Source organism: Chelmon rostratus, chromosome 23 (assembly GCF_017976325.1).
Source record: "Chelmon rostratus isolate fCheRos1 chromosome 23, fCheRos1.pri, whole genome shotgun sequence".
Lineage (NCBI taxonomy): Eukaryota > Metazoa > Chordata > Actinopteri > Chaetodontiformes > Chaetodontidae > Chelmon > Chelmon rostratus.
The window spans coordinates 12,008,380-12,152,558 of NC_055680.1; positions in this window are offsets into that span (position 1 = coordinate 12,008,380).

A 144,179-nucleotide genomic window follows, 5' to 3' on the forward strand; every position below is an offset into this window, starting at 1 on the left:
GTGAGGGCAAAACAAAACAAATTACTTTCAAAAAGAAAGCTGCTAACGTGAAAACAATGTTAATAGGGTTAATGAATGCAGTAAAAATGTCACCCACAAGCACTTGATGAACTGACATCAAGCCTGTTGATGAGGCTGTTTTGCCCCCTAGCGGACAAAACTACCTCAGTGCAGCTTTAAGGAATTCACAGCAACAGGTGAGAACTGACCACTGAGCTGTAAAATCCAGCTCAGATGACGAGCTCATTCCAAGCTGCGCTCGGACATGAAAACTCTATGAATTAGCGCGTGGGAAAATCAAATAAACCAATATTGAGCGTTGCGGTGGCCTGATAATTACTGTAACTCCCACATTCATGCAAACAGCTCCAGCACAAGCCACGAGTTGTTAGGATCAATTTTAAAGGCTGAGCACTTGCACAGAGGTGGGGGCGAGGGATGAGGGTTTGTTTACCTGCACGTCACTCGCTCAAAGGCTGTTAAACAGGATTGACTTGGACATTAGGATAATTTCAAGAATGCTGTTTCATGCATAGTCCAGCAAGACAAACAAATACTTCACTTTATTGTCATTTGTCTGTACGTGACGTGGTGGCGACTTGAGTATTGAATATGTGGCTCGAAGGGCATGCGACAAGCAATCTAATCGCTAAACTAATGTCTTTGCATATAGTTTGTCATCCTTAGTCTCCCTTCCTCTTGTAGATGTCTCTGTCATCTGTTTGCTGAGCTGTTAGGAAGGATGACACGTTTTTATCCTGATACACGTGTTTGCATGTATGTGTCAGCGCTCTTAATTCAGGCTGTTCAGTGTTCTCGCTCTTGCCCTCCACCCCGACACCGCTCTCTTCTGCAGAGAAATATTGTGACTTTATTTACCATTGTTTCATCAGGATGGTGGATGGGTTGAGTTTAATTAACCCAAGCCGGCGATAAATGTAAATGCCAAATGTCTGCCAGTGCCACAGCATAAAGCTTTTACGAGGCAGAGCCCTTTTCTCTGAGGGGTATAAAGCAGCTCCGTGCTGACCCGCTGGTTCTGGAATGGCCCGAGGATGCTAATGAATCCTGTTATGAGACGGGGGAAGCAATGGGAACTTCCACATGCGAGTGATGTGATTCTTAGTTACATTTCACAGATGACATCTTATAACACAGCTCTAATGTTATCAGACAACAAATTATTATCCAAATGCGGCCCGTGGCTCACTCTGCAGCACAGTTGCAAACAGATAACCAGCCTAAAAGTGATAGCACGACAGAGGATGGCTTTTCTCCACAGCATCTGTGTCGTTTTACAGGCTAGTCTCGAGAATCTTAAAGCAGTGCTTTGACATTTTGAGAAAGGCACTTTTTAGTTTTCTCGCTGAGAGTAAGACGAGAAGATCAACACCATTCATCATCACGTCCATGAGGTGAACATGTGGCTAAAGCTGGCAGCCTGTTAACTTAGCTTAGCACAAAGGCTTGGAAACAGTGAGAAAGCACTCATGTAGCTCGATCCAAAGGCAACAAAATCTAGCAACAAGCACCTCTGAGGCTCAATAATTACTGTAGCGCCTTATATCTTGTTTGCTTAATCTGTACAGAAACCAGAGTCTAAAAACGGCAAGTATGGTTTAATTGCAGTTGTGTGCAGGACCGTTTCTTGGCTCAGCACAGTTAACTTCCTGGAGTCTTACTGTCACTCTCAAGTTAGCAGTCAACTATTGGATTTTGTCACCTTCAGATAGGACCATGCTAGCTGTTTCCCCCTGCTACTAGCTGTTATGCTAAGCTAAGATAAGCAAAGTGGCTGCTGGTGGTAGCCCTATATTTAACGTATTGTTGTTGTTATTATACTGATGTTTCGCTCTTTCCTGTTGCTTGTAAATTCTTGTTTTGTTGTTGTCTTCATGCCCTCTTGTTAACTTCATTATGCGCATTTTATTTCTTTATTGGTTTTGAAGCATCTCGCCAAAGCGCTGCAGATGAAAAGCAGTGAGCTGGCTAACAGTGGCGCATTCACAGAATAGACAGCGAATATGTCAAACTGTTGCGTTCACCCTTCAGCTGGATAAACAGGTAAAGTGTCGAGTCTGTGCTGCTGACATGGATTCCTCTTGGCGGTAAAACCGTTTTCATATAATCTGTATTTCGGAGTCTTGTCTCACTAAATTACACGAGATCTTTTTTAATGAGAATTAGGCCTCTCGTTCAGTCTCCCGCCCCCCATGAACAGATTTAAATTATAGATCAAACTCATCCCAAATGTGGCAGCACCGATGATCAAAAGCATCATCTTCCCAGACAAAAAAAAAAGTACTGTATGTTTTTACAAGTCCATGACTGGACTGTCTGCTTGCAGCATTACTAGCCTACGAGCGGTGAAAAGTGCCAGATGTGTTTCGCAGTGTGATCAACCTGCAAGACATGTCTGGACTGCAAGACTGGTGTTTATCACAGCTGGTAGAATTTGGCCGTAACACTGCCGGGGTTAGGGGTTCATTTCCTACTCACACAAATGGTTAAAAAAAAAAAAAAAAGCACGGACTCATTGCACAACAAAGCATTTCCGCAAATGTCAGTAATGCCCTTTGTTCTTTTCAAAGGATTCGTCTGTGTTATATTTCAGCCATTTTTATTTCATTACTTTTTTTTTCCTATAGGCAATCGCACAATTACGTGCAGGTGCACAGTAGCCGTAGTGCTCCAGTAAGAAGGGATTTAGCAGAGAGGCTGTTCATGTATTTTCTCCACCTAATTGCATTTAAGTTCCCCAATAAGTTTTGGACTAATTATTCTCATCCTGCATCCCCTGGCTCCTATAAAGGGGTGGGGGGAGGCAATAAAAGGAGAGGAATACAGGCCAAACTTGAGTGTTTATGTCCTTGTTTCTCCATTCGTCTCTCTCTCTTTGTGTGGCGACATCAGCGTGAATTTCTAATCATGGGAAATGGGATATGCCTAAATAGCCTGGCTCAATCCCGCCCGATGAGTGTTTTGCAGCAATCTCACATTTCCAATTTGGCATTTGGGATTATCGTCCGGGTATGCGGCTGCGAGCAATATGGTTCACGGCCCACTTGGTAGCATCTCGACACAGCCGTTAAACAGCATTTCACTCGTTCATCCCCTCACCCAGTCACCGACTCCCACCCGCACACAAATACACGCCGTGGCACTGTGTGAAAGGATTATGATGGGTTCAGAAAAGCCGAGGGTCCCCGCTGCGTTCATCGTGCGAGCCCTCACACGGACTGACCCCCCGCGAGGAGCTCAGGCCAGGCGGTGCCCCCCTGCTTCCAGCCAGACAATACTGAGCGAGGCTGAACACGCCACAGGTGGGCAGCAGTTTCCAGAGTCCAGCGCAAATTAGAAAATACAAGATTCAACGTATGTGATGGATAAAAACATTTTCTGCAGCATGCACAGAGGGATTTTTTTCCCCTCCTCATACGCAGTTTGTTTCCATTTTCATCAGACCCGTTCATTCCTGTTAATGAATATCATTTCTACTTCAGTTTTGAAAATCATGGAGTGGTTTGGAAAACAAATACTTGAAACATGCAGCCAGGGGTTCAAGATGGTCAGCATAACAGGGCCAATTAATTAGTAGAAAGGTGTCATCCATTCCATTCTGCCCTCAAGAGGTATTGTGCTGTACTCATTATGTTAATGGAAACTTCTAAAACATATTGGGTATGAATATTTTTTGGGAAAAAAAATTGAAAAACAAAGCAGCATAACTGACGACGTCTTCTCAAATGTTCTATCATACCTCACCGGTTCATCTATAATTCATGCAATCAGTTTTAAGTTTAAGCACCATTCACCTTCGATGTATTTTCATTCGCCGTTTAAGTATTCAACTTGAGAGCCCATTAAAGCTATTCTGTAATCTTGTTGAATATCACAATAAAAGCATGCAGAGTCTCGCAGACTGCGCTAATAGGTGAGAATGTTTGGTTAAGCTATCATGCTGTTCCATATTTCTTTCCTCGCTGCATCCCCTCTGCTGCCTCTCTTAAAGCGGCTTAACGACTCTCGGGGCCATTTTCACACCCACACTTGCTGCCGTACCTAAAATCAGTTTGGGGAGTTTCAGGCAGTTAACTTACCTGAGGCTATTACAGCTATTTTTACTTGCCAAGTGCTTGCCACTGCGAGACAGTCTCATCTCCAGTTTTCCTTCTCCCGATGCCTCCCCGGTGCTGCTATTTGATCAGGGCTTTGTCCGTCAGATTTTATTGGTTTATACTGATGCGATGGGAATGAATGAGAAACAGGCCTGTGAAAAGGTCAGGAGTCAAATGAAAAATATGAATATCTTCTCTCCTCTGTTTGCTAGAATGATATTGCGTGATATTTGGAATGTTTTTTGAATAATTCATGGGTGACTGGTGACAGTCAAGTGGACGGTCCACACAGCCGCTCGCTGTCAAAATGTTAAATTCCTCAAGCAAAACAGCCGTTTCAGAAGGAGGAGATCTGCACCTCTTACTTCATGCGGACCCATTAAGTTAAACAGCTAAAAACGTGGCATCAGAGAATGCTGACATTAAATCCACGCCAAGGCTATCTTTTCTATCATGTCATGTCAGGGCATGCTGGGAGTGAGGCAGCCCTTTCTTTTTTTTTTTTCTCTGACACTATTCTCCACACCAATAACAAAATTGATCTGTCTGCATCCCGCAGCATATCTAGAGTAAATGCACACTTCATTCTTTTTTTTTTCTTTTTTTTCCCACTCAGGGAAATTAAACCAAGGAGGCTGCGCTAGATATTCGCTCCCACACATCTCAGAGCATCTCTTAAAAACTCTGATCTGAGGCAGCCTGCTGGCTACATAAGCAGTTCATGAATCTGGATTGAGATGTAGACGGCGTGTGTTTTAAAAGCAGCAGGGCAGCCAGAGTGGATGTGTGTTAGCTTGCGGATTCAAGAGATTTGTCACCGCTGTCGTTCGCGATTCTCCCCCCTTCTGCCTCTCTCCTCCCTACCGTTTATCTCCCCTCCTTACCCTTAGATTAGATAATCATCTCGAACACCCCCTTCAAGACCTCCTAGACTTCTCTTTCTGAACGCATAACTGGATCCGTGCCTCTATTTTCCAAATGAGACAAGACCACTTCGACTGGCTCGGGGGGGGTCAATCTCAGGGGGATCTGATTGGGCAGTAATTGAATTTGAGGGGTCAGATCAAACGCGCAGCTCTTCCCCTTGGCGGCTACGATAACCTCTCGAGAAAGGAGCGAGAGGAATGCGAAGGCGAGCTCCGTCGGGAGCAGGAAAGATTAAATCTAGCAGGTTTGGAGCGGGCGCCATTTACTGTACGTGTTTGGGTTGTGTTTTGCTTTCACGGGGAGGAGATTACGTTAGACGCAATTGATCATCTGCATAATGGATAAAAAAAAAAAAAAAAGTCGAGATCTTAACTTCATGTAGCTTCTGACAAGACGGGAGAGCAGGGATCTTAATGGTGTTGCAGAGGCGAAGCATGTCAAATCAATTTATTTCCCTTCATTAAAGCAGAAGCCGCCTGAGCCTATTACCAGGCGTGCCTACGTTCTCATCTTATCCCCTTTAAGTAGAGAATGTGACCCCAGTATGACCATCACAGACAGGTCCAGGGGGGGGCAAGAGGATATAGTATTATTGCGGATCATCTCGGCCACAGGGTGGGCAGAAGTCTCTTCATAACCCTGTGCTCTTTATAAAGCCGCTGAATTGGATTTTGGTGTATTTTGCAACGCCCATTACCAATTCAAGTCAGTGCTGTACCTCTGGTGTCCTTGTTCCAGGATGCATCAGTGAGTAACTCGATGTTTATCAAATGGAGTTTGTTTCAAGGTGTGTGAGCAATCAGGTTTTCTAATTAAACATCCCTTCATTAGAAAATAAAATGTTTGCATTACTGATTGGTATCTGCAGGCCTCTGAGCATCCGAATGTGGAGTTAATTCGGTTGGAGCTGGAATATATTCATCGGGTCTGCTGTTTAAAAATAGATAAATAAAAAAAAACGTAAACTCACATTTGGACCGGGAACTGCTCCTGCTCTCTTATTGAATGGCTTATGCATGGTACCATTGTCTTGCGCCTCTCAAAAGCCTCCCCTCCTGCATTAATGGACACGTGCACGTTTAAAAGCATTTCAATCAATGAGACTGAGTCTTCTAATGGGGCCTCCTTTCAGGAAGGGGAGCTGGAATATACGTTTTCATTACAAGGACCAGATTGCGGCGTTCACTCAGCGCACTCAGCCCTGTATTGAAATGAGAGGTGTGCAGCGTGATTACCGGAGAGTAAAAAGCTTCTGAGAGATAGAAAATAGTTAAGATGGATACATGGGCTTTTTTCCCCCTTCATTCCTTCTTTAATTCACCTTTTAATAGTGAAGAAGGTGATGGAAGCTGACGATACTGATGGCTTCCATCTGATAATGTTGTGACGATGTCGTGTGTGATTAGATTAAATTAATGATGATGATTGGCTCTGAGATGCAGACCACAGTAATGCATTACTCAAGCTGTAAACTCCAACCTGGTAAAATAACAAACCACAAACGGAACTCACAATTAACATTTTTCTTGTATATTCCACAACACGTGTCTCCTGAGTTATCACTTAAGGCCTGGAAACACTAGAAAGTGGCACAATATGCACATTTTCAGTGTTAATGGTGAACTGCTGTAGCCGGTGAGCTAACCGCTAGCATGCTAACCAGTCAGAACATGCTAGTGCTAGTCAGACCTCTGTAGCGTACCATTCAGTCCCCGCTGGTATTTTGTTCTGTGGATTGTTCATGATCTCGTTCAATAAGGTTTTTTGAAGAGGGACAAAGCTCGAACAACAAGCAAGCAACCTTGGTAACTGCTCGTCAGTCAACGAGAGAGGTGCTTGCTAGCGGCCAGTTAGCTAGCTTGTTATATTAGCTGCTAAAGGAACAATGAGTTCACATAGTTCATTTAAAACATACATAGTTTTTGACCATTGTAACTGTCTGCAAACAAAAAAAAAAATCTTATCCTTCAGTTAATGATGTCGCTTTCACAGTTTTGTACAATATTTGTTTTTGTAGTGCTTTGATAATTTTGATAATCACCTCAGTGTCTTAGATAACCATTAGCAACGTTAGCTAGTCACTCAGTGTGATACCAATCCTGATTTTCAGAACTTAGCTAGCGTTAGGTTAGCAGGATGCTACAACCTCATTGCTTGATAAGTGGTTTAAATTATACGTCTTCAACTGAACAATGCTAACTTCGCACTATGCCCTAAGCTCAGCATCGGCTGTGTGAAAAGTGAAAGCTCATGAGAGCTATTAGAGCAGGGAGAGACTGAGTAAAACCCTATAGAGCTAATCGCCCTCCTCGTAAACTTGACAGCCTTTTTAGCAGCCGGCTAGGTGAGCTAGCTGGCTAATCTTGCAATTTAATGGCACTTAGGTGATTGGGTGCGAATACAAAAATGAATGCTAAATACTGTTAACAGTAAGCTAACCCTGAAATATGAAGTAACGAACTGAAGGATGAAAAAGCATGTACAGGAATGTTACTATAGCTGAGAGGAATTTAACAAACACGCACGTCAAATAAATAGAGAATTGGTCAGTGGTGGAACTTCATCGTGACAGATTTACTTCACCACTGCTGGCAAATGCACTAATAGAAACTTTTCCTCTTGCAGACGAATCTTAAAACTTCATTGTCAAACGTTCCAGTGCAGATCACAAAGGCAGGATTTTAAGGTCTGCCTATAGCTTAAGTCAGAAACAACATTAGCCAAAAGCATTAATTCACAGCGATTGTAAGCAGTGATGGCAGCCATGAGATTCTTTGATGATGATATATTCAGGTGTTGTTGAATTACAGGGGTTTAAGGTGGAGTGACAGCATTGTGTGAACATAGTAGAAATCAACATAGTAATAATAACAGCAGAATCCCTGCTTTTCTTTGTCTCAAGTTGAGCGTGCAGGTGTGTGGCGTCAGCATGTGTGATGGAGTGACTTCTTTCATTTCCATCTGTTGCTCTCTGTCGCTTTATTCCCAGAAAAAAAAGTGGCTTGCAAAGTGATTCAGTACGTGTTAATGACCAACAATTCTTAAAAAAAAAAAAATCTTTGTAGTATGAAAATATCTCCATTAGGTATAATTATAAGTGGATGAAGTTTCAATTTCCCAACTTCCAGCAAATATAATTAATCAAACTAATTTGTGACACATTTAATAAACTTGATATTGCCTTTGGTAATGAATTGCACTTGAGCAAAAAATTAATTACTCTTCCCTATTGTGGTGTGCAAATACGGAAATAATTTAATTAGGTCTTGGACACGTTGCCAAGCCTTTTGTTGCACAAGACTGCAGGTTTAGGGTTGTGTTCTTTATGTCGTGCAAATTTAGCCAATATATATGAAATATTTTGCTCATATGCTGGTGCATTTTGTGAACAATTTCTAACAAGATAATAAATAAAGACGCTGCATATAGCATGGTGTACATACCTTTTTTTAATCCTGTGAATCACAGCGACATCCTTGATGTGTGAACACGTCTTAAAGCCTGTGCACAGCCATGTTTCTTCCACAAGCGTATTATTCAGTTTTTTTTTTCAGCACAGCAGATGTCCAGAGGCCCCTTGAAATGCTAAAAGCCACATTAATTGGGTGAACTGGATGTTTTCCTCCCTTCCAAACAACATTAGCAAATTTTTCGTGGTAAAGCACTAATTACACATACCGCTTTCTGGTGGCTGCATGCAACTGGTTAACACTCCACATTTGTGCATCGTGACCTCAAGAGATTCACCGCTAGTTTTGTCTTCCCTGCAGCCCTCAATATCTCCTACCAGCTGACTGCACTATTTTAAGCAGCTATTTCAGGCAGCGCCTTGATAATAGTGAAGCAAGAAGGGTGGGAATTTGTATAGTTTGCATTTGACCCAGCAGAGACATAGAACCGTGTTCAAAAGGCTCCCATGCATAGTTTGTACCTCATTACCATCTGAGATTTTGCACTTCTGATAGTTCATATTTATTCTACCGTGATTAAGTTGCTGTTGTCTGATGCTTGGCTACAGGTTATGTTGTTAACGATGGTGAGAGTCAGTGATAAAGAAGAAACTGAGAACCTGATCACACATGCCTTCACAGTTACACAGGTGCCTATTTGCACCGTATTATCAGACAACCTATGTGTTCACTGGAATATGATAATGAAATTTACACTTTAGAGATGATATGTTGGAGATTTTCTTAAGAATAACATAGCGACCTCTTCTATTATCATACATTATCATACAGTCAGTGCATATGGAAATAAGTTCACTCTACGTGCGCTAAGTGCAACACATTGAGTCTAAACCTGGAATAAACTGCTATGTCTCAGTCTGTGTCTCCATTTCAACAATGCAGTACAGTCTGATTTACCCCCCACAACCCATCATGGTCCAAATGTCGTCATTCCGATTGATCTCAGGACTTCTCGTTAAATAAAAATGGGTTTTTCCACAGTTTTTCATACAATTCAACTGTCAATGTTTAGGTCAGTTTGCTCAAGTTCGTGCTGCTATACTTTGAGTGACATAAGCAGAAGGTTTCAATGATGATTTAGCTGACCATTGGATAAAATCTGATTGTTTTGACTATTTCAGACATTCATGACTTCCTTTTCCCTATTTCATCCATTTATCCAACACTTTCAGCAATTTCAACCATACATCCAATACATTTATCTATATTTCAACGTTTATGCATTGCTTTTAGCTCACTATTTCAAAACACGTCTATTACTTTTAGCCACTTCAATCATTTATGTATTACTTACAGTGCTAGATAGGGCAAACTGGAGCACTTGAACTCAAACAGCATTTCTTTGGACTCACTGTGGAATAGCAACCTCTGAGCTAACTGTATTTTTTTTCCTGTCTTTATTTCCATTCTATACTGTATATTGGAGAATCACAGGTCCTCAACAGTTTAAATTCCATATTCAAACCTTTCCAGCGCACAGCGACTATGTAACCGTAATGAATTTAATCTGCACAATGTGATATTCACATGCACACATTAGCATATTTTACCTTAATGTGCAAAGTGTAGATATGCCAACCAGGAGGTCTGTCATTAGTCATGTAGCAGAAAGGCTATTTGATATGTAGACGACTGCCTCGCTGAATTTGTCTGCAGGCGTTATAGCCGGCGTGACCCCGCTGAAACTTATTTCATTCACTCACTATTGATAGAAACTTTAGCCTATAACTGGCAGCCATGGATAAAGTCAAAGTGCTTCACAGTTTGTAAAGGTAATTATAATGGCTTGTGGGGCCTTTTAGAACATGCTGGGCATTTTGATGTAGTCTATATATAAATATTTAATCTGCATCTACAGGAATAAGCCTGCTTTATACAGTACAGTCAGCTGGAGAGAAAACAAACCATTTTTCATCACTCATGCTTTGCATAGCTATTTCCCGTTATGTGGCTTTAACTCTGACTTTGAAACATGATTTCTTTTAATGCATCCATTTTCAAATGTCATTTCCTCAGAAACACCGGTCAGCGCGGGCCGGTGTTCTTTATTTACTCCCGCATAAATTTGTCTTCAAAAAAATGGGTTTGCTGATGAGATTAAAAAAAAAGTTTTATATAAAGACATCTCGTTTGGAAGGCAAGCGAAATCAAGATGACAAACACAAGTGTGGTGTCTTTGAATGAGACAATATTGGTCAAATAAAAGGACAGAACAATCAGCTCCAGCAGAAACCGCATTGTTGTCGCCGCATGCTTTGATTTTAAGTTACTTGCATGGAATTTGCCACTATTCATTAAAGTTAGCATCTGAAAGGAACAGCGATGCTATTTTCTTCCTATTTCCACATTTAAAAAAAAAAATGTCAAGGAGAGGAAACTCACAAACAAATAGATTATAGCTTGAAAGACCAGCAGATACCTGCCAGTGGATTTATGGATTTTTTTAAGCGAATGAGGTCCCTGTGAACATCACGAGGCGACGCGACTGAGCGGTTTGCGTGAAATGACTCGCCGGACACAGTCGGCGCCGGGGAGTCGGCGGTGACAGCAAACGTCACGCACCCGTGGTCTGTCATCTATTCGCACTTCCACCGAACATGCAGTTCTGTCACTTACTGTACTCTCAGAAGTTATTTTTCATGTGTCCGATGGCGACGGGGAATTAATCCCATAGAAATCTTATTCTATGGACTAATACATAGGAGATTAGCAGAGGCGAGGCATTTGTGTTCATGCTTATCTGCTGTGATGAGGCTGGGAGGGAGGGGGATGTTTGAAAGTCTGTGTGTGAGAGTGTTTGGTGCAAACAGTATGTTTTCTGAGTGTGTGTGTGTGTGTGTGTGCTACAGTTAAACCTCCCAGAGCCTCACGCAGAGCGCAGCAGGGGTTGTATTATGCCTCACCAGCTCACTAGCACCCCCTACTGCTGCGCCACTGCAGCCTAGTGACAGTCCAATTTCACAGCTCTTCAGTTCTATGTGGATGCATGTTTTGTGTGTGTGTGTGTGTGTGTGTGTGTGTGTGGTCCAGTTGGATAGATGAGAGCCGGAGACCCTGCGGTGGTGCAGGCATGCTTGCTGAGCTGGTTGTCCCGTGTAAACAGTTTTCAATTCATGCCTTTCGGCACCACCTCTCTCTCCTTTTTTTTCTTCCTCTTCTTCTTTCAGTGTTCAACCCTCTTCTGCATTCCATCCTCTTCTTTCTCTGAATCAGTGACTCTGTGCTCAAACATCGAATTGCGCGAGCGTGCACATCGGCGCGTGCATACCGTAGTTGCTGACAAACACACTATTGCACATCATTTGGCGCATTTTAGCACACCGATCTAGTTGTTGAAGTCGATATTATCCTGAGCTGTAAGTCACGTGGGTGCCGATGTGTGCGTGTGTGTGTGTGTGTGTGTGTGTGCGTATGTGTGTGTGTTACGGCTAATGAGGGAGGGCCGGTGCACTGCCCAGGGGGCCCTTCCTGGAGCGCTACTCCAACTCAGACAGCAGGATGATTAATGGAATGTAAATGTTGATGGATTATTGAACAGGGAAATGATAAAGTTGGCCCGCGCTCCCATAAAAACCAGGCAGGGCACTCGGAGTCGATCGGCATGTGTAGACGTGCGTGAGTGCAAAAGTGCACGAGGGCGTTTATGGGCGCAAACCTAATAGCCGGAGGTTTAAAAGCCACGACCCTTTAACCTACTTTTTAAATAGCTAAACAGGCGAGCGAAAGCAACAACTGTGAAAGCCAAATACAGAGAGAAATCAATGGGATTTTTAAGTGGGTCATCAATACTCTGAGATATAAAAATTACACTGATATGATGTTATTAAATCCTCAACTGGATAATCACATTAAATTACAATGTTTTCTGTTTCTTTCTCCTCTCCTTTTTGTTGTAATTCACTTACAGACTCCATATCAAGTGTCAAAAACAGAGTGAGTGGAAAACCTCTGCTCTTTGTCTTATTCAATAGCACCACATTAAGTCAGCTCAAGTAATTAATTTCCAGCAGAAGGGAGGCACTCATGGACTCAATACTAAATGAGGAAAAATTATATGCCGTATAATATGCGGCCTTATGAATAGCTAGATGCCCTGGCTAATAAGGTGTATTTTTCTGGGGGAAAATGAACTCAGCCAAGATGGAAAACCATTTTATGTTGTATTTTTATGACGTTATAGTTAAATTGTTGAATGTTCTTCTATTATATTTATGCTGTGGTTTATTATTTCCGTTTTTTGATGGCATCTGTATGTATTTGTGTGCTTGCCTGGCAGCACACTAACGTCCCGTACAGCAGGCTGGTGGATTTATTGATTCTAATCTAAAGTCGTGACAGGAAAAAAAAAAAAAAGAAAAGCAGGAGACATCCATTGAGGAAGATACATATAATATTTATCCTTAGATGTGATTGGATCATAAATCCAACCCAACATCAAGATTTCAAAGATAAAGGAAGTGTCTTTCACACCAAAGGAGAGAAGTTAAAATATACCGCAAAATAAAGAAATAAACAGAGCAAGATCCTGTAACTTCTTTCCTTGACTTTGAGTCTCACACCGCCGTATCTCGACATCTTATCTCCTCTTGGATGCTTAAAGTTCAGCTCAGCGGATTTGAATCAACAGACAAACTTCAGGGGAAGAAAGAGGATTAGTCGATTGTTGCCCTCGCCACACTCGAGCTGAATACAAGAAGCCCTGCTTACGCCGGGCAGCCCATGTGCTGTTTTTACTAGACCTCCCCTATAGGAACACACGCCCCATACCAAATGAAGCTCCTCTAAAGGCCACTTGCATAACTCTTCAGTGAAGAATGACCTTTTATTTTTTTTTACTGGTACGACACAGAGTCACAGCCAAAGACTGAATGGTGTGATGCTGAGTTTCATGGCTCACTTATTTATTATAAACCACGATCTTGATCCAGATCAGGTTTAAATTTTGAAGCAAACACTTTAAAGTGTTTTATAGCACTTGATAGGAGCAGTTTTAAGCTTTTTGGATGCCTGATTTTAGACAAATGTCTATATTTGGACACAGACAGTGCTAGAAGAAGTATTCAGATGATTAGAGAAATGCCGTCACATGTCCAGCATGCTGGAGAAAAATGTTAAAAGTAAAATATTTGATGCGTGTTGCATGCAGGGGTCATTCCTTTGTTCCCAGGGTCATTCAAAAAAAAGTCAGGGTTAGAAACCAAATAAAATAACTGCTGGTTTTATGAAATATGGCAACTTGAAACAGGTCAAATGTTGATCCGAACACAACAGGAGTATTAATGCGCATTAACAGAGTACAGAAATAGGGGAAAAAAGGACCCTGGAAACAGAGATAAGCTCCCATCATGTAATTATTATTACTTATGCATTCATTTGTAAGCAGCATTACACTGTAGTTGGTTAAGGTACAGCTAATTCTAACTACTTTACATGCTGCTGGGTAGTTTAATACATACTAATAGATCATATTAGCATGTATATTTGTAAGCCTGTCATATATTTTGTATGTAAAATGTTAAATAATGCAGCTATCTATAGCTAACTATAGCTGTCACATACATAGTGAAGTGAAAATATTTCCATTTGAACTGTAGAGGAGGACAAGAATAAACTGCATGAAATTAACCACTCAAATGAAGACAACAACGCAGCACAGGAAACGCCGAGAATGTCAGATACATGTTGTCCAATAAGCTGCAGTCCAAGCACAAACGAAAACGCCGAACACTGAAATATGTTGCTCAGCATGCAGTGCCACCCTCGACACATCCCCGTGCCAGCCTGTGGCAGATGCTGCAGTCTCATCCCGCCTGCATGCCTGCCTGCGTGTTGACAGGCTCGGGCTCTCCGGCTAACAAGCCAGTTGTGGGAAAGTGCAGTTATGGCGTGAAGGCCTCCCCAGTGCTGTGCCATTACCCAGCTCCTGGCAGGGCTGAGGGAGATCATCATTTTCACATAACAAACCGTAGATTATTATTTTGCAGACAGTTTCCTCAAGTGGAAAATTAGCTTCCGCCAACCGGGCGCCTTTCCGCCCCCATTCACCGGCAACAATTTAACACGCAAAGAAAAACGGCGTAAATGAAACTAATCGCAGGAAAAGCGATCCCTACCTTCTGTTGGCAGAAGCCATCAACCAGCCCTGAGATGGGGCTGCTTATAGCCGTGCCTCTGAGAGGTGGGGGAGCCTACAAAGAGAGGCAACAAATTGCTGTTTATGGTACAATTTACCAGTATTTTTGTCCAATTCGTTTGGATGCACAAATGATTGCATTCATTACAGGAATGCCTTTTGTTATGCTTGGCTTTAGCAGCTGGTGTTGCATATAATTATTTGCACAACGCGGTGTTATTCACAGGGAGTATTTTGGATTAAATGTGATGCATCACATGCACATGCAGCACCGCTCAAAGGGCCAGCACACTGCCAGCGACCATCCTCAGGAGGCGAAGTGCAGATCTGAATAGATGCTGTGAGTCAAAGTGCTCAATCATTTTCTTAAAATGCTAACAGACACGCAATATTAACCTTGAGCTCCCATTGAGGTGACTACGAGTGATCGATTGATTAGCTCGGCCGTTCATTAGTCAAATCATTTCTTTTCACTCAATGATGGATGGCGTGAGGGATGTGTCAGGGGTGTGTGGGACGCAAGAACAAAACATGACAGGTCGGCAGTTAGCTGATACTTTATTGTCAAGAGACGTAGGCTCGTGGTGCTGTGAATGGCATCTGACTTAAGACGGGACAATCTCATCAATGAGTACTCCTTCGAGGGTGCCTACACTAAAAAAAAACTCAAAATAAAGTCATGCTAACCATGTGCTGGTGGGAATATGCTGATGCTAGCTCTGATGTCAGAACTTTGGCTCTGCTTTGCTTATATAATCGCTATTATTTCATGTATATATAAAAGATCTTAAAGCAAGATTTCTGGGCCTTTAAGCAGGAGAGTTGACTTCAGGTTTAGTAATTAGCAGTTTTTTTCTTTGCTGTCTTTGCTGTCCCTTTCAGCTCAGCAATGCATCATACCCACTTGTGCCGCCAATGCTAGCCATGGCTAGTGTCACTAGCAGCACCGCCGGCATGCACGGCACCCATGCCAGCAGCTCAGTTGGTCTGTGCCGTGGTCCTGTCCCTAACAACTCCCCATGCCATCACACAGTGGAATCCCAAGGCCATGCTTCACACCTTTTTAAAGGTACACTAGAAGTGGGGGCAGGAATCAAAGGTCCTCTTACTTAATAACTGACTGCACATTGATGTCTCTTTGTGCAAAGAGCAGATCTTCACTTCGCTGTACTAAAATCTATAGTGTTTGACTCCATGCTCCATTCCAGCTCTGATTTTTCTTTTCATTACTCACAGTGAGTATATGATTACCTGACCTCTGTATAATCCATAGATCCGTTTTTCTCTTTTCATCCTTTGTGCAGTTCACAACAAATTCAATTGTACATGGTGATTGCTTTCATTGATTCTTACATTCCCCCTGTCCCCCAAGTCCAACATCTATTCCACATCACCTTATTCCCCTTCATACACCCTACTGCTCTCTAATAATGTGACCCTTTTGCGAGAAACAAGAGGTTACCCACGCGTTTCCGTTGGGATTTGACCAATTTGAGATACTCACAGTCGCGGGGCTAACATATCATTATGCGTTAACTCTCTGGACGAGCCACATACTAATTAATTGAATCATAGCAATACATGGCTAGAGCCAGAGGCTACAGATGGAGCGAATTAGGCCTTGTGGAGAAGAATGGAAAATTGCAGGAACATGGATGGAGGAGGAGATGAGAGGTGGGGAACAACCTCATGGGGAATGTGGCTTAAGGCAACCTCTTTTCTAGGCAACAGATCTTCAGTGCATGTAATTAGACAGGGCGGGGTTGGGGGTCTTGGCAGCATTTTTCATTTAATATATTGCTGATATGTCTCGCTGTCCATGTAAGGGGGTAAAAAGGGGGGTGCTCGAGTAAAAGCTAGCGCCACTAAATTAAGATTTATTTAAGCGTGCAGATGGAATAAAATTCAAAGGATGGACTAAGCCGGCACCATGGGACCTGAAAAACGTGGAATGTATTAATGTCTTGGTCTGTGAGCATGACTTCATCTTTCATGGTGGTGGACGTATGCTGTTAGCTCTGCCGGCTACAGGAAGTGTCATGCCTGTAGATTTTACCTCGGTGTGGGTGACAACAGAAGGCTCGGAGAGGGTGGAGGCAGGTGGGGTGGGGTGGGGGGCTCCGGTGTGGCCGAGCAGGTTGATAAATGATTGGTTTGTCTTGGTGAGATTATTTCATTCTTCTTGCAAATTGGATAGCATGCAGATATTAGGATGAATGCTGTTGAGCCTCAAGCATAACAATGATGCCCAATGATGTATGTTTGCAAGGTGCCTTCGGATAGAGAGGCAGCAAGAAAGGCAAAGGAAACGAGGGTGAGAGACGGAGATACTGTACCTCCCTATTGATGAGAAGCACAGACAGTGGCGAGGAAGAACCCCAAACATACAGGATTCTACAGCAGTGCAGTGAAAGAAAGATGGAAGCATTCGCGGGCTCTGATAAGAGCGTGAGCAATGCACGCCCTCGCACACAGCCTTTACGCTCCCGTCTCCATGCGCCGTTTCCAGTTGGTATTCAGTTCATGAGGTAGAACAGGGGGGAAGAAGCTTCACTCCTCTCTCTTCCTGCTCCCCTTTTTTTTTCCCCTCCCCTCCCTCGCCGGCTCTCCGTCGTTGTGCCGATGATAGATGGAAATCTCAGACTGCTGTAAATTGAACATTGCGTCCAGCAGACCATTCATAACGCTGTCCCTTCCCCGCTGCTATCATCGACATCACACGGCGTCGTCTGCCGCTGACAGGCTGGGCTTTAATGGAATAGTTTGAAACGCTCAAGTGTTGACAATAGTGCACCGGATGGGGGGTTAAACCACTGCCGGAGCCCTGAGGAAAGCGATGTTGCACAAGTTCGCCCAAATTACCCAGATTAGCTGCAGGATTTCTGCACGTAAAGGTTGCATCCGTGCATTTCATAATGAAACCAAATGAGTAAATCAAGTGTGTGCAGTGACCTTGATGGCTCGAGTGTTTATCGTAGCTGTGCTTTCTTGCGCCGAACTAAAAGCTGAATATCCCCACAAAGGATAAAGCAAAAACTCTCCCATCTCAGCAGTTGCCATGCCTTCCTCTCTGCCTCTCTCTTTCCCTTTTCTCCCCTCTCCCTCTCTTCTTTATCTTTCTCTGGGTGATGTCTCCAGTTCAAAGCACACACTGCACACGGACGGGGACTTAATCTGCCGAGCATGCTACAAAGGCGACCTTGAGGGGAGGTTTGATTGAGGTGTTCAAAACCCGGGTGAAAAAGAGGATTGATAGAATCAAGCAAGTGAGATTACTTCACATTCTGTACCACACCCACCCCGCTGACCTGGGGATAGTGTTGCAAATGAAGCGCCGGCACAAGTTTGAGAGGGGGGGGAGAGTGAGTGAGAGTGATGAGGGAGAGGAGAGGGAGGGTGAAGGTTGCGGGAGGAGCGGGAGGCGCTGAGGACAGGAGAGAAGGGAGATAGCATCATAGGCGAAAGGAAGGAGAGAAACTTGCTTTTATTCTCTCCAACTTCCGTCGGAGCTGCATGATCAAACCCGAGAATCACACAGACAGTGAATATTGATGCCAGACTCCTTTTCTTTTTCCGGGGGTTTGTACTGTACAAGTTTTTGATTAGCTCCACTAATCCTCAAGCTTCAGTTGCATACGTGCGCGAGGAGGAAAAAAAAAAAAAAAACAGAAATAATCATTCCGACGATCTGCAATGAATGGCGAATATTTTCGAAGACGTTTGAATTTGTAGCGACACGCGACTGAAAACCTCACGTATTTGTTTATGCTCGTAGCTTCCTCTGCTCAAGAGGGCAAAATTGCTGGTGCCTATTGATTCCTCTTGTCTGGCTTTGGAGCTATGCTAAGTGGAACACAGCTTATTTGATACATACTCCTTGTGTTGTTACATAAATGCTCCTTTGTGTGTGTTTCCTCTTTTCATCTCCTCCCGCTCTTTAAAAAAAAGAAAAGAAAAGAAAGGGGAGTCGGGACGCTCTCTGCACTACAGTCTCAGCTGCATTCATCAGTTACGAGAGCCTCGCAATTATTCCCCCTCTTCAGTCAGAAAAGTCAACCTGCCAGTACCGGCGCACAGATGAATGACTGTTGTCTCCTCTGCTGGATTATTAGCCAGGAGATGTGTGTACACCGACGTCTCTGACGCCTCTGTCTCCCCCCCCTCCCTCCTCATTCAATATGTTCCTCTTTGTGTTTCTCGTCAGGAAAACAAAATGCTGTCGGGAGGGAAGGGAAAAGGCAGCAGACTAGAGTGCAAAAGCTTGATGAGAGGCTTGATGATGACAAGCGTGAAGGATCTGATATAGGTGCCCCCTAGAAAGCTTTATTGCTGCCTGCTGATAAGGCGAAGGGAAAGTAGTTCACCACTTTTCAGCCCGAGGTTGAGGAAGTGGAAAAGCCACCGAACAAATGAAATCAGCTCGCGTGGCCGCTGTCGTTTATAACGATCAGGCAAATGTGGAGTTTTATTAAAGGCGTTCAGCTGACACAAATGCACGTTTGAAAGGACTAAAGCTGCAATATATCATTGAGCTGCGTTATAAGGAAATATCTGCCTGTTATCTATCCACAATGATCTGTCAATACCACCCTACTGTCCATAATTGAATGGTTAGGTGTGGGCTTTACCGCGTCCAATTCCCATTAGCAGTCTTTTACTCTTTGTCCATGCTCTCTAGACCGTTCAGCGGTCAGCCAGGAGAAAGTCCAGGCCGGGGGCCCCATTAATTTTGGTTACCGTCTTGTCTTATGGCCTTACAATGTCCGTGACCGGCAATAAAGGCCGGAGACCTATTATTTAAGAAGGAAAGGTGAAAAGGAAAGCGGAGCAAATGGGCAGGGGGCTGAGCTCAGCTATATGGACACAGTCTCGCATCGCGGAGTCATGGGGGGGATATGTTTCAGCTCTCCGGGGATGTGTTAAGAGGCCGTGCAGAGGGAGGAAAAAAGTGGATGATCGGATCTGTTCGATGAGTGAAAATGGGAATGAAAATGGCAAAAGGAAGGAGGCTAACTAGAAGCCCTCATGCCCCTCCTCCGTGGCTCCTCAGCACATGGGAATGAGGGGCTGATTTGTGACACTTTGTCGACGATGTCATGAGGAGTTTACACGGCCGCACGCGATGCGCCCAAATCCACGGAGCAAGTTCTATCTGAAGGCGGCGCGCGACCTTGAAGAAGATTTCAAGATGTTGTGCCCGATGCGCTCCGCGCTATCCGTCACGCTCCAATCCCCCCTCTCCTGTTCTCCCCACTGGCTGCGAGGCACCATATCTCTTCACTCCTTTTATCCGCTACTCAGGAGATGAATCACAGCAACAATCATTCCACATGCGCTCAAATGACACCCAAACACAAAACTGACAGACACTCTGACTTCAACATAGATTCTCCTTCCACCCCTCCTCCTCTTCTGCTGCAGCACAGCCCTCCATCACGCCCCCCCCCCCGTTCGCCCCATCCTCGCTCCTTGGAAATGTGCAGCAATTCCAAATCCGATTGTCACATCAGTTTCTGCCGGTCAACGGAAAAAAAAGGGGGAAGAAAAGCAATGAAAATGATGATTTCTCTCTCCTCAAGTCGGGGCCTGTCGTACGCAATCTACTTCGACATTCCACCTCATCAGCTTCTCTATTTAACAATTTTGTGCACAGAGGACATAAAAAAAAGCCTGCAGACTGGTGTGAATGTGGTGGCAGGTGCCTGTTCAAACACTGAATATTAATGGCGGCGAGAGCGAGGCCTAGGTGCGCACACAATCATTATCTCCTGCACTTAAAAAGCACATGGCCATTAATTGTCATCCAATTTTCATATTTTGCCAATCTGTTTGTGCCACCCGCCTCATCCCTCACACTAAACGCTTGTGACACGTCGCCCACGGCCACGCAAGAGGCGACGTAAAGATATGCAGAGATATGCATGCAGGGGCCTTGTCTGCAAGGATCACAAAGGCAACGGAAACGCACAAAGGGAAGGCATGACTCATCTGACGGCTGCCACGGGATGTCTCACTTTTCAACCTGAGGACCGCATTTGATTGCATCCCCAGTGTCTTGAGGGACTTTAAAAGAGACGTGTTCGGCACCGGGTCAGCGATCAGAGAGCGAGCCTGACCATGTGATCTGGCACTGTGGCTACTAGCTTGTCAGAGAGAAACAGGTCAGGCTCGGGAGACGGCGAGACGCAAAGCCGTCGTCTCTTTGTCACAGATATCGCACGCGCTGAAATTATTGCACAAGTGAGCAGCGAGGCGGCGAGGGCGAAATGTTTACCGTAATGTGCGCTGATATGAGTCGAATTTCTTGCATCTGGCCATCAGTATACTGTCCAGTGTTGTTAGATGCCACAAAGTCTGGGTGTGCTCACAGTCTCATGGATTTCTCTGCCTTTTAAATTCTCCCTTGTTGCGATCTTTGCTGTTTTTCTGCACCGTCCTGTCTAGCAGACATCCCTAAATCAATTATTCAATATCGGCGATATAGTGCAGAATAAATGTACCTGATTACAAGCGTAAACATAAAGGTAGATTTTGGTCTCTTGCTCCCAGTCGCCATCCACGAAACGCATCTGAAACATCTCTGAAATGAGAACAGTGTTTCAGTATTTACTGAATCAGCCCGGCTAATGCAGGGGGGCAGGAACAGATGATTCAAAGTGGGCCGCTGTGTGGGTTTTTGCATCATTTTGAGCGAGAGTGTGTTTGCATCCTGGTTCATTAGGATGAATGAGCAACGTGCAGTTGCACCCGCGGGTGAAAGGCCTCTCGTTAGTGATTGAGATGGAGGCGCTGCCGAGGCGGTGGGCGTCAACCTGAGCACAGTTCCAGGAAGATGATGCAGTGTTTGCGCGTACAAGATCCGAGACAAAGGCTGGAAGATGAGATCTGAGCCAAATAATGCTGAATAAATGCTGAAAATATTCTCCGTTTGTGTTGTTGCTGGTGATGATGATGAGTGGGGGAGGGGGGGGGGGGGGGTGATGCCTCTCGGCGAACGCTTATCATATTCAGAAATCATATAAAAGCTCGCTGATTTATTCCATCTTGGGTATAATAAGTGGTAAGAAGCCTGCTTGTATCGTGTACGTTGCTAAAACAAATGCAAAGCCACCTTGTTCACACCTGTGAGGTGTCAAATTACACAGAACAGATCTCCGCAGTGTCACAGCCCAATATTCGCCTTGTTCCTAATGAGCACTTGTAGACATTGTTGCTGTCATTTTTCGAATGCAAATTACCTGCTTTCAGACTCGGAGGTGCGCAATTCAGCTCGAACTGTCATCTTGAAAGGCAGGACAGAATGTGCATTCTCGCGCTCAGGTTTCAGTCATTTGAGTTCGCTGCAATTTATTTGTGTTTGACAGCGAGACTTTTGCTGGTTGCAGAAAAGTTTACAGCCTTTGTCAGCTGAACACAAGACCCCAAAATTAGAGGAACTGGTACTGTCATATGGGATTATATACTGCGTATGTGCATGAGGGTGATTTAAAGTTTGAAGAATGAGGAAAACATGAAGCATAGATGTAAAAAAGGTACAGATTAGTAGCTGTTTAGTCTTATAATTCACAGTGTAGAGTATAGTCTACAGCATAGCTAAATAAAATTTGAGGATTTGCATATAAAAAGATTATTTTTTCGAAATTTGCAGCTCTGATATCTGCTAATTTTGTCCCTTTTTTGTCTTTTGTGCTCCATTTAACAGCTAAAAAACCCATCCTTAACACTATTCTATCAGCTTGGTGCTTTTACTGATTGAAATACGGTTTTGATTTGAAGCCCACCGCAAATAAATGACACTTGACTTTTTTTTTTGAGACACCGACTGTAAAAAAAAAAAGGTTAATACAATGGCTTTTCATAAAGCTCGACTATGCGGCACTACCCCTCTTCAATCCCAGCTAAGTCTATTTGGATTTTTGTTAATGGAGCTTTGTTCATGGGAGCTCTAATGGAAAGTTAGACCTCTCTGACGCCTAATTGACCCCAAATAACATCACAATGTCTTTGTCTGTGAGTGGCATTTGGGCAAACAAAAGGAAAATATATTTGTTCATGCAAGGCCTGCTGTAAAATCTGAAACTATTTGCCATAATAACAGTGCTTTATGATGATTTCTGCATTTTGTCACCTTCATCAAATATGCAAGCTCAGTTTGTGGCGAAGGGGGAGGGTTTCCACTCAATAACTTTCCACATACCGGCTTTTCATAAGGTCAGCAGGAAGGACGATGAATATTCAAAATGAAAAAAAAAAGGATTTTACTTTTATTATTCTAATATTTGTGCTTGTAAAGCTGTGGGGTTTGAGGCTGCAAACAATGAGGGGGGAAAGCTGGTTTCAGCAGAACACAAGGGTTAAAAATTAATGTAATTAAGTGCATGTTATAAATAAAGATATTTACATCATAATGGCAAGAAAAATAATTATTCTCATGCTGTTTATCAGCAGCACCCACCAGCAATATGAATATACTGTAAATATTGTATATGAATATTAGTGGAGCATAAATCTAATGGTATGGGGGTTATTTAGACAAATGTGTGGCCTCTAAAATACAACTTTCCGACTGTAAAAGCAACGGCGATAATTTGTTCTGACTTCACACACAAACACACTCGCAGGAAAAGAGGGAGCGATATAAAACAGCTGAATTTACTGAATCTATAGCACCCCTGTTGCTTATATGTCAGATTTTGCCATAGTGTGTGACACTGCCACCATGCACGGGTACCTAAGTGAATTAAAATCATCTGTCACGACTACCTACGTGCTCCCCCAGGTCCCACCCACCCAAGGAAGTGTAGCATCTCCCCAGGCAAACACATCCCCTTCTTTCCACTCTTCAACTTCATCTGTCACAGATACTGCAGGCTTCACCCTCCTCCCTTCTGCCGTACGCCGCCACCTGATGCACACACACACACACACACACGCACACACACAATGGCTGTCTAAATGGCAAACTCACGCCTATTTAATCCGTCACAGCTCTGAGCACATGCACGCACACGCACCTTTTCTAACGATCTGATTGACAAGCATGGCGATATCAAGCCATATTCCTCGTGGCTGCCATCAAGGAGGAGGAAAAATAACTTTCCTGAAGTGGCCCAACACGGGCACAAAGAGGGAGATTAATCAGATAAAGAAAGGGGGTTAGGAAGAGAAATGAACATCACGAACCCTTGACAAGTTCATAAATCTGAAGTACAGATGAGGAGCACGCAGCAACCAAGATGCCATTCAGATTTTTTTTTCTCGGCTAACAGAGGAGCAGCTCTGTTTGGACATCATACACTTAGAGGCTCTATTTTCATATTGTGGTCAAGCGTGGCAGGCCCAGTGCTTCAGGGGGTGAATGCATTATCACACATTGCAGGTGGGCGTGTACGAGGCCATCACGGCCAATCACATTTGGTGCTTTCACCTCACCCTGTGTGTGGAGGGCTGGGAGTTATGAATATGAATATTTGTGAATAGAAATGACTCTTTTTCAGCTTGACATTGGTGCATGTTTAGGAGCCACCACGTTATTTGCGCCTAAAAACAATATTCAACTGCAGCTGAACGCCGCCGTTCTGCAGTCTCCATCGCGTCACGTTCCCGATAACGGCCACACGTCTACCCGTGTTGTAATTAGAAAAGCAGGGCTGCAGGCGATGCTTAAAAAAAAACAGCCTTTTCCCCAGTTGCCCAGTGTTTCAGATGGATGGATGGATGGAATGAGGGAGGACTGAACCGCCTGTCCTGAGGGAGTTATTAGCGGAGAGAGAAGTTTTATTTGATGTAGGAGTTTTCCTGGGACTGTGTGAACTGTTTTCAGAGTGTCTGTCTCCTACACACCTGTCGATTAGCATTAAAAAAACTGAGGAATAATCAATTAGCAAACATGTGCTCAGTAACATGTTATTACTTTGCAGCAGTTCGGTGCAGGCTGCACAGAGTTTTACTGCCGTGCGTTCTTATGCCTTGAACAACGCTCAGCATGACTCCAAACAGAGAGCGCAGATAGGACAGATACCCGCTGTCCTCAGACGGTCGTACAGCAAAGGAAAGGCCTTCAGTGTAGCCTCACAAGCTCTCGGAGATGACAAATGCTGGTGGGAATCACTCAATTTTTCAATCAATTTTTATTCTCTCTTGCTGGTATTGATTACATGTCAGCTGGCTGAAGAATAGAATAAAAGAATAAAAGTGATCTGATTTCCATTCTCGACATCACTTTATTTTTCTCCAAAACAGGTAGCGTAATAGACGGAGCAATAAGCTGGGTGATGGAAAGCATGGCTCGTTTGCAAGCTGATGCGACAGTAGCCGGTGAGCTAATCGCATAAAAGCCGGCCAGGCAACATGCTAGTTGCAATGGTTCTAGCTTGCTAACTGTCATTTAGCTTGGATTAAGTATTTGCACCATCAACTCTGGTGTGGCAGCAGAGCAGGGTCACATCTGCAACAAAGCCAGTAGGTCACCTCAGTTTTGCAATCTTGTCGAAGACATGACGAAGATGCTTTAAAAACACATCACACAGTAAAAGTGAGTGAAAGGCGTCACATTCTGTAGATGCAAAATGTCAGTGATGACGCCCAAAAATAATGAATGAAAAGTGTCCAAAATGCCAGTCAGAACTTTTTATTCTAGCTCGCATTTGCAGGTTAAAATGAAAATGATCGGACGCCCACCTCGCCTTGAACTGTCCCCCTGCTGGCTCACCTGTCAGTCAAACACGCATGGCGTCCCAAATCTGCATGAGGCTCGGCAGCATCTGCAAAATGCATTTTTCTTTCCATTTCGATGCGAAACATTCGGAATGCACGTAGAAATCACTTTAACCTGACTATTTGGGACGAGTTTGGTGCTTTCTGCTCATCAGCAGTGACATCTTGAATTGTAGCAGGTGGAGGTGGTTCTAAAAACACTCCTCTCTTAGTCTGGAGCAGTTAGCTTGTAGCTACCTTGTGCTGCAAACTAATAAGAAACTCAGAAAGAATAAAGTCTCCCAACATGTTACTTTACACCCTCAGGACAGCCACTGTTGTCGCCAAGTGTGCAGAGAATCACTGGGGATGATGAACAGGTGGTTTGCATTGTGGAGTGTGCATCACTATAATATAACGCCTGAGTTTTCCGGCGCTCTGCTATATGTCACAGTCTGGCTCTTTGGGCTGTCCCTTACGCTCATTATTGCTTGTGCATACCTCCCCGGGTTTCGCAGCTGGAGAGTGGCGGCGTGCGCGGGCAGCAGCTAATGGGCTGCACGGTGCAGCACGCTGGCTACATTAGTGGAGGAAAATGTCAAGCTGTACTTCCTTAAAGTTGTTTTTCAAATTATGTGGAAACGCATGTGATCGAACCAGCAGCTCCTGATATTCATTAAGCATCAGGTACGAAATCGAGGGTGTTTTTGCATCAGTTTTCGTTTCTTCGTCGTCCCTCAGTCAGCATTTGCCGTTCACCAAGATGACACAAGTTGGATTTTGGGAATACTTTGATGCGACTATTCTGTTTGAAGCTGCTGCTGTGTTCGCAGCTGGCTGCTTTTCAACAGTCACATCTTTAAAAAAAAGAGGCATCATTTCACAAATCCAACCCTGCAGAAGTGACTGGGCGGAGATGAATCACGGTGTTGCAGGTAAATTAATTAGAAAAATGGCAGAAACAGTTGGGTTAAAGTCAAAGCTTGCATCTCAGCTGACCATACCGGGCTGTTCCTGCTGCAGGGCTGCGAGTGACAGTAAATATAGAATCAATCAGTGACAAAAGAGAAAAAAAACAAAACACACAAGTTGTTAAATTAACAGCGTGTTAAGTCTCACTATTGATTCAAAATTCATAGTAGTGTTTACCCAGACTCTGAGATGCTTCTCCTGCACAAACTGTGCCGTCTCACACATCCAGATTATCCATCCGTCCATCTTCAAAGCCGCTTGTCCTGTTTAGGGTCACGTGAGGCTGGACCCCATCCCAGCACGCACTGGGCGGGCGGCGCCAGTCCGTCACGGCGCCAGCACATGCAGGCGGGCAACCATTCACACCTGCTATCGATTTTTGCTTCTCCTCACCTGCAGAGGCAGCCGAAAGGTTGGCAGGTTTGCCGTGTAATGGCGAAGCCCAGATTAACATTATTTTAAAATATGCACCATGTAATGACAGCATCGTCTAAAAAATAACGTTTTTATAACTGGAGTTTGACTAAGAGCCCCTCAACAAGAAACAGCCCCACGATGAGGTCATGATGCAGCACTTGCAGCATGATAAGGCCCTTTGCATCTCAGCTGACATTGTGCTATAGTGGTGCACGAGTACTCCGAACATTTTCTTTCATTAAAGGCTTTCTAGTTTAATGCAACTAAAACAGCAGTATAGCAACGAGGAGGCTGCATTATCTGAGATGAGAAGAATATTAAAATGCGTTTGCATGTGCGCACAAAAGTCGATGAAAGCTCTGGGGCCGTGATTGCATTTTGTCGTTGAGCACAATTACAGTAAACTTGGATTCCATTTAGTTTTCAGCTCCATCGACTGTATCGCTGCCAGACGTGTCGTCAGTTTGAACCCGTGGCCGTGTAATCCATCAGTGACAGGGGTGCGGCGTCACTGCCGTCTGAAGATATGATTTCTTTGTTCCTCTGAGGCAACACCTTTGACAGGCGGCAACAAGTTTGGAGATAAGACTTGAAACAATGCGCTCGGCGGGAACACGAGAGCCCGTTCGGGGGGGGGGGGATTGACACCTGTGCTTCAGATGAACCGCCGGGTATCGCTCGCCCGGCCGACGCATCTTTACATCAACAGCTTGTGACCTTTCTGAATGCCAGAGCGAGGGCTGTTTGTTCAAATCAGAGCGATAACAGGAATGGCCTCGCGTTACATGAAGAGTGGAGCGATGAAGCGCAGGCGGCCTTCGTCCCCTCTCCGTCGACTCGCGGGTCCCGCACTTCAGGCGACAACTCTAACCTCCTGGTGTTAAGTAGATGGATTCCTCGGTGGCTAATTAAAATACTGTATGTCCTGTTAACCCTTTGCATGCAGCGGCACTCGTCCACATGTGGAATAAATGCCGAAGTGTGTCTCTTTGCCACATTTTCGTCTCTTTCTATCCTCCTCTTCCTCCTTTTCTTGCCTCTCTCCCACTTTCGCTCCCCTCCAAACCTTGCCATCACTCATTTTCTTCCCCCCAGATCACCTCTGTCTGCCTCCCTCCCGGTGTTCCCTCCTTTCTGACACTGAGTCACTCTCGCAAACTTTTTTTTTTCCTCCACGTCCCACATTCCCCAGCTCGCCGATTCTTCACTTTCCTCTCGTTGCCTCCCCACGTCTCTCTCTGCCCCGCCTCCCATCTCTTGTTCTACATCCACCACACCTCTCCCCTCTCTTTCCTTCTTTTCATGTGCTCGTCTCTGTCATCCCGCGTGTGTGCGTGGAGGCTCATTGCCATGCCTCGGAGCAGGTGCGAGGTCCAGGGAGAGGGGCTTGGATAGACGAAGCGCTCCCTGACAGAACAGGAACAGGATCGGTTTGAGGAGAATTAACCCAGCAGGCCTCTCTCCCTCCCTCCCTCCCTCCCTCCCTCTCTCTCTGTCTGTCTCGCTCGTTCACGCTCTCTCTCTCCATCTGTTAGGACATGGCTTCCAGACTGTGACACACACACACACACACACAAGGTGCGAGTGAAAAGGTGGTGGTGGTGGTGGTTCACAATGAGGGTAGGCTCGAGCACGGGTGCAGAAAAAGCCCTCTCGGTTTGCTCTTTTGTCACTCATGTCTCACCTATTGTTTCATCTTTTGTCACTTCTTTTCCCGCGATATGGAGAGTAATGAAACAAAACAACAAAAGCAGAGGAAAGACCACGAAATTTAAATGTAATGAAGAAATGCTAAATCAATTTTCCAGAGTCTATATCATATTTTGTCCGTCAGTCTCCCAGAAGCATCAGAAAGACGTAGAGGCTTAATATATTTGCTGTAAAGTAATAAAATCGCATGCAGCTGATTGGTGGAGCAATATTCAAATCTGGCTTTCACGTCCTCCGTATAGTTTCGCTCACCTGCTGCACCGGGATCCGCAGCGAGGGGGTTAACCGCAGGTGTCGGTATCATGTGTTATTAATTTGTCTGGCTGTCAGTCGAAACACGCGCATGTCTGTATTTATTCCGGTGCCCTCTCAGGCTCCATTAGTGGGTCAGGTTATTGCATTTTGATTGTATTTATTCCCTTTCGCCTTTCATTTCCGCTACCTTCTCTGAGAAATATTACCTGCAGATACACTCCTGTTGCTGTTTGTCAGAATTTGACTGATTGATCTTTAATAAATATATAAAAGTTAGTTTATTGCTTTGCCGTGATGAAATGCTGTTACTGTAGAGGGGTGGGAAGGATAAGTTCGGTCTATCCTCACACTGTATATTAGATTCAGTGGTACAGGTATTATTGATGTGTATGCACGGTGCAGCGTTGTGTCATATTGTTGTAGTAGGTATGAGAGAGAATAAAATATAGCGCAATCCATGTCATTAAAGGGAGACTGTGTGGTTTTTGAAAGCAGAACTAACACATTTTTCTTCTCATAAATTAAAAAGTTGAATTCATAAGCAATAAAACACACATTTGCTTCAATTCAGTGCATTGAGGAGTTTTCATGCTGACATACTTGGTCTGGTGTGACCAGTAGCATTTGGTGGCTAATGTTAGCTGATGTAAGCAAACTTTAGATGGATATTGCTCTCGCTGCTGACTTTAGCATTTAACATAAACCCGTAATTGTCAGCTGTGGCTACAATGTAAACATTTCCTGTGTTGGACACTGTAATCTACCAAATTACCAGTTTTGGGATTGATTGTAACTCTAATTTGCACAACCGACTGGCCTTTTAAATGTAAGGAGTTAAGCCAATTTAAAAAGAGGTATTTCATGACACTGGCAGTAAAGTGGCAGTAAACTGTCCGGCTGGACAGCATGAAAGCTGAAACATCACATAACACGATGACAAACAAGGCAGTAGCAGTGCTTTGACTCAGGACAGCTGCTAATGCCACGTGCACATGCATGACACATGCTAATCCCTCAGCAGAAGCAGGTTCCAGGACCGATATAGTGGGCTAATGCAAGCATGCTTGAGATGCACTTTGAGTTAAAGGTATGATATGTAATATGTATGTATTTTGGGGGGTTGCGTACTTAAAACCCAGAAAAATCTGTCATATAATTCACGGTAATGGTTCATTTCATTTGCTCGCCTGTTAATGGCGTGACATCCCCTTCAGCCCCCTCTAGTTGCTATAATTTCCAAGGCAACAGAGGAAACACCACATGATACTTCAGAGTGTGAGGAAGGAAGTCAGCGAACATGAAAAATACATGATTACATTTTGAATCCATTATCTCGTCCATGAACGTGTCTGCCAGATTTTCATCAGCATTGGTGGTTGTTTGGCAAAGAAGACAACAACTCCCATGATCCCACGCTACTTCATGATGTCATCAAACTACGTCTTTTCTTTTCATTGTTTTGGTTGGGAGAACCAGAGCGGCTGGAGTTACATACTGTATGTTTAAGCTGAGAAAAACTGTCAACAAACAAGTCTTAAAGTAATAAAAGAGTTAGCTGAGGAGACAACCCCCCATATAATCATGAGTCATTTTTACTATTAAGGTTTTTGTAGTTATAAAGCGAGATGCTGGTAAGCAGATTTTTCTACCTTTGGATAGAGCCAGGCTAGCTGTTTCCCCCTGTTTCCAGTCTTTGTGCTAAGCTAAGCTAACCGTTTTTTTGCCTTATATGTAAGAGACAGACATGACAGTGGTGTCGATTGTCTCACCCAATGCAAGGAAGGAAGTCAGCGTAATGTCAAACTTAAGTAAACTAAAGAGAAGACTGACACGTGGAGCTATAACTATAGTATTTAGAAGCGAAGTAAAGGCAAAAGCTAAACTTAATGTTATGAGGGATGCTTTTTTTTATTGCTACTCTGTGTGTGTGTGTGTGTGTGTGTGTGCTTCTGTGTTTGTGTGGTTTGGAGCTCAGTTCCTGCACTGTTAAAGGATAAATGCTGGTAAACCAAATTATAAAGATGAGAAAAATGAACTGCCTCCACTTTTTTTTTTTTTTTTTTTTGGTAATTCATATTCATATCCTCTCTTGGACTCCTGAAAGTTTTCCTTGCCTCCCTCGCTGGTATTAACTAACCACTGGATCACACACAAATAAAATAATAAATCTGCATTTTTCAATGACTAAAAGTAATGATGATCTTATTTGACAGAAGAGAGAGGCTTTGCAAGAACAGATTTCTGATGTTTTGGTTTCTAACGATTTGCTAGCTGCTGCTTCTTATAAGCCTCCTGGATCTCACAAGAAAGGCGCCCAGCAGACAGTGCAAGAGGCACAGCGGAGGTGGGAGAGGAGGAAGCAGGAGATGCAATTAATAACAACTCTCAATATAATCCTGTCCCCAACCGACGCCTTTGGATGGAAACCAGATAAGAGGGGACAGGGGCGAGATCAGCAGGGGGGGTGGGCGGGGAGGGACTCGCGATGCGGGGATAAATGCGGAAGCCTGTAAATAACAGCACAGTGCACGAGTTAAACAGGCGGCGATAAGGCGAGAAAAAAATGGGTCTGCGCTTTATGCTCTCACCCGTATGGTCACGCAGGATCTCCCTCGCTAACGCTGCTGTGACACGGCGAGATAGCGGGGGAATTGCTACAACGCCGTCGTTTGTAATGACAGCACGGGGAAGCGTCGGGATGTGTCGTCGCCCGTGTTTTGTTTTTTTTTTCCTATGCATGGTAATGTCCGGGTTGCAAAGCTTTCCTGACCCGAAGAGGCGGCGAGCGGCAAGAAAGAGGAAAGCCGCTGTGACAGTAATGCCTGCTGACTGTTCAAAGTGACTTTGATTGACATTGTGGGCTTCACTGGTGGCGTAAATCCAAAGCCACAGGGACGAATACATACTGTAAACAGCAGTAAATAAACAGCGAACGACGCAGCCGTGCACCCAGAGCCTCGTCTCTCCACATTACTCCCAGAGAAGCAAAATTACCCCCCTCCACTTTGGCTCAGCACAGCCACGCCGACAAACAAGAGCGTTGCCATGAGAATCCCACGCTTGTTTCACCGTCCTTGCTTTTGGCATATAGAGAAGATTGGGAGATTGTTGACTTGATTGCACTCTTGGTAGTGGTATGCCAGGAAAGAGCACGCAATCATTTGTAATTTACTTAATTTACAGATGCCAGTTCAGAGCATGCAATTGAGGGTAGCGCCATGCCGCTGAAAGGATGGGGTCATTAAATGTGGAGTGGGCTTGTGCTCGCGTGTGCGTCGGCGGGAAAATGGTTTTCGTCGAGTTGCCTGTGGCTCGGCTGCAGAGCCCCGCGGGTGTACGCCTTCATCCCCTCGTTGTTTCTCTCAGGTGAGCGAGCTGCCCCTCACGACTGCTTTAAAGAACCGACGCCGTGGCTTGCGGATGAAGGGAGGCTGATCTGCATCTGTCGCCGCGAGCGCGCGCACGCCTCAAAAGCCTGATTTTAATTGCTGTGTCAGTAATGTGCAATTGATGACTTCACTCTTGGGTTTGCACAGACATAAACAGCCATAAACCACCGAGGCAACCATTACAATAAATCACAAATAAACATGTTTCTGCTCACTGGAGACTCATAAACGTGACGGCTCGGAGAGCAAAATCAAACCGAATGTCTGTCTCCGGGTTTCGTTTCCACCGCTGTTTGTTCATGTGCTTGTTACTCACAAGCCTCTGTGGTCGTCTGCATTATTGACTTACACGTGAGTTCATCAATAATTAGCAGTTTTAGCGGCCTTGCCAGGGGCTGGCATAGTTGCCAGTAACACACTCAAAATGTGAGGAGCATTTTGAACCCCTGCATGAGGGCAAGGAGGCTTCCATTGTTAACCAAGGTCTCAGTTACGTACTGTATGTTACGTAACTTCACTCACGGACATAAGTTGCCATTTAACACCCAAAACGCCCCCATATGCAAACCTCTGTTGCTCTTTATACTACGTCACCTGACTTTGACGGCTAGAAAAGACGCTATAGGAGCAACTACAGCATCATAGTAAGTTATTAATGCAAGTTGGGAGAGAGAACCGGCTGTCTGTATCAAAAAAAGGGACCAAATTTACTCCATATCAGTCAGACACCTTTATCCTTTGTTAAAAAGCCTTATGATTGTATGAATGGTGCATGAATTTTCTCAGGTTCCATATATTTTGTCCATAAATCAGCAGCAGACTTACGTAACATTTACTGTTGACAGCTTTCTTTTCAACCTTTTATGGATGTTCAGTCACAGAGGGTAATAGGAGATAACAGATAAAGAGGCTGAACGCAGTGAGCAGAGGCGAAAGAGAAAAGAAACCCAGGCGATCTGACAGACACTGCGTGAGCGGGGGGAAGAAAAATCCACATTTTTGTGCAGTTATCTCTAATTTTCCAGAGCTGGGAGAGGTATCAGAGAGATTTAATTTAATTAAACAATGGTCCAGCCATGTTCAAGGTCAGATGTGCCGGCTCAGACATTACTGCAGAGGCAGTGCAGCCGAGGTGAGGACCGGGCACACACGAAAGCCTTCAACAATTCCTGTGAATGATGGAAAATAAAGATTTTAACACCACAGGAGGATAGTGAACCTCTGGCACTAATTACAGTCATTACACAGGTTCAAATCGGCATATTTCATGCACAGACAAATGCATTTCGGCACATCAAAACCCCGCAGGTTGCCGGTTGTCACACCTTCGAGATGGAGTTTCAGACTTTATGAAATCCCACTGTGTTTAGGTTTAGAGACCCGTCTGGAACAATTTAAATTGGGATCTTAGTTGAAGTTTCTTTTGGATTTGATTGGATTAAACGAGATCACAATGGGCAAAAATACAAATGAATAACTGAATGCAGGCAGTGGTGATAATCTGATGACATAAATGTCTGTTAGTTTGTCACTTGACAGATCCACTACTTCACAGACTATTCTTGTACATCTATGAACCTGCCGATAGTCATGAAACCAGGTGTTAGTGTTATTACCCACATTTTGCATACAGGAAGTGGTCAAGTTTTATTTTAGAAGCTTATGGGCATCTCTTCTTAGCATCACTTCCTGTTGTGTGGACCACATTTGGATCACCACTAACTGTTTTACACAGCAAGACGATTTAATGTTAAAACCACGCAATTGGTAACCAAAACCAAACTACTTTGCTGTATAGATAGCTGGCATTAGTGTGCAAACTAATATTACTGCAGGTGTGGATGTTCTGTTGCCTTAACCAAGTAGTTTAGCTGCAGCTTTGTAACTAATTAGCATAAGTTGGAGACATAGGCTCTAATATTTCCATCCTTCTAATAAGGGTCATTTTTGAGTGTAGGCTTTCATGACCTCTGCATCTAACGGTGAAGGAATGTGAAACATCAAGGCCATTGGTAAAGTTTGGAGAGATCTTCCTCATCAGCATCGACTATTATGAGGCTATCGCACGATGTATTCACTCAACCAGCAGCAGCGACCTCCCTTTTGACTTTCTGTGGCGGCATAAATAACGCTATGCTGTTATTATTTGCAGAACTGAGCTTGCAGCACTTGTCAGGGAAATGTTAATATAAGTCGCTTCATGCACTTGAACAAGCAGCCGATGCTGTCAGGTTTCTACTGAGAGCAGTTTCTCTTCGCTACCTGCTCTCCCTCACGGTATCATTGGCGCCGTGCTTTGCCGACCGACACCGCCAATGATTGCGATGGAGGCAGTTTAGCCAGACTCCCTCTATATATCTGTACTGTTTGAGTAACTGTGACAAAATGCAGCTCACTTTGGGCAGCGTGGAAAGTGTCATATTTCCCCCCGCTGTGTTTTCCACCTGAGACACCTTCCCTGAGTTCAGAGCTGCTGACTCACATTCAGCTCGGCAGCCGTACTGAAAGCCGGACACACATTTTCAACTTGCTGAATGCAAACGATGAGTAATTCATTCAAATGCACTGTTGGAAACAGGTGCACCCCGTGCCCCTCTTGCCGCCTACAGATGCTGTGCCTGCCAGATTTGGTGAAGGGCAAGAACTGGCTGTTAATCAGGTTTCTTTGTTTGCACATTGGTGCAAATATTACTTCAATTAGTCTCCAGACAATTCTTATATCTGTTACATGGTGTGGGTGGATGTTTCTTAATTGGCTGGAAAATAAAACACAAACGGAATGAATGCAACTAAAAAAGTTAAAAAGAGATGCCAAGGCTCGTCTGAGTGTGTAATTAAAGTGATAATCCTGAAAATGCCATCTTTTCGGTGGACGTGTGGCAAGTAGTGACAACATTAGCTCCTTTTTCACACATCATCCCAGAGAACCAGCCAGTATGAAACATTTGGCGCTACTGATTAGACCGGGAGTCTAATAAGTGTTTCATTTCGAGGACTATCCAAAGATATTCCACTACTGGCGTGTTAAAGGCTAATAAGCTGGTTCAGTCGTTTTTTGTGCATCACCAGGAGACCGCAAACATGTGAGAGTGCCCCCATCTCAAAAACATTTTCCAAACATGTCTTTTAAAATGAGTCAAGCAGACCTACTTTACTGCAGTTTGTGGTCATTAGCATGTAGCTCATTAGCTCAAATGCTAATAGTTGCTTGTGTGGGGAGGTGTGGGAGATGTGAAGAAACACAATGCAATAGATAGATTGGCTTGTCCATTCAGGCTTCAATATGTTTCTTTACATCCTTCTGGGTAAGATTAGCCCTAATTTAGCATTAGCAGCCAAAAAGTAGCCTCTGATAATATAAAATGTGAAGGCAGACAAGAGGCTAAACAAGCCGAAACACTCACAGGAAACATCTGAGACGCGGTGAACAACTTTTCACCTCGTCTGCGTTTGTCAGCCAATCAATTTCCCCTCCTCGCCACATCGGAAATGGACTCGCCTGTGATCTGCCTCCGTGAAACCGATCCTCTCCCTTAAATGGCGCGATGACCACAAGCGAGCCACCTCCAGCGTAGTGCGCACCCGCCCCGCCGCCCTCCAACCATCTCACCCCTTAACTTTGAACCCCTGATCAATAGCTCTAAGTGTAACGCGATCAATAGTTCGGGTGTTGCCTCGAAGCTTGCAGCGGCAAAAATATACAAAGAGGCAGCGAGGGTCGGGTGGCCATTTTTACGCTTCCTGGAACGACGGAAAGTGATGAATCCTAAAAACGGAGCAACTGTACAGTTTACAAGCATTATTGATCCATTTGTCTCCTACCTCGCTCTTGGTTTTCATACTTCATTTTCCCCGCTGCTGCTCGGCTTCCTTCGCCTTCTCCCTCCTCCTCCTCCTCCTCCTCCTCATCCCTCCCTTTCTTCCTCCAATCACCCCGTGCCCATCTGATTGGTGTGAGGGATCATCTAGGCTTCAGCATGGATGGATGCATGGGTCAATATCTAAGGAGGATTGCAGCTCAAATGAGGGCCAGACTACCTGAGGAAGCAGCCAAGGGAGAAGACGCTGAAAGCCAAGTCAGGCAAAAAAGCTCTGAAACAGAGGCTGCTGCAATTTGCAACATGTGGATTTTTGCCCTGCAGCTGAATTACAGTCATGCATTGATTCTTTCTTTCACCTTTTCCTTCGGATTTCTGTCGTGCCCTCTTGCCGCCCTCTTCTCTTTACAGTTATTTCTTTTGTTTTTTTCTCTGTCTTCATGAATGTGCGCATGAGCACTTGACAGAGTTTCAAAATTAAATCTTGCTTCGTCCTCCCATTGGTCCACATAACACATACTGTAACGCTGCCGGCTGCACTAAGACAATGGATGTCCCTTTTTTGGGATTCAGAGGTCTATTTTGAGATTAAAAGGCAATTTAAGACCATCTGTTCCTCCTCACCAAACTGCATTAGAACAGCGAAAGACGTCATATTAAGTGTGATTGGTAACTTGCTTTAATCAGCGTGCAATTAGTCATTCGAGCCGCTGCAACAGGAAGTCACTTGCTCATTGGAGTGTTTATTGATATCCACGTGTTAATTACATGTGAATAATTAGAACTCGGCGTCTCGCGGTTTCTAAACGTTGGTTCGGTCAGTGTAGCGGACCTTTCTTTTAATGCTTTCACTTCTTTAAATCAAATAATGCCCTTGTATGACAGTCAAGTGTTCCGGCTGTCGCCGTTGAGTTCACGCAGGTCAAATCCTCATTGTTTTGTCTGCAAATTTGGGGATTTTCTCCTTCGTTCTCATGAGGAAGAATTTATTTTCTGCAGCTACAAGCCATTTATATGTGGAGGCGGATTCTGCCTTAATTGTGCCTGTTTCTAGGCAAGATAATAAAGGTAAGTTAAAACATGATGGATGTCTCTCCTCCCCTGCTCTTCATCAAGTTATACTTGCAGCAGTATGACTTGATGAACAGATAAGTCCACAGTCCAAGTCCGAAACAGTTAAACGAATAAATATGTCGACACATACCATAGGAAACAGTCAACGGTGAGAAGTTTTAGCAATATGAGCTACAATCCGAATCTCTGTTACTGTGACAGTTATCAGCCTGTTCGGCTCGGTTAGGAGATCTGATGCAGACTTAATATAAGTGACTTGTCTGTGTGCTCAGACCGCTTTGGGATGCACAGGGCCAGGAGGTATGGGGAGGCAGTTAGCGTCCACCAAAAGAGGGGAATGCTCCACCTAGTGGCTCAGCGGTTCTTTTATTTACATGTTGGGCCTTCTTTGCTGCTAGATAAGCCTGAAATTGAGGACGGGTCTTTGGAACACTACATTCAGTCAGGATTAACCACTAAATTCCACCGAGCATGTCACGTTCTACCAGCCACATATAGTCTCTGCTCAAAGAAAATGCAGCAGGTCGATTTTTTGACGATGTGTCAGTTTGCACAGAGCAGATTGAGCGAGACAGAAAGTCAAACACAGGAACAGTGTAGAGAGTACGGTAAATTTTCAAAATAAAACCTTAGCAGAATCCCGATAGTACAACAACAATAAATGCAATAGAAACAGATGAGAAAAGACACCATTTAACGATGAAGCCTACTTACTCATGGTAGAAGTTGACTAAATTACTCTTGAAAAACAGTAATTACTTACTTTTGCAAGTAACCTTGCCAACACTGCTCGTCAGACGTCATTTCTTCAGGGAGATGCGGTTGGTTTGTAGCCAAAAACAAATGTCTCTAAACCAAGACTGACAATATATTCCACTATAATGCAATTTTAACAGCAGAGTCTCTCTAGAAGAACTCTTTAAATAATTTCTTGGTAATCGCCCAGCAACAGACTCCGACTAATGTTGACCCACGGTGCTTAAAGCAGACAAATATAAATAAATAATGCAACGGAAAAAATGGAGATACCACATAAATCAAGTAAAGTGCTTAATTATATAATTAATCATGCATAGCTCAGCGCAAAACACTAAAATAGAATTGATTACGATGCTAAGTGTCTGTAATTGATTCATATAAGTGGACACAGACAATTATCACCAACCAAATTAAAAGCGAGACAAACAAGTGATCTCATGGAGGAGCAATACTTTCTGTCTCATTCGAAGAGTCGAAATAATTTATGAGCATTGTTATTACTCTGGTGGCTCCCGGTGAAGAGAAGTTCACCAGGGGGACGAGGCATGGTAAACCCAGGGGCCGGTTTATGAAAAGCTGCGGGGCAGGGCAGCGCTTGTTCAGACATGGCTGACATGGTTTTGATCAAATGGCCTTATGTTTCTCGCCTATACTTTACTAAGCCCGGGGTGCGCTGGGAATATGCAACAGTGGCAGGTGAATCAGCGCATGCATTTGTTTACTTCACAGACGCAGGGAGGAGAGCCTGACGGACTGCTCAGCATGCAGACCACAGGCTGTGGAGAAACAGTTATTTTTTCTGTCCAGGAGGAGGCCCAATCCCAGGAGGAGGCCCAGTTCCTCCAAGAGTTGTGTTGTTGTTGTTGTGCATTGTGTGTGTGTGTGTGTATCGACACAGTTAAACAGTAGATATGCATGCAAAATCACTCTGTGCATAGATTAACAACTTTCTCACTCCGTACAAACACGAATACCTTGAATATTCTTTTTGCCCATGACTCTCTCAAGGGTGTCATTAGGAAACGCATCACAAGGAGAGAAAATGGTCTTTTAGATCTCTCATGCACGCGGTGTCATTTAAAAGGAACATCCTGCTTTTCCTTTGAATGTATAAGAGAACCAAAGTAAATACCTTCAGCCGTGAACAGAGGGATTCTTTCCTCTTTCTTCTGACATTCACGGATTAAAAATGGCAAAACAGTCAAAATAACCTTGTGTTTGCGAAGCAAAAATGACACCAAGTGAGTAATTGAGCTAAAATTGAATAAAAAGAGGTGCAGGTGCGTAATGTGTTGGAATCGGTGTGATCATTGTCATCCAGTTTGCTATTCCAGTGGGCAGCACATTCACTTTGCAGTCACGTGAGGAAGTGTTGATTAGCACTGTTTTCACGAAGAATTTCTAAATTTGCAAAAAAAAAAAGAGAGAGATCTTTAACACCTCAAGTTAATGTGTTGCCATGAGAACGCAGCAATTCCAGAAGAGAAGAAAATCCTTTCCCTCTGGGATAGAGGACGGGCTACTTAACCGTCACTTAACCCCAGGTAACTATCTTCCCATCAAAACCAAAAGGGAAAATTGGAGATGGGTGAAAATCACCAAGGGCAAAAGGGTCCTTCTAAGCAGATAAATAATGTACTCAGGCGCTGGTTTGAATTCATGACACGCAGCCAGAGGATAAAATCGTATCACTTTTATTCTGGTTGCAGGAGGAAGTTCGTATCAGGTTCTGCAATCTCAAATATGTGTGATTAGATTCCCTTAGCGTGGCTGGGCGGGGTGGAGGTCAGAGGTTGGGGGGAGCCGGTGGGGGTGGATGGCGAGGTGGGGGGGGGGGGGGGGGGGTTCGGTTTGGAAGCGGGGAGGTCAGACAAGCCGCACTATCACAGGATTCCCCCCGTAGTAAATGATTTAACTGTTAAGGTTAAATTCGAGGGCATCTGCGGAGCGTCTCTATGACTCAGATAGAGAAGTCTATCAGACGTGGGGGTCCTGATATACTGTAGTCATCTCATTATGGGTGCCGAGGTCGAAGCAAATGACCTTTGTCCAAATGGGGCGAAAGAGGCATCCCAGCTGCTGCCGTTAGTGCACGCGATTCAAAACTGATGCACAGAAGTTCAGTTCAGAATAGTTCGAATTAAGAAGTCATTCTCATCAGTTTCTTTTAATTATTTTTAAAATGCTTTCTGTATTTTGTCTGCATTTGATGTTTTGCAAGGCACTTGGTGCACATAAATGGTGCACACACACACACACATATACATCTATATCCGATTTGATCCGATTGTTGCGTCACCGTGAATGACTGAAGACTCGACGTCCTTCCGGTGTGCCTGACATCTGACTTCACTGTACAGGTTATCCGTCAGCGGTGTCTGGTGATGAGGGCATACTAAACGTGACATTTGCGATTGCAGATGAGCTTGCAAATCAAGGCTTTACTGCCATCACCAACCAGGGCGGCCACGTATTCATTTATTTATACTCCTAGATTGCTACCATCAATCAGAGCGTTATAAATCTTCCCCCTCATCAATAGGCAATCTGCTAATGCATGCGGCCGATCAATGCCTGACGAGCACAGCCGACATGCAAAGCAACTCATCTCTTTCTCTCTCTCGCACACACTCGCTCTCTCGAATATATACAAACAAGCACATTCGTACCCTTTGTGCAAACACACATCCCATTTAGGGATCAGTAGTTTGATCAGAACCAATATGGTGTCACATTACTTGCCTGCGTGGGAAAAGGGGGCTTAAGGAAAGATGGATGAAAGGGGCCCTGCTGTATCATAATGATTTGATTAGTGTTTATACCAACCAGTAGAGATACAGTCGAGATCCCCAGTGGCTGATGAAAGAAGTGCCACAACAGAATAACTGCGGTTCAGAAAAACAGAGAAGCTTAATGTCTCCCAAAGATGTTGCTGCTGTGTTTTCTCCATCCAAATGCTGGAGAATATGCGCAGCCGGTATATCTCTGCAGCACCACGACGGCTGACGCACTGGGAAACAAAGGGCATAAAAAGAAAGAAAGCAAAAGCGCCATCCTTCCATATCTTGCTTTTAGCGCTCGCTGCCTCAGATGCAAATAATTTGACAAAGGCAAACATCAGAAGTGGCTTGTCTGACCGGGGACAGTCAGCTAGAGATTAACGCGACAAGAGTTTTTTTTTTTCTTTTTGCTATTAGCTGACACACAAGCTCAATCCCTTGACAGGTTAATACATGACATATTCAGATTCGCCTCTTGTGTTTGGACCTAATAAAACTCCCAAAGCGCAACGGCTGTCGATTGCTGCCTGTGCGGCATTACAACGCCCTTCCGTGGAAATGCTCATTAAAATTCAGCCTCATTTAGACAGGTTCAAGCAGGTACAATGGGGGTCAGGGCAGTGGCTTAATCAGTCAATCAAGAAACATAAGTGAGGACGCGGCCTTGTCAGATTGCAAACTGTCTTTTGCCATTTTCTGTCAAATCATTTCCCTTCGCTGTACATGATGATTCTGCTGATTCTCAACCTGATCATGCACGCGTGCATTAGACAGCAGGATGTTTACGACATTCCTAAAATGTCCCAATGTTCTTTATCACTGTGGTCATATTAGATCTGCATCTAGTGGTTTCAAGTTTCAAAAAGTGCAATTAAAACTGGATTCTTATTAAAAATGGCAATGTGTGCAAGCTAAGCGTGAACCCATTTCAAGGCTATTTCATCGAATCCTGATGCCACTGTGAGGTTGCCAGATCCAGCCAATGAGTAGTCTGTTGCAAAACCCCTTGTAAAGTAACATTTTGTCATTTTTCCACTTTGGCGTTTGCAGGGATTAAACAAACAACAGTATATAGCGTGTTAATTAGTGAGTTCTGGAGGTGCTACTCTGTGGATTGTTTCCCTCTGTTTGGAGTCTTGGTGCTAAGCTGACTGTCTCGCGACTGTCGCTCCACATTTGTGTCGACACGAGAGTGGCGTCAATGGCGTCTAACGCTCGGGAAGAAAGCGAATAAGCTCGTTTTTTCAAAATGAGCTCAGAAAAATTTCACTTCCTTTCCATAATATTGTTAAAACTGAGTTGAGGCAGGCTGTGTGATATGACTGAAAGCTCCAGAAGAGCTGCTACTAAGAGGCTTGTGGACCAATTCACAGTCAGCATTTATGTATCTTCACAATGTGTTTTCATAAAGCCAAGAATGCAACACATACAGTGTGTGCATGTGGATATAATTACTGGAAGTGACTAAGACAGCTGCTAATGAAGGCTTTACAAGACATGAGAACACTGATGAAGAGTAGGAGAACGTGTGAAGAGTATGTGGCAGGCTTTTGGGAAAGCACTCCGAACGCATGTCTCGAGTGCTCTTGAGAAACGCCAGAGCTGAATTATACGAGTGGAATGTGTCCTTGAGGTTCCTTCTGACACCAGATCTTCCAGGAAATAACAGCGACGGTGACTGAGGACGAGCTCCAAAAATATCAGCATGAGGCGAGGACAGGGACCGTCTCCCATAAGTCTTTCCCTAATTAAGAATAAGAAGGAGAATTTCACATGATGATTCAAGGCGCCACCAAGAATTGTGGCACGATGGCCTTCGGTGTCATCGTGAGGAGGAGTCAAAGCGGTGTGAGACAACAGAACAGTTTCTTTTTCTACCCTGAAAATGCATCATTCTTCCACACACACACACACACAGCCATGCATATCAGCATGCAAGGCTGTGGAAGGTGGCATTTTTGAAAACGTGGTATTCATATATCGCTGGTTGGTCGTTTTTTTAAGATAATAAATAAACAAATGGATGGACAAACAGATTTTTTTTAGCACTTGAAATAAAAGTTTGAGAGAAAATCAATCAAACATTATCCATCCACCAATTTCTAAACTTCTAGGGTCATCAAAAGCCGTTTCTTAAAATCCCTGCTTCACAATGTGCCACGGCCACCAGCCCGCTGATGACCATCGGACAGCCCTGAGTCAACAGATGCACATCTGTAATAAGAAAAGCTGGAATGGTGTTTACAAGGGAAACACATTTAGTTTATCCTGCAGACAAGATAACATGGCCAAGGCAAATGTAAACACAAACAAGCAAAGCAGACACGGGAACGTATCCGCAGACACACACAGACAGAGCGAAACCACACAGCCCGCCCCATTAACCACCCGCCTACCAAACAGAGAAGCCAAACACAGTGTGTTTGCAGCGCTCCCGGCTTTACCTCGCAAGTCGTGCGGTGACAGATTTACCATAGTTGGCCGCGGCGGTGCCCTTGACTGCCCCTGCCCTTTCTCCTCCGCAACACAAAGGCAATTATCACCTTGTCTCTCATCAGACAGAGCCCCCCCGCTCACGCAGCCCGGGCCCGCTTCCGGCATTACGACCCAGGCCAGATTAATCGCCGTATCAACGGGCACAGGCGGCTCCCAGCACCTCCTGCTGGACATAAGCTAAGGAGATGCCATCACGGCGAGTTATTAATGCTGACATTAGTGGAGGCTGTAGAGGGATCAACACGAGACCTCTGGTGGAGGATGGAGCCCAGACCCTTGCTCTGCAGGTGGGGACGGGAAATGTCACTTTATCACAGAGTATGCTAATTATGTTACTTAATTAATGAGTTTCGTTACTTAACATTTTTTGGACGTCAGCCAACAGGACATGTAACAAGGACCCTCATGCGGGGCTTTGGAAGGCCATCCCCAGTGCTTTAATCCATTGTACAACGCGCCTGGGTATGGTGTTTGCTTGTGCGAGTGTGTGCTGATGGGCTGTAATACCTGCGCAGGTGGTTAACAGCTGACAGACTGCACACATACAGGCACACACACAACATGGTGTTTGTGATGCAAGTACACGGGTCACATGGAGAGGGAGGAGTCCGGTGCTGCAGTGGCGGCGTGCAGACAAGCGGCTGCAGCGAAGATTTAAAAGAATATCCACTTTATAGAGATCAAGGCAGAGTCATTGTTGACTGACATCAGAATATCTTCTTTGAAACTGCTGACTGCATGAACATAATTAATTACGGTAACGTTCGTCGTGCTCACCACGTTGTTGCCGTGAAGCTCGCAACACCAAAAGCGGCACGGGAGACAAACTCACATTTGTTCTTCAAAAGTGCCATTGTTGTTGTTTGTTCAATCTGCTGCTGGCCTTACTTCACACTGCTGGGGACGTGCACAGCCGATGCTCCAAAGGAATGCAGATGACGAGGGGGGGGGGGCATCGTGTATGTGTGTGTATGTGTGTGAGTAACAGAACAAATCTGTCAGACATCTGTCTGTCTTTCACTTCCATCAGTGCTGAGCAGCTGAGCCACGGTGCAGATGCTTTTTTGTACCATGCAGATGTATGTACATGCATAGTTCATGCCATTGTGCATTAATAAAAGTAAAGGGGGAGTGTAAACTGTGGGTCCAAACTCGTTCTGTTAACTTACCTCTAGAAAAAGCAAAACCCCATAAAAACCATAGTGCAATGTGCTTTATTTACACTGAAATGAACCTAAAAGTCTGCAGCCATGCTAGCAGCTACTATAAAGAGGTGCTGTAAGCTAAATGCATGCAAACATGCTAATAATGACAATGCTAGCATTTTGCTGTTTAGCAGGTTTAATGATTATGATGTTCCCTATATTAGTTTGGCGTGACAGCATGCTAACCTTAGCAAATTAGAACCAAAACAATATCGGTAGCTCAGGCTAATTTTCATTAGTTTGTTAGGTTTATGCTCACAAAGCAAAGATGAAGTTAAAGGATTACCAGTTTAGTTCTTGAGTGGGACATGAATGGGTGTAGTAAAGATCATGACCAACCGTAGAATAGTTGAGACGGTTCATTGAAAACCACAAAGGTCAACCTCATGGTGGTCCTCTAAGAAACATGAGATCATCATTTAGCTCCTTCCTCTGTGAAAGCCAAATACCAGACCAACAGTAATAACTACTTTACTACAACTACTACTACATGAAATGCACACACGCACATGCTCCTACATAACATCTTTCACCCACCAACATACGCTGAGGTAAAAATACGTGCATTCCTCTTTAGTAAAGCACAATCTGAACTTTATGAGTCTGTAAAAGTTGCACATTCTCACAACTTCTCCACTAACTTTTCTACTTGGCTGGTTTCTGCCACATCTGAGGCGAGACTCTTATCTCCACAAATCAAAAGTAATGAAATGCAAGTGTCAAGCCTGCAGTCAGCGCCATGAATCACAAATAAAGTATTAATACAAGAGTAATTAACTTACTAATTGGAGTTTTTGCTGGCACTGGAGTGTCCTGTGCAACATCCCCTCCCTCTGTCGAGTTAGCGTAGCTTCAAAGATACATGCTCTTCCTGGCCCCCAATGGTTATTACTTTATTTTCACTACAACAACGATGCACTTTGTTCCCTTAACTTCTTTAAAATGTCTGATCCTTGTGAACCACATCAAATGTTGTTTATTTGAACAAGCACTTTGAATGCAAATCAGAGCTCTTCCGGTCAACCGCAAGACATGTGTCAACCTCTGCCAAGATTCCTCAAAATAATATCACAGTACAGTGCTAGCAACAGACCTGCCACTGCTGTTTGACATTTTCTGGAAGGGATGCAGTTTCCTGTGCCTCACAGACTCATGTTTGACAGAATGTAAACCAGCCAACCGAATCGGGCCACATGGGCTCCATCTGAAAGGTCAGGGACTCCTCACAGCAACCGGCCAATCAGAGCTGAGATACAGCTGTCGTGATTGCAGGAAATGGAGGCGTGGAATGGTATAGCCGTGGGGCAACACTACCTAGAGTGGTGCAATTACAGCACCAACACAATGAGACTGTTAAAAGCTAATTCAGCCCCCTGGACAACACGGGGCCAGCCTGCTAACCTTTGCTGGTTGTACATAAAGAAGAATTCTTGTCTGTGACAAGTGAACTTTGAGCATCAGTCTCGAGGTGTTTGTTTTCTCTGTGTGTTATATGTGGTACACTTGTGACATTTCATCGTGCACATGATAGTACAACATGATAGTGGCAGTAAACAACCCCACCTTACGCCATGATGCGGTGCGAACGGCGAATTCGCCGAGTTCACATGCATTCTGATAACATATATTTTTCAATCAGTCAGTTTTGATTGGATTTGTGAATAAACAGAGATGCCCCCCTCCTTCACTCTGTCTGTCTTCGCTGACAGCGTGCCACCTTAACAGAACAACACAATTAAGGGTCACTTCTCATTAGTCTGTGTCCAAGAGGGGACATGGAGACACACACAGTTTAGTTATTAGCGTCTGCCCTGAACAAGCTGTCCCTCTGTTGTCACTAATAATCCATGATCATAATCAAAGGTTTTGATTCGTGTCACAATTGCTTTAAGTTTGTCTACCTGTGTCGCCATAATCAGTGCCTTTGACACCACGCCAATCGAGATGGGACTAAATTACTTTGCTATAGTCCTCAAAATTGTCTTTACCTTCACTTGCAATAGTGTGTTTTCTTTTATTCTCAACTCTCGCTTTGCAAGAACAAGAGTGATTTACGTTTCATTAGTTATAATGCTTCCTGTGCTGCCGACTTGATACATTTGTTTTAGTAATATGGAAAGCATCATTTGGATGATATGCAAATCACATTTAGTAACTTTTGCAGAAGCTCAAAGTCAAAGCAGCAGTGTAGTCATGGGAATGTGATGTCTTCGAGAGCCAAATCGGCCATTTTTGGAGGCTACCAGCCATCACGTGTGGACCATCACCACCCATCGGCTAACTGTAGGAGTCAAAGTAGCACAAAACACACTGAACATTGAATAAGGTTCACAGTTTAGACACAAATGTTGGCTAACATTGTTTCATTTTGTTAGATACCGGTAGATTTATTACACCATGAGTTGACATTTTGTTAGCATGTGCTTAGCGTAACATTAGCAAACCCTAAACCTGTCAAACAGTGACATACAATGACGGCTAGTATGCTATGCTTCAAAAATGGTGGCACAGCTCCAGAATGCTCTGCAATTTCCATTTGGTGTACAAGTTTGACACATTTATTTTCGTTCAATTTTTATGTATTCTTACTTTTCAGAAGCTCCAGCTGTAGCACAGTTAGTTTAAAAAAATGTTAGTTTAAAATGCTGCTCAGTGTTTGGGTTTAGCCGCAGGCTAGCAACTAAAACGCAGCAATGTCCCCTTTAGCAAGCATCGTGATTTAGACATTTGACCATTTTCATGCTGCGCTCATTCCAAACAACAGGAACACAGAAGATACCCTACTGAAAGTAACGTTAGCTTAATGTTGCATCCATATACACAGACTTTGATAATGTCACGTGAGCATTAGCTTACCATCCCAGCTGTTTTGTTGCTGCTGCTGCTGCTGCTTGTCTTACTTTCTGTGGGATTGTGGATAATTTGAGTCCATATATCTACTATGTTTTTCGTTTATAAACCACTAATGTTCGCTAAATTACTGGCTAACATGCAGCTTGGTAGTGCAACAGCTTGTGAAGATAAATCAACTTTATTGTTGCACTTTTCATTTTGGCAAAATTAACAATGCAATGTGGTCGAACCTGATGCAAAATTAAGAACTCTTGGATGGATTTATGATGATTTAAATAGTAATTACTTCCTCTGGACTGTATTTGTATGCATACAGCATCAACAAATAAAATACGCTGTTTTACTTAAGGAGCAGCCTGCTGACGGGGCATATTGCATCTCTTAAACTTAATTCATAATCTCAGATATGACACGATGATAATTTTAGCACCCTAATGTCGCTTCAGGGGCTCAACGGCGATATCCACTATGCAAAAGCTTAAGTTTCCTGGCTTCCTCTTCCTTCTCCCTGGGGCCAAATTTGCAAAAGCGGGTCATCCCAGATTTCATCTCCTCCCCTCGGTAGAGTAGTCTTATTCATCTATCATAAAGCCTCCCAGAGGATTTCCCTGGCAATGCAAATTGGGGTTCTTGAACAGTGAACGCGGAGTTTCGGAAAAATGCGTCTCGTAGCGAGCTGCTCCTCTCTGCGCTCCCGTCCCTTCCCTTCCCTCCCTGTTCTTTCCCCAGCCCCTTCTTCCTTATCTGTCTGCTGTTTTATCTGCTTGCCAAGGTCAGACAGGCTTGAGGCGATCAGTCCTGATAAAGACAGGATGTGGAGATGGGGAGGAGAGGGGGTGGAGGACGGTGGCAGGGCTGGTCAAACGGGTCGTGTCCAGCTGTTGATGGTCATATCTAAACAGTCCCCCAGATAGCAGGACGCTTTTATATTTGAGTCACATCCAGGCCAGCCTCCCCGACGCACCAACTATCCCTAAAAGATTATCGCGTTGTCTCGCCGGGCCACAACGCTTTCCATTTATCAGGAATGGATATGATTTGCTGACTTGCTGCGGTTTATCTAATTTCAGTCAAAGTCTTTCAGGATCTCCGACGCATGCTGTCAGGGGGAGACAGAGAGGAACTGAAAGTAGGAGGCGAGCGAGTTGAGGAATGTTGATAGGAGGGAGAGCTGGAGATCTTGTAACACCTGCACATTCCCACACGAGGCTCTGGGGAGAGATAGCTACACCACAGAGACGAACTCATCTCCCTCTTCCCCACCCTCCGACTGCTTCGCGGCAGGAAATGGATCAGGTTCGCGAAAGCCCGGGGCCCAGATCCCTTCAATATCCTCCCTGTGTTCTACATTGTGATCTTGGATTGACTGATTCACCCCTGGGCACCTGCGGGGAGAAACAAGAGACGAAGTGCGCCCGATGTTTGACTGATTTCGCATTTCATCGTCCAAAATATTAAAAGGCAGTTTTTTAGATGCTCGGCCGGGTTTTTCTAGAGGTGTTTCAAGTGTCTTTTTTTTTTTTTTTTTGGTTACTGTTCTGCAGAAAAAGAAAAGTGACATTTGAGTTGTTTGCTAAAACAATAGCCGCACTTGACTTAAGTTAAGCCTGAGAGAACGCCAAAGCAAAGACAATAAAGAGTGAGGCATGGCAGAAACTCCCAATAACACAAACACACACGCGCGCAAACACAAACATATTTCTTTTTCTCCCTCCACTCAGGGAATGGGAGCTCTATTAAATAATTCAAATGGCTGTCCTAGGATGCCAATCAGAAATACTACAGCCATAAAAGCCACGTCTATACTTGGTGCAGAGTGGAGGCCCCTGCAGCAAATGAAGGCATTATTTTTGTTATCCTCCGGAGGATGCAGCAGCGCTAGTATTTCTCCTTCTTCTGCTTGTCGTCGATTTATTTTTTTATTTATTCTCCGGGAGCGAGGAGAGATGTTTAGGTTTTGAAGCAGGACATATCTGCGGGGGGAAAGCGACTGTCAGCCTACTTTATCCCCATTTGAATAGTGTCTCTCTGCTCGCTCCAAGGTGAAACACACTCTGCTGGAAACTGGGTTAGGAGTAAAACTGCCAAGGCGGCCTTGCAACAATACCGGAGATATAAACATTCCCCCATCCCCCACCCTCTTTATTCCGCTGTAGTAACTTATCCGTGCTATTAAATGATAAATTATTAATCAGTGATTTGGGCTGTGTCGTGGTTTGACTGTCTGTTCGTGCTTCTGTGTGGGATTTGAAACCTTTACGGGTGAATCAGCGCCCAGCAGCTTTGTCAGCGGCTGCATTAAACATTTTAAGAAAAAAAAATTGGTTTATAGCTTTAACTGAACAATAGTGCTCCTTTTTTTTTTTTTTCCAGTTTCCACTTCTAGCTTCCAGCTCTCTCCTCAATCTGCTCAACTTTGACACGTTCAGCCAGTAAGATTGGATTTACATATTCGCTTCGAATGAAACTGATAATTTGATGGAGGTGCTGCAACAATGACTGTGAATATGTGGAAGTCGACACGCGACACACACAAGCGAGTGGAATATGAGTGTCAGGCTAACAGTTTCCCTTTTTCAGAACATGAGGTGACTTATAGGCTGCGTTCACACTGCAATTTGGATTTATTGCTCAGATCCAATTTTTTGTTTGCCTGTTCACATTATTGTTTCACTACTATACTGCTACTCATTGCTGTATCTGATTTAGGCCCAAATCAGAATTGAAAAGATCAGATCCCATGTGATTTGTGCTGTTCACACTGTCATACAAAAAACAAATCTGAGTCAGATATAAAAAAAAAAAAAAAAAAAACTCTCAGTCTTAGACGTGGTGCGAACTTGCAGGAAAAACAAATAGTCCAGTGGGCGAATTTGCTCAAATAACACAAGGCCAAAAATGTACCTTGCTTTCTGTCCGAACACACCTTTATGGGAGACTGGGGGCAATTGTTTTTATGAAGGTAACTTGTATTTGTGTTCAACTTGTTCAGAGCCATCAAATGTTTTGAAAAGAAACACTAGAAGAAATGTTAGATCTGCCCCCACATGCAGGGGTGACTGTAACAACACATGTAAGGCCTTCATGAGGGCCAAAATAATCTCCCAAGAATATAGACAGAGTTAAAGCTATTTCATATCCATTGAACAATTGATTACAGTTTAATTGAAGCAGTAAAATTCTAGAAACATAAAAATGAGTGTTGAATCTAATGAATCAGGTCAAAAGGACGAACTGATGTCTCATATTTTGTCTCATAGTTCGGCCTTTGTATTTGGACTGATGAGGGCCTTGATGGCTGAAACGCGTAAGCATGTTTGTACTTTTGATTCAATAGCCGTGAGACATTTAAGGCTTTTTCATTCACTGCCCTCTCAAGTGCCTCAGACTTATTCAACAATTCTGAACTCGTAAGATCCACAAATTGAAGAGGACCAGAGGGAAACCGGTTCACACACCCGAGCAGCACTCCATGCAAACTGTGTTTTGACCAAAAATAATAGTTGAAATTGTTGATTCACAGCAGTATTTAAAGTTAATACAAGTTCTGATTCATAGACACGAATGATTTTCACAGCTTGAGAAACTGGATCTCAGTTGGATCCTCAGATTTAGAAGCAGCTGGCGTAATTTGAGATGTCGCCATTGTCCCCCAAGTGCAGCAACTGCAACCACATTAGGCTAGCCCTAGCTAGCTCCAGATAGCTAGAGCAACAATTAAACCAACGTGATAATGATCAGCAAACTAGCATCTGACAAACTCTGCTTTCATTTATTTTACAAAGGCTACACATGCTATCTAGTTAGCTAACTAGCTGGGTCGGCACCATAAATAGCTAATGGTAATAGCAGCAGCTAGCTGGTTAGTGTAGTTTTCTTTGTAGTCTTAAGACATTAAAGTTGTTATAAAGAGTTTTTGTCTTTGGTTGCTCCAGCCAACAAGGGTTAGCTAGCTAGCTAGCAGCTAGTGAGCCTGGGGTGGGTTAGTGAGGACGTGGAAAATTCAACACCAGCACAACTGGGAACACTGGTCTAGTTAATTTCAAAATCAAATCATATTCTGTGCTTCAACTGCTGAGGTGCAACGTAAAGAGAGATAGAAAAAAAGTACTTGTTTATTACCAATGAAATGAAAGCCCCAAAAAATTCATGCCAATTTTGCCATTTCCCAGAATACTTACAACACCGCAGGCACCAGCCATTTACAACATACTTACCCCTTTTTTTTTCTTGTCTATTGACTGTAATGGAAATTTGTATTATGCAGATGAATTCAGTGGTGGTGGAACATGGGCGATGACAGTGATGGAGAGTCTGGTGGTGATGGGTGGCGGAGCTGATGGTGCGCTGATGGAACAGCATCTCTTATTTGCTCTCATTATCATACAGTAGCTCTATGTATTGTCTGGTACGTGCACTTCAATGCAAGATGTTTTTCCTCTCCTGTTTTGTGCACACTGTGGTCCAAGAATTTTCTCCATTTATTGCGATCACATATTATATATTATTATACCATTACAAGATATTGCTTGTAGTCCATTAGTGATAAATGAATGTTCAACTGTGGCACAAACAGGATGCGGCTGCACTTGTTACTTACTTCTTTAACTAAGTGCCCCAGCAGCCCAACCAGATGAAATAATGCTCATTTTCTTCTTTTAATGCGCCGACCTGCATGTTTTAAATTGTTCAAAAACAAAACACCATGTTTTGTTGCACGCTGCACATTAGCGATGGCAGGAATAACAGCAAATTAATCGACAGCAGCGCGTTTCTCCTGACAACATCTCACATCTGGTGAGGTTGCTCACGCAGTTGTTGCACTGCGCTGTTAATCACAGAGAAAATGGAACAGCACTGATCATGTAAACTGTCTCAAATGCAAGTTATTATCACATACTGTCATTTATATGCAGATGAAACAACTGAGTGTTGTATTGATTCATGAAATTTATGGGGGGTTTTTTTGTTGTTGTTATAATGCTTCTCTTTATTCATTGATTAATTATTTATCATCTCCGGCGGCATAAGCCTGGAGGGGAGGATGTGTTTGGTCATTTTTGTGTGTGTGTGTGTTTCTGTTAGCAGTTAATCTCGTCTAATGCTGGACCCATCAGCCTTATATGTTCCGTGCACAGTTTTGCATGTTTGCTCAGGGGCCTCTCGTGGTTGCAGTGATTTTCAGTTTCTGCAGACTTCTTAACCAGCCAGCAGGAGCCCCAAGTGCTCAACAACTGTTTGGAATCTTGTTTCCAATCCAGTCTCGGGACAGCTTACATGGTGGTAACGTGCATCGCTGGTGTTTTGGAATGCCTCCTGTCAAGACACGCGCGCCTGGTGGAGATCTGCACACCACGGAGAGCGGCCTTGTTGTTTCAGACTTACATTTCCATCAGCTGTGACCCCGCCAACCCAACCACTGCGACCTATTGGAGGGACATAGCAGGGGAAAAAAAAAGAAAAAAAGAAATCTGAAAGGCTTTTAGGAGAAAATGTTTTCGCCCACATCAACAGATAGCAAGCAATCTGACTCTCTATGGTGGAGCAAGCCTCCCAAAGCCCAGGAGTCCATCTTCAAACTGTGCTAATGGACAATTTAACCACCACTCTCCTCGGCTTCCCGATGCACCTTCAAAATGGAACCAACCACCCACCGCCAAACCTGCGTCCGCTTAACCATTTGGTTACCTTGAGGTGATGTCACTCTCTGTCTGGGGAAGCTTGTGCACGGCCTTTGTGCATGCATGTGTGTGTCTGAAGGAAGACAGCCAAGGTCATTACTCATTGATAAGGCCCCTGTGGAGCGCTCATGTTATCTCCTCTGCCGCTGGAGTCCCCAGAGCAACCTCTACAATTAGGCATCTTCTCTGCTATTTATCCCTGTGACAACCACCCCGACCCGAATACTGTAGCTGAGGCGGTCTGGGACCGAGCAGACGCCAGGCAGCCCCCGAGCGCTGTTTAAGATGGGTGCTTATGAAATCCTTGGCCCCTGATCACACTTAGAAACTGAAAAATATTGCATCCCACGGTTATACAGTAAAGTACAACAAACTGTATTGGAAATTAATGATATACAATTTTACATGTCTGACTTTGTGGATCCTGATAAAAATTATTAATACTGTATTGTGAATAGATTTCTATCAGAGTGAAACACAGGGGATGGATTATGTAATGCACAGGAGATGTGCATTATCTTTAGCATACTGGCTGCAGGCTGTAAGAGCAGTCCGTGAGCGAGGAAGTTCTAAGTTAACTCGATCAATTCGATTTTTCTTACTTTTAAGGCTCCATTAAAACCTATTTAACCCTCTGACACAATTTGCGTTCAAAGATTCTTCCCCCCCCCCCCCTTTAGATATATACTGGAACAGGCATCACTCACATACTAAAGAGGAGAAAAGCTCTTGTGTTACAAATACATGTATTTTCTATCATTTGCGGTCGACATCAGCTTTGAACACTCTTCGGTAACAGGTTTCTTTGTCGGCGCAGAAAGAGAGCGTGTAACTCCTCAAGTTGTTTGAATTGCTGAGCCTCGCCGGTATCAGCGGCCCAGTAGGGCAGAGCTCGAGGTAATCGAGAAACATTTCCTTCCTTCTGAGGAGGAAGACCTTGTGCTTGGGCCCCGTGAGTGAGTACCAAGCAGGATGGTAGTGTGACTATTTCAACACAGTCCTCAGGTATTTGCTTCCTTCCCGCAGTGCAAAGTATATGCTTTAAAAGTGGAAACACTTTTGATACAGACGGTGAAATAACTGACAGTGTGCTGAAGTGGTTCGCTGCATAGACTCGTCTGTAGTTTTCTGGCATATAAAGGTAAACAGCAGAACGTTTTGTCTGCAATTTAAAGGTCTTGGCTGTGACAAAGACTTATATCATCTATGTAAATCAGAGCCATAAATGCAAAAATGTGTTCAAGGGTACAGTCTAGACACAGTTTAGGGACACCTGAGTCCAAATGTGATCTACCCGCAATTCAAGACACGCTGTGGATCTTTGACTCATTTTTAAGATGTCACATTTAGAATTCATACAAATGCAAATATTGATTGAACGAGAGAGTCTGCTGATGGTACAATCTACTTTTTATTCTGTCGTATCCCTTCAACAAAACACTTGAGGACAGAAGACAATTTCATTTTTTTGCTGATGGTTTTTTTATTATTTACAGAAATGAGCTCCTGTCAGACAATTTAATGATCGTTACTGCTTTTAGTGGACTCTAAACCTATTTAGGTGGTGCACCATCATTTTCCTATATCAATCTAATGTGGCAGCCAGAAGAGAAAGCAGCTACCTTTCCTACTTTCAACACGTTTTATCCCTTTAAACTAAGCCATTATTTTGCTATTTTCAGGTGTATTTACTTTATGCCGTTCTTTTTTTCTTCACTAGGCGCATCAGAGCAAGCTGAAAAGCCACCAGTGACATATTGTCGCCTATTAAAAGTTGCTAGAGCTAACGGGTTAGCAAAGAGTAGACTGTTTACACATCCAGCAGACACACAGCAACATGAAAATGAATTTGGTGCTATGTTTCCGGCCACTCAAGAAATGCACAACCCAATAGTTACTGTGCGTATTGCTCTGTTTTGTTCTCCACCAGCTACTCTGGAGAATATTTGGGTTTTAAGATTGGCTCCACTATGCTCACCAGCTAGTTGCTAACTTCGTCAGCTGCGTGGTGCAGAGCAGATAGCGTCTTACAGTGGGTTTATCCACCTGCTGCAGATCAATGAGAGCTCTGAGAGCTTAAACCGAAGCAGTGCAGTTGCAGCCCTGCCAAAAAAAAAAAAAAAATGAAACAATCACCTGGAAGACACTTCAGTTATTATCAAAAAATAATTCAGTAAAATGTTTTGCAATTCAAAAACATGCTCCACTTTAAATTAGCTGCTTCACTTAAGACAAACGTTGCAGCAAAAGTTAGCAGCAAGGAGATCATTACATTAGAGCCGATCAGTGTTTGATTGATTATGGCTTTTCTTTTTAAACAGCTATTATATAATTCCATTATAATGGGGTTCATATCTTTCATGTTACTCGAGGGAAGTTTGATTTACAGTCCAGGGAAAAAACACCAACGCAACACGGAGAACGCGCAAATTAAACACATTTATTGCACTTGGAGCAAGGGAACATTTAAACCTGTTGCTTTTCACTCTGTATGTCCGCACTCCTCCAACAGTGGGTGGTCAGAGCCGGCCAGGGTTGACTGCAGTCTTTTCCCCATTTACTAAATGTTAAGTTGCAGAAAGTGAAACGCCTTTGGGCACGTTTTTTCTTTCATATTTTACTGCACTGTTCTATCTGTTGCCTTCGAAATAAAGCCAGATAAAAGCGAACAAAGCATCACCTTCATGCCACATTCCAGTGCAACTTCACACTCAGTCTGAATACAGTACAGTCGTAGGTGTCGGTTGGTCTTGCTCTCGCTCACTTGATGCGCCTCTTTAATCAGAGTAAAACGTCTCCTTTCTTTATTATTTCCAGACACGCACTGAGCCAATTAGCTAATCATTATGGCAAGGCAGGTGGTGCACTAATACAAGATAATAACACACCTTGGGCATTCAGAGCCACCGTACTGCTCAGGGCTTTTCAGCAACATTGCACAGTTCCACGCAAGCCTAATTGGGTTGTGAAGCATGGGGGGGAAAGGGGGGGTGGGGCAGAAAATGATCATGCATAGGAAAAACTGTTAAACCGGTAACTTTTGTGCCTGTTTTTTTTTTTATTGAGGGAATGAGAAGGACATTGGTATTATTAAAAGGACAACAAAACCTGGAACACTGTTTATTTTTTTGCCCATGAATTGTTAAAAGCCCTCGAGGGCACAGATAGTTTAGATCTCCTGCAAAATGAAAACAGAGAAGGGGCAGTCTGTGACTATAATGTTGGATTTACTCCCCGCCGCCCTTTCCTTTTTTGTTCCCCCAGATAAGAAACAAACAAATCCGCAGTGAACAAACCATGATCATACACTTTTAAGCCTTTTATTTGATCTCATTTGAATATGTATGTACATATTATTATAATGAACCTTTTTTTCAAGGCCCAACCTCAGAAAAAGAGTTGAGGAATCACCTTGAAGTCAGAAGCATATAATCAGATAAAGAAAACTATCATTACCAAATCAATGCATTCATTGCTAATTTGTTTTTTCATACATGCAAATCATGAGCTTAATCCTGTTCCCTCCTCCCTCCAAACATACACTGTGTTTCCGTAGCGATACCGAGGTTGACGAGGCTTTTCCATGGTAACTGTGGTGATGAACACTTCCTGAAATTGTCTGTATCCTTTCTAGACACCGCAATGTACTGGCTGCACATGTTTTCCTGTGTCCTATTTCCTGACTGTCAGTCCATAAATACATCTCATGAATGCATGATGAGGGAAGAGCGAACGCTGTCTCACACCATGTGCACCTGGCAGTGGAGTGAAATCCAGGTTCGGAACGGAGACTTTGCACATGATCTTTAAGCATTTCTAAATGAGACGTACACTGTGTGCTTGAGATCGAGCTGTTAGCATAATTCCACATTTGACAGCAAGTTTTATTGATTTTTGCCCCCCTTTTTTTTAATCCTGTGATACAAGGCCATTGTTGCTCTGAAAGATTTTAAGTTCTCTCGTGACAATCAACACAGTATGACTTTTGACGCTCTGCTATCAAAACACAGATCCCGCATGTTATCTCAAAATAACAGCTGACAAGCGAGGGATCCAGGGGCGAGCAGTCACTTGCTGTTGGGGAGCGCTCGCGTCTCTGCGAATGTACTTTACCATGAAAGCAAACTGACAGTCAAGACTGTCAAAAGTAGTTTGCTTCCATTACAGCCTCCCCCTGCCCGAGTCACACGTCTGGTATTCGTGGAAACAACATTTAACACACCCTCACATGGAGCCGTGGCGTCTTTCTTTCATTATGTTAGCACCTCCGAAGGGCAGGATGCTGTGTTTCTGCCCCCGTCTTTGACTGACACGGTGGTTATGAGCTATGATAGCTGCCAGGGCTCAGAGGGAGCATCTAAATGAACTGACACTGGCAGTGTGAAGACACCTCGCACCAAATCCACTGACAACATTATTATACTAAGGACTTTATATAGGATGATGAGGCCTGGAGAATCAATATGATTGATGCACGGCGCCCGGCACATAATTCCTCACGTTTTATTTCAGATGCTTGCTCCGAGGGGTTGTTGTGACTGCTGCCTCTTGGAGAGGCGCTGTTACCGAATGACGCTTGTTGGTTAAACACTTTCAGCTGTGTTGTACACACAGGAATTCGGAGATATACAGGAAGTAAAGCATGGTCCAGCACCTGTCTGCCACCTGTTTGGAGTCATTTTTATGGAAATGTCAGTGATGTAGACAGTAGCACAGACAACATGGCAGTTGGGGTAATGGGCTGGGGAACAAGTCTAGTTCTGTAGATGTTTCTTTTATGATCTTGGACTTGGGGGTGTTTTGACTCCCGCTTGTCTTGGTCTTTCCCCCGGTGTGAAGTCTCTTGTCTCGACTGAGCTCAGTTTTCTTTTTTCTTTCTCTCTCTGAGTGGTCATGTCTCGCAGATGCTTCCGTGTTTGCATGCTGTCTCAGCTTTGATACATTTTCGATGGTATATCTAGCATTTCTCGCGTACGAGCTGCAACATATAAAGTGCATGCATAGTGGTTTTCACCTAATATTTCACAAAACTGGCCGCACACCTGGCACACCAGCCTCACTTATTTGTATTTATTTTGCATTACTGGTCCTATGTTCGTCTCAGCAATGCTCCACTAGACTGGACGGCGAAAAGCAGACAAAATTAGCTCGTCTCCCATGTTTGGCAACAGCAGTTTCGATCGAAACGTGGTCAATACTTTTGTTTTACCGTGTGTGTCAGCGTTATTGATCATTTGTATCGAGAATAATGCAGTTTATATGAACCAGTGAGTTGATGAATGCAACCAAACCAAAAGACACACACACACACACACACACACACACACATACACACTAATGGACTGAGCCAAACGTTCCCCTCCTGAGAAAAAGTAGATGTGCTTATCTTTTTAAGTGTAAAACCCATATATGAATGATGAAATAATAATTACACAGTAGTTCATGTTAATGTCAAGTTAATAATTTTAATTAATACTAAATTCCTTTTCTGTGCTGTTTTCCCTGCTCCAGTCAAACATCTGTGAACAATGAAGCAGTGCCACACAACAGTGCTCACATTTTGCCTGCCATATGTCCTGGCCAACTGTTGCTTTGTGTAAAATCTACAGTCAGAGGTAATGAAACATGCCGTTTTTGAAAAGCAAAAGAAAAGCAAAGATACCGACAGTAACCTTGTGGGGGGGGTTTTTATGACTATTTCATCAGCGTTATCCGTCTTGTCATTGAGTTGCTCTGTGTTCACAAAAGATCTTATTATTCAGACAGAAAGTCATGAATTAAAGAAGCAATTATATTAAAAAAGGCAACCTGAAAAATTCACCTTCAGCCTAAATATAAAGTAATACAAAAGAAGAAAAGCGAGCTTTTCCCTTCACAGAATCTCGTTGTAATGCCAGGCCAGAGATATAATGCATGTTAGCCTGAGCTACGCTTGCAATATGTATATATGTGTTCATATTTTCGAGGTAGGAGGGAAGCAGATGGGGAGGGATAAAATATACACTTTAAGGTTTATTAGACTAGTGTGCAATCGCAGGCTGCTTGCTCAGGGAAATCGGTGCCCCTGGGCTATATCCCATCCCCATGGTTGCTCACAGGGAGATATTGGAAGAAAGAAAAGGAAGATGTCTGCGTGCAAGCAGGATGGGAGGGTTGGGGATTGTGTGTGTGTGTGTGTGTGTGGGAGGGGTTAGGGAGTGTGAAAAGGAGGAGGAGTGAAGCAGCTAATACTCGAGACGAGCCTCCATTTAATGGAAAATCTTGTACATGTGTGGTAATGAGTTTACTTATTAGCAAATACGCAACCGTGCCACGAAATCCATCAGCCCACTCAGTAATTTAGACTGAGAATCAGGAAACGCTGGAGTCATTCAGGTGTGCCAATTAAGCAGCTCCAAGAATAGTTTCATGACGCACGCTTTAACCTGCAGAAAAATGACTTCTTCTTATTATTTATTTATTTATTGACTTGTCCTGGAATAACGCACATGTAGACGGTTATTAAAATATTTGCAGAAACTACCGTGGTTGGGTTTTATTTGCTCAGATGTCAGACTGGCCCTCATTAAGGACATCATTTATAAATTTGATTATTTAAGCGCAGTTTCTGTCTTCATCTGCAGGTCAAACCAACCGTGAAGGTCTTTTACAGTATTTCTGTCTCTCCCCTTTCCTATAGAGGCCCTAACCTCATCCTGCTGGCAAACTGACCACCTGTTCCTCTCCGCCCATTTCAATTTGCTCCACCATATGCTTAGCCGCAGCTATCGAACAGCATATAGCTCATGAATAACCCAACGAGTTCAGTCTCTCTTTCCCACCCCCCTAAACACTTAATTTTTTTTTTTTTTTTTTTTTTTTTTTGTGCTTGCATATCTGATAGGAGACATCAGTCATGGATAAAGTGATCAAATAGGAGAACAGGTTTAAGCCTCTGCAGTGCATGCAGAATGGTAGTGGTTACAGGAAATTTTAGTTCATTTTGCATTGTATTGCACAAAACATGGAGGATTAACTTGAATAATTGACAAGAGAACCCTGACCTGATGTTACCTGACTTTCACCTTATTGCCAGTTTTCTTCTTCTTCTTTTTCTTCTTTTCTCATGCAGCACTGGGGCCACAAGACAACTCAGGATTGTTGCATAGTTTTTTCAGACCTCCCTCTAATCTTTTCCTTTTAAATTAATGACTAATGTTAGTTCTGCAGCTCTCGCTCTAAATTATTCTCATGAAGATGGAAAAAATCATTATCTTCGCCTTAGCTTTAAAGGGATCACAAGTCAGACTGGCCCGCCGGTGGTGCACACCAGCTGCGTCCCACCTTAGTTACCATGTGGCTGAAAATCCACATTTACCACACGATGATGGCCCCATTTGCTCAGTGAAGACCACGGGCTGCAGTTGAGGACCCCGGAAGCTAGTGTTGTGTCCCTTTGAGCTGATTTTGATATGTGATATTCTGCATGTCACTACATAGACAAACATTTTGATCAATCCACACACTGAGACAGACAGAGTTAGACTGCAAACACGTCAGCGCCGAGTCCCTGTCTGATCGTACACCACGCAGACAGAAGGGAAGGCACAAACAAAGCTCGGGCTGCTTAAGACGGAGCGCAGAGTAAACCAAATCCTCCCACCTTGATGAGGTGGCTTTGATGGCTCTCTGACATACATCAGCTGGGCCAAGAGAAACTGTTGGAGACACCGCTAAAAGCTGTGCTGAACAAGTAGACAATGTGACCTGCTATGCCCCCAGATGAATTTGGACATAAAATAGGTCTCGTAGAGTAGAAGAAATTTGCCCTGTGGCGCACGCCCTTCTTTGTATACAATTCATATAAAGGCTAATATTACTTTGTCCTTGCTGTTATTGCTTTGCGGTGTCCTGGGTGGTTTTACTTCTGCGACCTGCAAAAAATGATCTAGAAAGCATGAGGGGGGGGGTAAGCGTTCATTCTTTCCAAATTATGGACCTTTGGGTCTACGTCTGTTTCTCTATGGGGGAACTCATTAGGGAGTTCTCATAAGTGTTTTCTGCTGATCTGACGGCAGCTGGATTTGTCACACTTTTGAGTGAGAGTGTTGCTGAATAGCTCGCAAAAAAGTCGACAATGTGTGGAGAAAGGGACGGAAAGATAAATCTAAATTAAATACTTTTTCTCACAAAGCATTACATGCTATATCGAGCCCAGCCTCGGTTTCAAAGAGAGTAAGTTAGTTAATTTGAATATGCGTATGAGCAGCACAACAATAAGCTGACCTTGCATGGAATAAACAACGGTTCGACATTTTGGAAAGCTTCTTCGTTGTCGCTGCCAAAAGCCGCTTTCATTTCTGTCGGTTGAATCTGAAGCTGCAGCCAGACAGCTATCTTAGCTTAGCACAAGAAAACAGCAGGAAGCAGTGAATTTGTTTCCATCTAATGGTATCAAACACCTCCTCTAAATGTAATCTGGCAGCCGTCTGTTCAATAACTTGTAGTTACAGATTCATTAAATGTTCTTTCAGTCAGTTAAACATGAACTATAAAACCAACCACAGCTTTTCTTAGCAGTATGTGTCTCACAGGCTAGCTTACACTGGGTCACAGGTAGTTCTATGGGAGTAGAACGCCTAGAATAGGCGTATCACCTAGAGACAACATAAATGACGACTGTGCATGTCTTTGATGTGCACATATGTGCAAAACTTTGATCTCAAGTGCTCTTATTTTGGTAATATAGGCGGTGGTGGTGTAGCCTACATCAGCACTAACATGCACATGCAACAATTAAATATATTTTTTCAGGATTTTAATAGATGTTTTGGTTTTGCATGTACAGTGTGCAGTGTCTTCGAAATAAAGAGACCTTCTCTGCGAAGCCAAATTGTCCTCCTTGTAGAGACAATCATGAATGTTGACTCGCCGTAAAAAAGCAAAATATGAATCGCTTACCAGTGCAACTGTAGAGAGAATAAAAAGAGCCTGACAGCATCAGCACATTCCTGCACCGTGCTGCTATCTCATATCACGCACTCATCTGATGATTCTGATATTGTAGATTTCTTTATGAAATAAACATGGTGTGGAAAGGGGAGACGGCCTGAGCCGAGACTCCGGCAGCAGGCACAGATTTGATCGCACGCTCAAGGAAAAACAACGAAAAAGGCAAACCAGATTGGAAGGCCAAGGCAAAATAATTGGACTTGTGTTGGTAACCTGAGTGGACACGGACCCATTTATCTCCCTGTCTGAAGCAAGGGAGAAAAGTCTCAAGCCCAGAAAGGTCAAAGTAAAGAACCCTGATTGTGGAACCATGCGAGCTGATGTACATAAGAGCAAACTCTTGGAAGGACTTTCGACTGTGAGGTTTTCTTCTTACTGCTGCTGCTGCTGCTAACCAAACTTACTGTTATTTATATCGCACTTCGAGGGGAAAGGGAAAAATTAGAAATCATTCCTATCTTCCTAGGGTGTTGCCATATTTATGCAGCACACAATGGGAACATGATCAAGTGCCCAATGTTCCCAGGGTCCTATATTCCCTACTTCAACATATGTGCTCTCCCAGGGTCCTGCATTCCCAACGTATTTTAACTTGAAACGGATCAACACAATAAGATTGTAATGTATGTTAATAGAACATTTCAAGGGGGAACACTGGATCCTGAAAACATAGATCTGCTCCTGAAACATTAAAGAGACAGAGAAGGCAATAGAAGCCATTGTTGTAGAGTAGGTGTCTACAACCATGCTAATGGCTTTGTGAGGTGCCGTAGTGCTTTGACCTAAATGCCAACATCGGCACGCTAACATGCTCACAATCCAATGCTGATGTCAAGCATGTAATATTTACCACACTCACCATCTTAGTTTTGGTCGTTAGCATGCTAACATTTGTAGCTAAGAGTGATGGATGATGCCATTAGTTTTGCAGGCATGTGTTCATAAACCCGAGTTATTGCAACTCATCATGTGGGAAACGTGCACAACACATTCTATGGCAATCCGTCCAGTAGCGATCAAGAAATTCCACTCAATCATCAAATGTTAGCCTTGTGGTCATGCTAGAGGAAAAGGCTGTAAAAAAAAAAAAGAAAAATTCCAACATCACATGATGATGAAGCTACAAGCCATCCGGTGGTTGCAGAGTTGTTTCACTCAAAACCACAGATGTCGCCATTTTTTCTTGCACGCTTCATCAATCGTGGATAATCATACAAACTTTTTGTGGAGCTGCATGAAGACTTGCTGTTCTGAAGATTTAATGGTTGCGATGCAGATGTCAGTTTTATAGTCTATTTTATTGACATAAAAAAATAATTTCATAATAATTTCTGAAAAAATTCAGAGGATCTGTCGTCTTGGGGATCAGGAAGTTCACGGCGATCCATCCAGTAGTTGCTGAGGTATTTCAGTCTGGACTAAAGCAACCTTTTTTGCTTCTTGGCTAAAAACAAGCAGCATGTAACCCATAAAATAAATTGTACAAAATCAAAAGAGAAGCAGAGAAAACAATGACTTTTAAAGACGTGTCTTGGCCCGAGCCGTCTCTCCTTTTAGAAGACGCACAAATCCAATTGTGTTGAACATGACCAGTACAAGCAAACTACGACCCAGAAGACATCGTCCTTGTGGGTTCAAGCAGATCCTTGTCTGGCCACGAGAGGCAGCACTGAAGCACGGGCTTCCTTGGAGCTTTTGTTTTGATGTGGCTCCTTCTTTCTTGTCGGTTGTTCCAGAGACCTTGGCGAAATGTTGATTGAGCTTTCGAAGACCGGATAGCCTTGGAGAAGGAAAAAAACTGAAAGAGCTGTCTGCTAAATAATGTCCACTGGTCCACACACACACACACACATGCACAGACTCTATGTCCTGTTCAACAAGATTACCCAAAGCTGCAAGTTACAAGGCTTCGCAGCAAAAGAGGGACAGCTTGAAGGGGAGAGGCAGAGAGGAAGATGGAGACAAGGAGCGAGAGGAGGTACGCAGATGAGAGGCAGAAAGGGGGAGAGTCAGGGGAAACTGCATGCCAAGCTTTGTAAAGCACCAGGGATGAAACATCGCTTTCCTCATAAGATGATTATGTTGTTAAATGAGATATGGCAATACTCTTGTAAGCGCTTAATCCAAGGATCTCCAGCTGCCATGCAAATGTAGCAGATGTCAGCAGGATGACACAAAGCCGAGGAATGAGCAACCAAAATTCTCCTCATCCTCCCCCCCGCCTCCTCTACCGTGCTTCTGTATTATTTAACAGGGAGGCTCGTGGTTGCTGGAGCTCATTGTGCTAATTCTGCTCACATATTCGGCGGGTAGCGGCGGCGGAGCACACAGCCGGTCTAAACTACCGCGCTCAAAACTGTTTTTTTGTTTTCTTTAAGAGGGGGGGTGGAGAAAAGGGAAGAAGAACGTCTGAGAAGTAGCCAAGCTTTAAGGCTTTTCTGAAGTTGCCGAAACTTGGTAATGCTTGGATGTTTCGGACCCACTTCTGAGAGGCAGTTTCTTTCTGAAGTTTCTCTAAGCTTTGCAGTGCTTTCATGCAGCTCTCCGGGCATTCCCAGGTGGGATTTTAGGGGTGGGTGGACCGAATCGGAGTGGATTTCCTTGGGGGGACATTAAAGTAAAATGTTTGACTCGCCCCCTTGGGATTCGTGTTGATGACATCATGACTGCGGACGTGCATGCGTGCGCCACTCCAGGCCCATTAAATCAGATAGCATGATCATTTAGTCTAATTTGCCATCAGTCCCACTAATTGCATCTGACTGCTGACTCCAGAGAGTATTGTAATTCCCTTCAACTGGTTAAAGTGACTGTGATGGGCTCTGCTTGAACTTGTTTAATGGCAAGTGATATATGATTTGTTTTGCTCATTCTTTATGATTAGCCGTCCTTTAAATAGCAGTGGTACGGAGCTGCCGAGGAACTGTGATTCTTAATTGTGCTCCCTGGGGCGTATTGGTTCTACGTGTATCCTCATTAGTTGGAGCCACCCCCTGAAAGACGCGCATCTAAGCTCACAATGTATCATTTAAGCAGAATCAGTCCACTCCAAATACAAAGCAACCGTTAAGATCTAAAAAAATTAGACGACCGTGCTGTACATTGAGATCAAGCTTGTCAAATCACAGTCGTCAAAAGCGTTCAGCGTGCAGCCGACCGGGAGGCGCTTTTTTCCGCGCTAAAATGATGTCTCTAACTGCCCCTTTCTCTTTTCCTTCCCTGTTTCTTTTATCATTCTTTCTTTTTTTTCCCCTACTCCCTTCTGCGGCTCACAGAGCTTTGTGCTCATGTTTGAGCTCTCGCTGGCTGACAGGTTGTCACAGATAATAAGTTTTAATTCCCCGTGTGGGACCAAAACTCACTTGCCTTGTAATTTCCTCATAATTTTATTCCCTTTTGAAGCCCTTGAATGTAGATTGGTGAGATGTCAGTTATAAGTGCGGTAAGCTGGGATCGTAATGTATTCCGCTGCACTAAGACTGGACTCTTTGTCAAATTAAAGGGAATAAAGGGCATTCTTTCATGTTTTAATTTGAATCCAACATAATCATGTCGCAGGTGCATGATCAATGATGGCCTTTATTTTATTCAGCTTTTTAAGTCTGGGTTTTGTAATTAATACTTTATTTATTATTTCAGATTGGTTTATCAGGACAGACAGACAGAAATAGAAAACAAAAAGAAGCAAGTCCAAAGGGCCACAGTTTTACCTGCGTGTGACAGCGGTGCCATCTGTACAGTGGAACAGGGCGGTGCCGACTCCTGCGAGTCATATGATCTCACTCCAGCCCCTGATCTCCATTTGTCCCAGCGGTGATGTGTCTAAACGCACCACAGCAGCTCTGATGGACACTTTGCCTTGAGCCCCCGTTCACCCCTTCCACCCCTCAATGCCACTTTCTCCCCAATCCAGAATAATGAGCCTTTCAGAAATTCAACTCAGGGATCCCGGCCCAGCGGTGTGCTCGGCAGCCCAGATCTCCAGCCCCTTTCCCCTCGCTAAAGCCTCGGCGAGCCCCGCAGCTTCCAGGCCGCGGAAAAAAAATCACAGCTCTGTCGGCCAAGTGTGGCCGCTGTTTCAGCAGGATAAGTTGGCCAGGGGAATATTGTCTAAGTCCCCCTGAATGTAAACGAAGCACCCTTTGCTGTCACCCTGGATGCCTGGCCTGTCTTCTGTCTTGGATGGCTGGTTAGGCATTCTCTACCTCATAAAGGATGCAGCTGCGCTGTAGGAAAAGAAAAAAAAAAAACAAAGACGGCTCCTCTGAATTTACGCCCGGACCTTCCCCATTCCAGCACAGAATTGTCACAGCAAGGTTCAGACTTTCTCCCCCAACTCCGCGGCTGGGAAATCTGCCTTGTTTTAGCTGTTGTCTCCGCCAAAGCAAGAAACAAGAGCTTATGACATCTTCCACCAATACCCGGAATAATCCGTTGAGGGCATTTTTGTCAGACAGGTGGATTATTGCATGAATTCAGCATTAGTGCCATTTTCCGTAGGCTCTTTACTTATGTGTCATGGGTGTTCCATGGTGATTCCCTATGGATCCCATGTGATGGATGCTCTTAATGAAGGGTGTTAATTTAAAGTCACCTGCAGGCTATAGCCGTTCCATCCAGAAGGCTGCATCATCGCCTATCCAATGTTCTCTCCACACTGACAGAGGAAGGCCCAGGGAGAAGTGAGGAGATGGAATTGGATTTGAAGCTCTGAGGCAGGTAATAAAAAGCAACACTCCCACACACCAAGGAATGTGATTTCCCCAAGTACCCCTGGCAGACATGTTGAATTTCTTGCTGTAATGTATAGGCGACCAAGCTATTCATAACACGGAAGGCCCTGGCGAGTACACTGGCTGAAGCTTGTTTTCTCATTAAAAGAGCCTTTCCTGGTCAAAAATGCACCGTGTGAACTTTGATCAAACCATACGTAACGTACTTTCATTAGATACAGTAGTCCCACCTTAAAACCTCATTGGTTTCCATGGTAAGGGCTTACTGCACTGAGCAACCATTTCGACTGATAAGCGACATGGAAGCCTGTTATGCAGGCACATGGCTAAATGATGAGGCGAAGGGTTGTACAAAATCCAAATCCATCATTTTATCCACAAATTTAATATAATTTTTATCCCGTCAGAACATATGCGTGCAGAAGGGAAGTTCATAAACAACTAAAAAACATTGCACAGAAGGCTAGATGGGTTTATAAGTACAGTAGAGATATAAATGTACAAAACAATAAAAAATCTCACTATAAAATTTAACCTTATTCAGAGTCCAAAACCGTGCCCACGCCAACCCGTTCGCTAGAGAGCCATGTCCCAAAAGTTCAACATTTTTCTGCAAAACCCTGCCCTGAATTGTAATAATTTTAATGATCCCTTTTCTTTTCCCCCTGTGGCGTCATCAGGTCAGAGTTTTAGTTGGACCAGTGCTTTGAACACATGGAGAACTAATGACATTCCCATCAGGCTCAGCTGTGCTTTGTGTTTTTAATGCAGATTAGCAAATGTTAGCATGCCTACACGTGGATGGCAAACATGGCAACATTACACTTATTATACTTATAAATCAGAGTGTTAGCACTGTCATTGTGAGCATGATAGCTTCAGCGTTTACCTCAAAGTTAGCATGGTTGTGGACTCAGTGCTCTTTGTACATCAGGACCTGGCCTCATATTCAAACTCAAAATAAGACACAATGGCACATGGCAAAAAAAAACTTTCAAAGTAATGAGTATTATTAGAATTTGAAATATATGAATCTATGCTTCTCGGAGAGTAATAAGTAAGACTGCCCATGCAGGTCATCTGTAGAAATCCATTTAAATGTTGCGCTCTGAATGTTAGTATTGTCCCTATTAACTGTCTTGTGTTCAATTCTACATCCACCTTTGCACTGTTGCAGGTCAAAACACGCTCCAGCCTCACATACATATAGCATCTGCTCACAATAGGGAGAATGAAAACAAACTGCAGAAGATGTGGGTCGGCAGCGATGGGGGGGGAAGCAGCGCCTCAGAAATGAAACAGTGTGTCAGCTGCACAAAAGCATGAAGGAGTCAGTCCTGGACTTGTGTTTGCTCTGTATTGAGTTCTGTTCATTGTCATTTGCATCATCCGTGGCTTATCTCCTCAGTGTGCCTTTGAAAGAGCGTTCCCTGGAGGTTCGTGGACGTAATGAGCTAAAGTCAATCGAAGCTCCAACAAGAAAATAGATACCAATCAGTATTCTCTTTCACATGTCTTTTTGCTGCACGCTGGCTGGTTCCAGAGCAGCGGTTCAACGAATCCAACATGAAGTAAAATGCGACAACGCCTCGCTGTCCACACAATAGAGAAGTGAGACAGGGCTTGCAAAGCCTCTGGATGCCATGTTGAACATGGCCGGCAGCAGGTGTCAGTCCTGCCGAAGCCTGACCTTGCGGAAAGGCAGCATATTTCAATTTCCCCTTCAGTAGTTCCAGAGTGGTGTCCGGAGAGGGTTGGGGAGACGGCTGTCCATGCAAAAGGGTCCTCCGCAGCTTTCTATGCAGGCCACTAGAGCAGCAGGGATGGCTCCAGGCTGGAACTAAGCCTCATGCCCGCCTCACTGACACTGATCCGCCTCCCTTGCATCGCTACACAGCCTAAATAAAGCAACCATGGTCAACACGGGGAACAGAGGTTGAAGAAAGTCTAGGCTTTCACTTTGTGTCGTCTCAATGATTTTGTCTTGGTCCTGAGGCACGGATCCATCGACTTTCTGTGCCAAAAATCATTTCCCCACCAGCATTTGCATATAACACAACTGCATTACATTTCTGACACAGTGAGAAATTTCTTTTGTACCAATTTTAGGCGAAAGCGCAGTAAGTACAGAGCAGCCATTCTCTCGGCTAATACCCCGTAAGACATTTGGTGAAGAAACATCATTAGTTTATTTTAATGTGCCACGATGGAGGCTGAGTGACACTAATGGGGGGGCTGCGTAAAAAATGGTGTCAATCTTGGCACTGTGACGGTTCACTGAACAGCACATTAGCGCTAAAAGTATTTCAGGTCTCTAAGTATGCCTTCCTCTCTTGAGCCTATACCAGAGGGCCACGGAGGCAATTCAAAAAAATGCATTTCAATATTCATAACAGAGGAAAAATGTGAGCACACATTGTGAAACAGACAACCTGGAGTTCAGGCAGGAAACGTCTCAATCCTCAGTCCTCACTCCTGAAGATGCATCGGCAAGAGTGCTGAATGGATTCTCTTCTTTCTGTCCAAATATCTGCAGTCAGCAAGGAGGATCTGAATCGAAGAGTGACCATCCCTCACTCGATCAAAGGGAGTACTTATGGGATGCCAACACAGCAGAATGATGTTGCAGTGCGGAGACGGCAGATGTTGCAAAAGAGATTAATGAGCGATTTACAGTGTGATTATTAACAATTCTGGTCATTAAAGCAATGAGATGTGATTAAGTAAAAAGCACTGGGAAAAGATCTCCAGTAGTAAACCACTCGTTTTATGCGTGAGCAAAAGCCGCCAAAAGGTGCCGACCGAAGATAGAATGAGGAAATAAGAGATGGACCTCGCTGCCATCACTTTCAAAACATGTAATAACTGGAAGGTGACGGGGGGTCAAGTGCCGTCACTCTGTCCTCAGCAGAGACAATTTGATACGAAAGACAGATAGACAGTGAGTCATTTTACCACTTGACATTATTGCAAAATAAGTGGTCTCGCCCGCGGCAAGTCATGCATCAGAGGTCAGGCTTCCCCAGGGTTATAGCCGTTGTAAAGAGAGCAGACAGGTGAGAAATTCCTGGTTATTATGTAATCATCACATGAAAAACACCATACATTTTTAAAGGAACTTCAGCCGAAGTTCATCATTTGATATTTGTAATGCTATCGCGTTCAGTCATTCTTCCTAAATTAAAGATTTAAAACCGCATTAATCAATTTTCTCTATTAATAATGGATCAATTGACTGTGTAATATGAGAGGTGTCTCAAGTAGTGAAATAACCCACAGAGGATCTTCACTGACAGCGGTTGGCATTAGCGCTGCTGAGCGTTTTAGCATTAGCATTTTACAGCCTGCAGCTTCAATGTTTGATTCAGCCCCACTGGTCTAATGTGTTTCCAGCAGCAGCAGCAGGCAGCTTTTCTTTTTTAATATTCTAATTAACCCACGGTGTGCCACCTGTCCACCAACAGACATTTAGCTAGTAGCTAACCAGCAGCTAGCCAGATATTTCCCTCAGGTGTTGCTCTGGACGAACACAGAGCTAAGAGAAAAGTGAATAGCCGCGAGGTGGCTATGAACATAAAATAAATTAATGTTGTGTTAGAGCTTCTTACGCTGCCCCCAAGTGGCCAAACAATCCATGAACACAGCTTTAAGCTAGTCTGTAAAGTTGTAAAGAAAATGGCGTCATCTCGAAGCTCTCGGGGTGATACTTCTAAATAATAACCTTTCAAACAACCTTCAAATAAGTTGGAATTTTTATTTTAATCTCAAGTGTGAATTAAATTTAGAGTATGTAACAGTTGCCAAAGATTGAATTCCAAGCAAGGTGAAATGCAGATATCGAATTAAAAGAATGTGCCCAGTGGAAGGAGAGATCCCGCATATAATTTGATAAAAGTGACAAGCCGTACAAATCGAATGCAGAGAGAGAATTAATAATTCAGACCCGCGGAATCCTCCCTGAGACAGAAGGGGGAGAAAACAGAGGAATAAGAAATATGATCCCTGGTGTCTGCTCAGTTCCCTTTTCTTTTCTTTTCTTTTCTCGTCTTCTTTCCACCCCCCATCCCTCACAGGTTTCATGAAATCTGGGACACCGAGATATATATGTTTAGAATTCCTGCATGTGTACTTTTGCAAAATATCTTCTCTTGCAGCCAAAGTCGGCGCAGATGAAACTTGAACGCTGAAATTCATCTCCGCCAGTCAGAGGCCGGCGTCAGCGCGGCCAGTGTGTGTTGAAATCGCTTCATGAAGTAAATGGAGTTCGAGTCGGGGTCAAGTGGAAGCTGCTCTTCACCCGTACGCGTTCGACGAAACACAAAACGCTGTTTGGATTTGCATTGCTTTGACGATCCCGTTGAAGTGGTGCTTGTCAGCGTGTCCACAGGGGTTAACAACCCAATCTCCTGCAGTATAACTCTCCTAAGTGATTGAGCAAAGGTGGAGTGACCTTAGCTATCTCCTTGTGGAATATAACTGAGTTGACTTGTTTATTGTTTTTTGCCTCCTTCCTCTGTGCCCTCTATCTATGCTTGTTTTTGATTTGCTTGGCCTCTGGTGTGCTTGACGGAGATGCCCTTTCCATGCATCACCCTGGGTGCCGGTGCCGGTCTGGGACTTCTGTGGCGCCCCCTTCTCGGGTCGGAAAACCCTGTGGCTGTGCTTGTCCTCTACCTCGTGGTGCCAGAGCATCCGGAGGATTAGTTTGTATTTTCCTCTTACCCTCCCTCCGTCTCTCTCTTGTTCGTTCACACACGACTGTACATTGTTGGTGTGCCAAAGCTCGCACATACACGTCGCATCCACAAACCCTCAGGACGTGCTGCTGGGGAGGCCCACAATCACACTCAGCCGCATGAACACACGCACGCACGACTGTTTTCCCGCCAAGCAGGATTTGTAGTATTTTCCCCCATGAATCTTGTGGCATTCGCCCGATAAGCTTCATCCTGCCAGTTTCTTGCTGCCTGGCACTAAAATGTGTGTGAAGCCTCTGAGACCTCCTCTATCATTATTCATGAACATCATTATTTTGCAACTGTCTGCGTTCTTTCAATGAATTTTTCCCGGCGCCAAACTGTAGGCGGCCTCTAGTATCAGCATGTAACACTCAGATTCTTTTGGTTTTCACTCCAAAAAAATTAAGTATGTGTGAACCATTCTAGAACGCGCTGCTGACAAGCATTCGGCTAAATCTTTCGAACACTTAATCGCACCCCCCTCCTCCCTCCCAGCCCTCTAATTGGTTTAATGTACAGTGAAATAGGGTCGGCTGTTTTCTTTTAAACTTAAACTGCGGACAGATCCTGCCTCTCTCGCCGAACGGCTGTCAGGTTCAGTTAGAAGCTTAGGTAGATTGAACAAAAAGGATCCGTTAAGCTGAAAATCCAATCTGAAGTGGGCTGGTAGCAAAGTATTCTTTAATAACTAAATGATGCATGAACTCCAACCATGGCATAAGTCAATGGCAGAGGTTAAAGCAAGGACAATGTACTTCTCTTACGCTATTAGTCTCACATATAACGTTCAATTTACACTGAGAATCTTCCTCAGGCAAACATTTATTCTTGTTTAAAACGAAACCACACAGGGACTCCATATTTCCAGTAGTATTAAGCTGCTACTTGTGTTCTGGAAAAGCACTGGGTTCATATTCTTGGTGGAGCCTGGAAATAAAGTTGTTGCACCTTTCTCGCAGTTCACAGAGGATCTGTCTAATGAAGCAAGGGCTACATCGATGATGTGCACAGACACTGTGCCAACATGAAATACCTGAGTCCCACATTATGCAGGAACGTTGTACACGACGTATCAAGGCTATCCACAGTATTATCACCAGGATATTCCAAAAATCAAGATAGTAGAGAGCTAAATTATTCAGGTTTTAAGTGTTTAAACCACATTAATTTTAATGCTCATTTGGCCTCCCTTGTTTTTGACAATCACAGGTACTGTGACAACAGTATCTATTTTTCAAAGTGCTACACATAGCTTCTTTAAAAATAAAATCTGTCATGCATTTTAGCCCCAACAACTATTAAATGGGTTGTAAAATGTGAAATTTGGACCTAATGGCCATCATTAGGTCAAAGTTTCAACTGGTCCAACACTTGTTTATGATTTAATACCTGCAAAACCTCAACATCAACTTCAGTTGCTTTCTTTTTAGCGCTACTTAGCAAATATTATCATGCTAACAGAGATTGTAAAGATGGTGCGTATCATAGCTGCCACACATCAGTGTGCTAGCATTGTTCTTTTGAGTATGTTAGCATGCTGATGTTGGCCTTTAGTGCAAAGCGCTGCTGTGCCCACGTATAGCCTTGCAGAGCTTTTAGCGTGGCTGTAGATTCTTTGCATTGTTAAATCCATATGTGTTGCGGCTACTTGGCCGACAGTGCCATTTAATTTACCCATTTAGATAAATTATACAACTGCAGTTCAAATTCTAAAAGATCTCAATGTGAATAAGATGGTATAGATAACTTGCTCACTCCAAACTTAAAGGGTACTTATTTTTTTCGATTTAGCATTGCACTCCTATAACATGGTAAGACAGCGGTTTATAATCAATGCTACTCTTCTTTTTAGTCCATTTATTCCTCATCCTTGTGCCGCATGCAATACCCACAATGCAACTAGACCACCAACAGTTTAATCAGAGTTTTAGGGGTGTTATTCTAGTGACAACTAGCATGCAGTATGCTATAGAGATCTGGTAACCTCACTACTTTGTAACTTAACACCCTAAATTTTAGATTTTTTTAGCAGCTCCATCTGAAGCCACCGAAGGTTTTCTTTTTTTTTTCATAAATGCATTAGTCCTCCCCAAGACCCATAAACAGACTTTGATGTGTAAAATCAGTGGATTTTCCCTTTAAGGTTGATCCAATCAAACAAGGGCTTGTCTTAGTAACATTATTCTCTTTATATATTTTATGTACGTCTATTTTAAGGTCCAAACTTTTTTTTTATTCCTCTATTCATGCATGCATTCAACCATGTGCGACATGATAAGAAAAACACAAATGACTGTTAATGTGAAGTCTCTGGGGCTGGGGGTTCATGCCCCTTGTTTTTCATCAAAGGATAATTTCATGTCTTGGGGGCAAAGTCTGGCCATACCACATTCTGGGGAACATAAAAGTTAAGCATCCACTTCAGTCGCAGTACACATTACGCTCAGTCCATTCTTCAGTCATCAGCAGAGGCCGAAGCAGAAATGAAGCCTTCTTCCAAAGAGGTGCCCCAGGCTATACTCTTCATCCAGACAGACTCTGCACACAGCTGAGGGCCAGAGTAATTCCTGCCCCGTCCCTTCTGATTCGGGGGAGCGGGAGGGACTGAGCGATGCACTGGCCTACATAACCATAATGAGCTGCGCCGTTCACGTAGATAGTGAGCTAACGTGGCGAGACGTGTGGCCAAGCTAATAGGGGAGGCAGTGTAACCCAGCCGGGAACCTGCGGATGTGGGAGTGGCGTGTGATAGGGTATTGATGGGCTTTTTGCTAATCTCCTTTGAGAGGTCTGACAGTGAATGAATGGGAAGAGATTTAGTGCCCCCGAGGCACATCCAAGGGCAATAATGAGGCTCCACGTAGTCTCCTGATTACCTCACGGTTTTCCTGCCCGTCATGGTATGAACATGTAGAGCGCCGTCATAAGAATGCGCAAGTTAACAGCAATGATTGATTGAATCCAAACTAAGTGGATGTTATCAGTGAAGTTATCAGTTAATTAGTTGCATCTGGAAGCTTGAGGAATTTGTTGGCTGGTGCATAAGTACAATTGGAGATATTCTCATTAAAATTTAACAAAATTGAGTTTCCATTCAGTTACGTATGCTCACAGACTTAATGTGTATGCAAGTTTATGTTTTGCTGTTTTTACTTATTGTGATTTCTAATATACTGTATGTGATGATGAGTGTTTGTGCAGGCTGCCATCCATGCCGAAAGGCCGTGATTTGAAGTAAAGTTAAATCAAACTGGATCGGTCCGCAGATGCAGATAGCACGCCGTAGTGCAGCGCCTTATGAATGCAGCACATGAGTTAACGGGAATATTCCATTAAATGAAGTTAAATCTCATCAGAAATGTTGTTTTTGTGTGTTATCAGTTAATTTGTTTCTATCTGGAAACCAAATAAATGAGTCTACCGGTGCAGAACTTAAGGGAAATTAAAGAAATTCTGAATAAAATGAAGCAAAAACACGAGTTCCCAGTAAATTATGAGCGTCCATGGAGTGCATATTTATTATATATATATTTTTTCTTTTAATTTAGCTGATATGATTTCCATTGCACTGTATGTGATGTGTCATTTATGTGCTGCCTGTTTTATCTTTTACTACTATGGACCTTTATCCGAGGTTGAATTGAACCGAATTGGTCCACGCGCACTCGCACACACACACACACACACACACACACACACACACAAACACACACACACGCGCACACAAGCGCTGACTCGTGCCAGTGTTAATCTGAGCAAATGCATGGCCCATTAGCTGTTTTGTGGCAGTAATAAAATTCCTGTGCATAATTCATGGCTCCGTGCTTTCAGCGACTGTCATGGTGTAAAGGTAGAGCAGCTTGAAGTTAACTGCATATCAAATTTAAAGTAAGCTATTAAAACACCCTTACAGTAAAGATTGATTTGATTTGTCTCATCTCTTGCGCTCGCGAGCAAACTGAACTGCATCAAAGTTGAAAATTGGTTGCTGATACATAGTTCCTCTCTTTTCAGTCATATACATCATTCCTGTAGTATTCAATCAACACCTTCACACCTCTGAAGATGAAGATGTTTCCTGTTTTTGTCCTCCTAATCGCTCTGTTCTGCAGTCTATTTATGTTCGCTGTATGACTCCCTTTCCTCCTCTCTTCCTATCTGCGTTTCTTGTTATTTGAGGGGTTGTACAGTTTTATGTAAATGGCGCCGGTGATAAAAAGACAGAATCTTTCCCTCTGAAATGACAAAACTGCCATGATTCCACCCTTTTGTCTGTGGATTTGCTTTATTCTCATAGATGCTCTGCAATCCTCTAAAGGTGGCATAACGTCATGTGTTAACCAAATCGAACCTGACAACTGTCTCATTCATTTGCAGCCAGTGTTTGTTCCAGAAGTTCGAAACAACAGCCTCTTGCATTCTTGCATCTCCGGCGAAAACTGTAAATGCTTGCAAAAAATAAAGTACCGCGTCACCCCGAGGCTTCTCTCCCTCTCTCTCTCTCCCTCTCTTTCTCTTTTTCTGATGTACACCACAGACAACACCATACATAAAGAACCCTTCTTATCTTATTTGAGCAGTTGCTTTAGGTATTTCTGCAAACTCCAAGGGGCTAGAATTATAAATCACTGTGAAACAAGATGGCAATCAGCAAGTATTGTTGCAAAGAAGACTAATGAAACCACCCACCCTGGTAAATGACCTGGAGATCTGCTGTGATACTGACTCCCCACAGTCACTGCAGATGTGATACACTGGATCTCCCTCACGCACAGTCTCCCGTGATGCGCCTTGAGCTGGCCGAGGCCAGATAAGGCCACAAAGGCAAACCAATGGGGCTCTTTGTCTGTTTGTTCCATTACGGGGACGCGAGCTTATTTCAGATTTGGCTGGATTCTCTTTCGCCGCCACAGAGGACATTATAATTTTATCTGAGAAAAGGATAGAATAGTGTGCTAGTGCGAGCTGGAATTCCCTGTGGTAATTCACATTTAATTGTAAATACATGCTACAACCTTTCTTTGGAATAAATTAGCATGTTTACTATTGTTGCTCTGTACTTCCAAGGACCTCAAAATGATCAAAGGAGCGAGTTTGTTTGAAGAATGAAGCATTCAGCATATTTTAGGTTAACAAGAGCTGAGCTTCCCTCTGCAGCAGTTGGCTAGTGTCATCTCCCCAACCACCCTCCCCTCCTCGCATACGAGACATCATCTATTTTTATCCGTTTTATTACTATGTTCACATCTTCCCATACATGGATATGAAAGCTAAGGCTCCCAAACGACATCATTATTATCCGCGACTGCCATCCCAAATCACCTCATTTATCTCTCATTGGCGTGCCAACTATGAGAGAAGCCCCTGAAAACAAGAAACAAACAAGAGATTTCTTTTAAAGAAAGGGAAGATACGGTCCTGTAAACTGTAGATTCACACTTGTAGCGTCCATAGGAATCAACACCGAGCATGTTGCTTGCTGCACCCACACAACACGAAGCTCCACTTCTTGTACATGCACAAAGTATCAGCCTTTAAAACACTGCATGTATGAAAGTGTTCTGTGTGCTCTTTAAATAAACTAATTAACAGTATTCTTATATTCTTGGTTGCATCGACAAAAAGAGCAGTCTTCAAACTGAAAAAGTTCTGAAATCACACTGTTTTTGGACTATATATGGTTTTCTGCACATTAAGTGTGGTGCTGTTCCAATATGCTTTGTTCATCTGTACCAAAGACGGGCCAGTTTTCATGCACGTTTAATTGCCTGCACAGGAATCAAATCCAAGGTGATTGCCCACCTGTCTTGTCTTTTCCTTTTTTCTTTTTTTTTTTTTTAATTAACAAAGCTGTCCTCTTGTTCTTTCTGATGCCATCCCGGCCAGGCGATGCCGCTTGCACCCCTGTCTGCCTGTGGGTATTCAATTAAAATTCAAAGAGGTTCAGTTAGAAAACATTTCTTTAAGCAAAAATCCAGAACATCATAATGTCTAATTTGCGTTATGATTCAGGGCCATATAAAATATTTCATCTTCTGCGCCCTCAGTTTGGACTTGAGTGGGCATGTTTGCTCAAAAGACGCTCTGTGCTTTGTCTGGTAGTGGCACTTCACATTGCCACATTTAATAATGGTCTCGGCACATATGACACATGCCGGTTTTGATCTCCCCATGGGAAGAATGATCACGTAAGAGTCTGTCCACTCTTGATTAAAAGCTCTGTTTTTGGTGTCCATTTTTTTTTTTAGAGCACGCCATGTGAAATTACTTTGCTCTGACTCACTTGTTTTTCCGACACTTGTTTGCCTCTCGTCTCGTCTGTCGCCTGTAGGTGTATCCCCCTCACTGACGCAATGCTTATCGGAATGCACAGCTTTGATTGGCCGGGTAGCATTACGTGAGATGGTTTGCAAGGTATGCGATTGGTCTGTGAGTTTCTTGGGCCGCTAAACCGGCGGCGAAAAGACAGCGTTGGTTAAAATAGAAACGCTGTCAAAACGTAGCGGCTTAGGAGGCAGAGCGGTTGCTCACTTTTCGGCCAATCTGCATGTCGAAATATCCTCGAACCCCAAATTGCTCCCGATGCTGTCCCATCTGTGTGTGTGAATGGTTAATGTTTATAATGAGCAGGTGGCCACCATCATGTCAATGTGTGTGTGAATGCAGACTCGTCTTGTAAAAAGTACATTCATTGGTCGTCAGATGCAAAAAAGTGCGACATATACCATGTTCATCTAATGTAATATAATAATAAGGGTTGTTTTTTTACTGTGGACTCAGTCAGGCTAGCTCAGGGGTCGGCAACCTTTACTACTCAAAGAGCCATTTGGACCCATTTCCCACAGTAAATTGTTTATACTATGTACAAACAAGCGATAATGTGCTGCATTTATGAAATAGCTGAACGACTGCAGAGAAAACAAAATGACATTTCTGCGTGCAACAATAACATTTTGAAGTCCGACAAAAAGATGTTGGGTTGAAGGTACTTTCAAGTAAAATTCTCAATGTCTATTGGAGTCCTTCTTGCATTTATGAAAAAAACACCAAACTTAAATTCTCCACCGGCAGCAAGGTAAAAATAGCGTCCACTCTCTGCGTGCCGTCAGTCTTTTACTGACGCGTGCAGTCAGCTGTCAACCTGAATAATAACTAATAGTATAATATACTATTTCACTGAACAATGAAAAAATATGAATATATGCTCAATAATAGCCAATTAAAATATTAATCAGACGTGGTTAATGTGATTTCTGCTCCTGAACCTCGGCGCAGAGCGTCTGCACATCAGCGCTGTGCGCCGTCACCTGCATCTTTACGCAGGATCGTAAACTGTCATCTGTGAGCGCGAGCGATTTGTTTCAAAACGAACGAACTAAAATAAAATACTTTTTAGTTAAATGCTCATTAATTATTTTCGGGAGCCGCATCAGAGGGATGAAAGAGCCACATGCGGCTCCGGAGCCACAAGTTGCCGACCCCTGGGCTAGCTGTTTCCCCCTGCTTCCAGCCTTTATGCTAAGCTAAGCTAATAGCCTCCTAGCTCCAGCGCCATACAAACAAACACAATAGTTGTATCAGTCTCAGCATCTAACTCTCTGCAAGAAAAAAAATGTGTGTATTTTCCAAAAAATATTTCCTTATTAAGTTTATTGAGATGATATCTTTACTACATCCTGTCATCCTGTCTGTGTTGTTGTTTTATTGTGGAGCACGTAGATGAAACTGTGGTTTTCCAATCGGTAAACAATCTGGTCTCATTGCGCTTCAGTGATTAATACAGCAGTGAAACCAAATGCCCTTCTAATAACTGCGTCTGCCTCCATCACATCCCACTTGGTTTTCGCTTAGCTCCCAGTCTGAACTCCCACCTTAAAGTCCAAGAGACGATTAACAGGATCATTCTTGTAGCAAAAGCCTTTTGCGATTTCCTGCGCTCGTATGTGTGTGTGCGCGCGTGAACGCGTGCGCACGTGTGTGTTTGTGCGCTCAGAAAGGATTAAGATAGAGTCTGAGTTATGGCAGCTGCCTTAAGAGGGAAATGGAGAGGGCGGGCTCGGAGAAGAGAGACAGTGATGGAGAGAGCGAAGGAGAGAGTGTGAGAGGGAGACAGACCTGGCGCCCTGCACTCAGCACTTTCACTGACTTAGCACAACAGTGTGGATGTCACTGACTCTTAAATCACTCCCAACCTTCTCCGAGCTCCATTTACATTTCAGGGAAATCCTCCTGCCTTGAGCCAGAGAGGTTGTTTTACTTAACTGTCTCAGGATACAAATATCAATTACTGTAATGTAGCTCCTGCTGAAGAGTGTGCGGCTGCTGAATGATAGAGGAGCTCTGCTTTTCTGCAGCACTAGATGTGTATTAAATAGACGTTTGTAGCGTGCACAAAAAATAAAATCCCCAGATTTCTGAACAGGGACATTCTGGTTGATGCTGATTCTTACAGATTTAATGTTGCCACAGATCCGAAAGTTGTTCTGTTTCCTGCTGCCAGAGGGTTCTGTTCAGCGCAAGGTTGGGTGAATGGGGTCCTCTGGTGGTGGACACAGTTCTGATTGTGGGAACGTGTGCTCAAATTTAGCTGAGGATGCAAAAGCTACTCAAGATAACGTGGCGAAGCAAATGTTTGCAGCGTTAAAGTGTGTCTTTATTCATCTAAGCCACAACCTGCGACATTTACGCTCACGCTAATCGTAAACGTGGGACCCCTGGTCGTTTTTTCCACTTGCAACGCCAATAAAGTTTATTCAAAAAGACGATCTTTTGACGGCAGCCAGTGTTAAATCAGACTGTGGAGCCGTAAGACAGCCAACCAAAATGTCTCGCATGCTACAAATCCAACCAATCACCCAAGATCCAGATTATTTATCAGGCAATTAATCATGTGTTGTGACCCTGTTCATACTGTACGTCAAACAATATCTGGAAGACATTAGGCCAGATTGTAAAATAAGTTTGGGGGGTCTAAAATGTGGCTAACCCATACAGACTTTTCAGCACTAAATTGAACAGAAAAACATCCTCATTTGTTTCAAAAAATAGTTTCAACCCGGTGGTTGTAGATACCTTAAATGGTAAACAAAGAGCGTCCCTTGGAAGAACCAACAATACGCCAATAGACGCCAATTAAACATCGATGATTGCAACCAGACGCCGTCCGTGCTCTATGACTGATGGCCTGTGCACATTACAAATCACTCAAGAGTATTAGATTGCTCATTAGCGCGATGATGGGGAGAGGATGGATCTTAGGTTAATTACAGATCGAGAGTCTAATAAGGGTGCCTCGTCAATGCCTCGGCAGGGCATTTGTAAGTGTGCTTGGCAGCGGTGTCGGGAGTCGAGTGACGAAAACCTGCCGTCCACTGACGAATAATAGCGGGTATACCGATCCACACCCAGAGCTTGTGTTGGAAAAGGAGATTCAGCTTTACATTTCGCTTGTTCGGTGTAAAAGTACATGTGAACGTTTGCCTGCTGCCTCTCAGTTTCTCTATCTTAATCCCAGGGACCAAACACCATGGAGAGGACAGCTGAATGCTCATGGATACACGCTGCATACTGAGTGTGTCCCGGTCCTTCGGTTGGACCGGAGCTGCAGGGCTCTTTCTCGCTAGATTTATATCTCTGTCTCCTTTGTCTGAACTTGGTGACTTTTAAACCAAATAATTCATGTTAATGTAATATTAAAGCAAATTAGCATGTGCTTGTGATTTGGCTCAGGTGGACAGCTCGGCTCGCTGCGACTGTACGCTCTCACACGCCGTCCTCAGCCTGATTGCAAAGTATATCCAACGCACCCTTTCCCATAAAGGGGATTGTTTCAGCTTCCAGAGCCCCTCCCACTCTCCTGCTGATTGCAAACTCTGCAGTAAATAAATGCGAGACAGCTGCAAACTCTCGCTGGTTTGTGTGCTTAGGCGATATCAGAAAGCCATGAGGGTGCTGAGGACGCCGGCTGTTTTATTGCTCTGCATGGGGCCAACATCATGGCATTTGCTGGATGCTAATTTCTGCTGCTACGCCGCCGTCATCCATCTTTTTGCGGCATTTGTATCAGTATTAATTGTGAATTCCTGTTTGTCAGTGCGACAGAACATTTCAGGAGAACAGTCTGCTCTCAGTCATGAATTTTTGAGAGTGTAATGTGTTTAAGTTGATAAATAAATGATCTGCTACATAATTGACACGTCCACGCCTGCTGCTGCACATCAGGTGGATTGCTGGGTTTAGAGTTATCTATATAGTCTGTAGACTGCACTGGCAGCGATGCTTTGTTGGAAAATGGCCACAAAGGGGAGTGGAGTCCAGTAGATAGGACACGGTAGATACTTCTTGGGGTGTCAAAGTCAGTATCCACTCTGTATATGTTCTCTGCATGGCTTCCATGTGCGTTGGCTGATTGAATGACATGTTTTCCCTACAGGCCTGGGACAAACTTCTCACAGTCTGTTCATATAATATGTTCCTCATATACTCTACTGGCGCTTCCACTGTGAACCAACCCAAGAGCCAACCCAGTTGAAACACAATACTTAATTCCCCCGTTGCTATTGTACATAAATAACCGCTTTCCACCTCTCATCTACCAGGGATGGATCGCCCCCATTAATGTGGTTTGTGCTGCTAAATTATTTAAGGTGGAAGATGAGTGAAATGTGTTGGGTTATGACTACATGCAAAAGGAAGCCCAGACAGAGCCTAAGATGATGGCCACGCAGCCGCCTCCTCTCATCTGGGAGAAACTCGACTGTAAGAAGTAAAAGTCTCTTCTATCAGGAAGCGCATTCGTAGAAAGAAGCATTTTGCAGCTTTTTTTTTTTTTCACTTTAACGAAGCTATGTTTAGAAAACTGCGAGCCGTACGCTCGATATATGCATGAGCCCGTCCTTGGAGTCTCGTTCAAAAGTGACACTACCAAATTGGAGCATCACAGCATGCTCCTGTGAACAATGAGAGAATATAAAAGTTTTTGAATCTGTGTGCTTCTGAACTCTCGATAACCTTCACAAGCATCGAACAGAGTGTTGATGGTTGTTGGAGAATTTTTACTCCAAATTCATGCCGGCCGCAGAGGACGATTTTCAACACTTTCATTTTATATAGTTTAGTTTTGATTTGAGATACGGGAAAGCACTGTTAAATATGCAAAGCAGAGCGCAAACCATTTTGAAAATTCTATTTTCACACCGTCAAGGCTCATTTATGCTTAGCAGTTTCTATCTCCATCTCTTTTTACTCGGTTATATTTAACACCACCTGTAATCAGTATCCTCCAGATGACATTACTCAGAGGACAGATTCAAAGATTGTTGAGATTTTTGAAATATGTGCATGGGTTTTAATGAATGGGCTTTGTGTTTTGGTAACGAGCCCCTTTGATAACTAAAGTAAAACCAAGGTGCCCTGGTTGGATTCATGTCAAGTCTCACTGAGGCATTTTCATTAAGTAAAGCAGGTTATTGCTGTTCTCCATTTTAGGCGATTTTGATTTAACTTTATTTTAAGGATCACACTGCATTTCCAGTCCGGTCTCATGACAAAGCATGTAACAGACCCACCAATCCACTAGGGGATAGTGTTTCAACTGGTAGTCTCCAGTGGTTATATACTGCACGTTGTTTTGGTAGTCACTGGCAGACAACCTATTCAGTCGTTTATGTATGAGAACATGCTGGACAGGAAATGGTAGACCAAAATCCAAGCTTTAAAGTGATCCCCTCAAAACCCATTGGTGTCCACGTTTGTGACCTTCTATGGCTTGGCGTAAGAAGAAGAACTGGCCAGGCAGCAATAACAGCTGCCGTGACTGAACAGAGGCAAGAGTACCAGCCACAGCGTCGAACTTCAACCAAAAGTCAGCACTGACCCATTTAAAGTTGCATAACGTGCTTCCATACTGAACAGTAGCATACTTATTTGATCCCGTGATCTTTTCCTAAACCTGACCGAGTAGTTTTGATGCCTAAGCCTAAGCAAACCGCGACCGAAAGGATGAAGCTGGTACTCTCCACTGGTGATAAATGGTGTTTTGAGGGTCACTGGCAATCGACCTGTTCAGTCGTTCAGGTGTGAGGACATGTTGGAAAGGTCAGAGGGTCACCAAAGTTCAAATTCAGCCTGTGTGCAGCCAGCCTGCATTCCGTCCAAAAGTTGTGGAGATATTTCGGTCAAGTCAAAAGGGATCAACCGACTAACCAACAGGCCAAAAAAAACAACATTACCATTGATAGAGCCATGCTGCTTGTGGCTAAAAATACCACAGTGCCATGGATCTATACCTGAATATATCTTTGACCTCTGCAACTCACCCAGCTGTCAAACTACAGACTCAGAAATGGCTGCTTTTAGTGCATTAAAGCGCCTAGTGTGACATGTATAAGTATCAGTCTGACATTCTACAAAAAAAAGCTATCGAGCATTGTTTGTTGTCATAGCAACTGATGCCAAAATGTAATGCCCTGTTTTGTTTCTTCAAAGCTCTCCCTCAGCTCAGCGGGAGCGCTCGCACACATAACGGGAGGAAGGACTGCACAATTTTTTATTAAGCACAAGACGGTAAATGTACAAAGTGTGAGTGTTGCATTCTGGGTAAGAGACGGCGATGTTGGCTCGGCCGAGGCTCCCGAGTTTGCCAAGACAGGATTCCATCACACAGATGGTGAATGTTTGCACGAGCCAGCCCCAGTGAAGGTTGTTACACTTTTATGTTTCCTTTGATACATGTTGGCGGCTTCTTTGTTTCATACATCACATCCACACGTGAAGCGAATGTTCCATTTATTTCTGACCCGTTTCTGTGCCAAGAGAAGCATCTTTCAAGGGCTAAAATGCTCAAATGAGCCCGACAATAGACGCTGTTAAATGTTTTGATTCATCCGTTTTCAATTTCTAACAGAGCGCCGTCCAACAGTTTGGAGACAGATGTGTGGAAAACTGGACATGTTCACTGTTTTTCAACTCAGACCTGAATAAAAATGTTGTTTCTTCAATTGCAACAGCTTTAGTTTGGAGAAATTGACCACTGTGCTTGTCGGAGACATTGCTGTTTGGGGCTCTCATATACCAGGATTCAGTTACTTTCATGAAGACATATAAACTCAGAGAAAACTGTTCAATTCATAAAATAATGGTTGTGACACTTTCTATTCTATTTTATATAGCTAATGGCTCTAACTACTATGTAAGATAGGCTTGACTGTAATATGACCATCCCATTTTAGAAAATTGGGTTTATGCTGTTTTTTGAAGGCCTGAAAATTGCCCCATCAGACCAAAGAGTGTTAAGCCCACTGAGAAGCTGCAGCTAAGTGGTTAGCTCCCTTAAACTCAAGCATGATCACAAATGATGGGAAACAACATGAAAAGGGTCTGGTTTGAGAAGCTGGGAACCTAATTAATGGCAGGCACTGTTACCCACGTACATCAAAATCCTCAAATTTCGCAGTACAGCTTGCGTGCTACTAATTAACTGGATCAGACTATGACGGCGCGGCTCTCCAGCTGCACTGGTGGTGCCTCTAGTATCTCTGTAAAGCCTTTTTTTTAAAACTTAGTTCATCTGTGAGATGCTAAAATGTGGTAACAGTCACACAAAAACTGAGGAAAACGCACTAAGTAATGTCAATGCTAAAATCAGCTAGCATTAGCCACCGTGAGCTAGCGGGTCTACCGGACCAAGTAGGGCTGTAGCAACAGAACCCGTGTGTATTTTGAATTGAGCAATGGTGTGTTTTATGTCTTTTGCATTTCACTTCTTATTTAAAATGCATTTAGTGCAGTGTTAATGAAGCAATTTGATAAACTTGTTCATGTTAACGTGACCATTTGGTTCAGACAAGATATAACAGTGTCAGTGGCTTTGAGATAAATCACATCAGTACTATCACAGACACTGTTTTAAAAATGCAGCATTCAGGAAACATTTCAATGGGGGGATCTAATTTTACGAACCTAATGACTCTTTGATATCAGCGATCTGTCTCAAAGCTGGGTCAATTAACCAAGCTTGTAGGACAGCTGACGAGCAGCATTTTACATCGCCCACAACAGCGCTGCGCTGGTTCTATCACACCAGTTTCCCATGAGCATGCACTGACCCCACCTTCTAAAGCACAGCTCATCTTAATTGCCTGGAAAATTATCATCTGTGCTGGGAAAAGCAAGGCTCAAAGTTTGTCTTAATTTATTCTGTCCTGGCTCTGTGATGACTCTGTCCAAGGCGCGAAGTACCAGGCTAGAGGAAATGTGTGTTAATTGGTGTAGCCTTCATCCTCTCTGTCCTCTGGTTACTTAAACAGCATCTTTTTTTAACAAATCTGATAAAGCTGTTTTGTAAATAATGCACAGTATGAAGGCTCCATAGATTTGAGGCATCTTCACCAATAAGAGAAGTTCCTCAGTTTAGCTTCAGATCAATATATCTTTATTATCTGTGACATTTTGTGTCAAGCCCTGCCAGAGTGAACTCGACAAAATCATCTGCCAATTAGTTATTGCATCAATTTATTCCCTAAAATTATATCATCCCCCTGGTTGCTTTTTCCTTGGAGTTTAAGAGCAGGACAAGATAAGACTGGAGTAAATAAAATGCAGCCCAATGGGAAAAAAAATTGAAGTTCGACAAGGAAAATCACACACAACTCAGGATAATGTACCCTACATCCTGTCAGGCAGCCTTGGCAAACAAGAATCTTTCATTGTTCCTTCTATGGTTAATAATGTAATCATTTGCCAAGAACCAGTGTTACTATTATATCCATGACAAATTGACAGCGACTACATCAATTGTATAATAACTCCTGTGACCAGATGTGAAATTAATCATAATATGAAGACATCAAATCATTGGTCATGCATCTCACATGGTTGTATTTTATTAGAGGAGGAAAATATGCTTATGACGATTACAACGGCGAGGCCTTCACGTCTGGCAGATTTTCCTATCGCGTTCATATGAGATACAGCATCAACATTGGAATTCATTTTGGAGAGGTCTCCTGCTTCACAGTGAGACTGCAGGCATGCCAAGTGCTATCAGGATCTTAGCTGTGAAGTTACAAAAATAGAGGTAGTGAAATTCAACTCAAATTTCTGTTAATTTTCTTGAAGCAAACACTCCATGACTTCATACAGAGGCAAACAAAAGAAGAAATAACAACTGTCGCTAGGTGATTTTACCAGCTGTGGCTGCCTAGCAAGCTAAGCTTATGTGAGCTTCATGGCTTGGAACAAAGTAAATTGGCTCATCGTCCACGTAGAGGTCAACGAAGAAAGAGCGTTTTATCTCCCTGGTCTTGGAAGCAACACTGGGTTAGGCTACCGCTGTTGGTAAGCGAATTAGTTGCGCTAATGCACTCATGTTTGCAGCGCATGTTAGCGCCGATTAGCACAAATCCATTCCTTACACTTTTGCTGTTATGTTTTTGGTTTTAAAAGAGCTGAAAGAAAGTAGGCACCCTCCGAACTTTTTATATTAACATACGCTATGCTTATCGACACACTGGGGAAGCTACCTTTGTGTTGATTCGTTAGCATAGGCTGGCTGAAGCTATTTCGAACATTCGGTTGCTGGAGAAATTAGTTTCTTGTGCTTTGATTTCAGGCTGCGAGGTTAGCGTTGATGATTCTGGCTCCTCTGCCGCCGTCCTTGCACTGTGAGCCCCTCCATGGTGACACAGCAATTGTTTGCTTTGCAATATTTGCGCCGGAGCCAATCACAATTATGTTATACGGCAGAAATACGCGCCGAGCAGTCATTCAGCATTCCACCGCTCTGCTATTTGTTACCTGGGTAGTGTGTAGCTGAGTGCTTACTGTAGACATGTGTGGTGTACAGTCCAGCAACTGAAATGCCTCATTTCTCATTTTGTTTGATTTAATATGTGGTGGGTAGGTGTGATATGAAGGCATGACAGGGTTCAGGTCATGTTTGTTTGGTCTCCTCTGTATGGGGAAATAAACAATGAGTGGAGATGTGTGTGTTGATAGCGGCTGAGGCGGTGAAAAGTAAAAGCTGATGTTGGACTGGGGATCCCATGTCAACCTACACAAGATGTACTGAATTCCCTTTGGACTGGGATGCTGCTGTTCGAGTGTGTCCTTGGGAACAAGACAGAAACAGAGTACCATGCCCGAAGAGTGGATGGGAGTCTGAATTTATTTCATACTGTAGTTATGTTATCATCTGACAGTAGCTTTATGTGCTGCAGCTTTTACAGCACAGGGTGATAATTTGCTCAATTTAAATTCAGATGTACAGCAACACATCACCTTGTTTTCCCAATCAGCAGCCACAGGTGTGCCCTGGTCTTAGTTATTTTGATGGTTTTAGAAAGCTTTGGTGCAACTGAGGTTATGATGATTGGATTAGAAATAACATTCATGATTTTTAATTGCATTTCTGTCTAATTCTGATTCTGTATCATATTTTTTGTCTGTACCTCATTAATATCGTTGCCTATCTTGGTCATGAACAAAAATAATTCACCCAGTCATTTATTTTAGCGTGAAATATAGGAGCTCTGCAAACATCAGCTTGATCATTACTGTGAACTGAAACAGCATGAGAAAGTGTAAATTGCCCTATGCACGAGGTGTGAATGTTTTGCTGCGTGTTTATTATCTTGGTTTGATTTTCTGGCAGCTGTGAATATGATGCCGCTTGGTGTTGAATCCCGATTGCTGGATGTTGAGACTTTTCACCAAGCTCTGCTGCGATCGCAGCCATCAAGAATTGTGCTTTGGCCTTGGGATACAGATCTGACTCCTTTACCCTGATTGTACTGTAACAGCTTAGGTATTTAGTCCTGAGTTTGACAGGTTTGACCAGGTAAAGCCAAACATCTGCGAGGACACTGGTAACTAATAATAGTTATAATAATTACCTGTCTAGCCATTGTTTATGGCCCTTTGTGCTCATGCACGATTTGGATGTCAATAAATACTGTTACTGTGGGGTTTACACACTCTATGTGCTCCTATCTACATTATCACAATAATCCTCGCTTCGCTTTCATTTGCCTTTTGTGAAGCCCAGCTCAATAAAGTCTGAAATTTCCCAACTGCCTACTGTCAGAGGTCCCCCCCACAACCACTCAATGACAATAACAATCCACCAGGGGAGTGATGTTGGGGGACCGATTGCAGGTCTGCTCAATAGGTCTGCCAGCAAATTGCTTTTTAATGTTTCGCACAATAGCCCAAAACAAAGCGGATTGTTGTCCATAAGCCGTGCGAGGCCATTTAAGTGAGTGTGATGCATGACTCACAAAGGACTCCAGGTGTCAACGCCACTGTGGGAAGAAAGAGGAGACAGCCGCCGTGATAGGGGAAGGTGAGCATGAATTAAGTGCATGGGTTTCGGGATCTTCATGTTCAATCGGCTGCGGGATAAATGCTGAGGGAGCAGCTGCACTGATAAAAATGTTCTTGAACTGAAGCGCTGCTGAGAGCTGTGCAAAATATTCAGAGTCAAATTAGACCTTAATCGGTCTTATCAGCGTAGCCGATGCTTTGTAGTAAGTGTCCTTGTGTGTGGTTTTAGTCTCTCAGAGGTGTTGCTTATCGCTGTTTTTAGCCGTGCTACTGCCATGGCTCGAAGGATGGCAATGTCTGTCTGGGTGTTCGGCTGGTTGGTGTGTCTGACTAAATTATCTCATCAACTATTGGATGGACTGCCATGAAATTTGGTCCAGGTATTCATGTCCCCTTCAGAATGAATTGCAATCACCTTGATGACTGTTCCTCCAGTGCCACCAGCAGGTGAAAACTTGTTCCAGTAGTTTGGTTTATGACCAATTTCCCATCAGCCTCAGCAATCTGCAAATGCTAGCATGCTAACACGCTAAATAAAGACGATCAACATTGTAAACATAACAACTGCTTTATTGAGCATATTAGCATGCTGATGTTAGCATTTAGCTCAACTTTAGCCTCACAGAGCTGCTCACAAGGCCCTTCCTCTCGTGCATGACTCGTTCAGATGCGTCAAACTGTTTCACACACTTTAATTGCTGATAACAGTTTCCACAGAACGAAAGAAGACGAGAGAAGGCGCCACAATTGATTACAGAACAACTCTGCGTGACGTTTTTTAAGCGTGGATGTTTCAGAGAGTGCCATAGGGGAGTGTTTTTTTTTTCTCTCTCCTTTTCATCTGTTTCCACTGACGGTTACAGCTTCAACCACGGACCCCTGTTGCATGCGTCAACCCAGCGCCTTAAGCGCCCAGCGCCGCATCTGCCGCATCTGTACAACAGACAGGCAGCCCGCCGTAGGACGCATCTAAACCGAGGACCTCGCCTGAATAATATTAATTAAACCTCCCTAACTAATTGTGTGTTACTTTTTGCTGTCAACCAATTATGTTTTACACTCTTGGGGAGAAGCAAGATCCCCTGCTCACTGTGAAATTCCAGCTGTCATTGAATTTCAATAAGCATGTATTTAATTAACATACTAGGCCACTGGAGCATATCAATATTTATTCCTCTTACAGACAAGACAGCAGCGGGTTTGTTCTGCCCACAGTCAGCTGAAGACGCCTGGTGAGTTGACACAACATGCCGGCGAAAATATTTGATTGAGGACCTGCAATAATGTTTACCTTGCAATTGCAGCTGTGAGCAGCGTGCTAAATGCGTTGGCTGGCTTTAAAGCGCCTGACGCCGTTGTGTCGCAAGGGGAAGCCTCGCTGTGACACGCGTCCTCAAATTGCTCCGGTGGCGTGAATTTGGCACGAGCAGATATTGATGTGAGATTCGCTTTCCCACCACCGTCCGTTTGTCTTGTGCGCTCGTCCTGTGTTGTTCTTTTATCAAGCGCCGGTTTTGACGGCACAACAGAAATCATCCATCATCTAGATTTACTCCCACAACCCTCATATCCAGCAGACAGTCCAATGCCATAACACCACCGGCGACAAATGCATTTTAGAGAAAGGGGATGGTATACGCGAGTGTGTGTGTATGCAGAACTGTTCCTGTGAGTGTGCTTGCAGTAGCAAGGAGCATAGGGATGGGGGGGTATAATAGTGACAGAGTGAGCTAAACTCAAACTCTAGCTGCCATGCCATAGGCAACTGGCCGAATATTCCCCCCTCCCCGCCTCGCTGGGTCAGCAGAAAAAGTGCACAAAACAGCATCAATTGATTCATCCATGATATCAGGAGGAGGAGAAGGCCTATCTCTGTACAGCAAGCCTCCTCCTCCCTCCCCTCCCTTTCATTCCAGCCTCTACCTGCTCTCTCAGAGCGCTGTCACACATAATGAGGCCCGGGTTGGAGACGGAGCGAACCGAGAAGCCGAGTCAGCCACCGCGGCACAAACAACAGTCGCACGAGGCCCAGCGGACCACAGTGGGAACGGTACATATTTTAGCATAATGCTCCGCCGCCCCCCCCCCCTCGCCGTCCCCTGTGCTTCACACAGCAAAAGAGCCGTGTATTATTCAATGATGTGTCTACCGATCCAGTGGTCCCGCAAGGCTCGCGAGGTCACAGATTCAAATGATGTCACATGTGTCCCGGCTAATGATTCCCCGCAGGGAGAGGTTTTAGAAAGTGCCGGGGAGTTGTTTTCCGGCGCAGGGCACAGCAGGTCTGTGCAGGAGCAAGCTGGAAATTCAAGGGCTTATAGAAAATGTTCTGCAGCGAGTCAGGAGCAACTTCCAGAGCAGCAACAGAAAGCGTCTCTCATAGGTGAAAGAAAGTTAGCTATCACTGGCTGAGAAAACAAGTAATTTCCTCTGAATTTAGATTTTGGCGTCATAATATACTTTTTCAGCTTTGTTCAGCTGGCCTCCCGCCTCGTTCCCCCTCTTTAAACGCCCGTCTTCACCCCCTACCTGCTAAATATATAGAAACGCTCTGAAATATGTGAACACACGTAAATGCCTGAATCAATTCTGCAGCCTGAGATGGGGTGAAAATGAATCACTCCGCGGGCCCTGTGTCCAGGAAACTGTGTTTAGCTTCAGCCGGCTGTTTAATAATTTCCCTTTTTAATTTCACATATAACCAGCTCACTTGGTAGAAGTTCAGGAAGGCAGGGCTATCAAGCAAAGCCACCTAAAAGGTGTGCAAACAGATAAGTACAGACTTGCCAGTGTCAGGACTGTGTTAGTCCACATAAATACACCACACACCTCTCAATTTTATGCACTGGAGATGATAAAATGAGAGGATTTTTTTTTTTTTTTTTTTAGGGCGCCTCGAGGCTTGAAAGTGGAGGATCGAGGCAGCTTTTTCCCTCTTTCCCTTTTTTTTCTCCATCCACTCCTTCTCTCGCCCGAGCCAGTAAGCTGTGTACATTTAAAGAGGTTCACTTTAGTGGCGAGTGCGATCGTGTCAACCCGAGATGAGCAGAGATGTCGTAAAAGTGAAGTAATTAGCGGAAACACGTGATTAGAATGTCATTTGGCTGACAAGGGCTAATTAGAGACGTCCCTCCTTGTCTTCCCTGCTCCGATGATGGTCCATAATGGCAGGGGACCAAAACCCTGTTGTGAACTTTGCCAACACCGGAACACACCGATGAGATGGCCCTCTTAATAATTTGTGTCACCTCAGTCATATTAACTTTTTGACAGACCTTATATAATGCTCCATTCCCACATCAGCCTGTCTTTCCCTTGACCTCCACTCCTTTTGTCAGATTTGCTTCGATGAACGATGAGTCCGCCGCTCAGTGCCGGCAGTCCCTTTTACGCTCCTGCCCAAGGGCGCCGCGGCTTTTTGTTCTCACGATGCCTTCGGTTCAGGCGAACCACACGATGCGGTTATGGAGAGCGGTGCGAGAGGTGGGGAGCAGCGAGGGGAGGGAAGCTTGTTTTCATAACCTGGAAGAATTCTCACATCTGAGAAAATGTCATTCTGACCGCAGGCTGAGCCGCTGTAACAAGTGTTATTATATTTGCCTTTTCTAATCAGAGTATTTTTATTCCCACAGTAATCTCTCTCTTTTTTTATCCTCAATTCTCTTGATATAACTTTTGAGCACACGATGCTGAATAACTGTGATTTCATCTCTTCATGCCTTCCCACTGATCTATCCTCAGCTGTCTCTTCCACAGTTTCAAAGGCTGTTTGTTGGGCTCATTGTTCTGTTTGTTTGCTTTTTCATCACCTCTAAATCATAGCGCTTATGTTGCCACTTTTATTCCCTTATTTATCTCTTTATTTATGTTTCTCGCTCCATATGGTACGTATTTCTGTGCAACATCATGGCAGCCATGTGTTACCCCGATTATATTACAGTGTAAATTCATCGCCCTGTCTTGAATGAAAGCAGTTTCGTGACAACTATAAATACTGAAAATAACATATAATGCAATTTATGTGCAATTAATGGCCAATTTCTCTACTTCTTTATTCAAAACAAAGAGTAGAGAAATGAGAGCTTGTGATTGCCTCCTACTCTGTGTTCTCTATGGAGCTGGACTGTGAAACTACCTATAAGAAGGCTAAATGAGGCGTAGTGTATAGCTGAAACCCAAAAAGAGTTCAGTTTGCCAGGAACAGCATGTGTTCAGGTGGTGGAATCAGCCAACACAGCACTTTTCCCCTGTGTTTCCAAATTAAATCTAATTATTGGTTTGTTATTGTTCTAATATTAGTAATTTTGTTGCATTTAGGGACCTCAGAAAAGCTGCTGTCGTACTTTACATTCTTACTTTGAGTCTCTTTTACCCTTTCAAAGGTATATTATCTTAAATCTATCACAGGAATTTGCCTTATGTTGTCCTGACTTATGTCACATCATTATGGTGCAAACTGAGTGCACGTGATCAATACGTGTCTTCACAGGCCAATTGTTTGGTTCCTCTATGGATGAAAGTCTCAATAAACCCGAGAGCAGCACCAAGAGATAAATGTGTTACACATTTATTATAAGAAGTAGCTCAAACTGTTCTCCTGCAGAATACAAACTAAGAAGCTTGCAAGAAAAATCATGAGCAACGGATGATTTGGTGATTTTTAGTGACAATCCCAACGCTGACTGCAGGACGGCTGCCACACCGGCAGGAAGGCCCGGCATCAGGCGTCTTTCAGCCAATTCCATAAAGAAGACGAACAACGGCTGCGGGGCGTGTTTATCAGCAGGAGGAAGCCTGTTCCTCTGGCGAAGCGGCATCAGCCCATGAACTGGCGAAGTGTTCAGACGAAGAGACTCAGCTAAAGGGAGCTGTGGAGTATGAAGGGCAACGGAATTAGATTCATTACAGCTGCAAATTGTGATGTGTTACCGCGTCCCGAGCGCTGCAGTCAAGATGAAGCCCTTTTAGCAAACAACTTCCAGCTCTCAGAATAACTTTCATTAACATGCATGTATGATGGTGTATTCCACCGATTTTACACGTGAAGCTCAGTTTCTCAGCCTTGTGAATGCTCCAGGTGCATTATGGGTGCATGTAGGATCAAGCATTTTTGGAGCTTGACCCATACTACATACTGCCCATACAAAATATCCAGATATCTCTGCCTCTGCTGCTCTGATTTTGACCATTCCTTTTTTGATCTCTCTCTTACCTCAACACTAGCCCTTTAACAGCTGTTAGGTTAATCATCAGTGATAACTTTTTGCCACTTGACACTAAAAATCATGCACATGTGGCAACTATAGCCCGATTAAAAGAAGAGGAAAAATGTCATGGCATACATATAACATAGAGCATAGCAGCATCTGCAGCCTCTGCAGTAGAACTGACCTACATGAAGCTCACAGTGTCCAATAATCTAGTAATGAACTGTGGCTGAATAAAGACCTTGAGCATTTTCCATTTTTAAGATGTATAACTAGGCTTTTTTTTTTTTTTTGCAAAATTCACAAAATGCATTAAACATTGCATCTCAACTAAACCTAAAGCCTTAATACGGAGAGAAACATGAATATGCTAATCATTATTCAGCACAGGCCTTTACAGTCAGTGAAATGACTGTGCCACTGTACTATAATTCCAGTTGTTTGGAGATGAGATTAATCTTAAGGCAAGGCAGGGTACATTTATTTGCATGGCACTTTTCAATGACAAGGCAATTCAGAGTGCTTTACATACAACTGAAAGGCATTGAGAAAAAATGCAAAAGGAAAACAAGGCAATATAAAAAAGGCAGGAAAACACATGAAAATAATGTTTTTTTTTTAAAAAAAAAAAGTATAATGAGAAGAACAGTGGGGGAAAAAAATTACATTGCAGTGCAGGAATAAATAGTCCTGAATTTAACTGAGTAAAATGCTGTGGCAAAAGAAAAGTCTGATTTAAAATAAGTGAGAGCTGGAGCAGATTTTAAGTCTCCTGCCGGATTATTCCAGATATGTGATGAAAACAAAGTTTGAGAAACAAGCAGATGCCCATTTGAGATCATCTTTTACCGCACTATATCTTGATGCATGTGGGTATATTTCAAGAGATGCCAAAAACATGACACTACTACATTATGCACTAATATAATCAGAGAGAATTTGAAACATTTCACCGGAGAGGCTCCCTGTCAGGACAAACTGAGTGCGTTAATGTATTCTGTTGTTTATTTATTCCGGGGATTCTTTGTTTTGGAGTCATGTAGGTGGACATTTTAGGTGACAGCAGCATCTGTTACCAGTTTCAGCATGGCACCACACATCACGGAACAGTAACAAGCCGGTAGTCGCACAAAGGAGTCAGTGAACTATTGTACACCGAACAGCAGAACAATTAATTACAGCCAGTGTGGTATGATGTGTAAATGAAATAAATTTCCCATCAAATTATCTTGGGAGGTATCAGGCAGCTGAACTGCAGAGAGGAGGGCTGAGCATCAGTAGGCAAGGGGAAAAGTTGATGCTTTGGATAATTGTAAGCACGTTGTCGGCATGCAAAGAAGGATATACATTAAAAAAGAGGAGCAGGGCAGCTTTAATGCTTCATCCCACCCTCTTTTTAGGTATATTTTTAAACTATTGAACAAATAACTAAGTGTTCAGAAGACAGTCCGATCATGCTGATGAAGCTATCGATAATTATCACCCATGAATGCAGTTCCTCTCAGCTCTGTGGAGCTTGAAGGCATCTTTCCACTTATTGATTTTGTTTTACGGCCTGCAGCTTTAAAGCAGCTCCAAAAACACAATTTACACGACAGGTCCCGCTCAAAAAAGGAGGCGGGGCAAGGTTAGCAATCAGCATTTAGCAAGTTAAGGAATTATAGTGCTGTCATGTTGTTGGTGGACACTGACCCCAAGTGACCAAAAAAAATGACACTTTGGTATTTTAGCCTTCTTTCCAAAACTTAGCTGAGAAAATTGATACCTCTCATGTCTGTATGGCAAATATGTAGGTGGAGCCTGCAGCCCGTTAGCGTAGCTTAGCATAAAGACTGGAAGCAGGGAGAAAGCCTGGCTAGCCTGGCTTTGTCGAAAGCCAGTATATCTCCCTGTGAGCACCTCCAAAGCTCACTAAGTAACAAGTTCTGTGTTGGCTAACCAATGACAGCTGCAGGCTAAGATGAAATTAGATAAACCCCATAAAATGTCATTTTTCTTGCCATTTCTCTATCCAAACAAATATGATTTAACATGTTAATTTGTGAACTTCAGTGGTGCTAGCATGCAAATATTGCTGTTTCCCGGTTTTGTGTCTTCATGCTAAGCTAAGCTAACCTGCTGTCACCTGAGTACAGATGCAGTCTTCTCACCAAACTCTTGACATAAACTCTTAAGCCATCGTCATAAAGAGCATTTTATGCAGAGGTTGCTTAAGCATGACATTTTCTACCATCGAAAATGAAAACATACACCAAACTACATTTTCAAGCCTAACACCTGTGAGCTGATCGAGAGGTGAACTCACATAGTGCTTAAAAACAATTAAACGCAGTCATAAAAAGAAGACATGCAGTTGGAACAACACTGGATCCAGGTTGTCATTTCCCTTCCCACTCAAACGCAGCCAAGCACGGAGAGAAGCGGGTGTTTCCTCCAGCAGACGGGGCCCCTCGGAGGCTCGCATCCCACAGGGCCTATCTAAGTAGCGTTTTGAGACGAGATGCACCAGGATTTCTCCCGAGGGGAAAGGTAGCTGGCAGCCCAGTGGACCAACCATGTAGCACTCTCCCTGGAGCTGTGCAAAATAAAAGAAAGAAAGAGAAAGAAAATGCAAGAGCTGTGCAAGAGATGTAAATTGGTTTACTTACACTGGGTATATTTACAACATGCCGCTGCAAAAGGAAAGACAGGTTGTCATGTATCATACACATGCGGCACAATTTATGGGGGCTTACATTTTTATCTGGGTCTTAGCATGCGTTTCAGTGGAACAGAACCCTGAGATATTTCACAGCCGTCGGCGTACAGCCTGTTTCCTTGCACATACGTGTATTTTAACATGCTAAGGCCCAGTTGTGCAACCAATGTCGTGGCCAGAATAATATTTCTCGGCATGAGGGAATCAATCAAATGCACTCTGCTGTTCCTCAAAGTCACTGCGAGTGGCCTAGATGCAGTCAGGCAACCCATGAGATTCAATTTGCTGCAAATGCAAATAAGGCAAATAGGGGTCACCATTTGTAACCCAAAGCAAATAAAGCCAGTGTTGGAGGCACTATTGCTATGTGTCTTATTGTGTGCTGAGGAGGCTGAAAAGCGTTAATGTGGAGTAGTTGGACAGATATTAATATTTCCTTGGTTCTGCGTGAAATGAAAAAGGGTCATATTAAAGTTTTGATTAAATTCACAAAGAGCTCAATTCAAACTTCTTTAAAGCGCGAGAGAAGGCTAAAGCGGAAAGTGTGTTATTACGTTTGTCCGCTCCGTATCTGCTCCGTCTTTTTTTTTTCCATGCTATCACTGATTTTCAAAAGCCCTTTCATTTCCAGCCAGAAAGAGAAAAGTGGCGATTGATTCGGTGACTCCCGCGTTTGCCACCGAGTCCTCGCCGCTAACTTTCCGAGCTAATGTTCACTTTGCAACTCACACTTATCATCCTTTTCAACCCTTTCAGAAAGTTTGAGCTTTTAAGCTTCAGGGTAAACACTAATTGAAAATAGTTTATTATCATATTAAAGGCCAGGAGTGACTTTCATGTTGAGGTTCCACAAATTTTGACCTTATCAGCAGCAACAATAAAGTAGAAGCTCTATGACGAGTTGCTTTTCATCTTCGTCACCACCTTTTTCAGTCGAGATCAAGGGCAATAATATTGCGAAGCAAGCTAAGCAACAACTTTTCTCCAGCGTATTGTGGCACAAGAGCTTAGAATAACCCCTTTATAAGATGAAATGTCCATTCAATCCACTAATTCACCTCTAAAGGCGTCAGTACAGAGTCGCTCTCGCTGCCACCTCCTTTCCAGAACCCACAAGTGTATTTCTTTACTTTTAATGACAGATACATGATCGTGGATCCCAGCGAATTTTCCTGGTTGGCACACAGATTTCCTGATGGTTCGCACGTAGTGATCAGCTGCTTATTCTCCCGGCTCGAGAAACATTTCGCCTCCAGCTATTCAGTATGCAAACAAACAATTGACATGGCTGCTCGACAAGGTGCCACCGGGGACTCCCTCTCGGCTCGCGCAGCAGGAGCAGGTGTAATGTCGGCCTCGCCTGCGACATGTCCCTCCTAAAAAAAAAAAAATGACTTCCCCACAGGCCTGTCAGGGGCCTGCAACACCAAAATTAAAATGAAATAAATCAACAAGCAGTCAAGGAACAGGAAATGAGAGACCTGTTGTTTGTTTCGCGGCCGAGCCTTCGCAGACGTGGAGCGTGGAGGAGAACATAATACCAAATGATGCTTGCCTGACACGCCGTTGTCTGTCTGTCATTGATAAAAGTTGCGACCGCAGATATTTAAATGCGGAGCCGGGATGTTTTTCAGGATAACTGTCTGATCGGGATTTGCTGGTTGGAATCACATGAAAAACAAATCTGAGGGCTTGAGGTGCTCATGAATTACAGCAGCACATTTTTTGCTGTGCCTTTTCTGAGACGCTACAGATCACAGCCTAATCCCTCTGTGCTGTCTATGCAAATCACATGTCGCTGGGTTGATATCCATTCTCCTGCTCGGCTCTGGCTGGACATGAAGCTCTCTTGTTGTTTACATCAACTCTGACTCAGAGGACTATCGGGTTTATGCAGCGATGCTGTGTGGGAGTGGAGGAGATACAGTAACAAAGCCATCCGAGCAAACTGGTCTGAATCAAATATACTGTATCTGTGCCCTTCACCGCTTGGTGATCCTGACATTTCCATTACCCCGTGCTCCTGGTATGCACTCCCTATTGAACTCCAGGCACAATCAAAGCCAGGAAATTACTCGAGTAATCATCTGGTGAAGACATAAATGCCGACACTCAACAAGTCGCATTGTTGTGTGCATTTACAGGCGATGAATGGCCTTTTTATTTGGAGCCATGTTGTCGATTCAGATAACCCAGTCTGAAGGCTTGAAGATATATACGCGGTGAAGGTTTAAAGGATGAAAACGGAGGAACACATCAACAAATCACGTTTGACAAGTTTTGTTCTCCTTCCAGAGGGAAATGGAAAGTGCCTTTAAAGAGAAATGAAACGGATAAAAATACAGATATTTATTTCCTCTGAGGAATTAAGCCTCAGAACTTTCCTCTTTCAAGTCAAACGCAATCTGTTTCCACTTTGATATAATTCACTCCAGTTGAGGAAATTCAGAATGTAAACTGACCCATGTGTCAGTGCGATTGTGTTATCCCAGCCCGTGTCTTGCTGAATTTAAAATGCTGTGAAAGAGAATTATCATACTGTAATGCAGATCTGCCTTTCTCACCGTAGAGCACTTCGGCTGGCTCGCACGCAGCCGGGCGCAGACTTCCCGCTCCACGGGAGTCGTTCGCCGTGCGAGACGAACGCGATCTCAGCGCCACAGCAGATGTTTCATCTACAGTTACTGTAAATATGGCCCACAGTTCCAAGATGCGCTAATACACATCATCAGGGTTATCTGCTTGCTGTGACATGACCGCTTGCAAAGCAATCAACAGACTTTGTTTGTCTCTTTCATGTTGCCAGGTTTCAGCTTTGTTGTATCTCCGTCATATGCAATCGCTGTGATCATAAATATTGACTGATACCGGATTTTTATAATGATATCTGTGTATATGCATTAAAACAAATAGACATTTCAGCACATTGATGGTATCTAATGCCATTTTTATACATTCTAACCTTTATTTTTAAAGTTGTAAATGTCTTCATTTGCAGTTATTTATGATTCCCTTCAATATCCAGCCTTAGTACATATCTTTAGTAACTTCCTTTTTGATAACCACTCTTTACTGACTAATTCAACAGCAGCTTGAAATCTAATGAGGCGCTGGCTTGCTGCAGTGATGTGGAAGTGCACTGCTACTGGGTGATGTGTGTTCGTACATAGTGACCTCACCGCCAGGTGTGGCCACGTGTGCAACAGTTCTGTCCAGATATGCAACAGATGGGAACGTTTCAACCACGTGAAGCTTTTGAACTTCATGTTAAATTACTCTTCAACAACCGCATTTACGGAATAATTACCGCAAAGCACAAGTCGTGTTTAAGTGTTGTCAAGCCCCTGGTTGACAGTGTGTCAGTTGGTTGTTGGTAACAATGCTAATAAATTTTAATTAGTTTGGGGATTGCTGCTTCTTAAGTACAAAATGAGCTGCTGCAGGCCTTGTACAGGGGTCCCTATATGAGCTAAAACCTCATCATTATAGTTTGTACTGAGGTCACATTGTGTTTTTACCTGAATAAAGTTATGCGTCTTCAAATGACCACTTAACTCACATATTGAAAACCTGGAGAAGGTGGTGTGACAGTATAGAAATGCTGCTTAGCTTCTTCCTCGCTGTGCAGAATATAATGAAGCTGCAGTCTGTGGTACGCCATGATAGGAACCTGAGCCACCCAGGAGAGGTTAAAATGACCCTGACCGGGGGTTGTCAAAAAACTGTCTCAAAGACACCGTCATATAAAGATGAACCTAACCTTTCCACCAATTCCAATATTTTTTAATGGTCAGTTTGTTCAAACGCCAATTAAAACTTTTCTCGTTTACCGTCCGAAAGACTTTGATGGTGCAGCCGGGGTTCGCAGATGGCAGAACATCCCTCGCTACCTGTACGATTGCATAATCGGATTTTACAGTATGGTGTCAAGGCTCTAGCCAAGCATAAACAAACCCATTGTTGTGTGAGAAAAGGTTTCTCAGAGCCACATGGTTGCCTTTGATACTGGGCAGACACTGAGCTGCTTCACTGAGCAATCGCTCTGATTCTCAGATTGCTGCAAGACAAACAACCCAAAAGTCAGTAGGATCACCAGAAGGAATAAGAGGAAAGTATACAGATAAATGAAATAAGGAATAAGAAAACTCAGGGACCGGCTTCTGAAGCTTGTATCTCATACTGTTACAGTAAATGCTTCTTGAGTTTTGGGGCAAGTTAACTGCAGGAACACCAGCCCAGTATTATAAAGGAAGAGGCAGAAGGAAATGATAAGGAGGAGATAAGGTTAATTTCACACCCATGTATATACAGAAAATATGAGGCTAAAACCAACAGCCATATAAACTGAAAACTTCATTACAACTTATCTCTTGTTTGTTTTAGCTGTACAAAAATCCATGATTTGCAGTTTCAAGTTGAGTAAGTACACAATATATCACAATATGTTAATATCTATCTATCTATTATATAAAAAATGTAAATTTCTCTTTGGAGATTAATAAAGTATATATCTATCTATCTATCTATCTATCTATCTATCTATCTATCTATCTATCTATCATATGTGACTATAGAGCCAGGCTTTTCTTTCTGTTTCCAGTCTTTGAGCTAAGCTAACCAGCTGCTAGCTGTAGCTTCATATATACCATACAGACACCAGATCAGATCATCATCTCCTCATCGCTGCAAGCTGCATCGGTCTTCTCATCTTAATTTCGACAAGTTAGCAAAGCAGCCTGTTTCCAAAAATATTAAACAATCCCTTGAAATGAATAGGATTTTGTTATTGCGCAGAGCTAAGCTAGCTATGCTATGCTAACTTGCTGTAGCTTTTACCACACAGACACAAGAGCGCTCTTGATCCTTCTTGGTAAGCTGGTGAATAAAGATATGTCCCATAATGTCCAGAATTAAAAACTGTTCTACTCTCAAAACTATTCCTTTAGGTGTCAACACTTAATTATTAGTCTGCCTAAAATAAAAACAAATTGGGTGTTTCTCACATAACGAATCGACAGCTATAAACTACAGTCTGAGAAACGAGATTCCAAGACTTCGGACTCTTAAATTTTCTGTCACTTGTTCATACTGGTACCACGTTAGCCTCATCTGTTTGAATATAGATGCAGTGTAGCTACCTACAGGGGGGGCGGGGGGGAGTGGTTCAGGTACATGCTCATGCTGAAAGCCCTCAGGTGTAAAAAAAATAATGTGTACCCCCAGGAGGAGAGTGCTTCCTGCTTGAATACGAATAAATATTACAACCCAGAGGCCTCCCTCACTGCCACAGTCTGAAGCTGTCAAGTTTACATCACTCTGGTACGTGCAACCTGCTATTAATTTTTAATGTATAACATCCTATACAGGAGTCATATATGCCCCATCTGAATCATTCCATTTCATAATCCTGATATTTTAACCAAACAATAGAGAAAGAACCATCAAATTGCCTCCCACATTTTATCTGCTTTAATACATCTGCCTCTATCAGGCCAGAAATAGTGATTTTATGACTTGATTGCCTTGTGCAATGTAGGAGTTGTCAGGCATTTGTAGATAAAAATGAACATGTTTTCCTTTTCGGCGCGTCTCTGATTTGCTGTAAACGCGACTGATGTTTATTTCTTTGGAAATTAGTTATTGGCATCTTCTCAAATCCGAGCTTCTCCAATCCCCCTTCCGCGGCTCTGCTCGACAGCTCAGCGATCAATCACTGGCAGCTCTCCTCCTTCCTCTCCTGCTCTATCCCCTATAGTGCGTGTGAGTCAGCCAGCTCAGGTTTTCAAGAATTAGAAACTCATATTATCTGGGCTGTCGACACAAAAAATGTTTACTTTCCCTTACTCTTTTTTTTAAAAAAAAACCTTTAGAAAATGGTCAACTAAATATAGAAAAGCAAATGCACTCCAAAAGAGCTGTGTTTGCAGTTTGTGTCTTTTGAATCATAATAAGTCATGAGGGGAAATCTACATGCTGATAGTTTAATTTACATTTGGATTGTTTCCTATTTCTTATGCATGGCGTAAAAAAATATATTGGATGCCTGATCTTAGCGGTGGAAAGTGATGAAAAATGATGCAAAGATTGAGATTATTTTCCTTGATTCCACAGACCATTGGGGGATTTCTCTTGGCAGGCTGGTGAGAAGCTCGGCTTAAATCTAATAGAAAAGTCCCCTGTCTAATACCCGTTTGGTCCGAAACTGCTGAATAGGAGTGAAAATAATTTGTAAGACTGTGTCCCTCGCCCACTTCCCACTCTGATGACTTCAAAATGGTCAGCATTTTACTTCAAGTGTGTCAAATTTGAATGAGGACATTATTCCTCTTTCTGAGCCCTACTTTCTTTCCGAGGCGACCGCAGCAGCTTAAATGCCTCGTTAAGCATCGGGGAAATTTCTCAAAGGATAACAATCATATCCGCCGGTTGGGATTGGTCGGACAGCTCAGATGAGATTTATAACGGCCCGCACTTGTCCAAGCGCTGGTAATGAGGTCACTGATAATGCTCATGAAACAATAAGGGTGCCTTGTGATCAGGGAAACAGGAATGAAAGATTGCGGCAAGACCACCATTATTCTAGATACCTGCAGGACAGACACATGAAACAGGTCAATAAAAACACCATCTACTGCTACGATCAGCCCGTCCTCGCCGGAATCACAGCTTTATAGGTCGTGTGTGCAAGTAGGTTATTACAACACGTATTAATATTTATTGCTAGGCGGCAACCCCTAGTGGTTATTGTAATAATGGCAGGAGCAACCGAGGGAGTCACGTGTAAAGAGCAAGAAAGTCCACGTATAGAGGAAGGAAGATGTACTATTTTAACTTTAACGTTACATACTTGAGTAACGCAACACACATAACAGTAACATACTTATTTAGCCCAAATCATTACATTTTCTCAAACCTAACCAAGTAGTTTATTCGCCTGGAATGAACCAAGTAGCTTCACCTCCTAAACTTAAGCAAACTGCTACCATTTCACAACGTTAACCACGTACAGTGAAAGTCCAGGATGACGAAGATCCCATATATCCTCTCGTTGGTGCTCTCAGATGGTCGTATATATAATTTTGGGAGTCACTGGCAATCGATCTATTCAGTCTTCTAGGTCGGCTTTTAAATTCACAAATACACATCAGTACGAACTTTAATTAAAACACATTAATACACAATATTTATGAGACATAATTCTCATTTTTTTAACTATTTCTGGTGAGTATGCAGTAATGGCTCAGTAGCCTTTTATAAAACTCACCAAAATGCATGAAATGTACCATACAGTCATAAAATCACGATATATGAACACGTGAGCTCAACAGAACCTTACTCAACATCTGACATATTACTCTCTTGACACTGTAGGAGTGTTAGAAAGTGACTCAGCCCCCTTTAACAGTGTAAAAGACAACACACCTGAAAAAACGGGAAGAAATCATTACAAGTAGTGATGGGGTGGCGCTTCCTCTCTTACACGAGTGAAGAAAATGCCGCCGTTTCCCCGAGGTACATCGGAGGAGACAGAAGCAATCAATCTCAGGCTAGCAGATGAAGCAGTGTCATCTTTTTAACCCTATTAGGCTATAGATCATGGATTTAGTGTGTTTTTAAACCTTGAACATAATATGATTAACTTTTTTAAAGAGGTCTGAGCAGGTTAGTCTGTATGAACAGAAATCAGAAATACAGAAATGCATATTTCTCTAGTATTTTCCATTCTCCCATACCTCTTCTGCAGTACGAAGAAATTGAAGGTCAATGTAATTTAATCTATTTTGCTTCTAATGAAAAGCCTCTTACTGTTTAGAAGCTACCATCTTTCCTTATTGGACAGTGGCCCTTGATAATAGCTTGTAGTTTATTGTAAAGGCCATAAGTTCATTGAAGCAGACCTCCTGTATTTACTGCCCCCCAAGTGTACAACAGCAATATAATGAGCATGGTTCTCCACCTTTTAAAATACTATAAGCTACATTACCACTTTTTATCAATGAAGTGGGTAAGTTATGTTGGTATAATAGTTTGTTTGTGCTGACTGCTTATTTAGGCCTTCGTTAATTTCTGTGTGACTTTGGGGGAATTCAACATTTAACAGGGCCGCTCGCCGCCCGTCGACAAATCAAAACTGGATTCCATGTTTTCAGGGAAATAAACTCGAAGACGGGGCGCGGGGCAGTGTAGGCTCGGGAGAGGAGGGGTTTTTTTTAAGAGGAATCCTGAGTGAAGATCTGCCAGTATGCCTTTGGAGGGCATAGCAAGGACGGTGAGGCGGGCGCCAGCGGTGAGGGCGATCCTCAAACAAACGCCTTCACCGGTGAGGGGATTAAGCCTTGGGCTTTGAAAGTGAGAGTGGGATTGAACTGTGCAGCCCTGTTGAAAATACAGCAGCACCTTTTTTTTCCCCTGAATGTTCCAGATGCCTCAGATTGGACCCGGTATATGTTGGGGGGAAGGGACACTTTTTCATTGAAGTTGTTTGCGAGCAACATTTCCTGCTTCTATTGAGGTGCAAATATTCGTATCAAGCTGGAGAATCTCCCTGACAGCGTCGCAGCACTGTATGGAGGACTTGAGGGCCATTGATCACACGGCGGTTCCAGCCAAGCACTGAAAGTACAAGTATCCCATAACCGAACCCCGAGAAATCAGCAGATATGAGACTCTGTAAAGAGCAGGCAGCGGGGACAGCGTTCCATACATTTTGCTGGATATTGGATCTTGTTTCCAAGATATACCTCTCAACACAGAGACCAGATTAACACAAGCTGTGCTTCAGCACTACCTCCTATTTCTCACTTTTTCCCTCCCCGCTGAAGGACCCTGCTACAGTGCAATGTTGTGGGGAAAATTGAATGAACAACCTTCCCTGGGAGACTAATAATATCATGGATCCTGAGTGCTTGCTCTCTGTGATGAGGTCTAACAGAAGGCTTGACAGGAGAAAATGATGTGTTGTTCTCTGCTGGGATAACAGTCCAGGTCCCCCTCAGACAACTGCAGCTGAGATATGAAGTGTACATAAACCACAGGTTTTCTGGACCCTCGAGGGTCCACGGGGGACGAGAGGACTCGCAGAGCAAAGGGAAATGAGTGGCACAGAGAGGCGGATGGGGCTGCCGAGAGACCCTCGAGGACCACGCGTGCATGCGTGCGCTCCGTCACTCTACCGGCACATACAAATAGAAAAAGCGCTCTCTTCAAATGCATCCAGAAATTCAAGACACACTTGAAATGAAGTATAGAAAATTACTTCATAAGTTGAATCCTTAACATTTCTATGAATATTTCATCACTGAGCAAATTTTCCTCTTGCAGGAAGGCCTGGGGGTTGGCAGCACTGATGGCAGTAACAATCCAAGCCACACTTACTACTGATGCTTTATGTTAGAAATGTACGTAACACTTTAAGCCCAGCCCAGGAAGGCTGTACTTTCACAGCTGCTGCATACGTCAGGAGCAACTTCAAAATAATTGACTTACGCATCCATCAACAGTGTCTTTAATTCTGGACTGATGTCACTGGATTGTCAGCAGCTCCCTAACTCTCAAACAAACGAGCCTGGACTGTCCTACTGAGACTGCTGGGGACACATTCGCTTGACATTAATAAATAACCAGCAACTGTGTCTACAGAGATCAAAGATTTTGAACAATTGTCTTTAAAATGTTAGTTAGGTCAGTGCCATTTCTGGACCAGGCAGACATTCCGCCATCCTGATGTTTGAGCCCTCTAGTGGCTGCAGGAATTAGTCAGTTCCATGCATGCAGTGGGGTCACAATGGCCGTGACAGACCACCCATATAAAGTGATAGAAGACAAAACCTCGTGATCAAATATTGAAACCACTGCAGGTGGTTCTGCAACGGCGTGGCCCGTCTTTCACCTCGGACTTCTTCATGAAGCGATTTTGATGGATAGTTTGAAGGAAACACCCGGATGTTTTTCCAGTTTGAAAATCAAAAGCGAAGACGAACAGCCCCCCTGGCGAGTGATGTCGGTTCTGGTTCTGGCTGATGCCTGAGATTCTCTCACACAGTACCAGCTGCAGTTAAAATGCACGTTTTTACAGTGGTCAAGTGAACGTAACTAAATGCACTGTGTGGCTTCCGTGGGAAAACGTCAATTTAATGCATATCCACTGTGCACTTTCTGTAATCCTCATGACCTCTGCAGCAGTTCCTACCTTTCAAATTCTACTTGTATGAGCTTTAATAACTGTACTGCATGATCAGCTTTGACAGAGCACAGCAGTAGGTGAGTGGTCTCATTCACTGACCCATTTTTTTTTCTGCTCTTGATAACCATAGCAGAATTCAGAGTGAAAAGAGGAAGCTGTGTTGGCGCCAAATACATGCAAAAGACGCAGTTAAAGTCTCCGGAGACGTTTGTTTTAAATCTGTTCGAGCTCTGGTGCTGTCATCACTTCTCTCAGGTTAGAATATGTGAGTTCTGGATATGCAGATGTGCAGACTATGAAAGGCTGTCAATCAAGGAACATATAGATTTTATATTTTGTAGCAAATACAGTAAACATACCAATATATATGCAAGTAATACATCCAAGGGAGATCATTTGCCCTATGCAAAGACATGTATTTTAATGCTGTATTTGCTTTTAATGTTCTCTTCAAGAGCATTTTAGGATGAGCCATGAAATCTAAAGTTTAGGCTCTGGCTTATCGGCGAATACAAATCTCCCAACTTGTAAATTGGGTGACATGGGAAAACCCTTGGCAATACATTAGAAGAGTGTTCAAAGCCAAAGCATCCCATCGATTTGACCTGTGTGGGCCCTGCAAGCATGAGCCATTAGTATATTCTCAGATGCTGTTCTCAGATTTGTTTGTGTAAACGAGGTCCCAGGATGATTGCGTGGTAAACAGATCCAGGATTTTACAGCTATCAATCTACCAGATAGCAGGGACACCATAACCTGTCCTTGGGCATTCAAACTATTTTTTTTTCGTACATGTTGCTGTAATAGCCCTCAGTTTCCCGCAGTTATTTTCAGTCAAATCCAAGCATCCACTGTGCATTTCTTCTGCAATTAAATGTTGAGCAGACTTGTTGTTCAGAGTGTTTCCAAAGGCCTGGTGTTGCAGCTCCACTAACGCCTACCGTTATGTTAGAAGAGAGCTATATATTTAGTTTGCAACAGGCCAGTGGTGAGTGCGAGGCAGGCATCTCTTTCCTCACACACTGGGTTGAATGTTGGCTTTCATGTCTTGCTGAAGTCTTCAAAGAAATCCGACAATAATCAGAGATTATACAGTAACAAATGTCATTAACTGTAGATCTCGCAAGGCCGCAAGAGTCACATGTTTCACTCCTGGAGCACTGAGGACATTACAACGTACACAATTCCCTGCAAATGTGCTTATTCAAAAAGTCCGAGCGCCTCCAGATAAAATGGCACGTTTCAATGAATCAAGCTTGCATTGAACTGCTTCTTTAAGCACTGTAAGATTGAATACTTTAGGGACCATTGGTGAATTTAAATCCCTGATCATGAAGCTTCTTTTGTAATAGTTTTTTTTTTTTCTATTATCTTGCATCTTTTGTGAATTCTATTTATTTTAATATATATATTAATATGTCTTTTCGGTCACTGTCACTTACCCTCAATCGTTTTCCAGTTTAAATAAAGGATTATTTATATTCATAAAAGTGGATAAAAAAGACACATGCCTGCCATATGTCAATACCTGTGCATCCTGGCGGGATGAGCAGCTTCCTGCCTGGAGAAGCTCCAAACTGTTCCAAACTTTTCGTACAGCGAGGTGGTGAGCGGCGGTGGGACAGTGCAGATCTGACTTTCTTGGACTTAAATCAAGTATTTCCATTTCACGCTACTTTATACTTCTATAAGAGGAAAATGTGACATTTATTTGACAGCTTGATTCACTTTACAGATTGAGACTTTTTATACTTAAGTGCATTTTGCTAAAACGTGACATTTTTATTGCTTGTAAAAGAGTATTTTTATGCTCTTTTTTTCTAATCAATAAGTCATAAATAGATAAAGGGTACCACCTCTTCCTCCGTTGTGTTAAACGTGACGTAGGTCTGATGGGCTCAAAGCAGCCTATTACTTTCCGTAATGACTGTCTCGATACATGTTGTGCAGAGCACTGAACAATATAACCATTTCACGGAAGAGCAGGTGGGTAAAAATAACCCGCCAGGGCGGGTGGATAGTGGACAGGTCCAGCTGGGTGCAGATCAGAATGCAACCTGTTGTTATGACCTTTTTAAAACACAGAAATCTCTTTGTGAGCAAGGATCCCATTTGATGTGGATGATTCATCCAGACAGACAGGAATAAGAAACACCATGCTACATGCTAAGAGGCGATGCAGCTTGCGGCAACGGTAGAAGGAGAAGGCAGGTTTCTGCTTTCCATTAGTTTGAATTGACATCTCAATAAAGCAAAAATAAAATAATGCATATAGTGTGAGCATACAGTGATATTTCTTAAATGCAAATATAGTGTATTCATAATAATAATGTAATCATTTGAGCTGAACAAACAAAGAAAACAAGATCAATAGAGCAGACTACAAAAATACACATAAACCCAAGCAGAGGTCAAGATAAAATCAATGACTAAAGTAAAAACCAGTAAAACAACCATTATAGAAGCATGTTGTTTCAGGGTATTCAGAGTTGGACCTTGAGCTGTGCTTTGAACGGCTCGATAGAGGGGGCCGAGAGAGCGCTGCCACCGCTGAGCTTCCGCTGGGGGGCACTCAGGAGTGCCCAACCCGTGAAGTGCCTTAAAAACAAGAAATGAGGCTTTAAAATAGGCTCTAACACTGACAAGGAGCCAGTATGGGGGGGAATAGGAGCCAGTTGGAAACCTTGCAGCAGCGTTCTGCACGTGCTAAAACAAAGCAGAGTTGTTAACACAACAGTGTATTTACACAAACTGTATCCGCGCTGCAATTCCCATGAGCCAATTTAGGCCTGTGATGTGTTTTTAATTAACCTCATGAAGCCATCTTTTTCCTTCTTTTTTAATGTCATCGCAGGTTCACCGTAATTCCATCCATGATATTTTACCTCATAAAACAAACGCAAAAATAATTATTTATGAAGTCCGACTGTCCCCTAATGTTTGATTTGGGGCAAAATCAAAAGATATAACAGACGAGATATCACTTTTCTATCAGAGTGTTCAGCCCTCCAACACATCAGGAAAAAAAGACCAACATATTCACCCCAGTTTATAATGCATAAAAACCTGTTTTGTGTTTCTAATGTTTCAGCTTTAGCACTATTTATGCATCGCTTTCCTCTGCACAAGTCACGCATTATTCCGCCTCTGCAAGGCGAGGACTGAGGCAGCTTCGGAAGTTCACAATAAAAGCCGGACAACATCTTTTCAATTTGCATCTATTTGCTGTTGCGTCATTCAGAAAAGCGTGTGTTTCGAGCGTCCACAAGGACGGGCTTTGCACGTTTGAGTTTCAGACTGTCTGCTGACCTCAATATAGTGTACTGGAAAGCTGCTCCGGGCGAGCGAGAAGGAAGAAGTTTATACTGTAAAGCAGAAGATTTTGGCGAGAGTGAAGTGTCAGGATGGAAAATGGGAGGAAATGTATTCCAGGTCACGACTGCAGCGAGGGCTGCTGACCGCTCCTGTCTGTAAAATCTCAATTATAACATCAAGCGGGGGCCCAGGCTGATTAATCGAACGCTGCTGGTTTGCGCGTCAGCTGCTACAGTTGGATTTTGAAGATACTAGTTTAATAGGGTTATATGAGAATGCAGCAGAACCCTGCAAGACCATATATAATATCTGAAAAAGTGAATTTATTGGATTTTATAGAGGAAACCTGCAGGCGGAATGTGTGTGTGTGTGTGTGTGTCTCCACACTCTGCTAGTTTCTGAGTCTGGATAACGAGGTAAAACAGTACAAAGTGGATAGCAGCCGCGCAACAACAAACCTGTATAAATACAAGTTGAGGGATTAAATTTTAATATCTGTTTCGTTCTCATTACACTTAGATGGCGCATCTTTGATACACAAACAGCCCTGTTGCAGACACTGCTTCAGATGTTTGTCTTAGCCATTTCCTCGCCAATTTCCAATGCAGTTGGCATCCATCAACACTCTAACAATGTGACTTGGCACCGAAAAGCCATTTGCAACTATTTCAGAGCAGGGGGAAGGGGAAAAAAAACAAAAAAAAAAAGCGTCTGCTGTTTTTAGTTTCATTCTGTTCTCAGACTGAGCATCTGGAGTTTCTTTTTGTGGAGATTCAAAAACAAATAGACTGTGAGGGCTTCAGAGTTTCAGCGGGGCCTCTCAGAGAGCCATCTCCCTCTTGTTCTTTCTGCATAACATGCTGTTTAGGACGATTACGCCGCAGACAATATACTTTATAATTCCCATTTTCCTGCTTTCTTCATGTACTTTATCAAGAGCGTTGCCACATGCATCACGCAGAAAACAATATAGTTAAAAGTCTCTTACCCATGGTAGAAATAGACAAAGATGTCTTCCATCTACTTGCTTTTTGCTTTTGAGTCGTTAACACACAGAGGGCTCGCAACGGCTCTTTAAACCGCCGCTTATTAGCAATGCTAATGTGACCCAGAGTGATGTCTAAGTGAAAGGGAATCGCTTGAATAATGCACCTGTGCTCACATCCTCCCACCCAGTCCCACCAAATTTCCACAAAAAGAGCAGTTTATGCATAAATGTGCCCCCGTGGGAGTGGTTGCTAACACAGAGACACCCCTCTGAAACCTGCTCGTCTTGATCTTTCAGCGGGATAATCAGCGAGGCGATTGCCATGAAAAGTGAGCAAGCTCCAGAGCCGAGTTTTTTATATATATATATATATATATATATATATATGTATGTATAAAAAGTAGACAACCTCTGTTTCAACAAAGTTCCACGAGAAGAAGAAAGTCTTTGCACTGAAAATATTTGCAAAGATTAATAAAAAAAAAAACACGAGTTCCTGGAAGACAAAGCGAGAGGCTGATTGCAACGCCACGCCTTGTCACCTTGCAGTAACGCTCACGTAACGTTTCAAAATCGACTCCTGCTTCCCATTTCACTCCCTGGTGAGATAACAAAAAAGCAGTTTTCTCCTTCTAATTCTCAACATTACGATTGCTTGTGTGTGTGGGTTTTTTTTTTTTTTCGTTCTGACTCCCTGCTTATCACCTGAAACCAATCACAGGGTGGCCTGATAAAAGGATATAATTAGAAAGTGGAAAAATAACGCTCCTGCTCCGAGTGTAAAATGACTGCTGAGGGGACTTTTCGGGGGCGAGGGCAGCGTGTCGCCTGTTTTTGTCTTGTGTCTCCGCTGCCGAAAAGTGGGCCAGAAAAACACACCTTCCAGCGATAGTGGTGCTGTGTGGAGCCAGATGGGCCCTTTTTTGTGCCATATTTAGTTGAAATATGTGTCTAGTTTTTAGTGCTTTTAATAGGAAATGCATTCATTTAGTTTCTCTGTGCTTTAGTAAAATATTGGAAACATAGGTCCACTCCAGGACATTTCAGGAGGAAATGTTCTACTTTTTTTTTTCAAATTTGAGGTAACATGATTCATTATTTTGCAAAAATCGACTAATAATTTGTGTGCACCACCTCTTTCCTACACCATCAATCATAAGACCCCTCAGATTTGTCGTGACCCTTTAGAGGCACCCCACTCTGAACTTGGGAACCACTGTGCTAAACTACCCGACGGCGTACACAGTCGCTAAAGCGGTCCCACCTCCACCATATGCAACAGTATAATGCTATTCAGGCATTGATGCATCAGCCTTAACAGTCACATCAGGTCACAGTCAAAGGGGCCATTTTTCTGTAGAATGAGTACTTTTCATTTGAAGGCTTTACACACTTTTTCCTGATGTATCTTAAGCAGGATTCTTCATTGATTTTTTTCTTCATTGCTGTGTTGGTATTTAAGTAAAAGGCCTGAGTACGTCCTCCGCCACTGTGGATGCTCTTGTGCGCTGATATAAATGCAGGAAAGAGCCTCTCCCGCTGTCGAGTTAAAAATCCCGTGTATCTCTGTGAGCCGCTGACCATTTCTCCGAACACCTCGACCTCATGAATAAGTCACATCCATAGATTTGAGTATGGAAATAGGTGAACGGAGGGTGACGGTGGCTCGCTGCCAAGCGAAATAGGCTGTACAGTGCTTAAGCGTGATGGATTGGTGGCACTAGCCTGGCATAATAGCCCTGTAGTGGACCAGACCCCTGTTCAAAGAACAAGCTTATACATCATGATACTGCAGACATCCAGCTAATACTCAGCCCCCACATGCTACAAAGGTACCGGCTTCTACATCCACAAACTTGATGGATTAAGACAAGCAGGTTATTTATGGACCCAGCAAAGCTTCGGGAGCTTGTTTGTGCTTTGCCCACACATCTGTTTGCTGAAGGGGAAAGAGGCAGGACAGTGAGGACCTCTGAATCTAACATTACCCAGCAAGCGGCTGGCATGAAACGAATCCAAATCAAACATCAAACTGGAGTTATGTAAAGCAAGTTGATGTGGAGCAATAGTTTTTTTGTCCTTTTCTCTTTTTTTTTTTTGAACTTAAAAAGATCTTTCTCTTGGTGGAGAGAGTGTGTGGGCTAGATGAGAGCGGCTACGAGTGAGCTCGTTGCAGCTTGAAAAGCTAAAGGGGAAAATCATATTTTTACTTTCCCTTTGCACAAAATGCCAAGAACACATTAAAACTGCGCGCTGGACTGTGCACTGATGATCGCCGCGCTACCTGTTCGATGGATCTCATGCACCCCCTGACTTTACTTTGCCTGCGCTGGAAATTAAAGACGCTATCTGCAGTTTTCCTGCTTTGTTAGCTTTTGTTTCAGTCCCCAAAGAACGTACAGTTTGTGAGTACAAAGTATTACTGATTTACATGCTTTGAATACTCAGAGCTCTTAAGTTCTAAGGATAGACAAAAGAACAGTTTGTCGCTAGCTGACTTATCATATAAATTAGATTTTTAGTGTTATTTTGGCATCATATAAATCCCTGGCTACTGTAAATCAGTTTCTGACATGTAAAATCGAGGTGCTAAAGGTTGTTTTGGGTGTTTTGGCTGTTTCAGTTAGTAAAAAGACACTCTTGTATTGCACTTCCTTGTTTCATTGTGCTTTGACCTGTTTCAGAATCAGAATCATCAGAATCAGAATACTTCATTGATCCCAGAGGGGAAATTGGGTAAAACTTTTCACAAACAAGACTCGAACCAGTGCAGGGAAACCCCCATAGGACTGGAGTCCAGTACTCGAAATCCAATAAAATACAATTGTATTGTATTATTAGAGGAACCTATTAGCTGCCTGTCAGGCTACAAGCCATGCACCAGACTAGCAAGGGCAGAGCAGGGCACTGAGGGACTCAGTGACTACTGTGCCTATCAGTATTTCTTATGTATGAAGAGCTTAAAAGGGTAATCCAGCAATTTAAATTTCGGATGGACTCTCGAACTGCGAGAGGAGAAGTAGCTAACCATACAAACTTTGGAAGATGACAATGGTAATTCCTTAGTAATAATTAATGGGGACCCAGGTTCATCATCAAAATTAAATTGATAGACAGACTTGGGTTGAGTTCCTGTTAATTAAATGCAGCATATAATATTCTGTGACCTCTACTGCTGCAGGAATACTTTTCTCCGACACCACAAGCTGTCTACGTTTATGTGAAATTCTTCGTTTTTAGGATTCATCAGGCCGGCTGGTGTTATTTACTTGTTCCAGTCATCCAATAGTGGTAATCATGTGCTCCCTAAAGCTTCATTTATCCTACCAGACGGGTGGAGCTTGTGCAGTAGCCTCTCTAACAGCAGTAGTGGTAGCGTGTCCAATGATTTTGGTATTTCTGCACATTCTAACATAAATCCTAACTACAAGGTGTTTTCAGTCACACGCATCAGTCTTGGGATGGCAGTGTTGGTCGGTTGGTACAAACTACAATAATATAACAACTATGGGATTGCAATGAAATGTGGTACTTGAGGAGGATCTAACTTTTCCTCTAGCACCACCTTGAGGATGACATTTATGGTACAGGCACTCAGGGTCCCCAGAAGATGAATCCTTGATGCCCAACCTTACTTCTCTTCACCATGAGGTTGACATTTGTACTCAAATCATTGCCAATCCATCTAACAGTTGACACGTCCGGATCAAGATAAACTGAAATATCGTAGCTTTTCCTCTTGCTCCATCATCAATTCAGCATTTTAAGTTGCCCAAAACTTAGCTGCTGCATTGTGTTTAGTGCAAATTAGCAAATATGAGCATGCTAACACGCTATGGTAAGCATGGTAAACACTCTACCTGCTAAACATCAGCATGTTCACATTGTCGTTTGAGCGTGTTGTCCTGGTGACATTTGCATTTAGCACACTAGTGCATCACTGCACAGCCCCACCGAGCTGCTAGCACAGCCGCAGACCCTCAGCAGTGCTGTCCTCAGGACCGGAGCCACTGGGATGAGTTTTATTTTCGGCACCGCTCTCGTTGCACTCTGAATGTTTTCGCGGGGAGCCAAAATCCCCGGACGCAGGTTTTTCGAGATGCTGCATGGTTTATCACACGTTCCGCCGCTCATGCTTTACGCTCATGCATTATTTACACGGAACTCTTCAGACATGTAACAATCTGAATGCATGTATCTGTCTGAGGGAACAAGCTGTTTACACAAACAGAGATGTACTTTATCAAGCACAGGTACATCTCCAAAGCTTGCCCCTTGACTGATTTGTTAAGCTAATGAGAGTATATTAATATGTCAGCGGAAGCCTGATTAATAAAATTGATGGGTCACGCTTCAAATCACGATGGCTGTGCGAGTTGTATGAGACTTATGATGGTGCATTCACTGGGTGTAATCTTTGCTCGTAGCTTTTGGATCATTTGTGTCGTATTTGGAGCGCATTACATTCTTGTGCCTCACTTGGAAACGCCTCGCTAAGCATCCCCAGCGCCTCACCTTGATATTCTCATTATTGATTGTTTTTGTCAAATTATCCAAGGCTCAAAATCGCATATAACCATAACACTGAAATGTCAGGCTTACAGGGGGGAGACTCGTCGTCAAGTATTTTCGGAGGTGCGCTCCTTTTCCCCGAGTCCCACATTTGATTAAAAGTGAGGCTGCATTACTAATTTGCGGCACACACATTTCAATGGCATCGCGTTTGAAGTGAGGAGGAAAATCTCCAGTTCAGTTTAAATCTCTCCGCTTGGTAAACCTTTTGTTTTCTAATAATTTCCACACCAGAGAAGGTGGGTTGAATACTCTAATCTCATAAGCGGCTTAATTCAGATGCTGTGACTTCATTACATTCTCTGCTGTTTGTGAACTGTTCTCCTGAAAACTGCAAGTTGCTCAGGTTGACTGGAAGACAGAGTGTATAAAAACTGGAGGGAGAGCCTTTGTTTCCCAGACAAAGCCAGGTGCGCGGGAACACCATACTCCAGAGGCTCGAGGTATATTAAAAGTTTGACCGGAGCCCGTAATAAAAAAACCTTTGGCTCCCACTGTGCAATTAAGCGGTGGCTGAAACTATTGATTTGATCTTTTGTTTTGTCCATCCACCCACCTGTTACATTGCTCGCAGGGGAATCATCACCAACCACAAACACAGACGCCCAGAGAGAAAAGCGGTGGTTGTGCACTGCGGAAAGATCTATTTCCTATCTCGGTTTCATGTAATCTGCATTCAGTTGCCAGTTTATTCCGTAGACACGTGCCCTAATATGTTGTCTGCAACATTCATATTGTGTGGATCCACTTCATATTAAAGGAATCTCTCAGCACATTGCAATGCAACGCAACAGCACCACAAACTACGTCCTTCAAATGATGATAAAGCTGAATATTTTGAACAAGATCTAAACATTGAATTGTATTTGTCATATGTAGAATATACACATGTGTATTTTGCACCAGTCTACATTTGATTTCTATAGAATTTGTTGGGGTTCTTGTTTAAAGCTGAGCCTAATTACCTAATTACCAAACCTTTAGAACTAATTCAAGCTGCTTTAATGATTATTTGATTAAATAACCAGATGGATTTGTTTTCATTGTTGTTTCCTTTTCACCCTTTGTAGAGCTACTGTCATTATGGGCAGAAAATACATTACTGTTGTTTCACCATCTATTCACAGGAGTGAATGTGATATTTCAAGCAACAAGTAACAGCATCTCCTTAATTATTCATCTCCACAGTTGCCAGGAGTTTTTGTTTATGAGTGTGCTTGCATGTCTGCCGTTATAACGGAATTGATTCTGCAGAGGCAGACATAAATAAATGTCGTAGTGTCAAGCTCCTTGTTGTACCGTCTCGTACTTTTGTCAGTCGCTGCAATACCGGAGGCAATGTGTTTAAAATGAGGATCGAACGATAGGCTTGAAGTCAGTTTCTGTGATAGCGGAACGAATAATTGAGAACTTTGACTTGCCGGTGGCGCTAAATGAAAAGTCAGAGGATCACCAAAATCATTAGTGCCCATCCTCTGGGGATTATGAATATCTGAACCGATTTCCATGGTAATCCAGTGTTTGTTGGGATATTTTAGCCTGAACTAAAGTGGTGGACCAGCCAGTGGATCATCCAACCCGACAGCCTCACCCACGTGGCTAAAAACAGCGATACCCAAGCTCTCCTAGCCTCACGTCATGAAATGCATCTCGAATTCAGATGTAATTTGATTGGAAGACGCGTTCCATTTGGTCTCATCTCAGCAGACTTTGACATCTCATTGTTTGTTTTTTACAGTTGAAGGCCCGTCAGAAACAGGACTTCGCGGCCTCTCGTGCTCCTTTTGTTTTGAAGTTTGAATTAAAGAGATTGAGAAGCAGTGTTGAATAAGAATTTGAAACCTCAGTGCTTTGCAAGAGGTATAATAATCTTAACTTTCACCTGCTGAGACGTGAATGTTTTGTTTGTCAAAGCCCGCCGGCGCATCACCCAAGGCTTTTTATCCGCCAAGAATTATACCTTCTAAAGAGACTGCTGTATAACAAATCGCGTACTCCACTATAAAATATGAAAGCGGCGCGAGTGTCTGCAAAAGCAACCAAACAATCATAAGGCAGTCTCAGAGCAGCTGTGCCTGATGAGGACAGATGCCTGCGTCAGGTTGTAAACGGCTTCTTGACTGTTTACAGCGTGAGCCTGCTGCCTCCTCGCCTGCCCCAGTCGTGCATTTTGATGAAGCCGCAACGTGAAGTGAGCCCTGCCAGGATCGCTGCGACAACCCCCGGCGAAGACCTCGTGAAAGAGCAAATTGACAGCGGCGCGCCAATCACTCCGCTTTTAATTTGTCGCCGTGGCAAAGGTCATCAGTCAGACAAATATAGCCCGTGCCACTGAGGCTTGTCTCTGGCCGGGCTTCCCACACACAGCGGCCCCGCAGAGCTCGCGAAGCTACTAAAACATGATATAAGGAGATTCCAAGATGCATAATTGAACAGTTTGCACCCAGCTTGATAGCTGGAAATCTGCTTCATTAATCAACTCCCACGGAGTTAAGAAAGCATGAGGAGGGGAGGTTTGTGCTGGCAGAGAGCAAACATAATGGGATGGTAGTGGATGAGCCCACAGACTACATGCAGACCTCAGCGGCGGCAGTTGGAATATGCTGAACGTTGTGTTGCCACGCAGCAAACGTAAGGCGCAAAACCAAATAAAACTGCGGTTTTACGTGACGTTTTCACTCTCAGTGACGTGAATAGCATTAATCAGTCACGACAACACGAAAATGTCCCCCAAACATTTGGTGGTTAATTGCGCCGCTGGTTGGCATTCAAGTAGACATTTCAATATGGAGTCACTCCTGTGGTCCTACTCACTGTAATTAAATGTCTTTCCAGCTCCCTTGGATCAAAAATTGAACATTAAATCACTCATGTCTAAGCGTGTACAAAATCTGCACTGCTGTCCAACGCAGCCAATTAAGCTAGGTCATCTGGTGCATTACTGCCTGTCTGCCAGGAAAGCCGACTTTTATGGGCGGGAGAAACACTCGCTCTATAAGGATGTTTGATACCACTCCTGTAATGTTTGAGTCTCGCTTCTTGGCACTTATAGACTGATCCGAAGTCAGCAAAACGTTTGACCTGGCTGCCGGAGCCCGAGCATACATTTCAATACATTTCAGCTGGCGCGCTCGTAGCCCCGTCGCCACTTCAGACGGGCATTACGAATAGCGACGGCGCTCCTGTTGCCAAGTGTTAATAGAGGTCAGGGAGGAAACAAACAAACATAAACAGTTTTTTGAACAAGAGCAGTGACACTATGAGAGGGAAAAATTAAACAGGCGGCGGTGCTAGCCAAGGCTGGCTACGAGGCACTCCAAACGCGGTGAAAGCCAGGAGAAGCAGGTTTTTAATAAGGCTCATTATCTCCCTGTCAAGGCTGGAAAAAAAGTAGCTGCAATTGAGCTAACATGCTTGAACACAGACTTCTTGATCCGAAGATGCTCTTGAAACATTTTAAATGGGATATATACAGCATATGTACAGTATGTGAAATTAATATGCATTAATATGATGGTGGATGTTTTTGACTTGCGTTCTTCCACGGAAGGAATGTATTGTTTTGCAGTGATAGCATTGCCTGAATTCTCCAGTGGCATGTATTTGTGATTCCAGCTTGAAATGCAGGTTTTGACATTTGATAGATAGATAGATGCAGTGCAATCACAAGGCACTACTTGACACTTTGCAACAATTTAGGTGTCAGCAGATAAAATACAAACAGTTCGGATGAGTCGGACCAGGTGCACGTCCTTTGGGACCAGGAGGCAGAGGTCAAAGTGCACGAGGTGCCTCTGATCACCCACGACACCGCTTGCCTTCTCTCTTCCCCGGAGATGCTTCCATGCTGGCAGTTGTCACAGATTTCCCGACAGTCTCTCTCTGTGCCTCAGTAGCGCTGCCAAACCAGCAGACGATGCAGAAGGTTAAAACACTTTCAATTAAAAGCAGAATGAAACACGTGGCGCATTTTGCTGCGGACGTAGCGGGACAACAGCCTCTTGAAAAAGCGCTTTCTTTGTCGCGTCTTATGAGGCCAGCCCGCGGGTCACATTGAAGCTGATCGAGGCCAAGGTGCTTTCTGACAGCTTGCATTGCCTCCGCATTGATAAAAGTGCAGTTAAAATGATTGCAGCTAAAGTCTGAGGACATTTCCTTTGTTTTAGGGGTGTTTACGAAAAAGGTTTGACTTCTTGCACCAATTTAGGAAGCAGTCAAGAACTGGCCCTCCTCCCCATCATTTATGAGGCTCACTAAACAAACGAAGAACACTTCAGCGTCGCTTCGTGCGGTCTGCGACAGTCCTTACGTGAGGTTACAGGATTACCTGGTGCTCTGGGTCTGGTCAGTTGCCATCACCAAACTTCACCATCACCAGCATGATGCTCTGTCCGAATGGCGAATGTTATAGAGGGGGCAGATGGTTTAAATGGTTCATAGCCAATACTGTGTGGAGGAAATAGAGAAAAACTGCCTTCGCTTCCTTGGGAAATACCCACCCAGAGACCTGAAGTTTGGATGCAATTTCCTCAAATACAGTCTGTAAAAAAACTGTTTTACTCTCCTTTGAGAAGTGGAAAAAAAAGGAGAATCGAAGTTCCAGTTCGACTTTAAAAATAGATGTATTCAGACTATTTGGACAAGACTAGGAATGTGTCTTTCACAGTACAATAATTTCATGTAGCGAGTAAAACATAAGTGTCGACATCATGTTATGACTGTAGCAATGTGTTTCCATGTCAGGTGCAGCGCTGAGGTTAACAAGGCCCGGCTTTGGTGCAGGCGAGCCTGCGCCTGTTGCCATGGAAGCCAATCTGTGCCTGTGGAGAAATGTTCCCCCAAATTCGACCATTATGAGGAGCCGATAATAGGTAGACTCAGCAGTGCGGCTTCTGGAAAAAAAAAAAAAGTGTGTATTTTCCAGGAATAAAGAAGCACAAAGAAAAAGTGGGTCAGCGTTCACCATGAAATCCGCTATTATACAGATGGAAAATAACACGCGGTGGAGGACAAGTGTTGCGGGGCAAAATGTTTGGCTTGGGTGATGAATCTATGGTCAGACTGCTGGTGGGTATGCGCAGCATGTTTAGCCACATTTGTCAGGCAATTGCAACTTGCCACAACCCTTTAGATCACCTCTTTCCAGTCTGTCATTGTCACTGCAAGGGATGAGACAGCTCACTACAGGTAACAACTTGCAGTTTGGGAATATTTTACACTGCAGCCGTGGCACTAAAGGAGAGGCAAACCAACCTGAGTGTTTACTCTAATTCTACGTGTGAGGGGAAAACTGCAGCGTGGCTTTGTAGTTAAACAGTCATCTCTGCGTCTTCCCCCCATCGCATCTGCAACCACACACTGCTCCCTCTTCTTTACATAAAAGCCGATCTCCTGTGGGAACTTTTATCTCTCACCCTCCAGTTGAGATTTATAATTTGGATCACAGAACAGGAGATGTCGAGGAGAGAAGAGAGAAATAGAGGGAAGGAGTGTGGGTGTTTAAAGACAGATAATCCATTTCAAGGCTTCCCCATAGGGAGGTTCTGTTGTGTTGCGCTGCTTATTTGTTTTTCGAGAGAGAAGTTGCTCTGCACCTCTCGCCGTTGCTGCTATGGGCTCGCAGTGAAAATGACACTGATGCAGACGGCTTTTGATTCGGGGGAGGGTGGAGGATATAAATTGTACAGGAGAACTGGAGGGGGGGGGGTTCCTAAGTGAATGTCCCCGTGTTCAAATGGCCTTTCTGGCCCCTGCAGAGTAGGCTATCTATCATTTGGGTCGCTCTCATTGACAGCTGTACTCTTTGGCTCCTATCAAGGAGAAAATGACCACTACAACTCGGAGGCTTTTCACACGGCTGCACACACACACACACACACACACACAGGAGTGTATAGAAATGTGTCTGTGTTCACAACCGCGCTTGACGACTTGAAAACATTGACTGTAATTCTCAGCATATCTAATTAGATCCTAAACGACGGCGGCTTAGAGCGACTTAATTGCTGTGGATTCGTGTAATTTCATCTCATGCTGAGGTTTCAGATTGATTTCTCCCCACATAAAAACCCCTTAATCTTACATACATCGTCCATGTTTCCGACTAAAAAATGTGCGCATTTGCATAACCGTGCGAAAAAGTCTCACCTATTAGCACATCAGAGCAAAAAGCATGATAACCACGAGCGAAGGAGAGGAAGGATTCACGTACAGCGCTCTTACAAATGATCTGAGATCAGTCAGGGAAGCTCTGTGGGGTCCGTTCATCCCACTTCCATGCTGCTTGACCAGTCAAATTACATTATAGATCACATTACAGATACAAACGTTAAGTCAAATCCAATTGCTGAAACATGCGCTTTCATCTACAGCACTGAATTCTGATGGTTGCAGTGGAATATTTAAAGGACCAGAGTGAAACACTGAGGGGGATCCACTGGCAGAAATGGAATATCATATTCAGAAGTATGTTTTGTCGACCATCTTGCACCGCCATGTTCCTACGGTAGCCCAGAACAGACAAACCAAACACTGGCTCTAGAAAGCGCTGTTCATGTTTTTTCATGAGATTTGCAATCGGTGTTCAGTTGGTTGCAATCTGCAGCCTCACCACTAGATGCCACTACATCCTGCACGCTGGACCTTTAAGTAGAAAAAAGAAGACATATAGGATGAAGTCACTGTAACCTTTAAAGTTATAATCCTTGAGTTTTTCATCATTTTAAACCTAATTTATGATACAATTGTATTCAGTTTGCTGTACTCAATGAATGTATTTACACTCAGTCTTTAAATCGTAAGTATTTCTCTGTAGCATTAAATATACATGGCGAAATAAGCAACAATCAAAGCTCAATCTGCTTCATCAGGGCTGCGTGGCTTCACTGTAACCAGATTTGACTGACAGCAGCTTGGCAGCATGAAGAAAACAACCTCACAACTCAGAGAAGTTTGATTCAGATCTTGCAAAATCCTGATTGGTGCACAGAAGCATGTGACATCGTGTTTTTCCAGCAGAGCCCCGCCCACTTATAACCAGTGAGGAGAACACAAATAAAGAAATCTGTCATGCAAAAAATGCTGTTTTAGCTTTGGTAGAATATTGAGTGTTCACTCTGGATCATGTCACTCATAGAAAAACACTGATGAAGAAGGTTTTAGGGTCATTTACTCAATCCTTTGCTGAAGTGTGGTATTTGAATTTATCATGACCACTGTCCAAACTTTACATGTGTAAATGCACATATATAATCGCTCCTTCCTGTGTAAAACCTCTGTTTCCTCAGGGTCTGCATTGTGTCTGCTTTACCCATTATCCAATATCACAAGAGAGCGTTTTGACAGTCCAATTACAAGCGATCAATAATCATTGAAAGTGTGTCAAGGTGGCGGTGAGCCTCTCTGAGTTATTAATCAATTTATAGCGAGAGTGCAACAATTATACAATCATACATTTGCTTGCTCTTTGAGATTTCTCATGTGCCGCTGGAGCCCACGGAGCGGCTGCACGGCCGAGTCAAGAGCGCCATGATTGCAGAGCTGTCACTCGGCTCGGATTCGTAAATTGTCTCCTCGCACCTGTCATTTCAGGTTCACTTGCTTGTTGAAAAAAAAAAAAACCCAATCAACAGTTTTGCAATACCGTAATTTGTCAGCAGGCTTGAGTACAGGCTTCCTTTGACACCAGAGACCACTCTGATTGTTCAGCTTGACCAAAACCGCCAATTTGATAAACAAATACTTACATAAGTATAAGCTTCTCAGTGTGATGCTTTTATTGCTAGAATGCTACCTGCTGCTTACGCTGTCTGTGTTTCAATGAAAACGTATGACACTTATAAATTCACCATAGAATAAAAGATGTAATAGCCAGAAAGGTTATGATAGTGTTTTGAAAATAAGCGTGCAACTGTGCTGGGCGACGCAGCTCGCATGAAAAAGGGCCGCGCGAACCTTCGGGGTGTTAAATTCACAATAGCCTCAGAAAGTTCCAGCGAATCTCAGGGGAAGATTGACGCTCAGGCAAGATGCAGGGGATCTGCCTGAGTGCCGCCCACGTGGCACATTTGCAGGACAACAAATCAAGTGGCACTTGCAAGGACAAGCGCTGTGAAAATGAAAGGGACACATAAAGCCCCGTTCTAGCAGACCTGTCAGAATCCACCAGCAGAGGCTCTCTTCTTCATAAGCCTCCCTGAGATAAAGTTATTACTTCTTGGAAGGGAATTACAGTCACGCCAAAAAAAAAATAAAAATAAAATAAAAAAAAGCACAGAGCCCTGAGGCAGTGTGGAGTTGTTTGTCTCATCTGTGCATTTGTCTAAATTCCCTCCATTTGTTTCATCTGAATTTGGCCCTGAAGCATGTGGTGACGGCTGCCCTGCGGACAGGTTCAGAGAAAAGGCTGAGGAGGAGTGAGAGGGGGGGAACAGCGCAAGGGTGATTGGCTTGGGATTATCTAGTCAACCAAGGTGAAATACGTGTCACGCGAAAGCAGATAAGCTAATAGGCTGGGGATTAAATGCATCTTTGAGCAATTAAATACACTTCTAAAAAGAAGAATTCAAATAGCATTGATGTGTCAGACATGAATTTTCCAGTTTAATTGCTCAATACTTCCTGGTACGTGTCCTGTCAACTGCTCGCCCAGCCTTTCAGTGCGATCTATTATATGAACGCTATCTGTTTTATTCCTCACTATTTTCTCCCTTGTTCAACGCGAGCGCCCGCATCGCCCGCAATTCAACGTGGTTGGAGATTTGGCCGTGTTATGCTAGTAGCGGGCTAATGCAGCCGCGAGCCACTAGCCTGGAGCAAAGATGAAAAGCGGGCTGCAGAGGTCTGGTAAGCTCACTGCCTTCCTAACTCTGCACCGCCGGACTTTTTTTTTCATTTCCAGACCTGAAGTCTTCACTTGAGGCGCTGTCAGCTGGATTTAGCAGACTCCAGACAGCTCCCTCTGGAAGGCTTTATACAACTTTTTGCTCACATGCAGTCGTACTTGCAAACAGCATTTGATGTTTAGAATTGTTGAAATTACACTTACATTAAAGCATTTGGTCGATACAATGTCAGAAATTTGTGAAAAAAGCCCATCGCGACCATCAAAGAAGACGTTAAGGTTCCAGTCCTGGTTGATTTGGCAACACCTGCTTTATATTAAAAGCCATATTGATGCCGTTTCACCAGCTGAATGCATCACTGAGATAAACAGGCACGCTGTAACACTGGATTTATTACATGCATCACTTCCTGTTAAATCCCGGTGCATGTGAATGCAGCATGGGAATGGCGGACTCCGCCACTAACAAACTAAACTGCTATATAGAGGTAGTTACTGAATGTAAATATATTTAATGGCTATTTTTTGCAATTTATTTTCTGTTTATCACTAATTGATTAATTGACTTATCATTTGAGCTCTACTCCAGTGAAGCTTATTCTTTTTCCAACTAGCGGGAATGGCGGACTCCGCCACTAACGATGAAAGCTGCTCCACAGAGCTGTCGTGGCTGAATGTAAATACATCGTTGCTCACAAATTATCTTCTGTTGATAAACTAATGGATCAATCGACTGATCATTTAAGCTCCACTCATGACCAAAATCCCCAAATCTCGCACGCTGTTATCTTAATTAGTTTCCGTCCATGCAGAATGAATGAAGACCCGGGAGCAAGTTAGCAGTGTGCACAGGTATTTTTTATACCATTACGTGCAGATGTAATTCTTAATAATATTATTTCTATTCAAATTATGATCTGCTTAAGTACTTCACAAGCTAGGATTGGTAAAAAAAAAGGAGTTTCCTCTAAGAGAAAGAAGGCCACTAAACCAGAGACTGGTCCTTGGCTCCTGTTTGCCATCACATACAGTGATGATCCTGGCACGAGGAGGCCAAGCCACATCAGCACTCCTAATGCGGGAAAAGAAACTTGAAGTGAGATGAATATCCTCTGATGATATTCAGTGTTTCTCCTGTGACACTTCCAACCTTGTTCAAACTGAAAAGTGGTTGAAAACTTTTCTCCATCCCTTATCTTCCCGGGAGAGATTTACGCTCAGACACTGAGAGAGCCTGTCCTGGCCCTGAGGCGCACACCACCAGGTAACTAATGAAAATGAAACATTTGTTCTTTAGGGCACCTCACAGGCACACAGCCCAGCCTGCTGTTAGGCTCACTCTAAAGACTGCACGCCCTTTGATAGATTGGCGGGAGGGGGGGTGAGAGCTAACTTTAGCCCTTAATGGTTTGAAATATGCTTGTGCTACAGTTTTTTCGCTGTGAGGCCAAATGATATCCCCTCTCTTGATGATTTATCAAGCCCATTCAGAGCCTTCTCGTCAGGGATAAATTGGCTCCTGCCTTGTGTAATGCCCTTGATGGATAATCGTCTCATTTTTCTTGATTATCCTATCTATATGGCTGTTGCTTAAAATCAAAATGAATATCGCAAACACAATGCCTTGGCCGTTCTCGTCGCATATATTTTAGATTACGCTAATAATGGTTGGTGATTATGACGCTCCGGTTAAGTGGCAGCTTATAGAGGTTCTCGAGCAATTTGACCTTTGATCTCGCGGGCTTTGCTCTGATCAAATTTATCTGCAAGATTCACACTGACGGCCACAAATGTCATCACGGCTCCGGTTCAATCTCTGCCAGTTCCGGACTCGCTATCAGTTGCATCGTCGCAGTCTCATGTCGTGTCTCTGAACTTTATTGCAATTTATTTTCCTGAAAGCCACTTAATTTATGTATATGCCTTCTCTACGCTACACATCACCACTATAAAGTATCCACAATGCATTACACGCCGCCTTGGCAAGCAGTGCGCAAGAGATTAATACAAACGACATGTGCTTTTTGTAAAAAATGATGGATGTCAGTGAAAGTGCAACTTTGAAACTGTGCTGTCAAGTCCAAATTAAAAACTTTTATGCAGTCAAAACACTGGTAAGAGTGCATTTCAATGGATTTATTAATGCATTTATTATCATATTATATAAAACCACAGTCACAAATCCAGCAATTTAATTAAGCACACTAAAGTGCACATAATTTTGTGAACAACCTTCATGCCCAAAACAACTAAAAATTTCTATACTTATGTATATTGAATTATAGCATATAATAGCACACTCAGTGTTCACTTTACTAGGTAGACCTGTAGAGTCAAATATCACTGCGGTGCCATGAAGTCTACTTTTATGATGCCTGTTATGTGCAGTTTGTAGATGGGAAGCACAAAAAAATCAGACACCCTGCTCAATATAATGTAGTCTTAACAATATCACCTTTAACTATAACCTCAACAATACAGATGATTGAATTTACAAATCTTACATTATGAGCTTTGTACAGGCAGGTGTTATGGCAGGGCTGCTGTATTGCACTGCATTAGACAAACCTGCTCTCTATAAAATGAGATGCAAATGCAGTGACCTTTCCAAAGGTTTTTAAAATGTGTTTACAACAGTAAACATAATTACATAATTATGAGCACTTGATACCATTAGACTAACATGGTCCTTGTAGCAAATAATAGTCGTGTTCATTTTGCTTTTTCAGAGGGTCGGCCCGCTGTTGACCCCCATCAAGACACCAAGGTGACCTCTCGTAATGAAAAACATCATTATGTCCCGTCTTGGGAGGCATCCAGGGACTGAAAATCAAAACTAATAATAACATTCATATTAAAAAAGTGATGAAAGTGACATGAGTTTACTTTATTTGCAAAGTCATAACGCGATGTCTTTCAATTTAGAACACATTAATATCTTATTTCATGCTTTCTCTGTCTGTTCCAGTGGGCTGCTTTGTCCTTTCATATATTTGTGTTTTCGTCCCAGGCATATTCTTATTCAAAATAGGCAATTTTATTTTGACAGCTATTTGTATGTAAAGTGTGAGACAGAGGGGCGGGGGGTGGTGGGGGGTTGGTGGGGTGAGGCGCCTTGTCATTGCTCCTGTACTTTGCTATTTGCTGAAACAGCCTTTTTTGTCCCGGAATAGTTCAAGACATCCTCTCAGTGGATTAGCCGTTCTTCCTCACAATACACCCTCAGCAAGGTAGAGTTGAGAAACAGAAAAAGGGGAAGCATTTTCTGGCAGCTGACTCACTCTCACACTCCTATTTTTTTTTCTCTTGCGTTATGTCATTTCTATTTTTATTTTTATTTTTTTTGGCTTTGCATCCTATGCATATACGTGTGAGCACAGGCAAACTCACCACTCCCTCGCTCCTGTGTACCAACCAACCATTTTCATCTCTTATATTTATGATGGTATTACGCCGAACGCAGTGCTTACCCTGCACAGCGTTCAACATACATAACTCTCAGTGGCTGGGGTTTTATTTCACCCCCGCTGCAAAATCCGGCCGTCAATTAGCCCGGCACTGGCCTCAGACTCCATCGCTTCTCAATCGGCCGGGCAAAGTCAATCAACCACTTAATGAGAAGAGTCTCATTTTGAGTTCTGCAGCTTCATCTGCACTTCCGATGCAAGCCATCACAAATATGCTAACCTCGAGCGTTTTATGTCGTGATGGCTAGAATGTAAATTTCAGATGATCAAAATTTGCACCCTCAGACTTCACTTGGGATGAACTCACATTCGATTGAAATGAACTAAAGATGTCAGTAAACTCCACCATCACTGCTAATCGGACGGTTGAAAAGCTTTATGCATTGATTTCTGTCCTTTTTGTTTGTGTACAAACAAGGGCAACACTATGAATACCGTCCGGAAGAGACGTGCTGGCCATTATCCACATGTTTAAACCCCATATTTAATCAAGTGAGACTCATCCCTTTCTATGACAGCTGGCTTTTCACCCCCTCTGTGAGTGTTGCCTTTTGAAACACATACAAACACTTTTGCCTTATGACAGATTGCACAAATGGATCATTTTCTCATCATTTTCCTGCGTATTTGTACTGAAACTTGGACTTCATTTGCTTCCAACTTACTGACTTAATTAAAAAAGCATATATTAAACACAAGCTAGTTTTAGTCTAATTATTCCATTGAATAGAAGTCGTTGCTGCTGTCGCCTCAAGGCAAAAAGGTCCAGGGTTCAAATCCACTGGCCAGCTGGGTCCTGTCTGCCTGGAAGTCAGATGTGGATACATATACATACGTGGATATATATATATATATATATATATATATATATATATATATACCATAAAATTTATGCAAAGATTGAACATATTGTTCTGTTTGAGATACTAATCCAAACTTGTTTGTTCTTGGTAGCTTTGCATGCACATTTGAGAGTTGAAAACAATGACACAGACTCCACTTGATGCCGTGCATTTCCTCTTAAACCAGTATTAACTCATATTTTCCATGCAACAAGCTGAAAACACATTGGCACACCTGTTAGCATGGCGAATATGTTAGCAAAACAGTTGTTTCCACATCCACAAGTCATGGAGCAACATTAGCATTTGTTAAGAGTTGTGTTTCAGGCCAGCCAATAACTGTAACATCAATACTTTTTTTTAACTTTGGTCTGGTCTCCACCGACTACTGGAGAAGATATTTGGCTTCTGAGCTGCTAAATGCTCCATAGTTGCTAACATAGCCTGTTTTTTGTGCAGGAGGTCATGCACTGAGGGTTTAGCAGAGCATTTTGGCTGACAGCCAGTCTGTCATAGCTGGAAAGTAATGGATGAAAATTGAACCAAAACAGTACATTTCTGGATTCTAACGCCAAAACAATGAGCTAAAAGCTGCTAAAACGTGCCGTTGTGCTACAGGGAACTGCAGATTTGGGTTATAATCTCGGGCTTCATCATGACAAGCACTCCTTTTATATTGCAATGAAATGATGGTAATGTTTTGATTAGTGCAGCTTCAGGGCTGCATCATGGCTTTGTACTCTCACTGCAAACAACTGTGAAAAATTGAGCTTTACCATCACTCAAAAGCACAAAAAATAAAACCTGCGAGCACATCTGAAATAAGCATTACCATGCTGTTTGAAGAAGGTGAAGAGCGAGATATTCTCTCATTAACTTCTCTAATAATGTAATCCATCATTACATCCTGTCAGCTATGTTGGTAAGCAGGAGGATGTCCTCGGTGGTAGCTGAACAGATGGCAGCCATCTTAAGGTGCAAACAACCTGCCACTGAGGAGAGACAAATCCGTGGGAGTGGCAGAACAAAAAGAAAGTGGTGGCCAATATAAAGAGGATTATACAATCTCTGGAATGCTGTTTGCTTGTTGCTGTGATTCCACCGCAGCAATTAAATTTTCATTAATATTGCAAAGGAACAAACAGAGAAGCTGTCAGAGCACATCAGGGGCGAGCTGAACTTCACCAGCAGTGATGCTGCAAACAGTTTCCGTCAGTGTCAATCAATTATTCTATCTGAGAATTTAAATGGATTCTGGTTTGATTATCTTTGCTTTACTTTTGCTTTGAAGATCCCAAGTGTCAGCTGTTTCTGATTTTTCAAATTGAAGTCACTGGCAATTGCACACTTGCTGGAAGTGTGCTTCATTTGTTTGGTTAGATGAGTAGATCGATGTGACTCTTCCGTTTTTTGTGAACGTGTGGCTGGAGTCAGCAGCTGGTTAGCTTAGCATAGCGGCTAGCCTGAAAACTGGGGCATGGCTCTGTCCAAAGGTAACCAAACCTGCCGACCAGCAGCTCTAAAGCTCGCTGCTGCGTTCATGGCGTCCACGGTGTTGAAAGATGTGCTCAGTGCTGAAACAGCGATGAAAACGCCTGCGGTTCGTGCAGAGGCGCGTGCACGTGCCCGTGCACGAGCTGCAGGACGCTAGAGGGTTTCCAGTTTGGGGGCTTGAAAATGTGGTCACCCTCACCAAAGTGATAGATCCATAAGTTGTGGGAGCAGTTGCCAGGCAACCTGTGGAGACTGCAGGAAGTCACTCCCCCCACCCAAGAAATACCCCAGCGGGTGACGTCGTTAAAACTAAATATCATGATAATTAGTGAGCTTTATAAGTGCTGTTAGGAGATTTCGTTCCATTTGGATAGCATCAGGCTAACTGTTTCCAGCCTCTATGCTAAGCTAAATTGGCAATATAGACACGCGATTGCATCAGTCTTTCTCATGTAAGTGACTGTATTTCACAAAATGTTCCTTCAAGAGGAACAAAATCATTCCAGAAAGGTTTAATGTTTGCTTGCGTGAGGCCATGACGCCCCCTTAGGCTCGCTCAGCTCATCCAATCAGGACAATTCAGATCCTGTCAGGCGATGGTGAAGACAGAGAAGCTGAATTTCAGACACATCCCTCTTCGAAAAACCCCAACCTTTGCAACAGTCATTTCCCCCACACCGGCTTTCACATCACACTGACCTGTCCAAATTATCTCTCAGTATTTGTATTTCAGCAGACAGTTGACTTTTTGCTCTCTGTCTTACATCTGTAGTTCATCACCATTACAGCGTTTGACTCTTCAACAAATCCCCACAGCAGAAACCCTTCAGTTTGTATTCAGCTCACGTGCCGCAATGTGCTCTTCGCCCAAGACAAAAAAAAAAAAAAAAAAAGGCATCTTTTGAACCTTACAACAGCCATTCAGCCAGGCACAGCTAAATAATATCCATCCATTAAATTTTCATAGGGTTTTCTGGGCCCCCATTTTGTTCATTTTCTTGTTTATTTTTGAGGCAGTAAAAGGAGGTGCCCAGACGCAGCGGCATTGATTTTTTTTTTTTTCTCTCTCATGTCATGCCATTCAGTGTGTGGTTTCAATTATGCATGCGGTTCTTATCTATGAATGTATGATGTTTGACTGTGCAGAAAGCACTCAGTGTGTTTTTTTTTTGTTTTTTTTTTAGCATGGAACACGGTTAGGAGTCTGAGAGCATGCGGCTGCTGACAGAGCAGCATATTAGGTGTTTAGGAATGGTCACGTTTTAGTCCGTGGGTTAGGAAGTGCAACAGCCTCTCCCTTTTTTTTTTCCACAGCTGCAGTTTAGTTTATCCTCCGTGCCTCAAACATGTTTTAATGATATTATCTGGAAGCAGGATTATTCAGACATTAAAGCGAGGGACTGATGCAGCAGAATTATCTCTGTTGCTAGTCTCAGGTTTGTCTTTGTGTGTGCAGGAATACATGTAAATGCATGTGCATAGTGACTCCAGTGCATGTGCTGGGTGTCCTGTAAGGCTGCGCACGCTGTGGGGAGATTACAAGTGAATGTTTCGGTATAAGCATGAATATCTTCAGGGTGAATATGGACGGATGTGCTTGCTGGGTGGGATGGGGCTGGTGAGAGAGTGCCGAAGGGTGAAAAACCAGCGCGTGTGTCCGTGTTTGTGTGTGTTTGCGGTGTCAGAGCAGTGTCCGTGGTGCATTCAGGGGAAAGTGTGATGCAGGCAGGGTACGCAGCCCCCTTTCTCCTGAAGCACTTCGATGTTTTATTTATCAGGGGTGGCAAAGCAAGCGGTGTGTTTAACTCAACAACAACCGCAACAGCAGCAGAAATCTCAGCCTTTTCCTCGGCCCCCGATGAACAGGGGAACTTTCGTTTTAGAAATAATGTGCTGGAAAATGTCCGCCCTGTGATTCATTTCCCTCAGTAAGCTGCAAATAGCTCAGCGGCAGCTGCTCCGACGTAACCTCCACCCTAGAACAAACAAAGGGAAGGGAAGAAAGGAAGAAAAAAAAATAACCATGTCCCTGGTGACGTTCGAGGTAATAAATGATTGATTTGGGTTTTATTCTGCAAACAATTTGATATAATTGTTATCAAGATTGCAGAAGATGTTATACAAAGCAATTATATGCTCATGAGGTAATTGCATTTCTTTATGCGTATTTGGATCTGATGAGAGTTACAGCGCTGATTGTGATTATTAACCCTATCATCCAGTTTATTAACTTCTTCTTTGATAGCCACCAGATAACCCAACTTGCATGGCAGAGAGAAGTCATTTACTTTATAATTAAAGGCAATTAGTGAATCAATTACAGCTCAATCGAACCTGATGGAAAAGAAAACAAAATGGCATGAGCCGCGACAGGCTGGATTTGCAGATAGGCGCCATTATGGTCCCATCAACCACAAACCCCGATAATTGAACCTGGGGTTAAAGAAAAATCAATTTCTAATCATGGATTGTCATATCCCCAGTGTCCATGCGAGCATAGAACCTATTTTTCAAAATTTCCCTGTCATGGAGGGCATGGCGCTGTCTTAAATTAAACTTGTAAATATTTGTCACTTTTCAGGCCTTCGAATTTCATATGACAGTGCAGCCAGGAGAGATATATGGCACCCTATAGATATGAGCTAGTTTTTTGTTTTTTGTTTTTTTTTTTCTAAATCCATTATAAACAGGCCCAATAATGGAAAAAAAGGAGGAGGAGTTATTTTTCCCTCCTCCCTGCTCTATCTATTCAATCAGAGTAATTTTCTGATTAAATGAATTAGATCCCTGTTTCACCCTTGTGGAATATGACATTTTAATGATGCAATTTTGTGCTTTTACAACCCTTGTTTATTCCCATCCTAAAAAAAAAAAAAAAAAAACTCCCTCTTGATATTAGTGTAATTAAAACTAAGAATAAATAGAGTCACTAATCAGTGCAATTTTCCTTGATGGCAGTTGGTACAAAGGCATTCTATTTTGGTTTTCTGACAGGCTGCAGGAGTGGAGTATGATAGAGGCATTAATGGAAAATGCAACCTCTCCGAACCCAAACTGTACACTCAACACAAGTACGATGTGTGTGTGTGTGTGTGTGTTTGTGAGTGTGTGCGCGCGTGCTGCCTGCCTGTTTGTACAGTTTTTGCTCAGCTTGGTCGGTAACACCAGGTCAAAACAAGCTTCAGCAAAAAAAATGACGGATATCAGCATATGCACCAGTGGTGGAAGAAGCTCTCAGAACCTTTACTTTAAATGGACCTTTACGGCATTGTAAAAATACCCTGATGCCCTGAATACAAAATTGATGCAACATTACATTTTTTATGTTGTTAACAGCTACACATCCAGCATATTCACCCTATTTTAGCTCTGTTTTTGGTCTCCACCAGCTCGTAACAGAAATATCTGGCAATTTTGCTGCTAAATGTTATGCTGCTTTGTTCACTAGCTAGTCGCTAACTTGTCCGTCGGCCGTTTGCAGCTGAGCAGGTAGCGTTCAGCGGGTTTTTAGCTGCGAACAGCTTCTGGGATTTTACACCTACAGCCTTTCTTTGTCTGGTCCAAGCAGGAGCTTATGGTGGCTACTGTCCAGCAACCTTCGTCATTGTGGTAACTATGTTAAACATGGTGAAACTTTCGCTGTTGTGTTGTTGGTTTAGGCACCAAAACCACTTTGTTAGTTTTGGTTCGGTTTTAGTTTGGTTACGAACATGACATACGTTAACTTACGGATACAAATTTAAATAAGTGTGTGGTGACCTTTTGTTTCATACGGGACACGAACACCAGTTTCCTGGTTAACGCCCTGTTTGTATGACTCATCCACCCATGCTAGGTAGCATGGCATTGTTTGCTGGAAATAACTGGCTCTGGATTTATAGGTGTAACCCTATAAAAGTCCATGTGCAGCCGGAGAACCAAAACCATGAGCTGCTAAACTGTGTAGAGATGCCCACAACATCCATATACAAATGTTTTTTTCTTGATGACATGTGATGATGTGATAACAATGTGGTCCGCAAGATCATTTGATCAGGCCTGCGAGGCAATACATGAACACAAAAACTAAAATCTTTTCTGTGATAAAAGAAAATAACATAAAACAGTAGACTAGCAGTTCGTTCCAGGTGGTCCATGAATGCAAAAGCTATCACATTCGAGGCTAGTGTGGTAGATAAATAGTAGTTCAATAATTTAGTGTGGCCTTCAAGGGATATTAGGAAATTTGAAATGTCCCTCGACAGGAAAAAGGTCCCAACCCAACCTGGTTTGGCATTTACCTTTACCCTGTAATTATCCGCTCATTTTAAATCGCATGATCTGATACGTTAAAAGGGGAAATCAGTGCTAACAACTCGTAGACATCTGAAACATGACAAGAGACCCTAGCAAGATGCTTTCTGTAAGGGATCACAAGCCAAAAGGTTTAGGAACCAGCGGTGTAATCTTTAGCATCATCATATCATTTTTTTAATGTAAAGTCATCATCTAGAAAACAACCAGAACTCTAAACAGAAGTACAATATTCCTCTCTGAAATGCTGTGGAGTAGAAGAATAAAGCAGCATAAAATGGATTTATTCATGTAAAGTAAAAGTCCCTCAGACTTGCACTTAAGGCAGAGTTTGAGTAGGTGTACTGGCTTTCCACCACTGCCATACACAGAGCTGGATTTTTCTCTGTAGCTTGAAAAAATGTATTAGAATTGAGGAAAAGATTTTTTTTAAAATACTTTTTTTCATGTCCTTGCAGATGCTTTCGTTCCGACATGACTTTATTCAGAGTGCTAAAACTGAGACAATCAATCTCTGCATCGAGTGATAAAAACGATATGTTTTTGAAGGTGCTTGTGAAGTACATCAGCTTACATCATCAACAGACGAGCTCATGCTTGGCAACAAGCTGCCCAAAGTTGCCCGGGTAGGAGATAATGACTATTTGCTGTTCCAACAGCTTTTGCTGACATGCCAAAAGCTCTTCATCGAGAGTTTCAAGTAACAATTACAAGAGAAAAAGACAAGTGTGGACGCTGGCTGCATACGCTGCAGCACCGAGCACGGTTGTTCAGTTCACCTGCCGTTTTTGTGTTTGCTCTTTCAGCCTCCTCCCTCAGCCTGTGATGATTCATGTCGTTAAGTGCACACATAAAAAGACTCAAGAGCTTTTCAAGAGCTTCCCTCTAATTTCTGTCCTTCGTGGCGAAGGGGTCAGGCGGTGCAGGGTCACGGATGAGAAAAAAACACCACGTCCACTTAGTGCCCGGCCATTGAGGGACAACTAACAGTGCAGTGAGGTCAGAGAAGAGCCACAGAGCTCTTCTTTGGGCTTTGCTCATTATCATTTTTTCACCTCGTTAGCCTGTAACACATGGCTAAAGCTCTGTTAGCAAGACCCCACAACGCTGCGACCGATGCCTATGGAAGCCGAGTGTGGCAGCCAAACCAAGACCAATATGTTGGGAAAGGGGAAGCGAGCCCTTTTGGGTATTTTCCCCATCGTGCAATGTGAAATATTTCAGCTCCTTGTCACCCCAGTTGCTAGATCACTCACAAAATATAAGAACTCTGAGCCAGTGACCCCAAGAAGGGTTTGTTGGGTGTGATGAGCATTGGCAGTTTTCAGTTTGGGGTTGATGCAGATATCTTGGTTCCAACTGGTTCCCATATAGCTGAAAATATTGCGGGGAGATCAACGCAAAGCATGGACATAACATGCAGTTTGGGCCTTTTTTGTTGTTGTTCTTTTTGTTAAATCAATGATTGTTTTATGGAGCCTTTTCATTTTGAGAGCCCTTGCATAAAAAGATGTTGAAAATTCATTCACCAAGTATTTAATTATTTTTGCTTATTTAAATGTGTGGCATTCAAGATGTTAATTCCTCAATAAATTCAGACTAAAAGCAAAGAGGGACATTTTTTTATTGCACAATAGTTATTTTGGGGGGATTTCTACAACCTAATGAGGCATTTCACAAAAAAAAGTCACTTATATAATGGCTTGAATACATACTCCAGTGTTTTGAGGACCAGGTTATGCATTCAGTTTTCATTCAGAATGACAAAGAGCAAAACACACTTCATTTTTATCTGGTCCTGGTTTTGAGGGTTTTGTCGTACATCAAAAGCTATCTCCTGCTTGAATTTCTTCATCCTGGAATCATGAAACAGTTCTGACACTGTGCCACCAACCGGGAAGAAGGCTTTGATGTGACATCACGGATCAGACGCCCCACAGCTCACGCGGGATTGAAAGACGTGACTGACGACACACAGGTTAAAACAGTTTAGAGGAGAGGTCATGTGTGCGCTACGCTACCCGCATGTCTAATGAATGGCATCGTTTTGCCACAGCATGTTAGCGCATTCCCCCATCTGCAAGCATTGCCACCGTTAAAAAGCCTGTTTAACATGAGTTGAACAGGGAAGCAGATCTTCCTGAAGTGAGAAAACTGATGAAGCAAGATGATCCCAGTGTAAAAATCGTTCATGAAGATTGCTTGTAGCAAAAGATTGGCAATTACAGAACTATTGATTGATGCTATACTTGCCTCTTGTGGAAATTAGCCATAGGTTAGTGGGTATTCCAGAGAGGCGTGTCACAGATTTATGAGGTAAAGCTACTTCATCTACACCTTGTTGTACACAATATGTTCCTCTCTCTTTGCTGCATCATCACTGCAGACAATGGGGATAAAGTAATGCTGCTGCTTCAGCTGTTCTGTTGCTTGTTTATGACAAAATAAATGGTGCGAATTTAACAAAAGATCTGCAGAGACGACGATGTAAAGGTAGAGGATGAAGATGCTCGTTTCCTCTGGGGTCCACCACAGCGCAGACGTCCACTACATGGTGCATCCCTGCAACACTATGTGTACCTGCACTCTGTTTCATGATGACTGAAGCACAGTCTGCAGGCAGCTAAATCCACTTGTCTAATCTTTTCACTTTTGCCAGTTTTTCTATAGAAATGTGTCTGTAGAATTAGTTCATTCACCAGCTTGTAGCTTACTGGGTGCAGGGCATATTGCATACACTCAGCTTGTGGTGAGTCATTGGCTGTAAAACCAAAACAATGAGCTGAAAGAGGCTAAAACACCCCAGCTCAACACCTTTCATATTAGTTAGTGCAGTAGATATTAGCACAGCATCTATTGGCCTGTAGATCCCACAGGAAACCAGAAGAAAACAGTGTGTTCACAGACTGTTGACTCACTTTTAGCACATTCTGGCCTTTAATGATTAATGTTGAGGACTCGACACAGAGTTCCCAACCTGCTTAATGCAGTTTTGACAAAATTGGTGCTTCCTTAAGCACAAGCATGTAGTTGAGTAACCCAACCCGCAGTAATGCCTCAAGCGCCCTACAACACGGTTTCTCTATTTAATGTCCAATCTGGCCATCCAAGCCTCGTTAACAAAATTATTCTTAGAAATAATGAAACATGTATGCTTCTGGATACGTGAGCGTGTATGCACATATGCAAAATGCGCCTCATTTAGTATTGAAGGCCTCCTCTTTGCCACCATCGTCTCTAGCATCTCCTCACAGTGGATGGACTCGTTGTTGCTGTGGATGAGAGGTGTTGATAGGGCAGCCTTGAGGAAAGAAAGAGCAGAACGAACATCTCAGACGACCGCTGCAACCTTCAGTTTCCCCTGCAGCCGACAGGTGGCTCTTACAGCGGCAGAAAAGCTCCGTCAGACCGGTCGTAGTTGGCACACGGCGTCGAGAAGAAATGGACACACAATGACGAAAAGGTGGCACACTAGAAGGTCAAACCCATGCAAGTACGCTCACTTTTATTAACAAACTGAGACTGATGTTGAAAGTAATTAGGTGTGCTAGCATGTCACAAGCATGGCTGCGGAGGAACTAGCTGGTGTCGGGAAATCATTTATGGGAGGTGTCCACTTCATGGATTAGTCTGCAACATGGTAATGGTTACTGACTGGGTGGCCTGCGTGGCACATAAAACACATCAAACCCACCCAACGCATCTATTCCCTCGGCGCTTACAGTATGTGAGGGTGCCGTAAGTCTCGTGGGGGGGTAAAGGGCATGGTTCATCACATGACCTCTGCCACTGCATCTCATGGAGGCAACAGGTGCACCTCTTGAAGATCACGCACCATCACACGCCTGACCTACCGTTTCTTTTCATTCACTCCTTAATTGACTGCAATCTCACGGACGTGGCATTTCAGTGCGGCTTAAGATCAGGACTGCTTCTTTCCCTTTTTCTTTTTTTTTGCCTTCTGAATCAGGGCCCGGAGTGGGGAGGGAGCAATGACAATTATGATAAGTGATTTGCGCCCACTCGTGCAGCTCCTCGAGGTAGGCCTCTTTGACGTGTCCCTCGCTTAGCTGCCTCGCTTGTTAAGTTCTGCTAAGCTTGCATTCTCATAAAGACACCACTTACGGCTCTAATAATGCAACTTTCACTTTAAATGGATTGGCCTTTTTTTCTTTTTTTTTTTCTTTTTTTTAACCAGTAATTGGTATTTTACAGTAAATTGGATTGTGTTAGGGAGAAGCCAGCTGATCTAAACGCAGGATGGGGAATTGAACTTGAGTTTTTGGTTTGTTTCAGCGCATTTGGAGGAACGGGGGGGGTGGGGACAAATGAGAGCAGCGTCAGCCGGCAGGTGGCTATCCTAATGGTCACACTCTACCGCCTTCCCCTCACTTCTCCTGTTGTTCTTCCTTTTTTTTTTCCAACGCAGTTTGAAAAAGAGGCTGACAGGCAGGCATTTGATGTGTTGAAGGTAGATGGTTGGAGAGTGCTGACTTTGCATAGCACTGTAAAGATAGAGCAGGATATATGGAGGGACTGGCGGGGGGAGGAGGAGACGCCGCTGCTGAACTCTCTCTCCCCTTCTCTCTCCTGGAAGCAGGCCAAGCTCGGGCCTTCAGCAGGGCCTGTTAATGATGCGGTGTTGCCAAGTGGCTGACTTTTAAAGGCTACCTGCCACATATCTCTCTCTATCCGAGGGTTCGGCCGGGAGGAGGTGCACCTCAGGCCCGCATGTCAGCGCAGGCACTGACAGGTGCCATGTGGCGACGAGTGCCATTGTCAGTACCCATCTCCCTCAAAGTGGCCCCCTCGCAGAGTATCACACAATCCAGCGGCAGAGTACTGTATATATAACACACTGAGATACTGTGAGAGAACAGTGTGCTGCATTCGTCTTTTTCAAACACTGGACAGTTTTCAAAGTGTCACTCATCGTTGGCAGCAGTTCCTCCATTGCACGGGCCGCGCTCACGCCGGTTCGTACGGGTTCGGATGCGTGTTTGAGAAGAGCCCGAGGTATGACCAGAGTGGCTCTCGCCACCCGTGGGAAGAGCCATCAAGCCTGGAACACGGGGCAGTCAACTCAGTCAATATTTTAGTGCTTCTGAGAGTGGCTCACACAGGTCTGGGTTTTGGAACATTATATTTTAAGCTGGTAGAAAAGCTGTTGTACAAGTACCTCTTCACAACAACACGCTGTGTAGTACTGTACAAACATTTTTTTCTTTTTTTTTTGCAGTCAGGCTTCTGCAAGCGACTGCTCATTTTGCAGGAAAAGGAGCGATTATGCGGTTCTTTGTTTTGTAGCTTCATGTGAGTACGTTGGACATTTTCAGCTCATTATTGTGGATGTTTTGTCAACCTTTAATTTTAGCTGCATTTAAACCAAGACTGTGCGGCTTCTAAAAGAGCTGATGACAGGCTCCCACTTGCAAAGTTGATTCATAAGCAAGAAAACGCACCCACAAACGCTGCTGATTCAACCGTAGCTGCTCTGGTATGACCAGTAGCTTATGGTGGGTAATGTTTGCTGACTTCATGACTCTTCTAAGCTTGTCCTACTGTTACACAACACTTTAGCATCCACTGATATCCTTTAATTGTCATTTGCACGCAGTCTCACTAGCTGTTTCCCACTGCTCCCAGTGTTTATGCTAAGCTAAGCTAATTGCTACCTGTCCTCACAGATATGAGCGCTTTAAATCTTCTCATTAAGCTCACACCAAGAAGGTGAACAAGCACAATATTAGTCAAAATATTCAAAAAGAGCATCTCCATATAAGCCCTGCTAATGAAATTCTGTTTGAAACAAAGCTAAATGTGGCTACAGCTTAGCCGCTAAGCTGCCATTTGTTTGCTGTGCAACTGCGTGCTCTGCTAGCTCCAATTCTCATATCTTTGCGAGGCAGTTCTGGGGCTTACACATGCACCCCTTCCAAGTTGCATGCGTCCGTCATACATCCCGTACGACATGCGCAAACGCGTTACAAGGCATTTATCTCGCAATTGGCGGCGGCGCGCTTTGCAAAGTGGGAAAGCGCACGCACACATCAGAGGGGTTTGTGTAGGCTTGCTGATAGAGAGGCAGCTGAGAAATGGATCACTTCTTTCCCTCTCAGTCTCTCTTCAATCTCGGTAATGCAGAGAAGAGAGCCCTGAGCTCTTTTACGTGCAGACACAAGCAAAAAGCTGCATTAAGGGGACAGAGGGGGGATTTCGTCGGAGAAGTAAGCTGATGAGGGAAACCGGAGCAGAAAAAATAGGGAGGAATGTCGCTGCTTCACCTTAAGAAAGTGAGCTCTGTGGATAATGTCTGCTGACTGATGTTGGCTCGCCTAATGTTACACTCTTTTAAAAAGGACATAAGGAACAGTGGTGAGGTGTAATTGAGTACTCAGGTGTTTAATATCCGTAGACATTACCCTCAGCAGTAAACGCTCGCAGTGATTATCTTTCTATGATTTTTTTACTTGATTTGGAGGACGGCCAGGTGGGCTAGCAGAATGCATCGGCCGCATGTTCGAGCTGGATATGGGGGATGGCGGTGGAGTGTGGGATCCGTACAAGTAGGCATATAGGTGAATCAGTTTCTGAGTCACTGGCCCTCTCTTGCATTGTTGGGGGACGCGTGGGAGTGATTCACCATTGTGCCTCCGTATCTCTGTTGCCAGCTTGGCTGTCCCTTCACTGCTGATCTGTGAGATTTAGAATTGCTCCCGGAGTGCTTTTCTAATCTTTTTTTTTCTTTCTCTTTTCAGGGGAAATGTAACCCGCAGACAAAATATTTCCCTTTGGTACCGTTAGATGCATTTAATGCCTGGTTTATTCCGATTCCTTTCATACAGTTTCAGAGTAATAAATGGAGATGCACGTCCAGAGCATAAAACACTGTGCAGTGGATGCTATAATGATGAAGATGTTTCTCTTTTTAAGCTTGCAGTGAACTTCCTGCTACTCCTTATAAACTTTGTTTAAGGAGTGGAGTCCACTGCTGTGTCAGATGTCAATGCAGCAGATTGTTTTAATAGGACTCTTTAGCAAAGGCTTGTTAATTTCATTAAAATAGAGCTTGGGGGATTTCTGGGAAGAGGTGCTTGACATCTCGCAAGCATCACAACCCTGGGCCACAGTCTGCCCGGCGAGGGGTCTGCCAGCTCATAAAAAATACATTTAACAATGGACAGTGTGCTGATGAGAGGCACTTTCTTCTTTCTCTGTTTGCCTCTCAAAGCTGACGTCCAATTAGCTTTGAGAAACAAGCTAACCCTTAGCTGCCATTTAGCCCAAACCACCAGCAGCGCCTCCAAGATATCAGGACATGACATAATGAATGCAATCAACAATAATTAGGGGGAATGATGGGCTCTCACTTTGAGGCGTCATTAAGAAGGAAAGGCTGGCGCTGCTCTGCCAGTGACCTCTCCCTCTTTAAACACTCCCTGCCATCAGGAAAACGGACCTCCCGCTGCATCACAGTCTTTCATGTAAGACATTTCGCAGAGCTCGGAGAATCTTAAAAGGACTTGCAGGGGAAAAAATAAATGATCAACTTGTTATGCTATAGTTGCATGGGCTTCTATTGAAAGTTACATTTAGAAATGTAAGAAACACAAAGAGGCATTAACCTGCCAACTCACAGTACTTAGGAAATCACAGGTGACTCCTCTGTTAACGTGAAGCAAATGATTCAGTCACAGTATCTTGTGGCTGCACCTCTGATGATTCTGATGAATGCATCCCAAGCATGGCCTGATCGTTTAATTTGCACATCGTAAAACCAATATCACAACCTGGGATATCTGCCAATACTGAGGACCAATTTGATACCAGCGCTCACTTTTTCCCTTAATTTAAAGCATGTATAACTCACTGCATGGAACTCACTGGGACCATTTTATGTGAGGTATCTTAAGGACAGGGTTGGAAATGCAACTAATAACAGAAAATGTGAAAAAACAAGCCAATGTAAAGAAATCACATCATGCCTCATACCTGATCTACTTAACAATGTTTACATTGGCCCTGATACTGATCCAGTGTTTTGAATGTGCAGATCTCAAGGTTTTTAGGTATCTATGTTGTGTATAGCTGCTGTGTTTTCAGTTGCTACTTACTGAAACACAAATTAAATGCTATTAAAATAGAAATTTTAAAAAGTTTGTTTTCAAACTTAAGTTTGGCCCAGTGTTCCAGTGGGCTTCAGCTTCCTGCAGGTCAGGGATGAAGATGCACCTCCCTAGTTGTCCCTGGTCGAGCCTTGATTAGCCGCCTGCATCTACAGATCAGCAGCTGGCTTTGGGTCAAACGTCTCTGTGGTCGTCTCTGACAGGTGAACGACAGACGAGTGTGACAGGCGACATCTGTACTCGGTTTTCATCATCCTGAGACGTGAGAATCCCCTCTGGCATGCTGCAGTGTAGCCCAGCTTGTTGATGTTGGAGTAACAACCTGGATTGCTTGTTTTTACTCTTTGGACCAGGTCATACACACAGGACGCTGCCAAGCATTTTCCAGCTTCCTTTAAGTGCAACCACTCTCTCATAGCGGAGCCTCTGTCAAGCTCCAAGGTGATTTTTGTGATGAAAGAGCGGTCCTCAAAATTCTGCAACTTTGCTCTTAACTCCCCACTTCGTGCAAGGCTGAAAAAATTGTGTGTCACAGGCCTCTCTTCATGAAAGTTTCAAATCCTACCTTCTGATGCACCTGTAACCACACCCAACAGAGATGTGGCTCTGCACCGGCATGCCCTAAAGTATGCTTCCACATCACTGCAGCGATGTAAGTGGTTAGACCACTAGAGGCCAGCAAAAATACGATTGTCAGCGGTTGTTAAGTTGCACAGATGAGCTTCAAATTAAAGGAAACATAACAACATTAAGTGCCTTCGCCTACAGAAAAGCTTCAGTGCTCCTTGACATAGTTTCCCGAAGTCTCGAGACAATATTCCCTCATTTGGTGTTCCGACGATGGTGATGAAAAGCACAGCAGAGCACGTCGCTTCAAAATCTCCCATAAGTGTTCACTTGTGACTGGAGACTGTGAGTGATTCACATAATTTTCATAGTCATCAAACCATTTGTGGTCCCTCGTGTCCTGTATGGAGGCACTTGCATTCGTTATGTTCCTTTAATTTGCCGCTCATTTGTTTATTGTCAAACAGTTCACCTATCATGGAAATAAGTCCTGAGACTGTTAAAAAATGAGCATAATTGCACTCCAGGTGCATTCTGTAACAATTACAACTTTATTTAGATCAGCTATTAGTCATCAGGAGGAGCTACATTTGTCTTATCTTTCCACTCTTTTTTAATTCAGTTTGGTAAAAGATGAAGTAGCAACGCTTCTGTTTTTCCCCTTAATTCATCTGAGCCAAATGAGCAATGAGAGAGGGGGTCTGAATCACACCGACTGGCCGCTACCCTGGACTGACCCTAATGGACAGGGGTAGTTTGGAAGAACAGAACAAAGGGGGAGCCAGGTGAGGAAGGCCAGGCCACAACCAAACTCCAATAGAATATCAAACAGGCGGCCTAACCTGTGGGTGAAAAGGAGAGAGCATGTCTGTGCTTGATGCTCCTCTATGAGGGTTTTGAGGTGGATGGAGATCAAGGAAGAAAGGGAATAAAAGGACCACGGGCAGGTCGCATGGGGCTGTGCCTCCTATAGCTGCTCAATTATTAATATGCGCTGTCTTCAGGCGGTTCATCTGCCATAATGTTTATATCTTAAGAATATTGATAA